Source organism: Pleurodeles waltl, chromosome 3_1 (genome assembly GCF_031143425.1).
Source record: "Pleurodeles waltl isolate 20211129_DDA chromosome 3_1, aPleWal1.hap1.20221129, whole genome shotgun sequence".
In the NCBI taxonomy this organism is placed as follows: Eukaryota; Metazoa; Chordata; class Amphibia; order Caudata; family Salamandridae; genus Pleurodeles; species Pleurodeles waltl.
The window spans coordinates 974,642,076-974,786,254 of record NC_090440.1 but is presented as its reverse complement, the minus strand read 5'-3'; the positions used below and the strand labels follow the sequence as shown (position 1 = coordinate 974,786,254).

Sequence of the window (144,179 nt, the reverse complement as noted above, 5' to 3'; positions counted from 1 at the left end):
CCTCCTGACAAAGGGTCCACGGCCCCACCCCATTCTGCTTGTTGCAGTCCCACATGGCGGTGGTATTATCTGTGAACACCTGCACTACTTTCCCTTTGAGAGAGGGAAGAAATGCTTTCAATGCCACTCTGATCGCCCGGAGCTCCAAAAGGTTGTGGAGTCCGGACTCTGCTGCATACCAGATGCCTCTGCTCTCCGCCTCTCCTGGGTGGCCGCCCCATCCCAGGGGTGACACATCTGTCACTACTGTCAGATCTGGTTGGAAAAGGGAGGGATCTGCCTCTGACCCAATCGCAGTTCGTTAGCCACCACTGCAGATCTTGTGCAGTTCCCTCTAAGTCAGAGAGATTTCCCCTGATGCTGTGCCCACTGGAACTTCAGGTCCCATTGCAAAGCCATCTGGCATGATTCACCAACAGGATGCAGGAAGCCATGAGGACCAGCAGCCTCAGTCATTCTCACCAAAATCCAGGATAGAGACTGAAAAATCAGTATCATAGCCTGAATATACTGGACTCGCCGCTCTGGAGGGTAAGTTTAAAACTGCACTGTGTCCACAACATTTCTGATGAAAAGGTGCATCTAAGAGGGAGTCCAGTGTGACTTCTGCATGTTTATAGTGAACCCCAAAGAATTCAGGAGTGCGCAGTAGTCTGAAGGTGGGAGACGACAGCCCAGGGCGAGCTTGTCTTCAACAGCCAGTGGTCGAGATAGGGGAAGACTGAAACCCCTAACCTGCGCAGATGAGCTGCGACCACCGCCATTACCTTAGTGAACGCCCGAGGGGCACTGGTTAGAACGAAGGGGAGCACGGTGAATTGAAAGTGCTCATGGCCCACCATGAACCGCAAATAATGTCTGCGGGCAGGCAGGATGGGGATGTGAAAATAAGCGTCCTGCAAGTCCAACGCTACCATCCAGTCTCCTGGGTCCACAGCTGTTAAGGCCTGAGCCAGAGTGAGCATTTTGTACTTCTCCTTTCTGAGGAAGAGCTTCAGGGACCAAAGGTCAAGGGTAGGGCACAGACCCTTGTCCTTTTTGGGAACCAGAAAGTAGCGAAAGTAACAACCATGACCTACTTCTGGCACAGGGACCCTCTCTATGGTTCCCTTGGCCAGGAGAGCCGTAACCTCCTCTCAGAGAAGTGCCAAGTGATCCTCTGTCATCCGATCATAGTATGGTGGCTTGGATAGAGGGTAGTATCGCAGGGGAGGTGGTAGTCCCCTTTAGACTATTAGCAAAACCCACCTGTCTGACGTGATGGACTGCCAGTAGAGTGGTGGACTGGCCTAATCCCAGAGGACAGTTTATCTCACACCCCAGGCACGCAGAGGCTGGGCAGCATGCATGGCATGGTGGCTGGAGGGGGAAGGTCATGATTGGACGCCCCTTCCGCAGCCAGGAAAGGGTAAAAAAGCAGACTAAAGGGGGAGAAGGGCAGCTGCGAGGCCCAAGGACCTGGCATACCAGGAGAGTCCATGAAGCGCACAAACGCTGAGTCTGCTTTGTCTCATGAGAGATGACTGTCACCAAAGGGCATGTTCAAAAACGTAGACTGGACATCCCCTGAAAAGCCATATGTCCTCAACCAGGTGTGGCTCCTCAAGGCCACTGTAGATGCAACTGCTCTGCCCAGTGAGTCAGCTGTGTCCAGCACACATTTGACTGTGAATTTTGCTGCATCTCTCCCATCAGCAACAGCTTGGGAGAGAATGGCCTTGACCTCCTCCAGAATCTGGGGCATCACTTGCCCAACTATGTCCCATCGAGTATGAGTATAACAGGCCAAAAGGCATGCAGAGTTCATGTACCACAATGCCAGGCTGAAGGAAGAGTACATTTTCTTCCCAAGTTAGTCCAGCCTTTTGGATTCCCTATCTCAGGGTGTGGAAGGGAATGTGCACTTGGACACAGAGGCTTGGATAACCAAGCTCTCAGGGATGGGGTGTTGCGTCAGAAACGCAAAGCTATTTGGAGAAGGTGTAGGGTAGGGGATGATTATCCTGTTCGCAGGAGCCCCTGTGCTGGGTTTGGACCAGGTACCCGGCAGGACATCTGTGAGGGCTTCATTGAAGGGCAAAAGGGGTTTGGAGGATGAAGCCCCTATTCTGAAGCACCTCTGTCAAGAGGTTAGTCCTGACTGCCACAGAAGGAAGCTCAAGGTCGAGGACCATTGTCGCTCTTCGCACCACCATTAAATAGGACGCTACCTCCCCAGTAGCCACGGTAGGAAGAGAAAGCATGCCAATGTCAGGGGAAGCATCTAAACCACTGGCCTTACCCAGGTCCATCTGCCAGTCCAGAGGGTCTTAAAGCTGGGATTCTAAAGGGTCCAGCGGCCACTCCCCTGCCTCACTTTACCCCAACCCATAAGAATAAAGATCCGACATAGGGGGCAAGGCCCCTGCCGAAGTCAGCATCGCGCGACGCCGATCTGGCTCCATGTTGGAAATAAGGATGGGGTCAATGACACCAGGGGGCGTGGGTGGCATCAGGAGCGTCAATGTCAGAACCGGCATGGGGGAAGGTTGAGGTGGCACGACCAATGCTTGTTCTGATCTGGGAACCGATCCGTGGGTGCCACCTGGAGCAGAGGCCGAGGCCATCGGCACGGAACTCAAGGGGCCCCTGCCAGTACCCCCAGGGTCAAAAGGCGCTCTAGAGGAGTTGGGACTGCCCAAAGATGAGGCACATAGGCCTCATAAAATTCCCTCAGCAGGGCTGGGGTCACTCTGGCTCCCAAAAACTCAGGGAGATGCAGAGACGACCCAGACGCAGGCTCCAAGGACAGAGGCCTTGAGCAAGTGACACCCTGTTTCCCTCTTCTCGTTGGCCAACGGGCGGGGTGAAGTCAAAGAACACTTGTTCTTCTTCAACTACTTCTTGTGTCTCTTACCCGACTGTCCCGAGGACTTGGAGTGAGACAATTTAGAATGGGGGCTCCGCGACCGTTCTTGGGACCTTCCTCTTGACCAAGATCGGGAGCAACATGAAGCCGAGCGCTGGGTCGCAAGGAGCTTTAGGGTCCCCTCCATTAAAGCTTTCGGATTCATGGCCCAACACTCGGAGCACAACTTCGGGTCAAAGTCGCACTCCGAACACCACAAGCACACGAGGTGCGGATGTGTCATGGACATTGCCCGATGGCAGTATTTGCAGGGCTTCAACCCAGTCTAAGTGACGACATCCTCGACGTACCAGGAGTGTAGACGCTCAAATATCTTCCACAAAAAGTAAAAAAAAGACCAGTCAAAAAGTGACAGAGTAGTAGGTCTTCTTCGAAATAGTGCTGGCTGGAGCAGAAAGAAAAGAACAGACGTCAGTGGGCCAGGATGGCGCCTATATAGGACCCCCGACATCATGTCTGGTACGCACGACGCAGATGATCGACCAGGAGCCGACTGCTGCCACCTAACAGTGTGCAGGGGTACTACGCAAGAACAATATCTGGATCCAGACTGACGCCTGGGGAAAATTCTAGGGTAAGGAATCTGCAACTAGAAGTATCTATCGGATATTTATTGTAAGGATGGAGTTTGCTGAATACATTTTAAAGCTTAAAGATCCAGCTATAGCAGCTAAAAAGCTAAGTCACTGGAAGTGTGTCTCAAGATAAAGTGATAGTTGCCTTGCTGCAAGATCACATGTACTGGGTGGACTTAGGATATCATATTTTAGGACAACAGCAAAGACTGATCACGAACACCTTTCGACCTAAATACAGATGACATCTAACCTTCAGGTCCCCTTCACAAGTGAGTAGGCTAGCTACACAGTGAAAACCCTACTTGCAGATCTATATTCATATGCGTCCATGTATGATGCAGAGGACCCAAGTATAATATGGATCATCATCTTGCAGTGGACAACTAATTTGCTCACTGGTACTTGCATTTATCACATGCTAAATAGACAGTATTCTGCTTCTCTAAACTGTACATCACTCTCAAAGCCCACCAATTTGACCTTTTCTCTATGCCAGTGCTCTATTCTGGGCCCTCTAACAGCCTTCCAGTTAGATTTGTGTTGATACACTGAATAATAACACCATGAGGAAATAAGGCCTGAAGCCCTGAGTACCTGCTTAAAGGGAGTGAGCGTCTTCTTTGCTCATGAAGCCTTTCCATTACATTATGTTACATAAACATACATATGAGTTTAATGCAGAAATGACTTGCACTTGTTCCATTGTATACAAGATAGGGGCAAATGATTGTCAGTCTAATGATAGTCGCACAAGAAGGAGGTGTTTTGTTTGGCAGGGATTTCCTGGTAACATATATGTTAAATACAAGCCAGGCGTGATTGTATGTTTGCATGAATACACGAATTCCTTAGAGTTTGAATGTGCCAGATTTAGGGCCAAGAAAGAGAACTAACTGTTTGAATGTTAAGCGTAATGGTATGCTTGATCGACGTATGTTATTCAGAATTGCATTTTTACATTAGTTTCATTAACAAAACTGAAACTTTCTGCTCTCTGAAAGCTGCAGAGCTACGTGTAGTGATTACTGCCGAAGCCATCCTGCCTTGTATGGATCTGACTTGGAGAAGCAGAAATATATTTAGATTTGCTTGCCTTACATGCACCCTTTGTAGAGGGACACTGCCAGTGTTCCGAGGCAGCGTCGCCAATCCACTCAAATTGAGGGGTACACCCACAGATTTCCTCAGCCTCAAGGGGATCTTGATTATCACAACCCTCTTTAGAGAACGAGAAAACTGACAGGTGTCTCTCTCTTCTCTATGACGAGTTAGGCTCATCTGGATTCAGAGTGCTATATGTTAGACAACCTTGCTACAGACCCTCTTATCTGCGAGGGTTATTTATCGAAGCACGGACCCTTAACTGGACCTCTGAAAGCGGCAGACACGCACTGCAGTTGGTGTTTTATAATGATACATTATTAATTATGTAAAATTTGCATGCAAACCTCACATATCAGAAGGACAAAATTATGGTAATCTCAGCAGCCATAATATAAAATAAGATGGACATAAACACCTAGATAATTTATAGCACACATGCCTTCTATCTGTAATACTTGCTCTAACCTCGATCTAAAGCAAATAATTATATGATAATTTATCTACATAGTTATGGTTTTGGCTGAGTGTTTAGTATTTTTCCTCCTGTCTTATGCGAAGCCATGTACTATCTCCCATACCTAGAGAAAGCTTCCGGCCTGCAGTCGGTAACGTCTCTGTACTAAGAACCAGTCTTTGTGTCTGCCCTTCCCAACTTTTTAGGTCTCTTTATACATTTCTCCCTGGTGATTCTCTAGGGCAGGGGTCTTCAAACTGGGGGGCGGGCCCCCCTAGGGGGGCCTCAAGTGATCCCAGGGGGGGCGCCAGGCTCTGGCTAAAATAAGCATTGCACAGATAACAGTGATTTATTTTAATCAGAAACATGTTATTGCTTTTTTTAAAAGGCAACAGCACTTAACTGCAATGTTTAAATATATCTAGACATATTTAAACATTGCCATTTTTATAAAATAATTGTGAAAATTTCTGAGGGGGGGGCCAATGATTTTTATTTTTCAACTGGGGGGGGCGCGGCATTAAAAAGTTTGGAGACCACTGCTCTAGGGAGAGACGAGACAAATGGTACAAGGGATAGCTTGGCTTTTGCTACATAGGAACCAGGAGTGAAAGCATTTTGAAATAGGGACCTGTTTTAGCGAACTGGAAACAGTTGATGGAAACTATGACGACCTGCACGGAAAAATCACTAGAACATTAACGTAATATTTTTTTTTTTTTAAAGGTGTCACATTTCTGCAAACCGTCAGCACCATGGTACACGGAAACGCTAAGAGAAATCAAAATAATATTCAAACAGCTAGATAGACAATGGTGGAGGTTTTAGTAAGACAGTGATAAGCAACGGCTAAAGGAGGCACTAAATAAATATAAAATAGAGATAAGGAAAGCGAAACGGCTGTATTATACCAATACAACAGTGGATACGACAATAGGTCAAAAAAGGTATTTGATATTGTAAGAGAAGTAACAAACCCTGATTGTACTAAACAAGCAATAACGCATTCAGAAGAACTTTGTGATGACTTATCTAAAAAAAAATTTATAAGAAGACTGAGTTGATTATATCTGATATAAATGTGACTAATCCAGGAAAGCTCAAACTCCATTAGAAACACATATAAGAGATGAGAGAGCAAACCAAGTTGCCATCAGACTGGAAAGGTTGGAACCAATGACAGAAGAGGTTTTTAGAAACTTAGCAATGTCTATCTACTCGGGGTCATCCCTGGACCCAGTGCCTCGGAGAATTTAGAATAAATGGGCAGATGACCTTTATCCAGGTCTGCTAAAAATATGTAACCAGTCCTTAACTACAGGGAAAGTCCTAAATATTTGGAAGAATGTGCTCATAACACCTCTGCTAAAAACAACTTTCACAGCAGATTCATCAGTGCTTTGTAATTATCACCCTTTATCGCAACTTCCCTACCCAGTAAAAAGTGTCGAAAAATATGTCCGCAAAGAACTCTCAAACTATTTGGAAGATTATAATCTTGTAGAAAAGGAAAAGAAAGGGTTTCGACCTACTCATGGCACGGAGACAGCATTGATCATGGCCATGGATGAGCTTCAGATGATGGCTGACACAGGTCACACAGCAGGTCTGATATTGCTTGACTTATTAGACGCGTTTGACACTGTCAACCATAAAATAATGTTATTCCGATTAGAAGAGAGAGGTGTGGTCGGGATACTATTACAATGAATACAATCATATCTTTTTAATAGAACTCAAGAAATTTCGCTCCCCCAATTCCTTTGAGAATTTAAAGAAATCGAACATGGGGTACCTCGGGGCTCTGCCATTTGCCCTATCCTCTTTAATGGTTACTTACGCACACTGCTGAAAATCATTCTAGTCTACGGCATCAGTTTTGTGAGCTATGCAGACGATACACAACTGATTTTATTGCTAGATAGTGATAGGCACCCGATAGGCACTCGTCACTTGAAACATCCCATAACTGTCTAAAAGAAGTTGCAGAGTGGCTGAATAGCAACTTACTAAAATCTAACTGTGAGAAAACGGAACTTTTATGCTGTGCGCCTTAAAAAAAAAACTGGGATCCTTCCAAATAACTTCTGGCCTTGGACATGCACATGTTAGCTAGAGACATCAAAGTCAGTACGTAATTTAGGAGCATTTATTGATGACAAGCTCTCGATGGAGACACATTAACAAAACAGCAGCCACCTGTTTTAGACTACTGTGAAACCTATGGAAAATTGCACCACTATTGCCACAACCAGCAGTAAAGTTAGTGGTGCAAAGTACAGTGCTAAGTAGAATTGATTATTGCACTACACTGCTGCTGAGAGCCCCAGATTATTTAATAAAAAAGGGTCTATAGAGTTCAGGCAGCAGCGGCGAAACTAGCTTTAGATAAACCTCCCCACGTCTCTTCCTCTGGCACTCTTCGAGAACCACACTGGCTCCCAGGAAAAGAGGGGATCATATTTAAATCAATGTGTGTTGTGAACAAGGCAAAAAAGGAAACAGGACCTAAATTACTGCAAAGAAAATTTTAGTCTTACACTTCAGTAAGGGTGCTATGTGCCTCCTCAGTCAATCTGATATGTATTTCGAAATTTCGGAAAAAGAGATATGGATGCTGGTCTTTCTCGGTAAGAGCAGTCCAGTTGTGGAACAAGTTTCCAGCCCCGCTACGAGCCAATGAGAGCCTCTTGCAATTTAGGAAGGATTTGAAAACCTGGCTTTTCCCTAAATAGTCCGTGGTGTATTAGGATGACAGAATTACGGGAAGTGCTTAAAATATGCCTCCTTTGGCAGTGATTTGGGTTTTTTCTGAGAAGGTTTTTTTTAGCACCAGGATACCCCTAAGGTGAAAGTAGCGCTTTACAAGTGTCATTAATAATAATAATAATAAAGAGGGTTGATGTGCAGTTGCGCATATCGGCATCAATGTATGAACAATGGCTTGATTAGAGTTATATTCTAAAGGCAAGCAATTGTATCAAAACACAGTTCCTTCCACATTAGCTCTGTGCCAGGCCAGATAACCTTGTAATGTTTCTTACTTCACATAGCTCTCCAGGCAGGAGAATTGAGGTTTCCTCTTCACTGCATGTCTGTTATTTGTGGTACTGTGACTACCAAAAATAAAAGAATATGGCAATCTTGTGTACTGTGAGCTATTATCGCCATTCAAACCATTAGTTTTCTAGGCCCTAAGCATTTAACATGCACACTCAAAAGGGTCAGTACACACATGTTCAAACATTTTTGCCTGATTTGGATGTAACATGCTCGTGTCACCAAAAAACCCTGCCTAATACTTTAGCAGCAATATAAAGGCTGCAAAGGAGTGTCTTTCTCCACTACATAATCAGTGGAGACAAACATTTAGTGGAATGCTAAAATAGAGGATGGGTGGGACACAAGGACCGATTAATGAGGGGTAGATGCAGGGAGAATGATTTCAGACTACAGGCCCAGTGGCAGCATATAAGAGGATAAGGACATGATGTGGCATAAGAAAACTTGATTAGATAACTATTTAATATAGAGAATGCTTATGCAATTTAGGTAGATTTTCAATTTATAGGGTAGGGATGTTTAGAGTATGCTCTATTTGCCCCAACTTTAGTAACGACTGCTGCCATTTTTGGAATAATGATCATTATTCTAATACATCCGATTTGCAAACAATCTATGCACAATAAATAACTAATCATTGTAAAATACCAACTATTGTGTATGCTGTCTATTTCTGGGAACCACTGTGAGGTTTCAACCACAATACTCCATGCAGAAGACAACATCTCTACAGGTTTTGTCTGACTCCTAATATTCCTTATCCAATAAAGCCTAACTCAGAGAGAGGAGTGAGAGACACCTACATATTTTCCTTTTCATAAAAAAGGATATGAAACACACTATTTCCTTTTGGGGATACTTAAATCTACCAGGTGTGGCCACCCAAATTATGTGGAAGGTGACATCCCAGCCAGCGTAAACGGTAGTCGTTATCTCTTCCTTTCTGGAAATCCCTCCTTTTTGTTCTTTCCTGTTCAATGATCACGGGCGGCTCCTACATTTGGGCGGAGGAGCGTTGCCTCCCCCCGCCAGCAGCAGCAGTTGCAAACCTTTTCCCCAAAAATTATAATAAACTGTTTATTATCGCTTTTTGGGAAAAGCGGTGGGGCCTCGGGGGTAACGAGCCTCAAAGTGCATGTGTGTTTGGCTGGCCGTCTCAGGCCAGCCAAACACACAGGCGCAGTGGGCTCTCTCCAGCCCGGCAACTGAGAGAGCCTGCTCAGGCTCCCAGTCCCAGCCAATCCTGACGCTGCTCTAAGGAGCGTCAGAATTGGCGCAGGGCTGGCTGGGAGCCTGTGCCTGGATGGAGCAGGAGGAGTGGTAGTGGCAGATGTCAGTGGTTTTGTTTTTTATTATTTTTAATTTAATCCCCCTGTGTTGCCCTGCTTTTTTTTCATGCCGCGACTGTCAATGTTCGTTTATACTGTACAAGACAGACCACTTAAAAAAAAGACAGTAGGCGCTACTGCATCTATTTTCACAGTCTCTGCAACACCTCATGATTACGTAAAGCTACTAGTTCACCGCACCATGTTTGAAGCACTACATCAAACCTCACTCACTGCCTCCATATAGGAGAAACTAGAAACAATACCCTGTCAACAATGGTCTCTGAAAGAGACCCTAAGAAAGTAATGCAAATTGGACTACTTCACAACCTTATTCTACAAAACAATACCACACACAAAAAACATGAGTGCACACACCTACAAAAATCCTCCTCGTTTTGCTGGAATATTCATAGGATCCAGGGAATGAGACCCAGAGTTTTTTAATTTGAAGGCACATGAGTAACCTTGAGATCAGCACATGAGAAAGCACGAGTGGTGAGTACAGTGTAACGGTAACACCTACAACGTTGATCATTCAAGTTATACTCCAAGTGCACTCCACATTGTTTGCCTCCGTTTGTGCCATTTAGTTCTGAACAGGATTCAAAGTGAGGTGTCTTGTTTACTGAATGGAGATATATTTACCCAGGATTGTTATCATCTATCTGTACAACATGGCTATGTGTGAGGTCTTTCTTGTAGAACAAAGCTAAAGCATTCTGCGATATCAAAATTGGAATGGTCGACCTGCTACTGAAGCAAAGGAGACTGTGAGTCCATTGAAGAAGGGGGAGAGTTATGTAAGCAACTGAAAAGAAAAGGTGTGGCGGCTAGTAGCTGCAGGCCTGATGACAGTGAACCTCAAGATGACTTCGTACCGATAGCCCCCTCTATGGGGCCTCTCTAGCATAACAAGAACAAGCATTTACAATGCAACGGGTCTCGCGTTTGCTCATGTTAGAGCTGATCGCGTTGTAAACTCCTAGCCCGACTTTTCACCTATCGGGCAAAAGTGCATTTATGTACTTAATCCGAAAAAGTGAAATTAACTATGTAAAGCGCTCGACTTCTGCCAAGCGAGAGATCGAGCTCGTAAATTAGAGAAAAAGAAGTCCACGAGCCCGATGGAAAACAGCGACCCTCGCATGTTTTCTGTACTCGGTCGCTGTGCTCGAGGAAGGCTAGCCACCGGAAAAGGCATGACCTATGCATGCCTCCGACTAATGAAAGCAAGCAGATTTAATTAGGCAAGCCCACTAACCAATAAAAAACACTGACGTGAATTTGACAGGGCTCCGAGCCCTCTTCTAAATACAATAGCGTCTCGCTGCGATACGCATGCGCGAGCGCATGCAGCACAGGCTCGACCCTAAAAAGGGCAGTAGTTTTCTGAAAGCATAAACAAATGCTCAAATAGACTGGTGTATGACAAGAAATTTAACCCTAAGGTAATTAGCAAACAAGTAAACCATAAGGATTTCATATTATGCAGCAGTGAGGTAGCAAAGCAATTTCATTTTTGTACTTGCAACAGAATGGGTGTTATGTGTAAATAGTGGTTGTGGGAAGCTACAGGAATGGGTAATCCAGTGCTCAATTTGTAAATAACAACGTGCCGGTGCCCAAAACTCTGCCCTGAAATTTGCGGCTGCTGCAATTAAATGTGCTGAGGCAGCGTAATCCTGAAGCTACTCCCTGCCCCTTCAACTCACTCCTACACATTTTTATTTTAATCTTCCTCCGTCTCTCCCGCATGTGTCTTTTGCTGGCAGTAAATGCTTGAGGAAGAAAAATAAGTGCCGGCCCTCAAAAATAAGTGCTGGTGCCCTGCACCGGAAACCACGGGCTCTAATAAAGCACTGGTGTAATTCCCATCACAGAAAGCAAATAGGCAAAGTGCAATATCTTAAAAGTTAATCTGGTTCCTATAAATAAAGAGTACAATAACAACAATGTACTCACTTTCAGTTTTTAGCGTACACGCTGTTTGGGAGTGATCAAATCAAATCAAAATCAAATCAAATCAAATCAAATCAAATCAAATCAAATCAAATCAAATCAAATCAAATCATTAACATTTATAAAGCGCGCTACTCACCCGTGCGGGTCTCAAGGCGCTAGGGGGAAGGGGGGGTGATAGGAGAACTCTTGTTTTTCCATTTCTGATCTGTTTTACTTCACGACGATTGAATTGGAATCTCGTGCCTAGTTTGGATTTTTAACATCATGACATACTTTGACTATTATAATAACGCCCTGAGAAAGTAATTGCGAACAAATTCTCGCACGACGAAATATGTGTTAGCTTTAGACTGTTGGAACAATCCTGAATTAAAAGGAAGACTGGATATACTATAAGGACATGGACACTATTTCTTTATTTACACGTGCGCCTTGGATTTTTTGTTTGTTGTCTTTCTTCTCTCCCTGAGAAGTGTGGAGGAATTAGGAGGATCCTCCTTCCGAGAGCACCATGGTTACTAATTTTCACTTAAGAGTAACGTATGGTGGTATTCCTGTGAGCGCCAGCCCTATAAATAATCCCCCCAGTTTTATTGATTTATACTCACTGAGTAGGACAGCAAAGCAATAGAATAATATTGACTGAGAGATTTCGCAACTCTATTCAGCAAACATAGCCAGTCACTGGCAGTGCATTTTTAAAGCATGCACTACAACTCAAACACAGGTGGTCTCGTGAACTGCCAAACTGTAGTAGAATAAGACATAATTCTACACGTACAAAAGGCTTACAGTAAACCTACACAGGAAAGGATGGAATAAACAATCAGATAAAGAAGAAATGTTGACCTTTTTATTATAAAAATACACAGATACCTGTTTACAAAAGAACAGGTAACTAGCATTCTTTACACCCCTTCAGAGTGAACAGCATTTATTAATAACGGCCACTGCAAGGAATACCACTAAGCAAGAATATCTTTTCCCATCTTGCAGTATTTAGGGATGTTTAAAAACAGTCAAAATGGAGGCATGATAAGTAAGTTAGACGCCCCCAAACCCTTTTCACCAAATAATTAGCATGAACAAGAATTCCAGTTCTAGATTTTGTCTGGAGTCAAAGGGTTTAGGTCAACTTAGCTTACGGTATCATAGGTGAGACACCATTTCCAGTTTTAACCTTACAGCACCAATAGGTAAAATGGGAAACATTTTTCAGGTCACTAGCTGATAGTATGTCTGACTGGTAGTGATGTTCCCTACCACCAAGACCACCTTTAGCACTGGGGGCACCAGATGCAACAATCTTTTTTGGCACCCCCTCAATGATCTCCTCCTTCACAGATTCGCTTACTATCACCCTCCAGCAGTGCCTCATCGCTCCACAGCCCCTCTCTCACATTCATTTAGTTTCTTTTATAGCACTACTCATACCAGTGTAGGGTTTTGGAGCACTTTACATCCCACACACATTATGCAGAGACAATGAATCATACATGTGTAAATCAGTCTACAGGAAATGTTACAAAAAACAATGAGGATTACAAGGTGTAGGAATCACATGTCATCCATATTAGAAGGTAGTGTATTTTAAAAGTGTTTGGTCTAGAGCAGTACAAACCCAGGACTTAAAACGTACCACAGTGGTTGGGGTTGGCTCTACTAATAAGAAAACAAGTTACTTACCTGTAACTACAGTTATCCAGTATTGGATCTATCATAAATTCACATGCTTGAATCATCCTCGTCGTTGAAGTGGGAGTCCCCACAGTACATAAAATAGCAATAACTAACAAATACATTTTTTTCCCTATAGGCTATAATGGAAATACCAGCCACTCATATAGCCTATCCAAGTTCTTTTGTGAAAAGGACCTAAACCTGCCTGCTGGCCAATCAGGCACCAGCACCCTCTAGTGTTCCCCAAACCCCGGGCCGCCCGAGGAACTTCAAATCATTTCACTGTGGTGGGCGGCCGAGGCGCAGAGCATTGCGCCCTCCCAAGCCCGCCCATTGTGTGACAATAGCGAATGAAAATTCGCTATTGTTACACTGATGCTCCTCCTGGCCAATCAGGGAGCCGGTCCTCCCACTTCCTGATTGGCTGAAAGGCAGACCTCACGCCATTGGCCGAGGAGGAGGCGCCACGGGAGGACTGAGGAGGAGCGCTGGCATCTCTGTATTGAAAGGGGCACGCTGGCATCTCTGTATTGAAAGGGAAACGCTGGCATCTCTGTATTGAAAGGGGGCACAGTCATCTTTTGTGATTTATATATATATTTCACAGTTATTTTGATACACTGGTCATATATTTAAAACACTGATCACATTTTTGCGTTGATAGTTTTTTGATTTACATTCGGATTTAGGTGACATCTGGAGCTGAGCGGTTGCAAGCAGCAGTGGAGTGAAGAGAAAGAGAAGGTATCACTCTTCTAGCTCTTCTATCTGTTCACTGGTACTCGTGTGTACTGACGTGTTATTGTGTCTGCTTTAACCCACAAATTAGCAAAAATGAGTATGAAATAGACATCGTTAGAAAGTTTCCTTGGGAAGAAAAAAAGGCCCAGTGAACAGACAGAAGAAGAGCCTTCAACATCAAAGAAACATGCAACTTTTAACAGACAATACCATGAATCCTATTTGAAATATGGATTTATCGGGACAGGTGATTCCCACGCACCAAAACCGCTCTGCATAGTTTGCGGCGAGAAGCTCTCTAATGAGGCAATGAAACCTTCAAAACTGCTTCGCCACTTGACCGCCAAGCACCCTGGCATAAAAGACAAGCCCCTGGAGTATTTTGAAAGAAAAAAACGGGCGCACGAAGCACAGAAGATATTTATGAGGGCCACCACATCAATAAAGGAGAATGCACTGAGAGCATCATATTTGGTGGCTAACCGCATTGCTAAGGCTAAAAAGCCATTTACTATTGGTGAAGAATTGATCTTGCCCTCCACTAAAGACATTTGCCGTGAACTTCTAGGAGAGGCTGCTGTGGAAAAGATAGCACATGTGCCTTTGTCAGCTAGCACTGTGACTAGGCGCATTGAGGAAATAGCTGAAGACATTGAGGCACAATTGTTGGAGAGGATTAATACATCACCGTGGTATGCACTCCAGGTTGACGAATCTACAGATATCGACAACAAGGCACTACTACTTGTTTATGTGCGATATCTATATCAGGAGGATGTGCATGAGGATTTGTTATGTGCACTATCTTTGCCAACCAACACCACAGGAGCAGAACTGTTCAAGTCACTGGATGGTTATATATCAGAAAAACTGAAATGGTCCTTTTGTGTCAGCATATGCACAGACGGAGCTGCTGCCATGACCGGACGACTGTCTGGTTTAACTGCTCGGATTAAGGAGGTTGCACCTGAGAGTGAATCTACGCATTGTCTCATTCACAGGGAAATGCTGGCAAGCCGAAAAATGTCACCGGAATTTAACAGCGTATTGATGGATGTCGTTAAAGTTATTAACCACATCAAAGCACACGCACTTAACTCACGCCTGTTTGAGCAGCTTTGTGAGGAGATGGACGCAGAGTACAGATGCCTTCTCTTATACACAGAAATAAGATGGTTATCCTGTAGTGTGGTCAGTTTTACGTATATTTTGCGCATTAGCTTCAGGCCTTAGGCCTCTGTGCACTTTGCCCTAAATATATTTTATTCATTTGCTAACAGCTTAGAGCCTCTGTGCACTTTGCTCTAAATGCTTTCTATTAGGCTTCGTACTGTTATTTTACAGAATAGCCAGTTCTACGGTGTTGTTTTTTATTCATATCACACTGTTTTGCCTACTTCAGCACTGGAGTTCTTCATAACATATTCACTCTGTGCTTTAGTCAAGGATACAGTCTGGTACATTGCCGATAGACGTGGTAGGAGTCTAGACTTGCCATTCCTGCGTAGGAACATTTTGTGATCACGATGACATGTTAGTTATAAAATCACTTCCTTGTCCCAATACATGGAAGAGGGAGATTCCGACCAGGGAACCACAACTAGACGCTGACTGCCTCGTTGCAGATGCTGAACCAGATCACAGGCCTTTGCTCAGGTATGAGTGTGTCCATCTCCCTAGTGATACAGAAAGGCAAGCTGAAAGCTTAACATGCTGTGCTCTAAATAGAACAAGCAGAGGGAGAGTAGAAACGGTTAGGAATTATGATAGCTTTATTTCTATGTTTTACTCTCCTGGTTACTATATCAATCCTACTATGTTGTATTGTTCTGGTTATTGCGGCTCACGCCTTAATATCTAAAATACAGTCGTTTTATTAAAACATTATATAAAACTTATACTGTCTTTGTCATTTGTATATGAGACCATATAGTGAATGAGAGAGTTGGTTTGGATCTGAGTGACCACGACTTCCCTGAGAAGTTCCAAAGATGTCATGTGCTCGGCTGCCCAATCATTTCTTCCCCGTGGGAGAAATGAGGCACTGCTAGTTAGCCGGAGCAACAACCGGATTTAGGGTGACAGAGTTCCTTACACGTGGGTCAGACTCAGTCCCCCACACCGTTATCGATCCTGCTGCCTAGAAATCCAGTAGTCTCATTTAGGATAATGAGAGCCCACGCGACGGCGCCGCCAACGTTTGGTCTGGCTCTAATGTTTGGGTCCGACTGACTCTCTCGGTCTCGTATATATTTTGACTCCTCGGTTCCGTATGCGGAGACGTCCGTGGGGCTGAGGGTTTCCGCCACCACAGGTTGGGTACATCCTATTACTTAGTGGTTGGTTGTTCAAGCTTGAACTTTGAAAGGAAATACCCCGATATTGGTGTGCCTTCTCTGTCCTAGAGCTATTATTGTTATACTAATGGCGAATCCAGTTGTAGTAAATATACCGCTTAATATGCGATTTCCGCTCACGGGTCATCTGATAGCACATGGACTGACGGTCCAGGGGGGTCCGGTCACTTTTGTGGTGGACGCCCATGCAGCCTATAGAACATAACTTTTTTATTCTTGGGTCGTATTTCCAGCAGCTGATGGGGGTACAAATACTTTTCACGATTATACTGTTGCGAATGTCCCTGGACAATACAGGGCTTATGCATACTTAGAAATACCTTTATCTTATCAAGAACACCATAATTGGCTTGATGGTGCCCTCCCACATTCAGTAACACCAGTACGGTTAGGTCCGTTGAGTAATGATGGTCCGACCTGGCCTTTATTGGCTACATATACACCATATCCTGGAGTGGCAAATGTGGCAGTGGCTGAAGTGCGTCGTTTATATGTGGAATTAACTGCAACGTACAGACGATTAGTTCAGTTTGTGATGCAGACATTAAATACTAATGCAGCGCGTGCTGCTCCAGCTCATCCACATGCGGTGGTGCCGGGAATAAATCCGGCCACTGTACACTCTGTAATGGGCAAGGTACCGGCTAAACGTGAGGAGACTCCATTTTGGCTGGCGCAAAAAATTAATACGCTGGAAGCAGTATTTCCCCATACGGGACCTCAGGATAAGCATAGAATTTTGACGATGTGTTTGCCGTATGGGATGGTTCCTACGGTGGATCTTTGTAATACTTGGGGCACGGTGTTTGCCGCTCTCTATACTACAGCACACGGTACACCGACTTTGGCTAATTTGCCGGAGGTGCTTAAACAAATTCAGGATGAATATGGGGCTGCCCCTGCCTTGGATTTAGGCATGCAATTGATGGGTAATTTTGACGCGGTTTCTTCTATTATTTTGAGTAATCTCAAGGGGGAGGCTGTAGCACTAGCAGTGCGAATGCGTCTTCGGGACGTTCCGCATATTAATCAGGAGCGGGAACTTCCGAGAATAATAGCTGAAACATATTCTAGTATTGGTCGTGATAGCCTAGGGGCTCGACCGCAGAAACCACAATTGCAGGGTAAAAATAATAAGGATAATTCTAAGCAACAGCAACCTGAGGGTGCGAAAAAGCGCTGGGATAAGAAACAGCAAGCACCTAAGAAAGATGGTGGGCAGTCTCCGCAACCGGAGACCCCACAAAATAAGTATAATCTCAGGAATAGGGATACTTTGAAGACGCCTGATAGATATCAATATACTGATACGCGCCAATCTCGTTCCTTTCAGGACTCCTCGGAGAAAAGAAGTGAGAGAGGTGGGCGGTCAGAGCGGAGGACGGAGTACGTGAAACCGAGACAGGATTCACAACGCTCAGCGGAGGTTTCTATTAAACAAGAAGAGAAACCGCTGCAACAAAAACAGCAGTTTAAAAAGAAGAAAGTGGCAGCAGTCTCAGTTAGACATGCCGCTCAAGAAGAGAGTTCTCTTGACGAACAAGACATGGGCGTTAGCGCTGTTAGACAGCGCGGCAGAGGTCACAATAGTTCGCCGGAGTCTTCTAGAGCATCTGGAGGCGAAAGCAACTGATGACTTCATACAAGTCGAGACGGCGGATATGCGAGTCTCTGACCCTGATCAAGTATATCTTGTGACTCTACGATTAGAAGGGGACATTGACCGCGTTGTACACGCCATCTTTTGGGACCATATGGTGAAATCATATGATGTCCTGTTGGCCGAACAAGATTGGCCACCTGACTTTGTTCGCGACTGTCCAGTTGGGGAGGAGGTTATTGCGCCTTCCTTTTCACCACTTGTTCCGAGAGAACTAGCGGAGTCATATGGTAAATCATGGGCTCTAGCACAAGCCCCCGCCCTATATAGAAATAATGTGGGGTGGGATAAACAATCACCTTATCATGTCATTCCCATTAAAGGAGAACCTCAGCCACAGCCGCAATATCCTATTAAATTTGAAGCAAGGGCATCGGTTCGGAAAATTCTTACACAATTGGAGTACCAAGGTGTGATTGAGCCTTGTGTCTCGCCGATGAATAATCCCTTATTTCCGGTTGCTAAACCGGACCATTCCTATAGGATAGTGGTGGATTACAGACATTTGAATAGTCATACACGCACATATGCTATACAGAATTCACATAGCGCTGCGCTTATGAATAATATAGTGCGTAAAAAATACAAAACAACCTTGGATATCTCGAATGGATTTTTCTGCCAGAATATAGCACCCGAAAGTCGGGACTATACCGGTTTCAGTGCGTTTGGCTCTCAGAAAAAGTTTTGTCGTTTACCTCAGGGGTATAAGAATAGCCCAGGACTGTTCTCGGCTCGTGTGACTGAACTTCTGCACGAGTTGGACCCTGAGGCGTTATCATATGTTGATGACATTTATTTGACGGACAATGAGATTCTACAACATCTCAGTCGCGTATCGCGCATTGTTGTGGGTTTTGCTGATATTGGTTATAAGTTTAATTTTAAGAAATCGAAGATTGCCTTCCTCAGTGTTATTTTCCTGGGATATGAGTTATCGAGTGAGGGCAAGAGCCTGGCGCCACATTTTTTGGAGAAATGTGCTTTACTGCAGCCTCCTAATACGGTTCGGAAGCTCCAGTCTTTGTTGGGGTTTCTGAATGTTGGCAGAACTTACATTCCTGATTATGCTACACGTATAAAACCCTTATATGAACTGATTCGCCCGAATTTTTCAAGTAGATTTTGGACGATTGAGCATACACACATACTGCGAGAGCTGCAGAATGATCTCTTAGCGGTTAAACATTTACACACGCGGGACAATAAAACTCATTTGGTCATCAGGGTGATTCCTGGGGCTGTTGGATTTACGTATGTCACCTTTAATGAAGGGGAGACAGTCCCGATAGCATACAAGTCCCACTTGTATTCTGCTGCAGAACAACGTTTTGCACAGACTGAGAAAATTCTCACTGCAGTACAGATGGCTGTGATCAAAGAAAGACCGCTAGCCCAGGGCCAACGCATTATTGTCGTTTCCCCAATTCCGGCCTTGGAGGCTGTTACAAAAGCGAGTGTTCCTAATTCGAAAGCTTTACACCCGCGGTGGATACAATGGGCTACGTCTTTGACGGCCACTGATGTGGATTACATATTTGACCCTAAGCTGCAGACTCAAGAATTTCTTCAATATGAAATAGAGTACCCGGTTCCTGCTGGCACATTACCTATTGACCAATATGAAGTGGTCATGTATACCGATGGCTCTGCGCAACCGGCGGTTGGGACTAAACAACAGTATTCTGCTGCTTGTGCGGTGGTGAGCGGGACTATGGAGGGGTGAGTTTTCTGCCCCCGACATACTTATACTAAAACCTTGGGAGATTGCACGGCGCAGCTGGCTGAGCTCAAAGCTCTTTTGTTAGCGTTGGAGCATGCAGAGCCGGCGATATTGACCTTGCTAGTCTGTGACTCCTACTACTGTGTGCAATCCTTCAATGAATATCTGCATTATTGGAAAATGAATGGGTTCAGAGATTCTAAAGGCAACACCATTAAACATAAATTGTTGTGGGGTAAGGTTGCGGGTCTGAAAGAGACGCTTCCTAAAGTCCATGTTGTACATACACTTGGACATCAGCGCGTTGGAATACACGTTGCTGGGAATACTTTGGCTGATGAGGCTGCAAAGTCGGCAGTGGCTATCGCTACTGTAGCCGCGGTAACTCGTTCGAGTTCAAAACCAGACATAGAGATTTCGGCTGCCATAAAAGCTACGGCTGATGGCAGGCCATTTCCTAAAGGATTCCCTTCTAAATATAGTTACTGCTTGAGTAGTGCACTAAATGCTGTTGTTAATATTCCAGGCGGTGGTGTACGTGAGTTACCGAATAAGATTGAGAGACCTCGATTAATTTCTGCAGCGCATGAAGGGATGGCATCTGCGCATGCTGGTGTGGCTGCCACGATTTCGCTTTTACAGGCCCGTTATTGGTGGCCTGGTCTCTATAAGGAGACAAAGCAGTATGTCCTTTGTTGTGACGTCTGTCAACAAATTAAAGTATAGTCGGCTAGACGTCCGCAGCAGACTCCTCTTCTGATATCAAATAGACCATTACAGTGTGTGTACTTGGACCATTGTGGTCCACTGACACCAGATAGTGCATACAAATACATATTGGTTGCAGTAGATTCGTGCTCCAGATTTGTGTGGGTCTGGCCACAGCGCTCGGCTGACGCTCGGACTGTTATTAAAGATTTGCGTATCTTTGTCGATACATTTGCAGTTGCGGCTTTTCATTCGGACCAGGGCCCTGCTTTTGCCTCTAAGGCATTCAGGGACACCATGGCTTCGTTGGGGGTCCAACTCCAATTCTCGTCTCCATTTCATCCCGAGGGAAATTCTGTCGTGGAGCGTTTAAATCGTGATTTAAAGCAATCCTTAACAGCCAGGGTTATAGGTACGGGTCGTAGTTGGCTAGCCCACCTGTATGGAGTACAGAGAGCACTTAATAACTTGCCTAGAAGGTCACTGGGGGGTCGTACTTCATATGAGTGCCTGTTCGGAACACGAATGTATGTTCCTGATCTAGATGGTCCTGGTGTGGAGGCGGCAGAAACGCCCTTTGACATAAATGATCGTGTCACTGTTTTGCAGGATTTACAACGATTCCGTGAAGATAACTCTTCTGCGAGTGCTGCCTCCTCTGGAATTAAGGATGAGCCAGTAACACCTACTGGTTGGATACCCAGGATTGGGGATCTAGTGCGTGAAAAGGTCGCAGTAAAGAAAGAATTTGGTCCTTCTTATCGAGCACCTGTCCCGGTGTTGGGGGTGAGCGGCACGAGAACTGTGATTTTGCCGCCGCTGCAAGGGGCCAAAGGAAATCGTTTTGTTTCCATTGATAATGTCAAGTTACAACATGTGGCCGATTCTGCACAGCAGACCAAGAGGGACACCCAGTAGTTCCGGCATCCCTCTCACTACTGGGGAAGAAGTCCCGCTGCAGGTGATTAGCACCGACCATGTTTCCTCTCCGAGCTTGGGGAGGGTGGAAGATGATCTTGCGATTGTTCCACAGTCGACGATTGATATTGATTCTTTTTCTCAAGTTGCTGTACGTTCTACTGATGTTTCTGAACATGTGATTTATAGCGTACCTAGGAGAGAACCTCCATCAGCTTCCTTGTTCACTGTTGCACCTTTTGCGAGAACTGCCTCTGGCTGCTTCAACGACGCGGATGCGGCTGTATCCAGCTCTTCGTCTTCGCTGTCTTCAATCCGAGGTCCACGTAAGCTACTAAGTTGGCTTAAACGTACATATTTTGTTGTTCCTTGGAACTATTTGTGGCTTTTTATGGCTGTACTGACTATTTTTTTATGGTTGGGATTTGTGGTTACCTTTTTTCTGGTAATACATGGTCATTTTCTTCCTGATCGATCAGACATTGAGCACGTGGAGACTGTGTTGAGACCACATTTTTCGTCTCATATGGTTCGAAGAGACATATCCAATGTGAACATTTCTGCGATACCAATTCCGGATGGAATTGTGTGGGATAAAGTAATGTTTGAAATATATGGTCCCACTGAATTGATTCAAATACCGTATGTTCTTAAGTTATCAATGAATGATATTGTTATTCCAGGCATTGTTTCTGATGATTGGGATGTGAAGACAGTAGATGCAATATTATACTGTCTATGACGATGAAGATGCTTACCAATTTAAAGATAATCATGGTGATATGTTTTGCTACACCTATTATGGACACCACTTGGGTCCAGAATGGTACGCTTAACGCTTCATCGTTACATCCGGGCGGGTGGTTATTGTGGCCTGTAGACACTAATCAGTGTCATCAACGTTTTGTTACCTCTTCTGGGGGGTTCAGGACTAGTAGGGCAGACCCTTGTTACATTTCACCAGAACATGCAGATATAATAACTACATACAGTGTGGGGAAACTTTGTCAACAATGGATGAAGTACTCCACGCTGGGTGCAGTTAAGTCACACCTCAAGTTACTGTCTAATGGTACTGATTTACAAGATTTCTTGTCAGGTCCCAAGGTGCCCCGGAGAAAAAGGTTCTTATACGAAGTGTATAATGAGTTTTGGAAACTTTCCCAGCAGGAGGCTGCAGCCAGGTTAAGACAGATTGATCGAGAAAATCTGCTGCAGACTTTGTCTGTTGTTGATAATGGCATGCATACCCTTTCTGACCGTGTTTACACGATTGACAGCATTGTCTCTTCTGCTATTGACATTATAAAATCAGACATGTCTTCTTTATATCATGGGCAGAGTCAGACACGATCTATCATGCAGCTGGGTTGGACTCTTCAGACCTTGAAGGCGGGTCGCGTTCCATGGCAGCACATTCGTGCCAGAGAGATCTTTATCTCCTTTAATTTAACTCGTCAACAACAATTGATGGCTAAGAAGGAAGCGACGTATGTTATGTTAAATATTGAAAAGTTGGAGAAACTGCCTTTTACGGTGGCTGAGATTCCGTCAGCTGAGTGGTTGATTCATGGGGTTATTAATTTGCCTATCTCCACTCTGCAATTTACTTCTTGTTTGAAGCACATTCCGGTGGGTAGATATGAACTATTGGGTGACAGTTACATACACGAGGTGTGGGAGCTTCCTTTTCAGTACAGATATGTTAATGGTTTGCGGGAAGTTTTTCTTAGCGGTAGTGACTGCGAAACTTCTGTTAGCCATTCCATGGTTTGTAAACAGCTGTCCTTGCACGGAGCGTGTAATGCTTCGATTGCTAACTTAGCTTGTTATCTGAAGGGAGTTCCGGTAATTAAAAACACTTTCCAGGTGCTTTCTAACGGCAGTTACATTGTTCTTAACAGCGAACGCTGCTGTGGCATGCGTGCCGGAATAGTTTACATCGTCGTTGTCAACAAGGCCGTTACGTGCTGCGGGAATGTGTTGTTTCCCCCTACTGAATTTAGGGAGGTAGCGGACATCTGGCCTCATATTGCTACTTCCAAGGTTGATTTCGACAAGTTGAGTCGGCTGAAAGCTTTATTGTTTCAAAAGCATGTGGCCCTTACATCTGCTAGCAAGACCTACGCACTTCAAGTGGCAAGGTCATCGGCGGAGATACAGTCCCTTTTGAATACTAACTTTCCGAGTCACTTCGGTGAACTTGTGGGACGTATATTTAATGCATCTAGCACTGCTGGTATTGCTCATTTTTTCAAAGCCGTTGGTGTTGGTTTCGTTCACACCTTCTCTTCCGTATTCGGTTTGATACCTTCGGCTATACACTCTATTTTCGGAAGCATTTTTGGGGGTTTCCCAATTACTTTGGCTTTATTTGCTGGAGTTTTGCTATTGTTGCTATTTTTTCGCAATGGCTGTCCCGCCGCAACGAGATCCTGTATTGCTGCTCCCGTCAGCGCAGCTGTGTCGTGAACGCATGATGCAGCGTTTTGGAGCAACACTCCTGGCTCATTTGGAGTGTGACTGGTCTTTGTCGTTCCGACCGGTTTTGGATTGTGTGCAACCCGTGTTTCGGTGCCTTTGGTGCTCGTTTGAACATGCACTGGCTTTCTGTCTCTCACTGCAGCGCTCTCCAGTGGTTGATCTTGATCTGTTGATGTTCCCGATTAGGGCTCATTCCCAGACTTGTGCACTGCGGTTGCGTTTGCTTCGTGAAGCGGATTATGAGATTCCCTTCCTGGAGGAAGATGGTTTTGTCTCTTTCCGTGGCACTACACGGGGTGCCGCCCTGAATGGTTTTGGGGCTTTGGAACACACCTGCTCCATGGTACTTTGTGGCGTGGATCTTCCGATATTGACATATCTCGAAGTGGAGGAGCTTCTACGTTCTGTTGCTTCTGTTTGACAATTGGATTTTTTTTTTTCCTCTCTCTCCCGACTAAATTGACACTATATTGCAATTCGCTCTATTGTCACATGTTTCCTAAATTTATGACTTTGTTGTCTTCTCATCTTGTCGAAATGTTGGGTTTAAATTTAGGTCATGTTTTTTTTTAATGTTGTTGGAACCACTTGCTACCGACAAGGGGAGGGTGTAGTGTGGTCAGTTTTACGTATATTTTGCGCATTAGCTTCAGGCCTTAGGCCTCTGTGCAATTTGCCCTAAATATATTTTATTCATTTGCTAACAGCTTAGAGCCTCTGTGCACTTTGCTCTAAATGCTTTCTATTAGGCTTCGTACTGTTATTTTACAGAATAGCCAGTTCTACGGTGTTGTTTTTTATTCATATCACACTGTTTTGCCTACTTCAGCACTGGAGTTCTTCATAACATATTCACTCTGTGCTTTAGTCAAGGATACAGTCTGGTACATTGCCGATAGACGTGGTAGGATTCTAGACTTGCCATTCCTGCGTAGGAACATTTTGTGATCACGATGACATGTTAGTTATAAAATCACTTCCTTGTCCCAATACATGGAAGAGGGAGATTCCGACCAGGGAACCACAACTAGACGCTGACTGCCTCGTTGCAGATGCTGAACCAGATCACAGGCCTTTGCTCAGGTATGAGTGTGTCCGTCTCCCTAGTGATACAGAAAGGCAAGCTGAAAGCTTAACATGCTGTGCTCTAAATAGAACAAGCAGAGGGAGAGTAGAAACGGTTAGGAATTATGATAGCTTTATTTCTATGTTTTACTCTCCTGGTTACTATATCAATCCTACTATGTTGTATTGTTCTGGTTATTGCGGCTCACGCCTTAATATCTAAAATACAGTCGTTTTATTAAAACATTATATAAAACTTATACTGTCTTTGTCATTTGTATATGAGACCATATAGTGAATGAGAGAGTTGGTTTGGATCTGAGTGACCACGACTTCCCTGAGAAGTTCCAAAGATGTCATGCGCTCGGCTGCCCAATCATTTCTTCCCCGTGGGAGAAATGAGGCACTGCTAGTTAGCCGGAGCAACAACCGGATTTAGGGTGACAGAGTTCCTTACACGTGGGTCAGACTCAGTCCCCCACACCGTTATCGATCCTGCTGCCTAGAAATCCAGTAGTCTCATTTAGGATAATGAGAGCCCACGCGACAATCCAGAGGAAAATCGCTAACCAGAGTATTTGAATTACGAGAGCCATTGCAAAGATTTCTCTCAGAAAAGAAGTCACCGCTGGCAGCACATTTCAGTGACAATTTATGGGTCGCAAAACTGGCTTACCTGTGTGACATATTCAGCCTGCTCAATGAACTCAATCTGGGCCTTCAGGGGAAAATGACAACTGTTTTCAAGTTGTCAGACAAAGTAGCTGCATTTAAAGCCAAACTGGAGTTGTATGGACGGCGCGTGAACAGAGGCATTTTGGACATGTTTCAGACATTAGCAGGGATTGTAGGCGAGACTGAGCTTGAACATTCATTCTGCCAGTTGGTGCACGATCACCTGTCTTTGCTTTTAAAAGAGTTTGAGCGCTACTTCCCAACCACAAAAGACCCACGAACTGGTAAGGAATGGATCCGCGACCCATTTGCCAACAAATCAGGCGAATCTAGCATGTCTATGCAAGAAGAAGAACAACTGCTGGAGATTGCAAATGACGGTGGCCTTAAAACTACGTTCGAGACAACAACTCTGCCGGTGTTCTGGATTAAAGTCATGGCGGAATACCCTGAGATTGCCACCACAGCACTTAAATCCCTATTGCCATTTCCGACAACCTATCTGTGTGAAGCGGGGTTTTCTGCAGTGACAGCAACCAAAACAAAACAACGGAATAAACTGGACATAAGCAACACACTTCGGGTGTCATTGTCTCCTATTACCCCCAGATGGAACTGTGTCGTTGCAAAGAAACAAGCTCAGGGTTCTCATTGATTTGGCATTCTAGTGAGTTAAATAAAATAAATCACTTTATATTCATTTTTTGGTGTAGTTGTATTTTATTTTGAAGGCATGTTTAAATACAATTAAATTAAAATTATTAAATCAAAACAAGTGGGCCACGGAAAAATTATCAAACATTTACCGGTCCGCGGCGATAAAAAGGTTGGGGAGCACTGCTCTAGAACACTCTCCAGAGAAGCTCCTTCCCTCAGATTTTCTAGCACGAGAGTGAAAAGATTATAACCTGAGAGGAAATGCGAGCGTCTAAGGGGAGGAGGGTGGGTCGCATGTGAATTTATGAAAGATACCAATACTGGATAACTGTAGTTACAGGTAAGTAACTTGTTTTCTTATCCAGTATTGGATCTTTCATAAATTCACATGCTTGAATCTGAATAGCCAGCAGTACTGTTGATAAACATTATACTCGCAATGGATGGAGGGTGCGAGCATAGAAATCCTCTAAAACCGGTTATCAAATAGCTAGCTCATAAATCTTTATGTATTATGAACTTCAAACAAATATACATAAATATATATATACATATACATAAATCCTGAACATATATATATATATATATATATATATATATATATATATATATATATATATATATTTATATATACATGTCAAAAGTATACTGCATAGCAATTATGGACTATTTGCATATAAAACAGTTTCTACGCAACCAAGGAAAGGTCTCACCTTAATGAAAGAGCTGATGTAGAACAGCTTGTCCAACTAGAGAGTCAGTTCTCTGCGAGGCCTCCAAACAATAGTGCTGCGTAAAGGAGTGCGTAGTCTTCCATGTCGCAGCTTGGCATATTTTATACAGGGCAATCCCCTGAAACAAAGCAGCCGATGTGGAGACTGCTCTCGTGGAGTGGGCTCTCGGGCGCCTAGTCAACGGTTTTCCTGCTTTGGTGTGACAGAACTGAATTGTAGAAGAGATCCAGCGGGCTATAGTGGCCTTGGTGACCCCTGTTCCCTGTCGTCCGAGAGAATAAGATACCAAGAGCTGATCTGATTTCCTGATTTGTTTGGTACTTTGAAGGTAAAATTTTAGGCATCCTTTGATGTCCAAAGAATGCAGAGTTTTTTCTGGAATTGTAGTTGGATTTGGGAAAAAGGTTTGTAGTATCACGGGCTCATTGAGATAAAATGAAGATGGCACTTTGGGAATGTATCTGGGGTTGGTCCTGAGCATAACAAAGTCATCCGAAAAAACAGAAAAGGTTCTTTAGTAGTACAAGCCTGTATATCACTGACTCTCCTGGTGGAAGTGAGAGAAAGCAGGGTTGCCACCTTCCATGTGATGTACTTGAGTTCCGCCCTGTGAATAGGTTTGAAGGGAGCTTTCATGAGCTGGGACAGGACTATATTCAGATGCCACTCTGGCGGAGGTGGACGCACCGGAGGGAAAGTGTGGAAGAGGCCTTTTATGAACTGATTAATGATTCTGGATGAGCCGATTGAAGGCATATCAGCGGACAGCCTATAAGAGGCTATAGCTGCCAGGTGAATCTTGACGGATGCATGGCAAAGACCAGCCTTTGAGAGTGTGAGAAGGTACGAGAGAATTTGTTCAGGCTTAATTTATAAAGGGTGAAATTTGTTCAGAGAACACCAAACAAAAAATCTCTTCCACTTGAGCTTGTACGTCTTATTTGTACTGTCCGCTCGTGCCCTAGATAAAATCTGTCTGCATTCCTGATCAATGTTCATACCCTGAAACTCTCGGAACTCAGGAGCCAAGCATGCAATTGAAGAGATGACCCTGATTCTTCGTGAGAAGGTCGTGGTTGCAGGGAAGACACATCGGATTGGACACGGACCGGAGTAGAAGCTCCGTGTACCAGTACTGTCTGGGCCATCTGGGCGCTATGAGAATGATCCTGTAGCATTCGGACTTCATCTTCCTGAGGAGTCTGGGGATCAAGGGGATGGGGGAAAAGCGTAGGCAAAGATCCTGGACCATCTTATCAAAAGAGCATTTCCCCACGACCCTGGGAGTGGGTATCGACTGGCGTAGAACTGGCATTTGGCGTTCAGATTGGTGGCAAACAAGTCTAGGATCGATTGACCCCAGCGTTGGAAGATACCGTCAAGTATCTTCTGGTTGAGTTCCCACTCATGGCCGTTGTCGTCCGTCCTGCTGAGAGAATCCGCTAGGGCGTTGTTGACCCCTGGCAGGTGCTCCACCCAGAGGCGAATATTGTGCACTGTGAGCCAGTCCCAAAGAGATTGAGCTTCCCTTGAGAGGGAGAGGGATCTTGTTCCTCCCTGCTTGTTGATATAAAACATATTTGTTGTGTTGTCCGTCCTGACCAACACTGAGGAGCCTGCGATGCGTGGAAGAAAAGCCTTGAGCGTAAGGTGGATCGCCTTCAATTCCAACAGATTTATGTGCATTCCTTTCTGAAGATCCGACCATCTTCCCTGAATGCGCATGTCGTCTTGTAAATGGCCTCCCCAGCCTTTTAAGGAAGAGTCTGTGGTGGTGATAAAATCTGTTATTGGCGTTAGATAGTAAGACCTTGGGAGAGATGCTTGGTCTGAGACCACCACTTCAACGACTGGCGAATTTTTGGCGTAACAGTTATTAAGTCGTCAAAGGACCCTTGCGAATGGGTCCATTGGAGCTGTAATTCTTCTTGTAACGGTCTCATTCTCAATCTTGCCAGTCAAACTAGGACAATGGCTGAAGAAATCATGTCCAGAAGCGACTTAAACAGTCGCGCTGAAACAAACTTGTTTGTGGAAATACTGACAGCTAAGTTGGTTATTTTCTGCTGCCGTGCCGGAGTGAGGTATGCTTTGTTTTTTATGGTGTCTAATTCTGCACCCAGGAAGACTCTCCTGCATGAGGGAAGGATGACCGACTTCTGTAGATTTACTGTTAGCCCCAAACTGCAGAATAACTTCAGGCAAGTGTTTGTAGCCCTGGAGGCTAGTGATGGAGAAGGAGCTTTTATGAGCCAGTCGTCCAGGTATGGAGACACACCTGTAAACCCCTGTTGCGGAGAAAACCTGCGACTGGGGCAAGGCATTTTGTGAAGATTCGTGGAGCTGACTTCAAACCGAATGGGAGAACTTTGAACTGATAATGGGCACCGGCTATAGTAAAGCGGAGGTATTTGCGATGTTTCTGATGTATTGGTATGTGGAAATAAGCATCCTGGAGATCCATTGTTGTCATAAAATCTCCAGGTTTGAGAAGGTGCAGGATATCCGACAGCGTGATCATCCGAAAAGATTGTTTCCGAAGGAACTTGTTGAGTTTCCTGAGATCTAGTATCGGTCTCCATTCCCCTGACTTCTTCTTTATCAGGAAGAAACGGGAATAGAACCCAAGACCTCTTTGCTGAACTGGAACTTTTTCTGTAGCTCCCTTGGCAAGCATAAGGAATACTTCCTGCTGAAGCAGACGAAGATGGAACGGTCTGGATGTTCTTGGTGGATGATGCAGTGGTTTTTGTATGAATTCCAGGGCATGACCTCTTGTCACTATATCCAGCACCCATTTGTCTGATGTTATGTTCTTCCACTCCTGGATGTAATTGGAGATGTTTGTTCCTATTTGTTGATTGTGTGAACATTGGGGAAGCATAGCCGGTGCCTGGTGAAGATCATTGCTTTCTGGGTTGATCTCTGTTTTGTGAACCCTGTCTTCTCTTTCCTCCCTGTCTGGCATATGAGGATGTGGATGGTTGCCTATACTGCTGCTGATAGGACGGCCTATATTGGGGTTGCTGGTACTGCCTGTGAAAGGAACCTCGAAATGAGGTAAATCCTCTTCCTGTTGCACCCCGAAAGGGCTGTTTCCGGTACTGCAGGGTACTTAGGGACTTGGCAGTGTCTGTGTCGGTCTTGATGGCCTCCAGCACGTCATCTACATGCTTGCCAAAGAGAGATTCTCCATCGTAAGGCATGTCGAGAATTCTGGACGGCACTTCCGGTCTGAAAGAAGTGGCCTTGAGCCAACCTTGGCGGCGTAACACCGCAGCACCAGCCAGCTGACAAAAGCCGGTGGAGGCTATATCCAGAGCGCAGTCAATTATCTCCTCCGACGTACGCTCACCTAATTGGAGGATCTTCCATGCCTCTGCTTGCTTGCTTTCAGGGATGAGATCAATGAAAGGTTGCATATCCGACCACATTTGTCGGTCATAACGACCCAGGATTGCCAAGGAATTTGCTTCTCTAACAGTAATTGATGACATGGAGGAGAATCTTTTGCCCACATTATCTAATCTCCTTCCTTCTCTATCTGGAGGAGTAGAGATAGGCGTCGACGGGTTCTTAGAACGCCTTTGAGCCGCTTGCGAAATAACACAGTCCAGCTTTGGGTGACCAGTGAGACATGCCGGTGAGTCCTGAGTTGCCTTGTATTTTTTGTCCAACTTTTGTGGCACTGGTGGGACTGTTGCCGGGTTGCGCACGATCTTGGTACCCTCGCTCCATATGAAGTCAATAATGGGAATTGACCTTACAGACTTCCTTGACTGTTCCTTAAAATCATGGAGGAAGCATTCCGACTGTGAAACAGATGTTGGAAGGTGGAAGTGTGCGGCAGCCCTGTCCATTAGATTGTGGAAACCACCTATATCCTCGGGTGGAGAATCTGAAGGGCGAGGAGGTGGTGGAGAAGGAGTGGGGGCTAAGTAGTCATCCCATTCCTCAGTGGGATGCTGCGGCGTAGATATCTCTCCTTCTTCCTTTTCTTCCCCTGAAGTGGAACCTTCATCTCCAGGGGGGCAGCTAAAACGGAATGAGGTGTCATCCTGGGAGTAGCTGGAGGTGGAGGGACATTTCTTGGTGTAACAGAAGAAGCTGGCGGTGGTGGTTGATCTTCTGCTGTAACTGGGAACCTCCTCCTATAATCCTGCAACATTGATTGTAAATCCTGGATTAAGGAAGCAGGCATCTGTACAGAGTCTCTTGGCTGAGGCGGTTGGTAATAGCGTTCTTGATGTGAGTAATATGGTTGGTATTGATCATACTCATCATCGTTGTCCTCTTCCTGGTATTTAACATGTAGCTGGGATGGGCTGTGCGCATCTCCAAATGGACCCTCATCCGATTCCTCCCAATCCAGTAAATGACTGGGTAATAAAGTTGACACCTTGCTTGGTGACGTGTCTGTAGGATAAATCTCTGATCTGGGCAGAGATGTGATCTTGACTATGGCCCGAAGATCAGGCGACCTGGAAGAGGTAGGAATAGCATCTATCTGTCTCACAGGCACCAATGGCATCGTAGATGGTGTCAATGATAATGGTGCTGTCGACGGTATTGTTATCAGGGATGATCTTTCCATCAACGACGGCCGTCGTTGGTGGTGTTGTAGTCGACGGGGCTTTCGTTGACGATGCTATCAACGACGATGTTTCAGCGATGCACTCCTTTCTGGAATCCTCGTCGACGGAGGTTTGATAGAGGAAATAGGAGCCCTTACCCTTGACGTCAAGGTAGTCGTCGCCGAGGTGGTGGAGACGGTAGATGTAAACACCGTCGTCGTCATCACGGTCGTCGACGGTGGTGTCGTCGTCGACTTAATTTTAATGGTTACCTTTCTAGAGGTAGAAGGCTCAGAGGAAGGAGAAAGACGGGACGACTCCTTCTTTTGAGGAGGAGAGGATGGCTCAGAAGATATTGAAGCCTGTAAGTCTTTTCCATGATGTAATTTCTGCCTCTTTCTAGATCTTTCTGCCTCGCCCAGGTCCTCAGATTTGGACCTTTTGTGTGGCCTTTCTGACCCACTCTCCTCACCTGAAGTACATGATTTTTGCCTGTAACCATGTCAGAAGTCTACCCTCACGGTCTCTCAGGGTTTTTGTGGAGAAAGTATGGCATATCTTGCAGTCCTTCACCTGGTGTTGTGGGTAGAGGCAATACAAGCAGTCTTTATGTGGATCATCCACATGGAGCCTTTTCTTTCCACAGGTCTTGCAAGGGCGGAAAAGGCCTTTTCTAGAAGAATCCGACATTTTAGAGTTCTCTTGAGAGAAAATGCTTTTGAAGAAGTAGAAAAACTGGGCAGAGCTCAGGGAGACTCCCTTCACACGACGTGCAGCAGAAAATCTGAGGGAAGGAGCTTCTCTGGAGAGTGTTCTAGAGGGTGCTGGTGCCTGATTGGCCAGCAGGCACGTTTAGGTCCTTTTCACAAAAGAACTTGGATAGGCTATATGGGTGGCTGGTATTTCCATTATAGCCTATAGGAAAAAAAATGTATTTGTTAATTATTGCTATTTTATGTACCGTGGGACTCCCACTTCGATGATGGGGATGATTAAAGCATGTGAATTTATGAAAGATGCAATATTGGATAAGAATATATTTCTACCCAAATAATTTTTTTTATTTTAGCAAAACTAGGTTAATGAAAGAAATGGGGAAAAACAAAACATTCTAACCTATACCATGCAGTTTGCATGCAGCTTAGATGACCGTTCATAGGTTACTGTGGTATATCAGGAATGTAACTTATGAACTGCAAGTAAGAAAAGAATCCCAGTGACATAAGCAGGAACGCAGAGCTGTTCACATAAAATACTGTTCTTTAATCTGTATGGTACACGTTCTTTGCAGCAGGCATATTAACCATCTGCACTACTTTATGGTGAGTCAAAACAGCCACTAGATAAAACTACGATCTCTCTCCACAGCAGGAATATTAATCACCAGATTTATCTTGACATTTTTACGGTTGCCTGAAAACTGTTGAACAAAGAAGGAACTCTGCAGCAGGTGCTTTTAGAACCATAAGTTAGTTTGAAATACAGTGCCCCCAAACTAACACCATGTGCGGCTGTAGCGGTCACACCGCCCTAAAGCCGCCGTGCCTGGTATTGCAGTAATAACATATTTAAGAGAGGAGTGCTCCATGGAGTCGAATTCTATGAGAGTTAAATTGGTCCCAACACTTACTAGCAATTTATTTACATCTCGTCTTGTAAGGCACTTTATACAAGTTAACCAATGATTTCATGCCTAGCCATAATCCCCCGATTAGGAGCTGTTCTACTAAGGGAACATTGCAAAATATGCATTTAGCTATTATGCCCAGAGCGCGTGGAACCATGCAGCAACAAAGGAACAAATTATGTGGTACGGATGAATACATATTGTAGCAAGAAAAGGCAAATTATGAGGTACATTCTGTGGCAGTACTATGCTGTCATTTTTACAACGCAAACACCAACTGAAAGCTCTGCAAAACGTCCGCCACTGTGTAGTGCTATTTGTGAAGCTTATTGTTTAAGTAACTTTTGATTTGATCCAGGAATACTTTTTCTGAAATCTGCAAGTAATGCTGCACACTGTAGATTATGCAGCAAATGTGGGGAATCCATAATCTTGCTGAACACACAGTGGATGTACAATCACAAACACCAGCGGCCCTGATTATGCCAAACTAGGGTTGCATTTCTATATTGCGATGGTTTGTTCATTGCCCCACTTGTGGTGTGTTCAGGACATCTAATCCAACAATTACTAGCCAAGAGATGCGCGGAGGACCCAGCACATATTTTGTTTCATAGAGCTATAATTCTACATTAATGTGTTTCCTTCCTAAAACAAGAGCCAGCCTCTTATGAGATGCAAACCTGCATTGCAGTACAATATGGGAAATGGCAGCCACAGTTCATGGCGCCGGAACTGTACTCCAGGCATGAGGCATCTCTCACTGAGCCGGCCAGCCAGCTGATATTATTTTAGTTAATCTACTTCTTCGGCATCAAGGTGTTTCCAGCAAGCTAAGTGCAGAAAAAGGGGTCATATACTAGTTACATCTCACAACATTGGATTTTCTTCCTTGCAGATCCAAATTTGATAAAAGGGTCTAGGTGGGACACAAAGGGGAACTGTGCCCTGGTTGCTCTCATCACCAAAATGCATCCTCAGAGGAAGATACAGTATTCCAAGGGCTCTGTGAAGAGAGAGCAGCCATCCCCTGGCAGTAGAGGCACAGGGACACATGGACAGTTTGTACACCAGGTGAAAGCAGAGGAGACATGTCCATCCTCTCTCCAGCTGCTTCTACCTTCTTGAACACTTTGGTGGGATTTTCCATTAAGTCCATGGCAAGAAGTTACAGAAGAGGACAAGTCCCATGAGCCAGTAGCACAGGAAGTAGCTCATTACTGCCTTGGTCACAGCGTTCCAACGCCTCCATCCAAGCAGCAAGTTCACAACAGGGTTCTTCACCACCACAGCCCTGGGTGGAGTAGACAGCAGGTGAAGAGCAGGCTTCCTAGACATCTCTTCACCAGGCAAGTCATTCTGAATGGTACCAGGTGAAGGGCCCCACAACACCGGCTCGGCCTCCAGGAGGTGAGCAGCAAACCAATAGAGGACCGGGGAAGACGAGCCAAGGAACCGCGTCAGCACCTGGAAGATCAGCAGAGAAGTTAAGAGTAAACAAAAGTTGTCTTCTCAGAGACTTAGCCGTTGCTTAAGCTGACTGACTACTGTTACTAAAAGGCCTTTCAGTGACAGTTTGCTTGAAGAGTAAACAATGTAAATATCAGCAGAAAAAAATCTGCCCATTTTGTTTTGCAAATTACACGAAATACACCATGGGAACTGAGGCATCCCTTAAAGGAAATCCAAGCCACAGACTGTTGTTCCCACCTATGCTAACAAACAGATACAGGAAATCCATTGCATCATTAGGCTGGGCTGATACGTCCAAGCATGCTTCTCTCAGAAAAACATAAATGTTATCTACAAATGCAGTACATCTGGGGACCGACAAGCCAGTCCTCCCCACACGTTGTTGTACACATAGAGAACGCAGGGCCCAACCAGACTGCTGCTCCCATACAAGCTGTCATAAAGATTCCTCTCTACTGGCTGATTTTCAATTAGGGTCTAATCTAAATATACAAGCATACGTTATCACCTCTCTTGATGTGATAACATTTTTCTCACCGCATCTGCATTCAGGACTGTACAATACCTAATGATGTCTCATATTGACAAAAGGATTTCCCCAGAGGAACAAATATTAATTGTACATAATTGTGAATTAGTCGCACACCCTGAATACTTTTATTATACTTTTCCTTTACTTGCATACTTATCTGCATAAGGACAAGACGTATCAAACAGTAAATTCACGATTATTTTCACATCTATTAATATACCTATATTTATCTATCTACATATAAGTATGTATAGATAGATAGATATAGATACATTTATTGGTAAGGCTCATTCACATACGTGCAAATGTGTGCTCTTGAGATTAACGTGACAATAAAAGGTTTGTACCAAGAGGTCAGTTTCATTAGATCACTCGACTCACTCGTATTATTGTACCATCTGTACCTGTATCTGCAAATACGTGAACAGACTTTATAGCCCCTTTCGGTCTACTGCTGTTCTTGCTAATAGCATCAATATTATGTGAAACGGGCATAAATTAACATTAATAATGTCGCATTTCTCTTTGACAAAACTGTCTTTTTATAGATGACAGTAGGTATCTGTTAAAAATCATATGGCAAATTATGTGCACCCACCAACGAAATACCACACACACCGGGAGCATGAGTGCTGTATTTGGTATGTGAAATAATACTATTGTATGTATGTTTTAGTAAAACATATCAGTGATTCATACATTTAATAATGACCATAAGACTGTTTTGAAGAAAGAATATGGCAAATTATAGTCAACCGACATAATATATATTAATGATTTTTCATAGAATGTACAGATGGGATTTTAGCATATGATTTTAACAGATGCTTACTGTCACCTGTTAAAAGATGCTTTTGTCATAGAAAAATGGAAATAACATTTGCACTGAGACCCTTGTTTAGAATCTCACTAGTTTGAAGGAGGTTTTAACAAGGTCAGAGAAGTTTGTAGTTATGGAGGTGAGGTGATATGGTAGCAGGTTACTTCTTTAAGTATTGCTAATAGATTAATGAATTTTGTATTTGTCAAGATAGGCTTTTTTGGGGTCCTCGTATAGGTTTCGATTACTTTTAGTGTCTCTCTTGCAACAGCTTTGGTCCACGTCAGTCTGTGGCTTATGGCACTGTCACTCCAGGTTTCATTTGCAAGATTCAGCTGAGCTAGCTGAGCTAGTTCACCAGTGACTGATTTGTTGGTGGATTTGAGGCCCACCTTGAGTTTTCAGGAATTTGTCAGAAGCTAACATGTCTAAAGTGGATTATACACTGAGGTGGAGATTTTCGGGTATTGTATTGGGGCTCATTATTGTGGGTTGTTAGCTTTGGTAGCACAATAGGTTGACGCTAGTACATCAAATGTTTGATATGAATAGAGGGGAGTTGTTCCTGATATGAGTGGTCGATAAGGAGATGAAGGAGTGGTCTAACATGGCAGTGCACCCACCTATGAATATATAGGTGGGTGCACTGCCGTGTTAGAGGCTTCAACATTGTATTTGAATATGAGTTATATAGTGTGCCCAGCTGTGGGCTTTGGACCTTGGACCACGCACTACATATATGAAGCTGAGTGCATGCTTGTTGTCGAGGAGATGTGAAGCATGTTTGGTTTCTGGCCTCTCAGTCCACAAGTTCAAGTTTCTCATGCTCACAGTTTTATTAGCTTTGATCTGCAGGTGGAGTATGGTTGCGAGCAATTAATCATTGAAGGTGGGTTTTTGTCTTGAGGTGATTAGGAGGTTGTTTGACCACTACTGATAGATACAACAATGGATACAAAGGGGGTCATTCTGACCCCGGCCGGCGGCAGTAGCCGCCGGCCTGGCTGGGCCCGCCAGAATACCGCTGCGTGGTCAAAAGACCGCCGCAGGTATTCTGGGTTTCCCGCTGGGCTGGCGGGCGACCGCCAGAAGGCCGCCCGCCAGCCCAGCGGGAAACACCCTTCCATGAGGATGCCGGCTCCGAATGGAGCCGGCGGAGTGGAAGGGGTGCGACGGGTGCAGTTGCACCCGTCGCGATTTTCAGTGTCTGCATGGCAGACACTGAAAATCTTTGTGGGGCCCTGTTACGGGGGCCCCTGCAGTGCCCATGTGGGCATGGTCACTGCAGGGGCCCCCAGGGGCCCCACGACACCCCATACCGCCATTCTCTTCCTGGCGGCCAAAACCGCCAGGAACAGGATGGCGGTATGGGGCTCGGAATCCCCATGGCGGCGCAGCTGGATTCCCCAGGGCAGCGGGAAACCGGCGGTACACCGCCGGTTTTCCGTTTCTGACCGCGGCTGTACCGCCGCGGTCAGAATGCCCATGGGAGCACCGCCAGCCTGTTGGCGGTGCTCCCGCGGTCGTTCGCCCTGGCGGATTTTACCGCCAGGGTCAGAATGACCCCCAAAGTCTCTGTTTCCATCAGGACCTCTCCAACACAAATCCAGTCTATGAAAGAGATGAGGCTGCACCTCTTTAAAGAATACTATATCACAATGCATTTACCATCCACAAACCAGCTACCTCTCCTATCACTCTTTGACTTTATGCTCGTCTTATAACTTGTACAACACTCTGCTTTTTGCTAGGTTCAAACTGTAGAAACACCACATACATACAACCTGAAATGTAGGGTTTATTGGGGTGGATGAGGCTGTATGACAATGTGCATTCAAAAGATGGGAATATGCTGTCTGGAATTACACCACATGCTTACCCTTTCTATTTTTCATTTTGAGATCCCAAGGAAAAAGTGGTTGAGGGTGCCAATTGAATGGTCTCTGAATCATAACTCTGAGTAAGTGACAATGAGATTCAGACTGATGGTTGTGGATGTTATATAAATGTCTCAAGGCTCAGTGGTTGTTCATTTGAACAAATTTCTCTTTGGGGCTCCAATCGTGAACGAGTTGTGACCAAGTGTAGAGTTGTGACTAGGTGGGGTAAATACCTTTTTGGGGGGAGTTTCAGGGCATGGCGGGAAGAAGTGGAGTTGACTGCTGCTGCGGGAGATTTTTCTATGTGAAGAGGCAAGACACGGAGTAACTGAGTAGCTGAGATCTGGTTATGCAGGAGGAGAGATGTCTAAATGCAGTAGCATTGGATGGGGCAATTAGATGTGTTTGGGTGTATGGTAGATGGCAGATGAGAAGGTGTGGTATTTGATGGACGTTTGGAGGAGGAAGATTTAGTGTATTCAGAGTTCTAAGTTATCCTGACTATTCAGATTTCATTTTGTAAATAGTTTTGGTTATTGTGAATGTTAATGGTTTTCTGGGGCCACCACTATGGATGGTGACATAGAGATTATGGTCACCTTTACTTTCAAACAGTATATTTGTAGAGAGTTTAGACTGGGAGGTGCCTAACTACGATTTCAGGTTGCTTGTGAAGATAAGGAGGTTGCTCTTGGTGATTTTAGTCTTCAGGATTGTACAAACATCAGCTGCAACATAGGCTTCTGAAATTGATCTACTAGAAGTGTTTTAAATCTTTTTATTGCAGTTTTGGAAACTGGAGTAGTTAGATAAGGGGTCGAGAAATTGTCAGGACCTCTGCACTGTAGTTGGGGTCTGTGGTCTTCCCTAGTGTTGTTTGATATTTCCCTGACCATAAAGGATGAGTAAGCTTTCTGGGCCCAAAGGCCACCAAAAGGAGGATGGGTGGACGAAGGGATCTAGTGAAGGTTAGGAGCACATAGCTTTCAGCTGGAGCTATAGACTAGTGCACAAGGTGTTGCCTCCAATAAGGGGTAATGGTGATCGCCTGTAGAAAGCACACTGGTCTTAAGGAGGAATGGAGGGTGATATGAGAGGGCAAACGTCATGAATGAGGAGAAGTTGGAAAGAATGGGGGATCAAGTTGTCTTATCTTGCTGCTGACACAAAAGACATGCTTTCAGGAACCATGATACTGACATAAGTTGCAAAGTAAAGGCACAGAGAAGCTTACAGAAGTTAGAACATACAGCTTCAACAAACCATGCTGTTGGAAATGGCAGGGATACAATTGTACTTGGTCAAGAAAATTCAATGGAGCATCTGGTGAAGTAAGTTCAGTGCCAGTTGAATGGTGCAGGACCTGACGTCAGCCTACTGCTAATATGATTGAATGCAGGTCTCATGATATCTGGAGCATCAACTGAAGCAGTTGAAGTAGTTGCATGATCTTGTAGATTTCATGATTTACAGAAAGTAGACAACATATAGCAGCCTTTTTTGAGATGCCTGGATTCCTTTAATTATGAGAGGGTGGGATCTCTCCAAAGAATGCAGGCCTCCATTTGCCCCAGCAGGCCTCAATGGGACACTGCCAAGTCTCAGAATCTCAAAATCTTGGACATGATCCTGTACACTGGATTAAAAAGGCACACAAGGCAGTGATGTGGAGGGGCTACTGCACGTAGGCATAACATCCCAACAGCCTGTGGTGAGCAGGAACGCACAGGAAAGGCCAGCCTTCCTGTCTACTGCAAGAAAGCAGAGGTGGAAGGCAATTATGCAGCACCATTGAGCTATAGCACAATCACAAGGCCGTTTCATAAGGGTTTTGGGGTCAGAAGGGCAGCAAGGAGGCAATCCTATCTTTGCAGCAATGCAAGTCCAATGTGGAGTGGATGGCAGACATTGCACTCCCTGCAACAGTCCCAGCCTCTGGGTACACTGTGGACCTGTACTAGTTCATCAGCACGTCAGCAAGCTGAAGTTAGCTGTCATAGGGCCATGGGGCTCGGGTGGTATATACCAAGATTTGAGATCCATGCTCACCTCTATATACTGGGTGGGCACGGAGATGCACTTCTCCGAACTTCATAGGTACTGAAGTCTTCCACTGCAGAGTGTGGGTGTTGCACTGTTTGAAACTTCATGGCTGCAATACTTGTACTACATGAAACTTACAAGTAGGGTCAAGACAAACTACATGTCCAAGTACAGCAAGGGTCTATTAAGAGATTTGCAATGGTGGTGACCATCTTAGCTATATATAATGCAAGTTCCTAGAGTTTCAGAACGTTCCTTGCTAGGCAATTGAGATACTCAATTGCTGCAGTCAGAATCTTGTTGCTAGGAGCTTTCAGCTAGAGTTATCAAATACATACTCAATACAGGGAAGTATTCCGCGTTACACCTCAGTATCAATGACTTGGTATCTTTCTAAGGATTACAAACTCCACTGCTATTGTTATTTCACAAGAGGTAACTTGAGCGGAGTTTGTTTCTATTACTGTTGAGTCATGTATGGTATTAGGATACTGTCTGTGGTGGAAAGGTGAATGTACACTTCCAGGAGTGAAAGCACAACATTAATATGTGTATTCATTTTGCTACCACTGATTAACTTGTTAGATTGATAATCATGGTGATTAAATAATTAATTTACAATTTACTGAAGGTAGCTATCTATAGAAACACATTATTGTTCAAGTTATTTCATACATCCACTGTACAGGTTTCATTTATTTTTCAGCGCTAGGAAATCAAAGAGTTTTTCACCAACCATACAAAGCTTGCCACAAGCTGTATCATATGTCAAATTAGAACAGGAGAGTTAGAATGCAAATACCAAAATAATAAAGAGTTATCTTTGTTGTAGATATCAATACTTCTGCAGTGTAGTTTGAACCTAGTAGTAAAGTAAAGATGTCCATTGTCTCCATTTCTCCCTAGTGGTCAGTGGCATCGGCCAGTATCTTTTTGTCAGGTTAAAGTAGATCATTAATGCAGCAGGACAAAGCTTAACCATAAACTTAAAGTCCTCATATAATAGGGGGCATTCGTCCTTTTAAACTCATTCAGACCCCTATAATTCACATAAAATCTAAAGTCCATTGCACCCTGCTTGGGACTTAACATAATAAGACTTGCACATGAACTCTGTTCTCTGTCACTTTCAGGGTCACCATCTTAGTCACCTCTGTTTTGGTGCAGCCCTGGACCCTGTCTGACATCCTGTAGATTCTATGTTTTCCGGGATGGTTGTGCGGCACATAGGCACCAGCCCCAGAGCCAGCAAGAACAGGTCTGAGAAATGTTTCAGCACTGCCCTATAGTCGTAACACTGCACAGGAAACCAGATCTTGAAAGATAAACTCCCTCAAATGAACCACTAAAAAGTCCATGGTGTTGCCTCATTTTTGTCTCATGATAAGCATTTCCACCTTGTGGTGGTAAGGAGTCAGCCAGTACACATAAAACACCTAATGAGGTTCACAACCAGAGCTGAAACTAACATATAGAATTATAGATGGGTAACAGTGAATTACAGGAATGTTTTTCACCAAGGGGTTATGAGTGACATCAAATAATCAATGAGAGCGAACCCCGAGGTGAAAAACTTCCCTGTAATTCACTTATTATCCATCTATAATTTTATGTTATGTATTGCCCCTAAAATCATCAGTCCCTATTTTGATCTGCTATGCAGTGGCAGAGAAGTAATGGGGAGGCCATACATAATATGGCCTGTTAGGTACCCCGTCCAAAAGTTTAAAAGAAAACACTTATCTGCTATCCTTGACCATCCCCACCACGTTCCCTGCCTTCCTTCCTCCTCCTGCTGTTGTGCTTTCTGCTTTCAGTCAAAGCAGACATGCAGAGCTGTGCTTGAAGGCTCTCAGGGAGGGACGTCAGCCTAGCCTGGACATCACAACAGTGGGTAACCAGTTTTGTTATCAACAGTTGCTAAGTCACAGCAGTGGATTATGAGATTTAGAACCTGAAGTAAACTTTAGAGGCTCTTTACCAGAGCCATACATAACAAAATAATTGATTACAGTGATCGTTTTCTAAAACTGGGAGGAGTATGGTCCATTTCTCCTCCTGAGCTTAAAACCCCAAACACTTCAGGAACAGGAGTTCCTGATCTTCCTGGACACCAGTCCGTGTTGCATACCATTCCTTAATTAGCACCTGACTCGCCTAAAGGCTGCTTTTCGCCTTTTGTATTACAAGTAATATACATACTGCCTCGTGTTAGCCTCCCAACTCTCCTTCACGAAAAAGACGGGAAGTGAATGGGCGAAAAGTTGCCTTGTACACTAACAGGGAAGTCATGCTCCTCAAAAAGATAGCTTCTGGGTAACTTGTTGTTTCATCCAAGACTACTCAGATATATTTATTCTGGCAGTCTAGAAAAACAACAATATTGATCCCTTCTCATTCACAAGGTACTCTAACTGCTGGTAGAGGAAAAGCATGCCTGTCTACCATTCATGCCACCCATCTTAGAAGTTGGAGATGTATGGCTAAATGGGTTGATTTCCAGATGCATGATGCTCCAATAGAAATGTGAGTCTCTCTTGGTCTATGTAATACCATAGTGTCTTGACAAAGAAGCCTCACTGACAGGCCGAATTATGAATTTCCAAAGGGCCTGATAAGACTATCAACCTCATCCTGGGCATTCCATGGGATCCAAGGGCCTGGTTCTGGCCCCAAATACAAAAACAACAAGGTGATGGATGTAATGTTTGGATTAATCTCAACCACTGACAATCACTCAGGGCAGCATCCCAATCCATCATTTTTCACCTGCTATGCCACATCAGTTTAGACCCAGCCATATGCAAATCAGTCTTGCTACTGCTCCTCATCGAACAGTTCAGTCCAAACTGCCATGCTAGCTCCTCCATGAACCAGAACACAAACAGCCCAGGACTGGTTTCGCCCTTATAGGTGCTCTTCAGCCAAGTATAACTTGGTTCCAGTGGCACAGTGAGCCCTGGACCTACATCTGTGCATACCTGGTGAACCAGGGGCATCAAGTGCAAGAAACAGCAAGGTGCTGGATGAAGTGCTTGAATAAATAACCGCTGGCAATAGCTCAGGGCTGCCTCCCCATCAGTTTTTCACTCACTATGCCAACTCATTTTGGACCCAGCCAGATGCAAATCAGTCTTGACTCTACTTTTCATGGGAATAGTTCACCCTGAACAGCCAGGTCAGGTTTTCCAAGAACGAGAACACAAGCAACCCAGACCCCTTCAACACACAAAAGGTCCAGCACAGGCCAATGAAGCTTGCTGTGAGTTTGCGGTCCATAGCCATGAAGCTTGCAGTGAGTTTACGGACCCGGGCCCGAGTTTGCTGACCTCAGCCACTGTGCTGCCAGTCCCAAACCTAGCTCCAAGGTTTGAGAATACCACTGCAAAGTCAGAGCTTTTTACATTTTAATTGGGCAAGAGGGTTAATTTAGACCTCCCCTTCCCACACCAGAGACAAAGCACCAAGAGACATGTCCTCTTCCTTCTTATGGCTCTTGTCATTTTTTTCCTTTTTAAGAAAAAGGGACAGCATCTCATAATGTTAGCCACAACATTTTTCCTGAACATGTGCCCAGTGAAAGGACTTTGGGTCTGAAGACTTCTTTGGGTTCAGAGAAATGAAACTGATCATGCCCATGGAAGAGAAAGCTCCTTCATCCAATCAGATTTTATTTATTTGTTTAATTTGGGGACCTAGGAGCTTTGCAAACCCAGGAACATGGACCTACACAGACTAACCAACCAGATATCTCTATAAAGTAGACCTTTCAGGGCCACAATTTATGAAACGCTAAATGCTGGAATTTTGGGAAGGTAGAAAATGAGTGTATCCACCAAAGATGGCTGTGGAATGTTTACTGTGTTCCTCCTAAAACCACTGCTTTTGCTGCTGGCAAAACTGGCAATGTCCGGCTCCACTGCAACATCTCTGCTGGCCATCTACTGACAACTATTGCAGCTGTGATAAGAGAGCAACGCCAGGAGTCAGTGTCTATTTCCAAGCCCATACCTAGAACAGAGGTGTGAAAAAAGCCCCTTCCATCTGAACTAGCAGGTTCCTAAAGTGTGAATAGTTCTAAAGAGAAAAGCAAAATAATGTATCCCTTCTCTTTTTCCAGTGAATCAATAATGTCCAACAATTGACTGGAGAAACATTTCAGCTCTAAAAGCTGTAAAGAAGTGGGTGAAGTAAGAAAACTGGAGGCTGCTGGTGTCATCCCAGATTTTTTTTTGTGCCCAACTGTCTTCATCGCCCAGAGGCTGATGGTGCTCAAAAGATTTTCAAGATGCCAGTTATTTCACATTCTCTTAGAGAAGAACCATAGGAAGTAGCTATGGCATGTGAGCAACAAACCACGTTATTGTTATAGGGTGACCTCAGATGGGTTGATGGAGATATACTCAGCCACTTATTAATGGGTAAGGAGGAATGGTGGTGGCTTCTTCCTTAAGTGCCACGGGAAAAAACAAGATGATGGGACAGAGAGCAAACCACTGTCACATCAAAGCACATAGGCAATATTCAAGAAAAAGAAAGTGCAAAAGAACAGCAAAGAATAATTTTCCAGCAGGCAAGCAGGGCAGGTAGTGTGCCACCGTTCCTTTTTTCCCCTCAGGCCCAGCCTTAATAAGTCTGTTGGATGTGGAATGTGTGTTGGCTGGGACGCTGCATATGGTAATTCCAAAACCCCTTGACTAGTAAGCGATACTGGAAGAGAAATGTGTTCTTAACTCTGAGTCTTCACTAAAAGGTGTCCTGTTAATGGAGGACAAGGTCTCCTCGGTAGTCTGCAAAAGGCTAAGCTGGTAAAGGAATGCTGTTTATATCACCTGTACAAAATCCGCAGAGTGAGATTTGAGGGGAATTCAAACAAATTCTTGCTTGTGTTGTGAGATCCAATGGGGGGATGTCCATATTAAAAAACAGATATTCTAGAAAGAAAACTGAAATTTCATGCAAAGGAAATCCTTAATTTTCCAGAGTCAACAGTGAGACTTGAGAAGAAGCAAAATACTTTAATAAAAACCTTGCAAGTCCCCAAACGAGACGCATGAAGGGGGAGATCAGTATTAGAATACATTAAAGCAAAGAGTAATGCTAGGCACTGGAGATTTGACAGAAGATCTTTTATTTTTACGTAACTTGGCCAAATGCCCATCCACAAGGTCCTTTTCTTCAAAAATTAAGATATTATGGTATTTATCAAAAATTTGATCCCTGGACATGCAAAAATGAGTCAGTACTTTTCTGTATAGTCTAATATATCCAATTGTGTCTGCATTTCAATTTGATGATGAAAAAATAAAATAAACTTCTTCTTTGCTGTACATCCCGGCAAGATGATTTTTCAGGGACCTCATCCAAATATAACTGCGTAGAGCATAGTTGTGGACCACATAATTTTACTCCTAAGAAAGACATCAAGAAAGTGTGCAGGTCAGGTGCCGCAAATGTCTGTGGTACTGCGAACATGGCTTGTACCCAGAATATCGAGGTATGTGTTGCCAAAGTCACAGAAGGCGGAAGAAAAAGGTCAGAAAAAGCAACAAATTCACGGTTTATGTGTGGCAAAAACCGGTACAGAAGCTAATCAAGAGAAGCTCAGAGTCTTATTTGGGAAAGAATGGGCTATCTCGGATAGGGTAAGGTGTATGGCCCTCCACATGCTTTGAAACCTAACTACACCCAGCCACACATAAAAGTCATTAGGAAAAGTATGAGGCAATTGAAAATACTGTCAACACTTACTCGGCTGTTAAATATATTATTGATATTGCACTGTTGATGTTTTTAATTAAGGATCTCTGACGCAGCTTTCCGCACTTAAGGTGATGTAGAATTCTTTTATTTTTTACTGAAAACAAATTGTGCCCCAGTACTAGGCACATCAAAGAAGAGCCAAAACATAGGGCCTCATTACGTGGCAGTTGGCCCGACAGCCGCGTGGGGAGGATACCACCGTGGAGCTGGTGGTCTCCCCCCCCCCCAGGCCTATTACGATGTTTCCACTGGGCTAACCGGAGGAAGCCTCCATATTTCCACATGGAGCCACGGCCAATGCAGTCACATAGAGGGGGCCTCAAGTACCATGGGAATGTGCACTGTCTGACGTGGCAGACAGTGCACATTCCGAGGATGCTGGGCAGGTGGTCCCTGCACTGCCCATAACATGGTTGTGGGCAGGGGCCCCCCTCTGGCCCCCAGCACTGCCTTTCCACTGGCCTTTTCCTCGCAGGTACCCTGTCAGGAAAAGGCTGGCGGAAATAGGACTCGTGACCAGCACAGTGGCGCTGAACTCAGCGCCGCCGTGGCTGACCATGACTCCGACCGCCGCCACCCCACTAGGAACCATGCTCCTGGCGATGGCGACGGTCCCCTGGTGGTCCGACTGCCAGGGTCATAATCTGGCAGTCTGACCACCATTGCAAATATGGTGGTCTTAAGACCACCAGACTTATAATGAGGCCCATAGTCATGTTGCTTTCTTAAGCTGGAGTCAGGCTAGTTGAAAGCGTTTGGGTTCAGGGAGGCATAATTATGCTCCTCTTTTCTAGAAAGATATCATTTCTTAATTACAAAAGTGGTCGGGTATTGTGCACATGGGTGGGATGGTCAACTGTTTATGAATAGAACGAAGATGCCAGTGACAGAAAACAAATAGGTGGACTTTTCTTCCTACACCCCAATGGAATTCTTTCTTCAGGCATTTCAGTGGAATTCCAGATCAAACAGATTCATGAACTTCCTGGATGAAAATTACCACTAACAATGGCGTAAGCTCATGGGGACTCGCCCGTTAAAACATCTTATCCCTAAAAAATGCAGTATTTTAATTCCTTTGGAAACTGCACGTTGCAGAAAATATCAGTGTTTTAAAAAAAAGCAAATTAAAGGAGAATTAGTAAACCTGCCATTCAGGGAGAATTTAGTAAGCAAGAAAAAAGCCAAAAACATGGTGCAGTTTATCCCTGCAAATGTGCTGTAAAAGCGGGGAGTGCAAGGGATTGGCTGTGACCAATGCACAGGATAGAGAAATGCTTGTGCGGGGGTCCCACTAAAGTTCTTTACAATGACCACATTATTTGGCATGTTTCATCAAATCCTTGGCTAACCAAAATGCTGCTTACACGGTAACAGTTTATAGCTTGTTGTTTTTACAGTACAACGTGTTCTGCACAATCCTGCCACCTAGTGCTGGGTGTAGGCGTTTGTAAGTTGTTTTTCTTCGAAATATACATTTTAGTTTCGAGATAACTTATGATCCCTTCCCAAAACCCACAATGCACCAGGACAAAAAACCACCGCAGATTGTGCGTTTCGACTCGGCGAGTGTGAGAGATAACTGGGCTAACGTGAAGCAGGACAGCAAACGTTGTACATGTGCACTGTGACTGAAACTATATTGTATACAATGTAAAAACATCTGAAACATCTAAAGCATAAACCTCATCCGAGGAGGTGGGACGTTGCATGTGAATATACAGCACCACAAGTTACACACAGATAGTTACAGGGTAAGTAAACATTTATGATTTGCTGCTGTAAATCACATGCCCTGCATACACTTTAAAGAAAGGCACCCTCCCTAAAGTAGTTACCAGAGAGAAAATGAAAAAGATTTTTGGAATGAAGTTCTAAGTACCAATTGCCCAACTTATGCTGTGTGCCGGGCTTGACTGTCTGTACAGTAACGCCTGGGGATGTGTTGACCATGTAAAAATCATACCTGTATCTGCCAGCAGTATAATGCTGAAGAACGAAATTGTAGCTCCCTTCCTTTATAGCAGAATGTGCTCCGAGCATAGAATGCAGAGTTTGGTTTGCTTTGGTATAACAGACTTGGCTGCACTTACCTAAACATATTGCAAGACCAAATTATGAAATTAGATTTCTCCAGTGGGGTTTTGCTAACTTAACACAATTGCTTTATTTTACGAATGGAAGTCATGGTAAAACTTTAGAGCCCTCAAAATCTAATGTGTCTTATGGTCTTTTGCCCATTGTCTGAGGGTGTGAAAGAAATCGGTAACTTAATAAAGAGTTTAAGTGACCCGAAATGGGGAGAGCCCCTTTTGCAGGAAGTGAGGATTTGTCCCCTGGACAACTCATCCTTGTGAAGCTGGATGGAAGGAAATAATTGCCACTAAGAATGCTACCTTCCAAAAAATATACTGCATTTCAGAAGTATGTAAAGTTTCAGAAGGGTGTCCCATGAGTAGTGAGGAGTACACTGGGGTCCCATTAGTTTAGTGAGGTCTACCTTAAGGACCCACTTTGGAACCAGTGGTATCCTTTGAGCAATGCCTCTCTTAAGGCCTTCCATAAAGAATTTAATGACTGGAATTTTGAGTAAGGACGTAGGTTGCTTGTTCTACATGTAAGCAGTTAATGCTGCCAAATGAAACCTAATGGATGTGCGTCGCTTTTTCAAGGTGTAACAAACAGTATATTATATCCTGAAATGACGTTTTCAGGGTTTATGTATGCAGTAGTGGACAAAATGCTTTCATTTTGCTGCATAACATGCTTGCGTGGTTCGTTTGTGAACCTCACACAGAATATGCATACTCTCCTCCAAGTAAGTGTAAGGAGCCACACTCAAATACATCAGATGCCAAATCACATGATTCATCACCATGAGATTTGGATGCCATAGCTGACCCTGATGGGTGATTGTAGGAAGTTGGCTCTGTGTGCACTATTTCAAAGTAAGGAATAGTATGCACAGAGTCCAAGGGCTCCCCTTAGAGGTAAGATAGTGGCAAAAAGAGATAATACTAATGCTCTAATTTGTGGTAGTGTGGTCGAGCAGTAGGCTTATCAAAGGAGTAGTGTTAAGCATTTGTTGTACACACACAGGCAATAAATGAGGAACACACACTCAGATACAATTCCAGGCCAATAGGTTTTTGTATAGAAAAATATATTTTCGTAGTTTATTTTAAGAACCACAGGTTCAAGATTTACATGTAATACTTCAAATGAAAGGTATTGCAGGTAGGTACTTTAGGAACTTTGAATTAGCAAAATAGCATATACAGTTTTCACATAAATCACATATAGCTATTTTAAAACTAGACAGTGCAATTTTCAACAGTTCCTGGGGGGAGTAAGAGTTTGTTAGTTTTTGCAGGTAAGTAAACCACCTACGGGGTTCGAGTTTGGGTCCAAGGTAGCCCACCGTTGGGGGTTCAGAGCAACCCCAAAGTTACCACACCAGCAGCTCAGGGCCGGTCAGGTGCAGAGGTCAAAGTGGTGCCCAAAACGCAAAGGCTTCAATGGAGAAGGGGGTGCCCCGGTTCCAGTCTGACAGCAGGTAAGTACCCGCGTCTTCGGAGGGCAGACCAGGGGGGTTTTGTAGGGCACCGGGGGGGACACAAGTCCACACAGAAAGTACACCCTCAGCGGCACGGGGGCGGCCGGGTGCAGTGTGCAAACAAGCGTCAGGTTTTCAATAGATTTCAATGGGAGACCAAGGGGTCTCTTCAGCGATGCAGGCAGGCAAGGGGGGGGGGGGGGGGCTCCTCGGGGTAGCCACCACCTGGGCAAGGGAGAGGGCCACCTGGGGGTCGCTCCTGCACTGGAGGTCGGATCCTTCAGGCCCTGGGGGCTGCGGGTGCAGAGTCTTTACCAGGCGTCGGATCTTAGAAGCACGCAGTCGCGGTCAGGGGGAGCCTTTGGGATTCCCTCTGCAGGCGTCGCTGTGGGGGCTCAGGGGGGTCAACTCTGGCTACTCACGGTCTCGCAGTCGCCGGGGAGCCCTCCCTGAAGTGATTGTTCTCCACAAGCCAGCCGGGGGCGTCGGGTGCAGAGTGTCAAGTCTCACGCTTCCGGCGGGAAACGCAAGTTGTTGCAAAGTTGCTTCTTTGTTTCAAAGTTGCAGTCTTTGGTGAACAGAGCCGCTGTCCTCGGGAGTTCGTGGTCCTTCTAGATGCAGGGCAGTCCTCTGAGGATTCAGAGGTCGCTGGTCCCTGTGGAAAACGTCACTGGAGCAGTGTCTTTAGAAGTGGGGAGACAGGCCGGTAGAGCTGGGGCCAAAGCAGTTGGTGTCTCCGTCTTCTCTGCAGGGTTTTTCAGCTTAGCAGTCCTTTTCTTCTTAGGTTGCAGGAATCTATCTTGCTGGGTTCTGGGAACCCCTAAATACTCGATTTAGGGGTGTGTTTAGGTCTGGGGGGTTAGTAGCCAATGCCTTCTAGCCCTGAGGGTGGCTACACCCTCTTTGTGCCTCCTCCCTGAGGGGAGGGGGGCACATCCCTAATCCTATTGGGGGAATCCTCCATCTGCAAGATGGAGGATTTCTAAAAGTTAGAGTCACCTCAGCTCAGGACACCTTAGGGGCTGTCCTGACTGGCCAGTGACTCCTCCTTGTTTTTCTCATTATCTCTCCTGGACTTGCCGCCAAAAGTGGGGGCTGGGTCCAGGGGGCGGGCATCTCCACTAGCTGGAGTGCCCTGGGGCATTGTAACACGAAGCCTGAGCCTTTGAGGCTCACTGCTAGGTGCTACAGTTCCTGCAGAGGGGAGGTGTGAAGCACCTCCACCCAGAGCAGGCTTTTGTTTCTGTCCTCAGAGAGCACAAAGGCCCTCACCACATGGGGTCAGAAACTCGTCTCTCAGCAGCAGGCTGGCACAGACCAGTCAGTCCTGCACTGAAGGATTGGGTAAAATACAGGGGGCATCCCTCTGTGGGCATTTTTTAATAAATCCAACACTGGCATCAGTGTGGGTTTATTATTCTGAGAAGTTTGATACCAAACTTCCCACTATTCAGTGTAGCCATTATGGAGCTGTGGAGTTCGTTTTTGACAGACTCCCAGACCATATACTCTTATGGCTACCCTGCACTTACAATGTCTAAGGTTTTGCTTAGACACTGTAGGGGCATAGGGCTCATGCACCTATGCCCTCACCTGTGGTATAGTGCACCCTGCCTTAGGGCTGTAAGGCCTGTTAGAGGGGTGACTTACCTATGCCATAGGCAGTGTGAGGTTGGCATGGCACCCTGAGGGGAGTGCCATGTCGACTTAGTCATTTTCTCCCCACCAGCACACACAAGCTGGCAAGCAGTGTGTCTGTGCTGAGTGAGGGGTCCCTAGGGTGGCATAAGACTTGCTGCAGCCCTTAGAGACCTTCCCTGGCATCAGGGTCCTTGGTACCAGGGGTACCAGTTACAAGGGACTTACCTGGGTGCCAGGGTTGTGGCAATTGTGGAAACAATGGTACATTTTAGGTGAAAGAACACTGGTGCTGGGGCCTGGTTAGCAGGGTCCCAGCACACTTCTCAGTCAAGTCAGCATCAGTATCAGGCAAAAAGTGGGGGGTAATTGCAACAGGGAGCCATTTCCTTACAGTGATGTCTTGTAGGGGAGGACAGATATTGCAGAACTAAGGTTACCTTGCCCATGCTGGACCAGCAAGAACAAATATCTCTGACTTGTTAATCCATAAGTGTATTGCCCCTAGTCTGTAGAAGTGTGTACCGGGAGGCCAAGCATGGACATTTTGAGTTTCCTGTCGTGACGAACAGATGTCCAGTGGGTGCCTTCCACTTTGAAAAGTACAGTTGAAATACCTGGGGATTCATTTTCCACCTGTGTACTGGTTGATGAATCCTGCTCAACAGGTCTGCAAAGTTGTCACCCACTCCACCACAGATGGTCAGCCAGGAGCTGGGTCTGTTGTTAGAGGCCCCAGTGACAAACTGATTGTGATCCCCAGTCTGTAAGTAAGGCAGCTGTGGTAATTGTCAGCTGTGGCAGACGGTCCAAAAATGCTCAGCCCAGTAATAAGTTCTTTTTGTTCCACTATTTGTGATTGTGCTGAACTCTGGCCTCCATCAACACCACGTGTGTGGAACTATGACAATGCAGTAGGCCATAATCCCAACAGTTCATGACTGTTCTTACTGGCAGAGGACATGATCACTGGGAAAACGGAAGCGAGGAAAAGATAAACACCCTCGCTTGGTTGGGATAAGCTATCCCTGTCACAAAACTCACGATTGCTCCAAAAAAGTACTATATCTGCTGAGGGCAGCGATGGGCCTTTTTGGCACCATCTGTAAATCCTAGCCTGTGCAGTAGCAACACAACTGTCTGAGACTGTGCTAGGCATTGCTCACAGCAACTGATTTTTATCAGCCAACTGTCCAAATATGTGGGTGGCGCTGTGGGGCAGACATACTGTGACCCTTGAGACACCCAAAGAATAGATCTTGGAACTGGTAGGGTCCACTTACCAAAACCTGAGTTAGCAATAGTTTGCCGGATCAACAGAAACGTGAAAGTAGATGTCTCCGCAATTGAGGATTGAAATACTCTGGCAGGATGTAAGGGTATTGTGACCGGAGGTCGAGGATAGGCTGCAAGGTGCCATCCTGCTTTGGGGTAGGAAAGTAGGAGGAAGTACACCTCTTGACCCCACTGATGTAGGGGCATCGGTTTGATGGCACCTTTGATGAGATGTGCTTGTACGACCTTGTGCAGCAGTCAATGCTTCTAACTAATGACCTATCAGAGAGGTAGGTGGGTTATTTGGTGACATGGCGTGAAACTCCATGCAGTATCCCTGCTGTACTACAGGCAGGACGCATTTGAGGTTATTTCCTCCCATTGAGGAAGGAACACACTTATTTACCCCCCTCCCCTCACCAACAGGTTCTGTGTGATTGGGGAGCTGGGGGTTAAGTCACAACTTGGAGGTGCTTTCTCTACCTCTTCCTCAACCATTGCCATTGAATCTTCATCAGTTATAAGGCTTATGGACTGGTCCTCCTAAAAGTGTTGAAGCTGCTGAAACACAGAATTCTACAGTGTTCATAATACCTCACTCTTATTGGCACCAAATCCCACACCTAGCAGGTTCCATTTGGAGTTCTCCTATGGCTTTTGCAGTGTCAGGATATTTATTGATGTTTTCCAACACTGTGTCTACTGGAGGTTCGAAAAGGTGCTCACCATCAAAGGAGATACTAATTAGGTGTTATTGGAACTTCGGACGAAATCTAGAGACCCTCATCCATGCCTATCTATGGAGGATGGTGCTAGTATCGCCGTAGCTGGAGGCAATGTCAGCTGCCTCTAGCACACAGTAAATATTGGCTTTTTTGATCTTCCCATCCTAAACTAGGTCCCTGACATATCTGGAGTATGCCTCAGGGAAATGTTTGACTAGCTGCTCCATCCCCTTCCAATGGCATCTGTCATATCTTGAGAGAAGTCCAACACATTTGGCTGTACACTACCGTGTACAGTCATAGACATGTGGGAATACTCTTGCGAGCTGTGAGGACAAACAATGAGTATGGAGTTACATGACCCCTGATGTTAACAGGATCATCCGAGGATGGCTTGTACTTCTGCTCACTTCTGGGTGTCATAACTCTGACTTTAACCAGCTATTTTAATTTCTCTGCCATGCACCCAATCATACTCCTAGGGATCAGCCGGAATTGCACAGACCTTTCTATTATAGATAAGGTCCCAATTAAAAAAGTCCTCCTCTTCCACCATATGAAGCTTCACCATCATCAGCTGCTCCTTGAATGACATCATATAAGATGTCTCTGTCATTGGGTGGTGAAGCCTTCAATGATCATGTCGTTCTCAGGGTCAACATTAGTCCTGCAAAGGCTCTGCCCCATCATTTGGAGGAATTCTTTCAAAGTCGGAATCCTGTGGATTAAAATGGCTTTCATGATCAGAGTCAGTGTGCATGTGGGCTGAATTCTTTGGCACAGACGACCTCTGTCGCGATTGTGGTGGTGGGAGAATAAGGTTCAGTGGAGGCGGTGGAGCTGGGTAATGTGTTGCTACCCGTGTTTTTACAAATTAGGGTAAATTTAGAGCACCTCTGAAATAGCCTCCTCAAAGTGGAGTTTCCTCTTCATGAGAAGTGTAGGGTCTGTCTTGTATTGTAGTGGTCGAGCCAGAATCCTTCCATAGTTTGGGTGGATGTGAAGTTTCCATTGCCTGAAAGGTACCTTTCAAGGCTCCTCTGGATGCTCAACAGCTGGGCTTATGTTGCTCAACATTGACCCTGGAGTTGAAAGTTGTCTCGGAACCAGTTCTGAAGTCAACGTTGGAAGCATCTGAGGAGCTTGTTTCATGAATTGGTTCGCTTGACCTGTTCCAGACCGGCTTTCCCCTCCACAGTAAGTCCTCTTTGAGGTTTTTGGGTCCAAAGACCAACGCCGACTCAGTAGGGTTGTGACGCTGCATTTCATAATGCGCCAACCAGCGCTCTCTCCTACAGCGGATTGTTTTTTCATTTTTAAAGGCCTGCAGGTCGGACAGGTTGAGTCCTATTCTGAGGCAAGCAAAGTTTGCCTCAGAATAGGTCTAACTAAAGAAATTTAGAACTGCCCTCAGGGCGAAACTGGATGTGTCTATTCTCTATAACCCACTCCCCCACAAGTCGTTCTCATACGATCTGGCAATTACAGAATCCCTCTTTTCCTGGTAGAATTTGAAGAGGCATTGCTGAAAAATGAGTATTTCGATACTGTAGCTGACGATTCTGATCACTGGAGTCGACCTTAAGTGGATTGAAGCTCAGCAGTCCCGTTGGTCGAAGAGTATGTCCGAAACCAAAAGTAGAAAAAAAATCAATCTGAGGTAGGGGTCTTTGTCCTGGTATATTGTGGGTTTCGGGGAAGGATCACAAGCTAACTTGAAACTGAAACTTATATTTTGAAGAAAAACAACTTGCAAATATCTGCACCGAACACTAGAAGGCATGACTTTGTAGCTCATCTGATATACAACAGCTCCTGTAACAGACATACAATTTGTTATGCACTCCACAAGTGTAAGACATTTGTAGTACATATGCCAGGTCAAGTACCACTGTGGTGGTGCCTGTCCAACAGATCTACCAGTTCCTTATTTCCACCCTGGTCCCCGACCCTCTTACCTGTACATGCATACACAGGAGTCCGAAGAGCAGCAGTGCAGAGCTGTGCACAATGTACACAAAGAGCCTGGGGCTGTGAAACCCCACAGAGGCAGTCTCAGAGTCCTTAGCATCCCGGTTCCTCAGGAGTCCGAGTCTTGCACAGTACCACGGAAGAGCAGCCACGTATCCCCAAGCCGCACACACACTCAGAAGGATGACCGGCATTGCAAGCAGGAAGTTGGGGAGCTGCCTGGCATCAAAGTAGCGTAGGAATCCCACATTCCAGTACACATCCTGAATGTACGAATAGACTAAAGGGTACTTGTAGGCGCACCACCCTGGCAGGGTCCCGTTCACCTCAGCCATGCGGTATCCCCTATCAAGAGCGAGCTGAATCAGAGGTCTTGGAACTGCCTGTTCAGGGCCGGGGTCAGGCTCGCAAAAGGTCATGTAGGCGTAGTACTGAAACAGGGTGAAGGGCAGTACGATGACAAGGCATGAGAGCGCCGTGGAGACGGCAGCCCTGCACAGCAGCCTCAGTACCGAAGGGAGCCTGCCCAGGGACGGAGGTCCCACGCGAAGCACGGACACGATTTGCTTGCATTGTGAATAAATAATGAAGCCGGCATTGATTACCCCATTAGAGCGCACCCCAGTGGCCAGGGAAAAAAGCAGGCAGCTAAGCCAGCTCTCCCTTTTTTCCAGTTTCCACATGGCACTGAAGGTGAGGAAGGCGAAGAAGCTTTCGGAGTATGCAGCAGCCATGAAGACATTGGCAGGAGTGAGGGCGAAGAGCATGGCGGAGAGGAAGGCGGTTCGACGGCACTGAAGCACCACACAGCCGAGGCGGTAGAGAACGGCCGCAGCCAGGGAGGCGAGGAAACAGTTCAAAGACACAGCCACGAGGATCAGGCGACTGCGGAGGCACAGGAGGTCCTGGAGAGGCCACAGGAGCAACTGGGCAACCGCCCGTACGCTCAGTGGGTAGAGGGGAAAGAAGGCAAAGTTGTGTTCGAACAGGTACCCGTGTTCTGCAATGAAAAGGAAATGCTCCGCATCCCAGCGCGTGAAGCCGCCCAGAAGCCACTCCACCAGGTGATCGCCGAGGCCCGGCTCGCAAAGGCGCGGGGGGGAGAAGGCGTCTGCGGCGTGATCTGGGATGATGGCATTAAACAGCACCTGTGGAAGAGAGAATACATTGCATCAAGCTCAAGAGAGGAAGCATCCGCCCCCAGGGCCACAGAACAGCAATATGTTCAATGCTTTATCAGTCAGCACAAAGGACCCCAACACAGTAATTTAGCATTAATCTCGTGAAGGGGCACCTCCTAGTCCAATGAAATGTCAAAAGTCTCATGACAACCCGTCCCAGGGATAGAAATTACCCACTGCCCATTATCTTACTTCTAGTGTTCCAGTACAGGTATGTTTACTGCCCATGACGAGTGATTTCCCAGTGCTGCTGCAAATAGACTTGTCCACTCTCAATAAATCTACAGGCCTGATACAAAAAAACATCTACTGCTCCATGATGTTAACTCCCAGGACCTGCTGTAGAGTGGAATAGCCACTGTTACTTAATGTGTCACCCTGCTAGGCAAAACGAACGAGTTACTTACCTTCGGTAACGACTTTTCTGGTGGATACATTAGCTACCTGTGGATTCCTCACCTGATGAATACTCCCATGGCGCCAGCATTTGACGGAAATCTTCTTACTAGTCTCTGCACGTCGACGAGGACGTCACTCTAGCCCACGCGACGCCGTCTGACGTCATACAGGCAATAAGAAGTCCTCGCCGACGTGCCGATGACAGTACCAACATTTTTTACGTGCATGAGAATAATAATAATAACCCAATGCAATGAAAGAGCAAATCAACATCTCTTAATATTGTAAATCACACAACATTGCAATAAAATAGCTGTAGATTTAATATAACTTTTTTTTTTTTTTTTTTTTTTTTTTAAACAAATAAATATATTTATACATACGAATCATGTATATACCCAATATACATATAGATTTATATATAAATATACACATATATACAAATATCATACATGCAAAATGTATTGCAACTTTGAAGACCAAAAGGAGCACACTCAAGGATTGCTTGGAGAGACCAAAAAGGCAACGGGGAGGCGGGTGGGACCGTGAGGAATCCACAGGTAGCTAATGTATCCACCAGAAAAGTCGTTACCGAAGGTAAGTAACTCGTTCTTCTGATGGATACAACTACCTGTGGATTCCTCACCTGATGAATAGAGTCCCAAAGCAGTACCACGCCCGGCGGTGGGTGCCTAAATGGTCAAACCAAGAAATCCTGCAGCACTGACCGTGCAAAATGACCGTCCCTTCTGACCTCAGAGTCCAAACAGTAATGTTTCACAAAAGTGTGAAGGGACGACCAAGTTGCGGCCTTGCAGATGTCAACCACAGGAACACCCCTGGCCAAGGCCGAAGAGGCCGACTTAGCTCTGGTGGAGTGAGCTCTAATGCCCTCAGGCGGATCCTTCTTTGCCAAAGAGTAACAGATTTTAATGCAAAGAACAACCCACCTGGAGAGTGTTCTCTTGTGGACTGCCTTTCCTCTCCTCTTGCCCACGTATCCGACAAACAGCTGATCCTCCAGCCTGATATCCTTCATTCTGTCGATATAGAAGCTCAACGCCCTTTTTGGGTCCAGGCGATGTAGTCTTTCTTCCTCCTTTGAAGGATGAGGCGGAGGATAAAACGTGGACAAAGTGATTGTCTGAGCCAAATGGAAGGGTGAAACAACCTTCGGAAGGAAAGCAGCCTTGGTCCTCAACACCACCTTATCCCCATAAAACGTTATATAAGGGGGTTTAACCGATAAGGCCTGCAACTCACTCACTCTCCTTGCAGATGTTATAGCTACCAGGAATACTGTTTTAATAACCAAATATCTTAAGGGGCAAGAATGCATAGGCTCAAAAGGGGACCCCATAAGGAAAGTCAGGACCAAGGACAAATCCCATTGAGGCATAACGAATGGTTTTGGAGGATATTGATTCAGAAGACCTTTCAAGAATCTGAGAACAATAGGGGATTTAAATAACGATGGTTGGTCTGGAAGACAAATGAAGGCTGACAAGGCCGACAAATAACCCTTAATGGTAGCTACTGCACAACCTTTCTGCGCTAGAGACAGTGCAAAAGACAAAACATGTGACAGATGAGCATGTAAGGGATCAATCTGTCTCTCTCCACACCACATAACAAATTTAGACCACCTATTAGCGTAGATAGATTTAGTGGAGTGTCGCCTGGCCGCTAAGATAACATCCACTACATCAGGCGGGAGAGAGAAGGAACTCAGGTTGCCCCGTTCAATCTCCAAGCATGTAGGTGCAGACTCTGGAGGTTGGGGTGTAAAACCTGCCCCTGCGACTGCGAGAGGAGGTCTGCCCTGAGAGGGAGACGGAGCGGAGGGCACAGTGAGAGTTGGAGAAGGTCGGAGTACCATACCCTCCTTGGCCAATCCGGAGCTATTAAGATGACTTGGGCCCGGTCTTGGCGAATTTTCCTCAACACTCGAGGAATCAAGGGTATGGGGGGAAACGCGTAAAGCAACTGGTCGCACCAGGTTATCTGAAACGCGTCCCCCAACGCTCCCTGCATCGGATACTGGAGGCTGCAGAATAACGGGCAATGCGCGTTCTCCCGAGTGGCAAACAGATCTATCCGAGGAAACCCCCACATCTGGAAGATTAAACAGACTTGATCTGGATGGAGACGCCACTCGTGGTCTGCCGAGAATTGGCGACTGAGACTGTCCGCATGTACATTCAAGACCCCGGCCAGATGATTTGCCACCAAGCAAATCTGATGGTCCTTTGCCCAGGACCATAGCCGAAGAGCTTCTCTGCAGAGAAGGTACGACCCTACTCCTCCCTGTTTGTTTATGTACCACATCGTGGTAGTATTGTCCGTCAGGACCTGTACCGACTGACCACAAAGGGATGGGAGGAAGGCCTTGAGAGCCAAACGTACAGCCCGTAACTCCAACAGATTGATATGAAACACCTGTTCCTCTGGAGACCAAAGCCCTTTGATCTCCAGATCCCCCAGATGAGCTCCCCATCCTAGGGTGGAGGCATCCGTTATTACCGTGGCCACTGGTGGCGACTGCGCGAACGGCTTCCCCTGTGAAAGATTGTTGCCCGCAATCCACCACTTCAATTCCACAGCAGCATCTCTGGAGATCTTGACAGTACCTTCTAAATCTCCCTTGTGTTGAGACCACTGCCTTCGGAGGCACCACTGAAGAGCCCTCATGTGCCAGCGAGCATGCGTGACCAACAGAATGCAGGAGGCGAACAGACCGAGCAGACGAAGGACCTTGAGGACTGGAACTACCGCTCCATTTCGAAACATTGGAACCAATTCCTGAATATCTTGAATCCGCTGAGGCGGAGGAAAGGCTCGACTCAATGTTGTATCCAGTACTGCCCCTATGAACAGGAGGCGCTGAGAGGGCTCCAGGTGAGATTTGGGCACGTTCACCGAAAAGCCCAGGTCGAACAACAACTGGGTTGTTGACTGCAGATGATGCGACACAAGCTCCGGGGACTTGGCTTTGATCAACCAGTCGTCCAAGTAAGGGAATACTGCTATCCCCTTCCTTCTGAGCTCCGCCGCAACCACTGACATCACCTTTGTGAAGACTCGAGGTGCTGAAGTAAGACCAAACGGGAGGACCGCAAACTGATAGTGCTGCGACCCTACCACAAACCGGAGATACTTCCTGTGCGACTTGAGTATCGGGACATGAAAGTAAGCATCCTGCAAGTCGACAGACACCATCCAATCTTCCTTGTTCAACGCCAAAAGCACCTGTGCTAGGGTCAGCATCTTGAACTTTTCCTGTTTGAGGAACCAATTCAAGATCCTCAGATCCAGGATTGGTCTCAACTGACCATCCTTTTTGGGAATCAGGAAGTATCTTGAGTAACAACCTCGACCCTTTTCCTGCTCTGGGACCAACTCTACCGCGCCCTTTGAAAGGAGGACTTGAACCTCCTGTTCTAGCAACAGGAGGTGTTCTTCTGAACAATAAGATGGGCGGGGCGGGATGAGGGGCGGGAACTCCCGAAAGGGAAGGGCGTAGCCTTTTCCCACAATGCCGAGAACCCAATTGTCCGTTGTGATAGACTTCCACTTGTGGAGAAAACGCTGTAATCTTCCCCCTACAGGAGAGGAGTGAGTGGGAAACGGTGGAAGCCTAAGGCTGCTTCCCCTGCTGCACCCCTCCAGAGGACGAGGAAGAGGCAGAGTGCTGTTGAGAGGCTCCTCTGGTACGGACCCCACCCCTCCCCCTCCCTCTAAATGACCTATAGGGGAGGGAAGAGGCGGGTTGCTGGAACCTCCCCCGAAAGGAAGAGGAATAAGAGCCACGCCCAAATCCCCGAAACCTCCTGAAAATTCTAGAAGAGGCAGAGGAAGAAGGAGCTTGCAGTCCTAACGATTTGGCTGTGGCTCTGCTCTCCTTAAATCGTTCCAAGGCTGAATCTGCCTTGGCTCCAAACAGTCTGTCCCCATCAAACGGGAGGTCCAGCAGGGTCGACTGCACATCCGCAGAGAACCCTGAGTTTCGGAGCCAGGCCTGTCTTCTTGCCACCACAGCCGTGCCCATCGCCCTGGCCACCGAGTCGGTCGTGTCCAGCCCAGACTGGATAATCTGGGTCGCGGCAGCCTGGGCGTCCGAGACCACATCCAAAAGACCCTGGGGAAGCTCCGTGAATGAAGACGAAATATCATCCATCAGCGCATGGATGTACCTCCCCAGAATGCACGTGGCGTTGGTGGCCTTCAACGCCAAACTGCATGACGAAAATATTTTCTTGGACTGCGCATCCAGTTTCTTGGAGTCTCTGTCTCCAGGCACCGTCGGGAAGGAACCAGGCGCTGACTTTGAGGAACAGGAGGCTTGCACCACCAAGCTCTCCGGCGTAGGGTGTCTAGAGAGAAAGCCAGGGTCAGATGGTGCAGCTCGATACCTCCTGGCCACAGCCCTATGAACGGCCGAGGAAGACACCGGCTTCTTCCACACCTCCAACACCGGATCCAGCAAAGCCTCATTAAATGGCAAGAGAGGCTCAGCTGCAGCAGAGGCCGGATGCAATACCTCTGTCAGCAAATTCTGCTTTGCCTCTGCCACCGGCAAAGGCAGGTCCAAAAAGCTCGCTGCCTTCCTCACCACAGCATGAAAGGAAGCCGCCTCCTCCGTATATTCCCCTGGAGATGAAAGGTCCCACTCAGGGGAAGTGTCCAGCCCACTGGCTGTATCCAGACCATGCAGTCCGTCTCCAGAGTCCTCAATCTCTCCCTCCTCTAGGACTCGCTGGTACTCTTGCTCTTCTAAAAGACGGAGAGCACGCCTCCTCGAATGAAGTCTCTCCTCGATACGCGGAGTCGACATGGCCTCCGCCGACGTCGAAGAACGGCGCCGATCTCCAGAAGCATCTGACGCCGCGTCCGGCGCCACAGGCAGCTTCGGCGCCGAGGCAGGAGCCGGAGGACGAGGTCTTGGAGCCGATGGACCAACCGGAGTCACAGGGCAAAATCCTGACTTCGACGGAGGGGCAACCTCCGGGGCCGAAACATCCGAAGCCACCGGAGCGGCCACCGACGCCGGCACCGGCGCCGAGCCCACATTCCCAAAAGGGAGAAAGGGCATAAAGGGTGCCGGCCGAAGAGGCGCAGGATCACCCAACGAAAAGGCCAAGGGCCCCGAAGGACCAGCCGGAGCAGCTCCTGGAGCCATCTGCTGAAAGATGGTATACATCGCATTAAGAAACGCGGTACTATCGGCTCCAGGAGTGGGAAAAGCCGGATACTGGGGTGCCTGGATCGAGGGCGACCCCGACGCCGGCCTCGACGTCTGCGACGCCGGAGAAAACACAAGAGGCTGCACCACCTCAATCACTGACGCCTGACCAGGTGAAGTCGGTGACGCCGGAGAGGGCAACGGCGTCGATGGATGCGGCGTGACCGTGGGGCTGACCTCCCAAGTCCTCCGACGCCGAGCCGAAGGTGACCTCGAACGAGACTCCTTGCTGGAGTGACGTCGTGAGTCTCTACGGCGCCGGGAGTCTCGATGACGCCGGTGAGACCTTGGCGAAGAAGACTTCTTATGATGTTTCTCCTTCTTCTTTGACTTTGCCATGAATAACTTGGCCTCGCGCTCTTTGAGGGCCTTCGGATTCATGTGTTGACATGAATCGCAAGTCGAGACGTCGTGGTCGGAGCTCAAACACCATAGACAGTCGGATTGAGGATCTGTAACTGACATCTTGCCCCCACACTCTCGACAGGGCTTGAAACCCGACTTCCTCTGAGACATTGTTACCGCAGAGAAGACTACGCAGCAGACAATACACTGTAACCACGAAGGTAACAGTAACTCCCTCGAAGATAACCGTTTCGAATGCACGGAAAAAAGGGAACTGTCATCGGCACGTCGGCGAGGACTTCTTATTGCCTGTATGACGTCAGACGGCGTCGCGTGGGCTAGAGTGACGTCCTCGTCGACGTGCAGAGACTAGTAAGAAGATTTCCGTCAAATGCTGGCGCCATGGGAGTATTCATCAGGTGAGGAATCCACAGGTAGTTGTATCCATCAGAAATGTCTAATATACACACAGTGCCATGGTACAGCAAACAATTAATGTTCTTGTGATTATCCATCAATTACCCACCAAGTAGATCCAGAACACTGAACAGTCCATTCCTCCATCACTAGTCCTCTCCCACAGTCTACTTAAAAAAAAGGGCTACTTCCGGAGGCAATATGGCAACTGGGAGCAACGCAGAGGAGCTGCTCTCTGACGCTGCGGAGAGCCTGTTTTGGTGCTGCTCACTCTTGTCAGAAATAATAATGAAATAAGTTTGACACCATCAGGCCCGACGTAACCGTGAGTATTGTCATATTCTCCAAAATCAAAGAGACACGCGGACAAATAACCCAGTCCCCAAAGGGGTACTATCACGATCAGGGGAAAGAGTTTCTACCTATTTGAGTGTCTTAATTAAAAAGGGCGCAAACCCTCAACCACCAACCTGGGTGTTATGATTCATTCTCAGGTTGCACCTGATCCGGACTCAGATGCTAATAGTATGGATGGAGTCCTTCATCCTGGAGCTTTGTGGAGATCTTTTTTCTTGCTGCACACAAATGATAGTGGGATCCACAAAAGACAGTTAAAATACCTGTAGGTGACTTGGGCTAGCTTAATTCCAGTTAGCCATGGAACAAAAAACAAAAATAGTGACTTGTAGAGGGATTGTAGATTCCCTCTGGTTAACATGTTTCAGTCGTATGTTATAAGCCTCATGGAAGGTCTGCTGCTTTTTTTAATGACCTGGATCTGTATCTTCTATAATTGTGTCCCACTTGCTCCTAATTTCATCCTGATGAGCTACTAAGTGTAAGGCACAGACACACGCGCACACACACACCCTCTCTACATACATACATTCTATATACTTGCTTTTTGTTGTGTGATCACTCATGGTTGATAACCTGCAACAAGATGCCAAATGGTATACAGAACACAACACAGTAAGTAGAATTGCCACTTATAAAGGTTCATATCATACACTGTGGTCAAAAGGGAGGATTAATGCTAGCATCACCCCACTGCAAACACATGCATATGCCATTTCCCCGATAAAAATGTCACATGTGTAACAAACTTACAAAAAGCGCACCCAGAAGTCTGTCACTTCCACCCGCCTGTTCTTATCCAACTGTGATTGGAAAGGTATCCCATAGAGTGAATGTCGCGGAAGCCCTCTGTAGTTAAACACTGTGAGATAAAGTATAGATTTTTATATTCACAGTTATCAGAGACATGGTGGTGACTAAGACTGCTTTATGTTAACTAAAGGTAAGCCCGCTCACTCATTTCATCAAGAGTGGTTGGTTACACATAGGCTGACCTATACGCTCATACCAGTCCGGAGACAAGACATTGTTGCATAGGCCTGTATTTATCATACACGCCTCTAAATGTGCACATAACACACGATATGACGCACACAAAGGTGTAAACACATGACATGGATCATGTGATTTGTAACTGAGCATCAAGTCGGGCGTGTATTTTGTAAGTTAATATGGGTGGGTTGTAGCCTGTTGTTGGATTTTAGACTTTACAAATAAGGCAGAAATAATCCTGATGCATGCATATAATGGACAGTCAGACAGATGCTGTGTCAGTCCAAGCGAGGTAAAGGATTGTGACAAAGTATTGTCACAAGAGCAGTGTGATAAATACCATATTTGGGGATGACAGGGTAGCTATTGAGATCAGAGAATAAATAAATGTGTATCTGAGTCTCAAAAATCTAATAGCTAGTTTGGAATCAAAATATATTTAAATACTAAAAAAGATCTCCACAAAAAGCTCTAGGAGGACGGAGGCCATCCTCACTACCTGCAGTTCAGTCTGGACTAAAAGCAACCCAATGAAGGGACATATCACCTAGTTAGGTGGGCGAGGATTAGCATCCAATTTAATTAACACACTCAGGTAGAAACTGTTTCCTCTAATCAGGGTAGCAGCCCTTTCGGTCTTCTTGATTTTGTAGTGTAGTATGGGAGGTCACACTTAGGACAGCGCTTTCCTTTGCTTTAGCATTTCTTGACCACGGAACTCAGTCAGTGATTTTGTGAAGCCTTTCTTCTGCATGGGACTACTTCGGTGTCTGGGATGCCTGGGAATTGATGCGATGAAACTCCTTTCGTGAGGTCTGAAAAGGAGGCAAGCGGCTACCTTCAGAACAATTAGTGGAAGGGCAGCATTGACACGTTGACTTTCATGCATTCACCAACTGCTCACACCATAGAAATCACATTGACTTTGGCTCCCTCCTTCCAATCTCTACACCTGGTACAATGTGCTTGTGCCTGGCCTTACCTCATCTGCACTTTTTCCAACTCAACACCTGGGTACCTGGGAGCAGTGTATGTGGGCATGGCAGAAAACTTGGTGGCTAGGCAAAAGGACTTAAACTCTAGGGTTCCAGGCTGGTAAAGAGGCATGTCTCGCTCAAGCGGAAGGCAGCACTGAGACTTTATTTCATAAGACTAGAAGCTCAGAAGACATGAGACATATTTAACCATATCTTTCAACATTTAACCAGATATTGATTTGAATTAAGTACCTTTAGTAGCTGGCTGAGTCTATTCTTTTTTTTCTGAAAAACCTTTTTTGTTTTTTTGAGGGTTTATCAAAAACACCAACCAAACCCAGCACATAGACACTAATTACAGTACATCGAAACCGTGGCGGTCACAGTACAATTTCGCACAATGTGTCATACAAATAAACTTTACAACAAGGATTAAGCACTCCCCCCTGGGTCTCAGCATGGTATAGTCTCAAAGGAGCATATCTCACCGTCCACAGACCACAGCCTGGACTTGTTCAATATGTATCCGGCCCAGTCCATCTAAATTTTATAGTGCTTTTGTGGGCATCCCCAGGCCTGGTACACTAGGCCCTCCAAGCCCATACAGTAGTCTATGCCTTTTGACCACTCGTCCAGGGAGGGGGGTCTCTGCGGTCTTCCATGCTTCTGAAATACCCCACTTTGCTATTAGCAGCCGTAGCCAGTACAGCGTTCTCATATATATGCTACCCCCACTTCATCCACAATGTGCAGGAAAATCATGACCAGGCAACTCCAGAAAACATGTAGTAAATCCCATGTGGCATCGATGCAGCTGAGCCTATTCTTAATCCCCTCTTTTTGCTTCTGGGTCAAGTTGAGAGGAGAAAGGAGGAGAAAAGTTTAGAACAGAATATCATGATGGGTGCCAAATCTACTCACAAATCTGCAGGGTTCAGGTGCCTTCTCCCTACTAAATTGAGTGGTACCTATGCAAACAACACAGGTCTGTTAAGGGGTTGGTAATTCATAAAAACTGTAAACCACTTCAGGAGGAATTTCAAAGGTATGATGTAAATCAATGAAGGTGACCTAGAACAACCCTCACTTCAACCAGATATCACCTATCACAAAGAATTATTCTCCTTTCCTGATCTCACTTCCCCCTGAAGTTTCAAGGTTGCAGAAATCGTTGTTGACAGTATTAAGCCACCAGACATAAATTAATCAAATGAAAGGGAAGTTCAATTTCAAGAATCTAAGGAAGTAGGAGAGAACAAGGTTCCGGAAGTATTTGGGAAAAGTGGCTGACAACACATGGAGTTGGATGATCCAGGCAAATGAACCCAGCTGCCTGACCAATCCCTTGTAATTATGAGCACACAGATGCCCATAAATCAGAACTTGAACTCACTGGGAGCCCAGAGTGGAAGCACTGGTTTTGAAAGACTGACAACTTAGCACAAAATAGAGATATTCCGTGGCAGTCAAAATCCAGACTGGTTGTGTGGTGACAAAAAGATGATGGCCAGGGTGAGTGACTAGGGAAGTTTCAGATCAGCACTCCGCCAGAAGAACAGGACTAGCGCGCACCAGAGGTGGGCTGACCCTTACTTCTGCGCCCCTCAGCTTCCCAAAGAGTGTGTTAAAAGGTCCAAGAACAGAGGAGGTAATAGTGGAGGACCCCGAGATGGGCAAGAATGGGATGGGATCTGCTCATGCACTGGGCTGAGACATGAGTAGAATGGGCCTGACGTGTCCCTGGAGAACGGTGAAGAGAAACAGTGGAGACTTTGGAGACTTCCCATCCAGCTCCTTAACGAACCTGCTGCGAGAGTGTGAGAGTCAGGAGCGGTGAAGGGAATGGAGGAGGAGCCTGGGTCAGGTGGAGATGGGATGCCCCAGCATCGTGCCGAGACCCAGACTGTGTGGCACTAGTGCAGCCGAAGGTCTGGGGGTCCCCTTCTGCCTATGAACGAAACCTGCTTGTATAGATGAGGAAGGCAGAAGCATTTGTGGAGGAACCTGGGCTGTGCAGGACATAAGAGGGCATCCACTCTTCCTTCACCGCCCTGAAACTCAGACCAAGTGGAACTAGCATGGCCGGGGGGACCATGGAGAGGGTTACTGGAAGTCTGTGGAAATCCCTCCCGCCATGAGGATGCTTCAATTCCTGCACCACAAAGAAACACCCTGCTGCGGGGAAGACCCCTGAAAAGATGGAGCAGGTAGATGAAACCCTTTGCAGCTACAGGAAAACCACAGAGGAGGACTGGCACTGAAGTAAACGCAGGGCCCAGAGGAGATTCTGGTGAGATATTGTGGGACAGTGTCAGAGGACCCATGTTTAGTATACTGAATGAAAACTGTAGGCAATAAGAGCTAAAGCACGCCCATGACTTGAAAACAATACCCAGGACTGTTGCAGAAAACGGAGTGCAGGAGGTTCCTGAAAGTGCAGGTGAGACAACCAATGGAAAAAGAGAGACAGGCCTCAATAAAAGCATGTTTATAATTGTTTAAAGTACTACGTAAGTGGGGGCCAACTGCACTCTTATGCATGCAGACATGAGCAGAACGAAGACACATAATGAGCACAATCCCAAAAGGGGCCATAGATCACACAAACCAGACACACAATGCTAATAAAGGGAACATACGAAGGCACCACAGATGAGCTGAATGTGGAACCACAAGACAAGCTGGAAAAAATCCTAGAGCCCATATCTGCCTCTAGGAAAGGTCATAGGAGCTAAAACGGTGCCCTAATGATTGATGTGACAATTCTTTGTGACAGCACAGTTAAACGAACAGTCGAAACCATAAGTGAGATTCATCACCCCACCTCCATGGACAGCCACTGGAAACTAAGTAACATAACTAACAGAAAGGGTAAGAGATTCACAACTAATCCGAGGGCCTGACACAAAATATTCATGTGGTAAGCTTGCCATGGGGACGGATATGCTGGCCTTTGTGGAAAACTGGCTGAGTTCAGAGTGGCCTCTCAAGGGTTCTCCAAACTCATTACATTAGAGAAAGCCCTCATGGTCCCAGCACAACACCCGTCTCCAGATCAGCCACTCAGGTGGTGGTGGGCCACCTGCCTCATCATCAAGATGAAGACTAGTAAGGCCTGGACTGCAGGACAGTGGAGAATAATATATCACTCTTCCCCGACTATACAGCAGCAGTTCAAAACAAAAAGGTGTCAGTTATTGAAGTTAAGGAAAGCCCGAGAGAGACCGGGGAGGTACATAAGGTACAAGTTGTTCCTTGCCATTTTGAAGGTAATGGTTGACTGCAAGACTTTCTTTAATGATCCACCGGAAACATGAGGTTTGCTGGAGAAGCACGTGGCAGCAAAATACATTGGCACCTGGTCTCAGTAGCAACCTCTCTAGAAACAGACAGAGGAAACAATCAAACCAAACAGCAGGTAGAAAAGCAAAAAGTGGCATCAGTGGAAGAAGCCAATGCATTCAAGAATGTGTGGGGCTCTAATCAAGCATGAGATGGGACCTCCAATACAGCAGACTCGGGCCCCGAATTATCCTTAGAAGAAAACTCTGAACTAACCATGTGAACATCTAGAATGGCAGATGATTTGCAAGTTACTTAAAGAGCATGGTGCAGTGGGCAACAAAGTCCCCTATCAGCACATTTAGTGGATGTTGTTCAATGGCCTTGATATTTCTCAGCACAAACATTATTTGCCATCAAAACAGGAAGATGAGGGTGGGCTGGCCTGGGAACATGGCATATAGAGAAGACACACCCCTATTAGACTCTTCCCAATCATTGGTCTAAGGTAGTGGTCTAAGGAAGCATAGTTTAATGTTAATTGGGTGGAGGGTCATTGGATATCTATCCTGGGAAGTGGGTGTTAAACATTCAAGGTGGGATAATCACAGCTGCTCGCCAGCAAGCATGATTATTAAAAGAAAAAACTAGATACTATGAGCAGGAGGATACGTTGTGAGATGAGCCACCTGGAACCAATCTGTACGGAAGACAGCTCATCTGGCATAACATTTACTGATATAATGAGGTAATGAACCCTCTAAACTGATATAGATTCCACAGCTGGAATATTAGAGGAATGGCGATGGTAAGCAAGTGATTCAAACAAATGGAGAAGGTGAGCAAAAGATTAAAAATTCATACTTACTTGAAACATGGAGGAGTCCACGATGCATTCTTACAGGAGATGCATCTTACAACCCAAGGGGTTGTGCAACTGCAGCAGAGGTGGATGGGGGAGATATATACCACTGGCTTTTCCAAATGCAAGAGGGACCTCAATATGGATTGGACCTAGAATACCTTTTGTTGCTACAAAGATACAAATAGACAGGGAGGGATGTTATGCCCTAGTACAAGGTAAATTAGAAGGGACTGAAATCCTCTTGAGAAATATATTTGTTCCCAATGTGGATCAATTGGTTTTTGTGCTGAGCTGTCCTCAAAACTGCTCACCAATCATATTACTGAAAGATACTGGTCGGGTGGGGCTGGGATGGGGGGATTACAACTGTGCCCTTGACTTTCAATGAGACCACTGCATTGTGCCACTAGCTAATGCAACAGTTGTCAAAACAGCTCAAGCATTCTTGAGATGGACTTCTATCTGAGATCTTGTGGATGTGTGGAGAGTGGGGCACTGGCTGAAAAGGGAATATTTCAATTTTTCTCCTGACAAGCATGTAAGATTAAACAGTGTCACATTTGGGATGCTTCTGTGAGACTGCGACCTGCACAGAGTATCTTAGGAAAACACTGTTTTACCACAACTACCTGATGGTGGGAATGTATTAGAGGCACCTGGCCCGACCTATTCCCACTTGGAAACTGCAGGGATCTATGTTGGAAGACAAGCGATTAGGGAATCCCCGAAATAAACAATTAGAGATTATTACAGGATAAATCAAGTTACTGCAACCAATATATTGGTTGAGTTGAAGCCTCCAAGTTTGTATTTCGGGGTCACTGTATTAATCAATCAGTGTCGGTTAGACGAACACTTGAACAGGAACTGAATAAACTAGAAAGGGAGGCTATAGCTGATCCTTCAAGGAAAACACGACTGAAGAAAGAGAGAGATAAATATGTCACTATAATTAAAAGGCTGAGGTATCATTTGACACAACAAACTGCAGATACTCGGCAGCTGAGTTGGACTGGATGGGAATCAGAGCCAACTGGATTAAACGCATTAAAAGTTGTACTTGAAACAGACAGTGAAGGCCTGTAATGGCAAAAATATATCCAATTCATATAAAATATTTAGAGACTAGACAGGGGTGCCCTTTCTCCCCCCATACTATTCGCACTAGCCTTTGAGCCATATGTCCGGACTATGACAGCGGAGTGAAACACTATGGGCATACCGCTGGATGATAAAGTGCACATAATCTCACTATATGCAGACACCATGCTCTTGTTTCTCAGAACTGGTAATACAGACTTGAATCAGTCAATCCAGCATCTCAAAGAATTTAAGAATATATACGACCTAAAAATAAACTGATTAAAGACTTTGTATCCCCAATTGCCTTCAACACAGTGGAAAGACCCATTCATAAAGGGCAGTGGAAGATCACATAGGAACAACATACATTCAGATATTTAAGACAAAAGGTCTATCACCGGTAGCTAAAATCAAGGAATGGAACCTGGGGGGGCGCAATGAGGTCAATAAGGGGAAACACTGAGTTCTAGAGGACACTCAAAACACTGATTATGGGCCAAACAGCCCTGTATAAGATGGTTAAGCTACCTACGCCTTTCGACATCTGCCAGTCTGGGTTTCATTGGGCTGGTTTAGAGTTCGAATCTATGCTCAAGGAAGTGACAAGGGACGACAGTAGACGCAGAGTAACATAAAATGTATTAAAAATCTCAGTCACACAGGGAGGTTGTGGGGCTTCAGCTTATGGGCTGTATTATATGGAAACCCGGATACAGAGGGTGGTCAGGTGGCTGGACGCAGGGCAGCTTGAAGAATTTGGGCCAATCAGAAAAAAACAGGGCAACTCCCTTGAAAGGCACTTGTGGACTAGGATGTTTAAAACAGCACTGAAATGCTGGAAAAGAAGTGTATAAAAAAACTTGCAGATCTGTTATATGCTCCAACAATGCTAGTGGTTGGGCTCCTGGATAAGCAAGGCTTTTTCTCAGTTCTCTGCCGGCAAGATGATGGACTGGACCTAAGGAGTGTTTATTAAATTAGGAGATTTTTGAGGTAGGGTAAATTAAAACTTTTTCAATCCTGATTGAAAAACATGGTTTACACAAGAATCGATTTCTGACATGTGAAGCAGCATATGTACACAAAACCTTTAAAAATTGAAGATTTCGATATATACAACTTAATTAATGACACAATACATGAACCCCACAAATAAAAGCAGGATAGAAGGGATTGATATAATGAAACGTCCAAGGTGCAGCCACAAAGTTGAAGACCTTTATCACATGGTATGAGCCTCTCCTCACAATTTTGTGAGGCCTTCACGGTACAGCTAGTGAAAATATTAGACAGGTTTGGCCTTAACACCCCATGCCCTAAATAGAAAAAAAATAGCTGGCCAACAGTTTCCTAGATCTCGCCCTTGTGTTGGTCAGTGCAATAGAGGGAGGTGGTGAATGTCCCTACCTAAAATAGGTGGAAGGAGGAGGTCAAGAGATGGCCAGATCCAAGAGCATAGTATTGCATGGGGAAGAAAAATGAGAATTTGTAGATGCTCAATAGCAGGTCTCTGGGACAAAAGTTTGAGTACCCGGAAGAACCCCCGGAAAAAGGAAGATCAAACCATGACAACAATTTGATCCTGAAATGACCTAGCACAAAGGAGAAATGAGGAGGGTAATCATGCAGGGAAGGGGCAAGTACAGACAGATTCGACAATTTTGAAGAAAACTCTGAAGGCAGAAAAGCTAGAAAAGATGAAGGGTTGATGCTATCAAATGCCACACCATACCTATTCTTTCTACAGAGCCACAGAACTGAGAATCCACTCTAAGCAGTTTGTTCAAGTTTAATTAAGTAAAGTCATGGTTATAAGTCTGGACACTACAATGCACCAGCTCCAAGCTAATGATGCATGTAACATAGAGATGGTGTACAATTCTTATTGATGTACGCATGTTATGACAGTTATAAATATTAAAGTAATAACAAGATTTTTTTTTTAAAGTGGACATGAAGTATTTGCACTACCAGATAATATTTCGATAATACTGACACCATCTACAGGTGGTCAGGTGGGTGTAGTACCCATCAACCTGAAAGAGATAAAGTCCTTATATGGCAGTCCGCTTAACCCTCATCAGAACAGTTCATTCTTCCACAAAGCCTAGACATCTTTTGACAGCAGCAATTGATGTTTGGATCAGCAGCAACATAACTATTAGTCTACATATAGTTGATGGCCTTGTAGCTCAGAAATTTACTCATGATATAGCAAAAGTCACTACTACTTCAGGGAGAGTTCTAGGGACAGCAAACTATAAAAGGTTACCAATAATGGGAATTAACTCTAAGCTTAAAATCTCATTGCAAACACAGTTGGCCCCACCATCCTCACCTCCTCGAGTTGCCCCTCATTTACCTCCCTATAAAGAATCTAATCCTCTGGAGTCTTTTGTTACATGTACCTCACTGCAGAAATCTAAACAATACTTTAAATGAGCATTGATCATCAAGAAGTAGAATCTGACCCAATGATCCTCTTCCCAAGATGCATTTATATCATCTGGGAGAACATGCAAAACTCCTCATTCCCACAAGCTCCAAAATGAGGAAGAACCTACCAAGAGATTTAGCTATTTTATCTAAAGTTAAACAACCAAAAACCTTTTATGGCACCTAAATGGTTGTTAACTCTGATCTGCAAACTCAATTTGCTTGAGGTAATTGATGCTCAAACCAGCATGATGTAGAAGTTGTATTTACTAAGGCAGAGATCGCATCTGAGGAGCTTCTTGTTCAAGCAGCCGCCATCCAGTAACTGCCGTTGCCTCAACAAATCTCCTCTTACATTCCAATCTGGAACATTATGACATCACAGATATACAAGCAATGCATGCAAAGGTCACGGCATAGAACACTACATTATGCTTTCCTTCTCATAAAAATGAAAATACTATTTCAAAACATAAATAAATTCTTAAATTGACAAATATCAAAACTGTAATACAATATATAGTAAAATATATACATCAACCAAATGGTAGCATACCTGCACATTCACTTTTACAATGACATTTTGCATTAATACATTTTTGAATTGAACACATTAGTTGCCCAAACTTGACACATTTAACCATACTGACTAGGCAACATTCATTGTAAACTGCTTCTGCGAACATGAACATCAAACATGAACATCATTGTCGGTCAAACCACTAGGGTTGTTCAAGGAATTATTGTCATCCGTTTTACTTTGATCTATCATAACATTACTATTAGAACTTAAGTTGGTATTGTTTATTTTTACCACTTTCCCAACATTCCACCAATTACGCTTGTTGACTCTAACAGCATTGCCACACGCCTTATTGATAACCAATTGTTCCGTACATTTAATTTCACCCCTTCTTTTTATGAACAGGAATTGAGATGCATATCTTATCGCCTATCTTTTTTTTTTTTAAATACGTTTATTTAAAGTTTTTTGCAAGAACAGAGATCAAAAGAAAAATAGCAAGGTACAGAAGCTGTACGTTGAGCAAAACAACATGAATGTTCACCATTTCCAGAATATAAAACATGACTGTAAATCAAGGAGCCAGAGAAGGAGAAGAAAAGAGTTTCAAAAGTAGAGTACAGGAGAAGATGAACTGCCATGCTACAGGAACCATACACGTGTGAAAGAAAGGGGCAAGGGAGAACAAGAGGCCCCAGCGGCACAACATACAAGGAAGGTGTGGGCAGAAAAAACAAAACTGCTTTAGGTCGAAGCATCACAGGGCAGAAGTAGCAGCCTCTTGACTGTCTGCTGTTTGGGGGGTTCAGTTTCAAAAAATAATTACTGAGTGGCTGCCATATGTCTTTGTGCCTCGAAGATAATGGCTGCAGAGAGGCGTAGATTTTGCTGGTGGTGTCGCACTAAGACATGTCTTGTAGCCAGACAGTTTCAGTTTGGAGGGTGCCACTGACCCAAAGAAGGGCAACCTGGTGCTTAGCTAAGAGCAGTGCAAATGCAGTAAGGCGCCTGGTGCTTAAAGGTAGGGGTTTCATATAACCAAGCAGGGACAATAATGGATCTGGATTGAGCATGTGCTCCGTCATATGTGACAGGGTGGTATGGATAGTGGTCCAAAATGCGCAAATTGGTGCGCATGTCCAGGATATGTGAGCAAAGTCGGCATGTTCAGCCGAGCTTTTAGGGCAGCAGTGTGACCAGGAGGGATCTCGTTTAGCTAATGCATGTGGAGTTGTGTAAATGAGGTGTAAGTATTTATACTGTAACAGTTTATAGCGATGATTATTCAGAGATAAGTTTAGGTTTGCGCGCAGCAGTAACACCATATTTTATCAGAAATGGGGCATCCCAATTCTCACTGCCATGCGACCTTAGATTTCTCCATACCAATAGGCCTTAACTGTAGAGAGGTGTAATACGGGAAATTTAGCGAGTATTATCTTGGGCCGAAATAATCAGTGAAAGGGGAGGGAATTCTTTGGTTCCTCTGGGTATGCTAGTAAGACAGTACGCAGCGTGCTATATAACTGATGTAGGGTACGATCTATCCATGTGTGTTACGTTGTGTCCCACTAATAGCGTGGTGACAGATTTTAAATTGGTGTCTATGAAAAAACTAACAGTGTGTATGCGATGAGCAGTTAGTGAGCATTGAGTTAACAGTTCCCAGGTAACTGGGAGCCATGGGTTCCCTAGTAAGGGAATGTGAGGAGAATACAGGGTATTATGCCCCAAATAGCAAAGTAGTTTGGTCCATTCCCAGCATGTAGTGGGGAGTGTTTAAATGTCAGCAGTCCCTGCGGCAGAAAAGTGGAGGGAAAATGGAAGGGCCAGCATGTGTTCAGGTTTAAAAGTTCTGGAGTCTAGCATAAGTGGTGGTACCAAAAAAATGCGAAGTGTGCCTGAGCTACTACATAATAAAGATGTAGGTCAGTAACTGCAAATAAACCCCAGTCATAGGGGAATGTCATTGTGTCCCAATGTAGAGGAGGGCAGCGTCCAGCCCATATAAGTTTAGTGAGTAGGCTTTGGAGAGTGTCAAAGAAGCCATTGGCCAGGGCAATAGGGATACTGAGGAACATATATGAAAACGTGGGAGAACTATCATTTCAATAATGGCAATCTGCCCGGTCATTGAGAGCGGCAGCTTAACCCAACGGTCTACCTTTGTAGTGAGTTTAACAATTGCTGGGCCATAAGTTAGATGGACTACTTCAGCGCTAACTCTGTGGAGACAAATGGCGAGATATTGAAGTGGGTTTTTGCACCATGGTAAGGGGTAGTCAAGAGAGCAAGGGGTTGTTGCATCAGTCAAGGAAAGAGCTCTGATTTACTCCAATTCATGGACAGTCCTGAGAAGGTGCCAAAGCGTACCACCTCTCTTTTCGGGGGGTAACAAGAGGGAGGGTAATGGCAGGGTCCTGCGCGAATAAGAGGATATCGTTGGCGTAGAGGGAGGCTAACAATAGAATCGTAGACTGCAATCTAAATGACGTTCTTGTAGACAGCGCACAAGAGGATCCATAGAAATTATAAATGGAAGAGGGGAAAGCGGGCAATCCTCACAGGTACCCCGTGTTAGGGGTAAAACTGACAGTGTGCCATTTATCCGAAGGCGTGCAAGTGGAGCTGTAAAGAGCAGTGTAATCAGGTCCCTGAATCCTCCACGGATTCTGAGTTGTGTTAGGGTAGCATGCACAAAGGAACATTCGAGAGAGTCCTGCTGCAGGAAGATCCGGGGACATTTGATTAACAACTGCAAATACAGTGCATAGGTTGATTGCTGTTGAACAACAGGGAACAAACCCCGACTGCACAGGGGAAATAATTTTGACCATAAGGAGAGCAAGGCATGTAATGATAACCTTAGCAAGTATTTTGTTATCGTAATTTAGCAAAGACAGTGGTCTATACGATGTGCAAAGATGTGGGGGTTTGCCAGGTTTCAGTAATAAAGTCATAACAGCTTCTCTAGGGGTGAGAGGGAGGATATCCAGTTGTAGGATTCAGCATATACCTCTAGTAGGTGGGGGGACAATGATATCTTTGTAAACCTTATAATAGTCGCCTGTGAAGCCATCCAATCCAGGGGCTTTCGATCCGCTTAGGGCGTCAATGGCCTGAGAGATCTCCTCGCATGTTATAGGGAAAGCAAGAAACTGTTGCTGGCCTCTTTCTAACCATACCATAACGATTTCAGACAGATAATCTGCCAGTGCAGCGGAAGGCGTGTTGACACAGGAAGTATACAGGCAGCGATAATAAGCAGTAAACTCAGACACAGATATAATTGTGCCATTTTCCTGGAGCAAACTAGTGTTATACGAGGTCTGGTATTGTGGGCGCAAGATATGGGCGAGCTTTCGTCCAGGCCTTTCTCCCTCCCCATACCGGTGGGCCCTAGCATATTTACTTAGATAGGCTACCTCACAGGTTGTCAAATCATGAAATTCCTGCAGCAGAGCGAGCATGTAGGGACACTCGATCTGTGCGAGCGGGCTGACAGTCTAGGTCTTTAAGTTGTCCCTCAAGCTTGGCTAGATCACTCCTGATGCTACGAAGGACTCCTGCATGCTTGGCTCTATAGACCCCGATGTATGCTTTAAATGGTACTCATAGCGTTGTATGGTGTTGAACAAAGCCAGTATTCAATGCAAAATATTCAACAATGGTGTCACAGATTTCAGTGCAAAATACCTCATCTAATAAAGCATTTACCGGAAAACACCAAGTCCTGGTGCGTGGACTGGAGCAGGGTACACAGAGTTTAGCTATCACAGGGGATTGGTCGGAAAAAGTTCGTGGGTGGGGAGCCACAGAAGCAATGATGGAGAGAGATAACTGTGGTTTATAAGGGTCCAGACTTTGTGTGGAGCTGAAGAGAAGGTATAGTCTGACATGAGTGAGTGGCCATTACGCCACGCATCAGAAAGATGAAGGGTATCTAGAAGATCTGTGAAGATTTGCAAAGAGCGCAGCCGGAGGAGTCCAGAGTTGGATCGCAAGTGATATTAAAATACCTGCCAAGGAGAATATGATCTGCACAAAAACAGTCTAAATGAGTCTGGAAATTGGAAAAGAATTCCAGGGTGTCAACATTAGGAGCATAAACACTGGTGAGTAGGATAGGCACACAAGCCAGGTCCCCGTATACCAACAAATATCTCCCCTTGGGATCCGAGTCAACGTTGCCGCATATAAAGGGGATACTTTTGTGAATTAGTATCCATACCCCCGTGAATATGAGCTGTAACATGCAAAGTAATGGTTGGCGCCCCGCTGTGTAGCGTAAGAGCAGTCAGTACAGGGTGGTAAGTGAGTCTCTTGGAGGAACTCCAGCTTTAAGTCATGTCTGTTTAGATAGGATAGAACCTGCTTTCCCTTCCTAGGGTTGTTGAGGCCTCTAATGTTCCAGGTCGCACATGTTGAAAGAAAGGAGTGGGCCCTATTACCTCATGACATCATAGTGATGGTAATGAGTGTATATGAGATAGGTAATGTGAAAAGCCTGAAATGTCATATAGTAAAGTGAATGACAGCTTCTTACATTATATATAACACAACACATCCGAACTCCACCACCCACACGGGTAAATGTGACATCTGGCAGATCACAAAAACCAAGTAAAAAAACAAACAAGTAAACCTGATGGTATACACCTCGGGGGCGGCAGTGCTCCATGAGGAGGAGGAAATGCCAAATTGTACAGCAGTTCTGTAACAGCGTGAATACTGCAGACAAATGTAGGTAGTATATTCTCAGTATTTACAAAGTTCGGGCTGTGATCCGTTAGCAAAATATACTGGTCACCCCATATGTATGGGTGAAATTTCCTAATGGCTCACCAAAAGGCAAATAATTATTTTTCAATAACTGAAAAATGTATCTCAGACCCTCTTAACAATCTAGAAGCATATCCAAACGTGTTCTTTACCCCATCCTTTACTTGTGTGAGAACAACTACTCCAAAACTGCTTGCATCTACTGCAATGACGTCTCCATGTTGGGTCTGAGGCCCTCCCTCTGGGGAAACCCGTCCATGTGCTGATTTAGAATACAATTAAAATACCCCACCCAAGTAACCTGCATTCCCAAGTATGGGGCGATAAGCCTCACCATATCAGTGAAGAAGAGCCCATGGTTCACATTCGGCTCATAAGTGTTGACCACACAGGTGTTGAACTCATCCAGCACTCCAACCACAATTAAGTATCTATTTACCGTGTGTACCAGTCTCTCAACAAAGGGGACCCCAGTAGCTATCCAGGACCCAACCCCTCTTACATAGTTACCACATACATGAGGCTCCTCAACCTTGCACCCAATTTCACCACTTCAGCTTTCAGCAGCTGGGGTTCCTGCAACACTGCAATGTGTGTCTTATATCTATGGAGATAGGAATAAACTCAATTTAGTTTTGGGCAGTCACTGAGGCCTCTGACATACCAGTTTATCAACACTCTAGCCACAATCACAGTGAGTAGGCACAGACAATCCCCATTGGGGACAGACCCATGTAACAGCCCTCACCTCTGCGTTCCAGCCAAATCACATTCCTCACCCTTCGTCACAGCGATCCTTGATGAACAATGCAGTTGATCAAAAACAGACCACTTTGAAACATATCACTCCCCTCTGGCGAGAAGATGCAGACACCCCCCTCAACTATTGGTCTGCCCAGATGTGCTACTAATTTGCCCTGAATATAGAACACGTGTACAATATCACCTCCCTTTCAAAACTAGGCTATCAAAGCCTTTTAACTAACAAACCTTCTTCAATAGGAAGGGCAGGATATAATAGCAAGTAAGAAATGTACTTGCGGACGTTGTGCAACCCACTAATGGACTCCCTTGCCAGGGTACCCTCAGCCGATGGAAACCTGCAAACTGTAATCCACAGATGGCGGCTGGGCTCCTCCACAATGGGAGGCATCAGACAATTACCCCCTTTTCAGGGAGTAGGGGTGCAATGAACTTCCCAATTCACTTCCCACCCTTTAATTTGCAATGAGCAAGAACACTGTTTTTCCTTGTAAACATGCAGCCAGGAGATTTCCCCTTATCAAACATTTGCAATTCGTCAACGCAGGCTCCCAGCAGGCAGCACCCCAGTCAATGCTTCAGGAGCCCCACCCCTAAAGGCCAGGGATGCACACTACAGAGTACTGTGTAAGTCTCAGGGATTGGTATTGTGCCTCTCCACTGACTCAAGGCTGTCCCTGGGAGCCTCTAAATTGTCTGAAGAAAACCCCCCTTCTCTGTCCATCGTGCCATCCTCACGAATCGTGATCCTTGGTGTAGGTCAGGAACCATACGCTCAAGCACCCAGTCTCCATCAGCTTCTGTGTCTTTTTTCCCTCCAGAGCCGGTCACTGCTCGTGCATGCTCTCTGCCGGTCAGACCTCTGTCTTGTACCACACCATGAGCCAGGCCCACAACTCCTCAGGTTTGTCAAAGAAGTGACTCCTACCCAGAGCAATAGGGTTTTCTCTTTGCCTGGACATATCTGGCGTAGTCAGGGTGGATGTTCGTTGAGTGATTTTCAAAGGTGCTCTGTGCTGCCAACCTACAGGCTCTCAGGAGGCAGTCATACCACGCAATCAGGGCCCTAGGGACCGACCCCAGCTCGGGAGACGAGCTGTCAGAGCCTTCTGAGCCCTCTCAGCAGCAAACATGTGTGACACCTCAAGTCGGAGCTCTAGTCTCACTCTGTCTTCCAAAAAGAATTCCATGTTGTCCCCCTCTGCCTGCTCCAGGAATCCCAAGAAGCAAAGGTTGTTGCTGCGTGAGCGCTTATATGCATCTTCTGGTCTAGCCTCTAGAATCATGGTTGTGGCAGTTAGCTTGGCCATTTAGTCTATCGGCTTTTTGACCTTCAGTTGTAGCTTCGTCACTGTGCCCTCAACCGTGTGGATCCTCTCCCCCACATTGCGCAGATCTGAGAACAGAAGGTTAACATCAATAAAAACCGTATCTAGTTTCCCCTGAGGCGTCATGTATGACATCATGGTATTACCCTGCTGTGGGTAAGCCGCCATCTCCTTGCTGTGGCCATGCCAGCAGATGCTGTGCTATCATAGAATAATAGTTGACGCTTCCAAGGTCTCCCCAACTCAGTTGGGCACTCCTCTCCCACTGCAATATCCAAGAAGGAGGTTAGGCAGCAACCACAAGGCAAGGCTTAGCAGACTGCCACTCCTCAACCTGGATGCCACTACGCAACAGGCAATGTCAGGGAGGTTTGTTAGTGCTAAGGCTCCAGGGGCCGACTCAACATCTTCTAATCAGCTGGGTGAGAAAAGACTGACAGCTTTCCTCAGTCCCCAGCACCCTGGGAGTTGGTGGCCCAGCTGCAAAGAGCTTGTGGCCTCTCAGGAGGTCGCAGGTCGGCGGGGGCCCTGTGCAGCCAATGTGCTGTCGCAGCCTGCTCAGCTGGAGGCCCGCGGTTAACAACTGCGTTAGGCAGCCCCATGTCAGGCCTGCTGCAGCTCCACTCCCAGCCTACGCAGCAGGGCAGGGGTCGTTCTTGTGGGCTGTGGTGAGACAATTGTGATTCACAGAGCAGGTTATAAATTGAGTTAGAATACTTTATGCCTTTCCTGGGCAATAATAACAATTAATGAACATTCTACAGCCCCATTTGGCATTTCAAGGGGCACTTGCCAACACTTCCCCAGTTACCATTTCTATATGCTATATATATGGAAACCTTTCTAATGCGACTGCAAAAGATACAAATATGCTCTCAATAATACTTCCCCATGGGAGGTCAAAGGTCATGGAATACATACTGAAAACGTTCTGATGACTACCACTGATGTCACTCGAACAATCCTGCTATTTGATTTCAGATATCAACATTTGGCACATTATCAGGTTATAAATTTAATAAAGAAAGGACACAAATACTCCCAATCGGTCCAAGTGATACCACAATCAATCAATCAATCAATCATTGGATTTATAAAGCGCTCTACGTACCTGTGAGGGTTTCAAGGCGCTCGGGGAGGGGGTGCTGTTGTTACTGATCGAAGAGCCAGGCCTTGAGGAGTCTTCTGAAGGTGAGTAGGTCTTGGGTCTGTCGCAGGTTGGTGGGGAGGGTGTTCCAGGTTTTGGCGGCGAGGTATGAGAAGGATCTGCTGCCAGAGGTCTTTCTTCGGACTTGGGGAACGACGGCGAGGGCGAGGTTTGTGGAGCGGAGCTGACGGGTGGGGATGTAGAAGCTGAGTCTGTTGTTCAGGTAGGCTGGTCCGGTGTCGTGGAGCGCTTTGTGAGCGTGGGTAAGAAGCTTGAAAGTGATCCTCTTGTCCACGGGGAACCAGTGAAGGTTTCTCAGGTGGTGGGAGATGTGGCTGTGGCAGGGTACGTCGAGGATCAGCCGGGCTGAGGCGTTTTTGGATGCGCTGGAGGCGTAGTAGGTCTTTTGCTGGGATGCCTGTGTAGAGTGCGTTGCCGTAGTCCAGCCTGCTGCTGACGAGGGCCTGTGTCACCGTTCTTCTTGTTTCTATCGGGATCCACTTGGAGATTCTACGGAGCATGCGGAGTGTGTTGTAGCAGGAGGAGGAAACTGCGTTGACCTGTTTAGACAAGGTGAGGATGAAGCCCAGGTTGCGAGCGTGGTCGGTCGGTGTTGGTGGGTTTCCTGGTGCGGTAGGCCACCAGGAGTCGTCCCAGGCGGAGGGGGTGGCTCTAAGGATGAGGACCTCCGTCTTGTCCGAGTTCAGTTTCAGACGGCTGCTTCTCATCCATTCGGCGATGGATTTCATTCCCTCGTGGAGGTTGGTTTTGGCGGTGCGCGGGTCTTTGGTGAGTGAGAGGATGAGCTGGGTGTCATCGGGCCACTTGTGCGAGGGGGGCCATGTAGATGTTGAACAGTGTCGGGCTGAGGGATGAGCCTTGGGGGACGCCGCAGATGATGTCGGTGGCTTCGGAGCGGAAGGGGGGGAGGCGGACTCTCTGGGTTCTGCCGGAGAGGAATGAGATGATCCAGTCGAGGGCTTTTCCTTGAATTCCAGTTTTGTGGAGGCGTGATTTCAGGGTGCGGTGGCAGATTCTGTCGAAGGCGGCAGATAGGTCCAGGAGGATGAGGGCTGAAGTTTCGCTGTTGTCCATTTGGCGTCTGATGTCGTCTGTGGCGACGAGAAGGGCGGTCTCAGTGCTGTGGTTTCGTCTGAAGCCGGACTGGGAGGGGTCCAGGATGTTGTTGTATTTGAGGTGGCTGGTTAGTTGTGTGTTGACGATTTTTTCAATCACCTTTGCTGGGAAAGGGAGTATGGAGATGGGTCGGAAGTTCTTGAGGTCGTTGGGGTCTGCTTTGGGTTTCGTGAGGAGGGCGCGGATTTCGGCGTGTTTCCATCTTTCCGGGAATGTCGCTGTTTCGAAGGATATGTTGATGACCTTCCGTAGTTGGGGGCGATGGTGGAGTCGGCTGTGTTGTATACATGGTGGGGGCAGGGGTCTGACGGAGATCCTGAGTGGATGGAGTTCATGATCTTGCGTGTCTCTGTGTTGTTGACGTTGGTCCAGGAGGTCAGACGGTTTGCGCAGGTGGAGCATTCGGGGGTGGGGTCTGGCATGGGAGTGGCGTTCAAGGATGTCTGTGATCTTCTGGTGGAAAAAGGTGGACAGTGCGTTGCAGAGTTCTTGAGATGGAGGGATGTCGTTGACGTTGGCGCTGGGGTTGGAGAGTTCTTTCACAATGCTGAAGAGCTCTTTGCTGTCGTGTGCGTTGTTCTCCAGGCGGTCTTTGAAGTGGGATCGTTTGGCTTGTCTGATGAGTTGGTGGTGCTTGCGGGTGGCGTCCTTGTGGGCTGTGAGGCTGTCAGGTGTGCGTTTGAGGACTCATTCCTTTTTTAGCTTCCGGCAGTCGCGTTTGGAGTTTAGGAGCTCGTCAGTGAACCAGGTGGCTTTTCTTCTGGCTTGGTTGTTGGTGGATTTCTTGAGTGGCGCGAAGGTGTTGGCGCAATCATTGATCCCGGAGTGAGGTTGTGGGCGGCGGTGTCTGGGTCGGTGGGGTCGGAGGGTGGGTTCTGGGCGAGGGTGTTGGTAAGCTGGTCTTCCGTAACTTTGCTCCATTATCGGCGGGGTGGTTGCTCGGTATGTTTCTTGTAAGTGAAGTGGATGCAGTGGTGGTCGGTCCAGTGGAGTACGGTAGTATGGTTGAAGGTGACGTGGGCGCTTGTGGAGAAGATTGGATCAAGCGTGTGGCCGGCGATGTGGGTTGGTGTGTTGACGAGTTGTCTGAGGCCGTGGTTGGTGAGGTTGTCGATCAGAGTAGTGGAGTTGGTGTCGTTGTTGTTCTCCAGGTGGAAATTTAGGTCCCCGAGGAGGATGTAATCCGTTGAGGTGAGTGCGTGGGTGCTGGTGAGATCGGCGAGGGATTCGCTGAATGGTGCTCGTGGTCCGGGAGGACTGTAGATGAGAGTTCCTCTGAGAGTGGTGTTGGGGTCGGTGTGGATGCGGAAGTGTAGGTGTTTGGCGGTCTTGAGGGAGTCGTCAGTGTGGGTGTCGACCTTGAGGGTGGATTTGTGGGCGATGGCTAATCCTCCTCCGATTCCGTTGGTGCGGTCCCTTTGAATGATCTTGTAGCCTTCCGGGATGGCTATTGCGATGTCGGGCGCCGAGGAGTCATTCGACCAGGTTTCGGTCAGGAAGGCTACATCTGGGGCGGTGGAGTCGAGCAGGTCCCAGAGCTCGATGGCGTGCTTGCGTGCGGAGCGGTGTTAAGGAGTATGCAGTGGAGGTGGTTAGTTTCGGTCTTTGTTGGTTTAGTTGTTCTATCGCAGGTGAATCTGCAGGTGCGGCATGAGAAGGGTCCGTTGGTGTTCCTTGGTGAGGACTGGAAGCATGCTGTGATGCGGCCGGGATTGAGGGCGTTGAGTTGGTCGGCCGTGTAGCGGCGTCTGGAGGTGCATGGGTCCCGCGGACCAGGGGGGGTGGCACTGGGCGCGGTCCAGGCGTGGACAGGCGCAGACGGGCTTGCCTCTGGCGCGCCAGCTGCACGGACGCGCAGTGACCGCCATTAAGAAGGGAGGGGGGAGGGAGGAGCAGCTGGGAGGCGGGAGGGAGCGGCGAATGGGGGCGTGAGGGGGGCGGGCCGCAGGGAGGCAGCGGTGGGGAAAACGGCTCAGAGAGAGCCGGCAAGGGGAGCGCACAAGGGGCAAAAAGCGGCAGAAAAAAACAGAAAAAAAGGCACAGAAGGAAAACTGAGGAATGAACGGCACACTAATTCAAGGCACAGAAAGTAAGTCACAATAACTTAAACGGCACAAAGCACAAGTCTAGTGACGCTTACCAAAGCCCACTAGACACCAGGGATGAGGCGCAGGCGGATGCCTGCGGGTGGAGGAGGGCCTCGAACACGCGAACGGCAGCGTATGCGGGGTCAAGGACAAGGGCACAGCTTGGTGGTGCTGCGGACGTTGGGGAGCGATCTCCTGACCAAAAGCAGGTCAGAGGTCGCCTATTCTATTGTACCTCAGCTCGGTCACCCATAAATATGGCTTTCATCTAATTACAAGAAATGTAAAGCCCTGAACAACAAACCAGCCATTAAAAAGACTGAATAATTACTTTTAAAAAATGGGAAAACTTTCCTTCGACATTGATCGGCCACATCAAGCTTATAAACATGATTTTACTCTCCAAGCAATTAGATTAGTAATTCCTTGCCTATTTATCTTCTTCCACTCTTCTTTAAGAGAATTGAGGCTACCATTTTTTAATTCATTTGGAGACACCAAAAAAGGAAGGCAAGCATTTATTTATTTACTGATAACAGTGATGAACGGAGGCTGGGCTCTAATCTAAACTTCAAACATACAACTGTGTATCATTTGCAAATATATAATCCTAGATTCTTTTTTAGGTTTACAGTATTTATGAATATTTATTTTAGTAACTCTCCCCAACCATGTTTTCATTTTAGATTTTCTGATCCTCAATACCACCCCAAATATGTGCAATTTGAGAGACTTGCAGACGTATGCCACACCTGGCATGATATGAATGCATTTCCAAAATTTCTGTCTTTTCATAGATATTCACCAACCTGGAAAACACAACTGTCTCATATTCTTACATAGTTGTATAACTCACCATGGTTAAAAAAAAGACTAAAACTTTTATTCCAGTTATATCATCAAGAGCTACTAAAAACTTTTAAAGAGTTTTTTACGGAATTTTAAATCTCAAGACATGGATTTTTGTTTAAATATTTACATATTTTCTACTATTGTGCCAAACAAATTAACCCAAATACTGTAGAGCCATCTATTTATTGGATAGCTTTGTATGAATCTTCACAGTCTATGATTTAGCTATTTAACCTGTCTTTTTGTAGAAAACTAAAGTATCAGCACACTCAGAAGGTTGAAAAATGATCAGAGAATAAAAATAAAAATACGCAAGACTTGTTTTCAGATCATCTTGGTAAGGCTACACAAATTTCTATTCTGTCAAAAATAAATAAAACTTCGCCAATATAAAGTATTATTTTACGTCACCCAGTGCAAGTGGCAAAATGGTTTCCAAACTTGGGCTCTGCTAGGTACATGATGCCAGCCCCCACCTCAAGCAGACGTAAGTCATAGGTTCACCACAAGTTCAGTCTTAAAACCATACTGGTATATGGTTTTGAGCAAAATTATAAATGAAAGGATTGTCTCAATAATTTTCGATCCAGCACCGATTCTGAATGTAATACCCAAAATAGTACAAACAAGCATTGGAACTGTGTGTTGGCACCCCGCCTTAGAACACCACTATACAAGAAAAAGACACGGTACATCCTTCTCTGTTCAAACAGCCAAACTGTGGAATTTATTACCCCCAAATATAAGATCTACGGATAACTATCTTGTCTTCAGAAAACTACTCAAGAGTTGGCTCTTTCCTTCATAACCATAATACTCAAACAGCAATGGACTGCGTATGCCTGTGCTGATATTTTTTATCTGAATATGTGTATATTCTAGATATGTATAGTTGTTTAGGAAATATGTAATTGCTACTATGTCATAACAAATTACACAAATACTCTTTAAACCTGCTTACCAAATGTATATTTACTCACGATTAAATATGTATATGTGTGTGAATATATATATATATATATATATATATATATATATATATATATATATATATATAGATATATATATATATCTATATATCTATATATATATATATATATATATAGACATAGATATATGTGTATATGTGTGTATAAATAAAAATAAATAATATAAAATCTATAAATAAAACTCAAATTATAAATAAGTAAATAAAAAAATTAAGAAAATAATGAATAAATTAAAGAAAAATAAAATGATTTAAAAATGTGTATGCGTATATATATATATATATACATATGTATATATAAAATTATAAATACACAAACATAATATAATTTGACTCTCTTGTAAGTTTCACTGTGTCTACCCATCACCATATGTCATTTCTCTATCAATCTATCCTCCATCCCCACTCAGACTCATCCCAAACCCATTCTACTACTTTCATCTCCAAAATAACCCTGCCTAAGCTCTTCCCTCCTCTTCAACATCTAGCTCACCCAAACCTCACTTTACTACCATGATCGCCCAAACAACCCTAATCAATTCACCCTCATTTATCTCACCTTGACTCATCCAAAACCCCTCCTGCTACTGTGATCTCCCTAACACTTTCCACAGACTCTTCCCTCCTCCATCTCTCCTTTACTCATCCCAAGCCTCATCCTATTACTATAAACTCCCAATTAACTCTTCTGGATTCTTCCCTCCTCTATCCCTCCATTACTCTAGTCATTCCAACTAATAAACTCTCATATCCTCTGCTCAAAATACTAAAACTGAACTCATATTTCCTTATACTAATCGACCACTAATTCCTCTTGGGTTCCGGAGTAGCGTGCTACTCGCCGAAAAGCGCTTTGACGCCTCGTCAGGGGTAGTAAGTGCTATATAAATACTATTACAATACAATACTATTACAATACAATACCAGGTGAAAGGAGAACCGCACACCTGATTAGCCACCATGATCAGTAACTTGATCATACTGATATACGCTAGGCCCCCATATTGTAGGGAATTAAATAAAATATTAGGCACCTACTGTTAGGAATTTGGGGAACAGGTTACAGTTTGTTATATAAATTAGATGGTGATGAGAAGGAAATATTTGTTGTGAAAGAAATAATTACGTACCATTGCAAATATATGTGATATTTGACAATTTATGGTAATATTTTTTTTTTTAAAGAATATGGTAAAAAAAAATGCAGAAAACCCAACCTTTACATACCAATAATTACCATTGGTTGGCTTCAATGTCACTCATTTCCTTGCTTCGTAATTGTCATGAATCCTCCTTCCTGCCGGCTGCTGACCTCCTCTTACATTCTGCCCCTGTTACACAGCAAAGCTAGCACAGCTTCCTGTTTGCGGCCATTGTCCTTCCACTGGCCGCATGCTATTCCAGGTACTTAATATTTTGTTTTTTTTTTCCACTTTTGGCAATACACTCTACAAGAGTGCATGGCACTGTATGGTATTTCACCCCCCCCACCAACTCCTCCTGCTTTTGTTGCGTTTTCCCCCAACCCTCGCCCTCCTCCTGCTCTCACTGAGTTTCTGTCCTCCCGCTCTTGTTGTATTTGCCCCACCCTCCCCACCCTCGTTGTCTTTTCCTCACTATCTGCGTTTATTTCTTATCTTCTTTGTGTTCCAAAAATAAGTAATGTGCGTCTGTGAGCGTGTCTGTGGTTGTGCAAGTGTAATAGCACACATGAGTGTATCCCTTGCTGGCAAGAGTTTAAGTCATGCTGCACAGCAGCTGTTACTGCTATGCAACGTGTAAAAAACATGCACAAAAAATTGACAAAGCCAATAGATCTTGCATAGAGGAAACAGTTTGGCTTTGCCAATGCTTGTCTTACTAGTAAAGGAGACAGTGGATCTCAAACAAGCACTTTTGGGAGGCTGCTCGGGTTGTGGTTCCTTTTCAAGCAAATGACTGAGGGAAGGAGTCAGCATCGGTATAAGTGTTTGATGTAAAGTAATTCATTCCAAGCACCATCAGGTTTAGGCATTAGGTAGCAGCTATCAGATGACAACCACCAGCAAATAGCAGAAGAGAGAGTGCGCAGGTAGAAGTTAGAGCACCAGAACGCTGTGGCCAAGATCCTCCTTCCCCAATTAACAAACTGTTTTAAAACCTCCTACAGCACTGAACCTATGCAGCATACACAACTGAAAGCAGTGGATGCATGCTAGTGGACACAACCACTTAGACACAGACAAGGACACACATGAAAACAAAGGAATGAAGGTGAGACGATGGCACTGTAGTACAGGACAGACATAAACAGAAAATACATGCACTACAATACATCCCCTTCTTTTACAGAGAATACAAAATCAACAGTATAAAGAAAAACTGAGCAAGTAATGAAACGAAACTAACTCCAGGTTACGCTTCTGCTACTTCTCAAGCCTTTGTCCAACTGATTTTCTAATTATTTTTTCACTTGACAAAGAGGTACTCCAGAGGAAGAAGAACGTGACTCTGAAAAGGAGTGAGGTGCCTGCTTGCCAATTCTAGAATCCCCCACACATCAGAGGCATCCTCCTGTGCAAGAATGTCTTCCCACAATGGGCATTCTGTTCAAGCTCTAACTTCGCAGAATGTTTCTATCTAGTTAACACTTTACGTGGACTCAAAAACGTGGAGGCACCCTTTACAATGAAACAATGATTCTGGATCTTAGCCCAGTCCCCAACCATAATCGTATACTGTTTGGTCCCAAGTGTATAACCATACCACTGTTTCTTTTTTCTTGTCCAGGCCTCATATTTTTGATAGTCAACTCAGGCATGTTGCTCAAAACGTTAGGTTTTGATTCTCAGAAAGCCACCTGGGGATTAAATCAGATCAAGGAATATGATTCCCAAGAAGTGCAAAAAGAGCGAACTTGGTGGGAGAATATGGGGTTACATAATAATTCCACATTTTTTCCTGCAACAAGGTTTTGACATCTTTTGCACATGCTACAGCAGACTGCAACAACCTCACTTAAAATTCTGTTAACCCTCTATACCAGAACGCTCAAACATGGGGAATAAAGTGGTGCACCGTTATGTACAGTATCATGTTTAGTGAAAACGATATTCATTTTGGTCGAGGTAAACTGCAGCCCATTGTCAAAGATTATGGAAAATGGGAATCATTTTCTATAAAAATACTCCTTAAAACTTCTAAGACTACTTACGCATTAAGCTCTTTCACAAACTTCCATTCGGAATAGTAGTCAACCAACCCAACGATATGCTTCAGCTCTCCTCACAAACCATGAATGGATAAAAAAAATTCCACAGTTTTTCAGAACATGGAACACGATTCAAGAGTGGGGGTCCCCAACTTCAGAGACCTATCTGAATACAAACAAACCACACAACCCTTTACAAAAAAGAATAGATTGCTTACAATCTATAATGTTTAACTTAATGCTGGGAAACATCTATACTTTCGACTACCCAAATAGTCTCTTTCAGTGACGGATTTCTGTGCCTTGAAAGTTATCCTTGTATTTCTTTGATAAAACAATTAACTATCTGGTCTCTTATGCTCAAACCAAAAGTGCCATCAAACTCACATTGAGCAGATAAAATATTTTGCTGCTACATGAGCATCTATGGGTTCCCTCTGTAACCTACGCAGAGCATAAAACGTGTGACACTCCATTACAATATGAAGTGTGGTTTCAACATGCCTACTGACTCAATATACTCACTATAATATCCAGCTGCTGTGCCCCTGGGTAGCAAGCGTATAGGTAAATAGTCAAATAATGTGTGCTTCGTTGCCCAATAAGTTTAGCAATTGAGTTTGTGTTTCCTTTCATTGTCAGGATGTCATCTATCTGTGGCAATCAGATAGCTATTAAAATGTCTGAACCAAGAGCTCTCTTTTGTAGAGATTACTTGTGAGCTCCAAGGGAACTAGCCAGGAGCAAGGTTCTCAGTATTTAAACAAATGTTGATTTCAGTGATGAAACTGTAAATGGCAGGAACATAAATAGGTACCAACGGGCATCGGAGATTAATTCAGCAACATGCCCCATACTGAGCCTTGTGTTGGGAGAGTAAGTAGGAAAGTCAAAGTGGGTGTACTTATAACCCCTGGGTTTCAGGTAAGCAGGAGCTTGCCCTGGTTGGAGACCGCATCAGAAGATAGCAGATGGAGCCAGTGAGCTAGCACTGATCATCTGCGCCAAGTTTGCCACAGGCAAAAGTTGGTAGATGATTTTGAAGCAGTAGACCTTTAGGGTTATAGGGACAAACAGTTGGTGAAATGACAGGGCTGCGCAGGATGCTTGGCTCACACAACTTGACCAACAAAGTATGACTTTCTGCAGCTGAAGCAGGGGAACAAGGATGGTCGCTGGGGGATCTGAAAGAGACTAGTCACCAGAATGTGGAAGAAAGAGAGACCATGCAAGTAAGAGTAAAAATACTTTATCAGAGCCCACATTGCAGCAGTGAAAAGTCTCTTTCCACAGTCAGCAAACAGGTTTAGGACCTCAGCCAGCACTGAAAGTAAACAGAAAATATGACAGAAAGCAGCATGCACTTGCCAGTGGACATGCAACCACCAAGATGCAGATAAGGATACAGAAGAAAACAGGGCATTTGACTATTATTATTGTAAGATTGTGATTCCACAAAGAAAAGCATACAAGTGGCCTTTGAGCTACATTTCAAACCAGTTTTAGTCTGAGTCTCACAAGCCCTCAAGGATCTTGGCCCAATTCAACCTTAGACCATGCCAACCAGAGAGGAAGGAGTGCAGTGCCTTGTGTGGCCACATGGCCTATATATGTGAGCTGGTGCCTGAAACAAAGGTGTCAGAGTGTGCTCTGTCCCACATGTGATCTCCACAGGTGATCACTGACCTGGCTCGACCCTAATCCAAAGACCAACACTATCTGGATCCTGTGGGAGATTTACCTGTGAAGCGGTCTGTACTTTACCACTACAAAGTAAAGTATTTAATATAATCTGCCTGTGTTGCTTCCTTGTGTGAACCTTCAACGTTATGACAGGTAGCCCCATGACTGAAGAAGGAATCTCACTGGTTCGTATTAGAAGGAAACACAAGTGGTTATCCAGCTAAATTAAATTTCTCTGTGGTTGGTTCAAGCTATAAAGTGTGGCATAGATACTTAATTCAGCAATTTTTAAAACTGATTATGAATGCAGGAAAGATCCACGTTCCTGCAGCCATTTTAATTGTTCTCCCTCCTCTTTGTTTTCCCCACTTATTTCCATTCTGGAAAGTTCAACAGCAGGACAAGCGGAATGATTGACACCTGAATGTCAGGATAACAAGGTACATGTGATTGAGAAAGCTGTAATGCACTTAAACCCCTAACTGTTCACTGTGCAGACGACCTTCTGATTCACTGTTGCATTTCTATCTGTCACTTTCATTTAATTGCTTAATCTTTTCTTATTTTATTGCCCCAAATTCACCACAATAATAGTTACTAAACAAAAGCAAAGGAGCACTAGCAGCCAGCCACAATTAACTACATTGCAATGAACGGCTCGAAAGACAACACCCAAGGCAGTGCTTAATTTGTGCTTGTTGTTTCCGGTGCTGAGCACCGGCACTTATTTGTGAGGGCCGGGGCTTATTCTTCAGCCTCAATCATTTGCTGTGAGCAAAAGACATATGTGAAAGACGGAAGAAGGAAAAAACTAAAAAGCGTCATAAAGGGAGAAAGTAGAACGTTGCAGGATGAGCTGAAGGGGCAGGGGTGGCCGTAAATGGATTGAAGAGGCCCGAGATGGCTTCAGGATTACGCTGCCTCAGTATTCAGTGCTGGCAGATTTAATTACAGCAGCCTCGTGTTTAAGAGAAGGGCTTTGAGCACCAGCACCTCTTAATTTACAAATTAAGCACTGACCCAAGGTCTATCTATCCTTACTTAGCACGGCTTTTCATCCTAAAATTAACAAGAGTGCAAATGGAAGAAATTAGAGTGCAATCCTATCTGAACAAACAACCGAACGAGCCCCCAAACCTTACACCTTTGTCTCACAAAACGCTGGTGTAGTCCTTGCCTGCTATAAAATATGTAAACACTTGCAGAAATATTTTTAGGCATCTGCAGAAAAAGGGAATATGCAGGGTAAACATGCAGAAAGAACGCGGAAAATAATATCTATATTTCTTAAACCAATGCCACATATAATGGGAGGACATCAGTTTACACTCGCTGTATTTATTTTCAACATTCCTTAATGTTTAGAAAGTAAGATGATTGAAATACTCAAGATCTATGTTTCCTTGGCACACATCCTTCTTCGGCTACACTTTGTGAGTCCTGATATCATGGTCCTGAACACTAATTACCAGATACTATGGTGGGTCGCCTCAGAATTTTGTAAGGAATTCTGTAATCATTGACACAAGTAGGGCTTGTTAATCCCTCATCAAAAGATTTACAGAAAGGGGAGACGAGGCAACAATAACAAAAGACGTGTAAACAATGTGTTCATGTATGCACTGCTGCTGCTCCTAAGATGTTTTCTTTACCAATGAAGTATCGCAGCTGTGCCTTACCTGCAACAGGAACGTCAGAGCACGGCAGCACCCTGAAAACCAAAGCACCTCACGCAAGAACGGATCCTTCATCAGCTCCATCCTACTTCGGAAGGGGAATCTTCAAACTTCTTCCGTGCATTCGTGCTATTGTGGCCAAAGCAATGCCCACTGCTTCAGAATCCTAAATTAAATACATAGAGGCAGGTCAGAGTCTGCTACTCTTTTCATCCTGTGAAGATTGTGGATGAATGCTGAACCTCAACACTGTTTTTAATTGGGAGAAGCCTTGAGGCAGAAAACCAGAAAAAAATAAATTCTATTTTTTCAGCCTTCTATCTCAGGATGAGATATTTTGCTCCCTACATATTCCACCAACAAAACAGACATCATCACACTACAGCAGCCTTTCAGCTGTTGAACGTGTACAAGAGATATTTCACAAACCTAGATCACCACCATAAGCAGCAACACTAACTACCTCACCACCCAAAACCAATAGTCTCACTAGATGGTAAATTCACCAAGGCTACTATTTTATCATAAGAAATGATCACCACATGCCAACCTATGCTGACAAAACACGCTATGCAAGACTATCAAAGCCAACAGGACAGTCAATTGTCCTAGATCTCATCATCCTGGTATGAAAGTAAAAGAGCACTGTACATGACGAGGGGTGTTAATACGTAACACAAATTATATACTTTAAATGGAGATTCACCGCAATTTGATTTGAATTACACAAAGAAAGTTCATATCTTGACATTTTAGATAAAGGGTGACAAAAAGATTTTCCCAGAAATACAGAATTTTCAGTGCAGATGCTGGGATTCATAGGCAGGTCCCCAGGTTCCGAAGTCATCACCTTAGCCACTAGCCCACAACTCCTCCGATCCTAATTTGACAATTTCACCACACCAACAGACCTAGGCAAGCTAAAGAACTGATTTAATCAGAAGAGGGGTTGCTGCCACCAAACATTACCATAGATTTCCACAAATTCTGCAGTACCAAGAATACACCTTTTGCAAGTTAAAGTGAAGAAAATAATAATTTTACATCCGGATCAATTGAGAGTGTAATGCTTTATCTCTTGCATTTCTTCGAATAGCTACACAATCCAGACAAACAAGTATCTGGCCTGTAGCCACAACTGTGAAATATAGTAAGAATGCACCAATGGAGTCCCTCGTCCAAGCTACATAACGTCCAGGTTAACATCTTTTTTTTTGTTTTTTTACCTAATCTTTATCTTCATTCCCCTTCATTCAAAATGAATATATTTATAGTACCAGAAGATCATATTCACCCGTCATTTTAAGAGAACAATGCACACCACCTTTGTATCCAAGCTTTCTTAATCTCAACCGCTGCAAAAACACAAAGCACTGATACCTGACAACTGACATATTGGTCATATAACAAAGGGTAGGATAATGCTTGTCCCACTGCCCTAAATAGATTCTCAGATCCCTGTTTCCTTATCTTCATTACTCTATATTCTGTTTTATTCAGAACTGGAGTTGAAGATTACACGCTTCCAAAGCTTACTCACCACTTAAGTTATTACGTAAATGAGTCTAAAATATACCTTCTCAAAGGCTATCGCTCCAGACAAATGTGCAATCTTAACAATGTCAATCAGTAGAGATGCCACCATGAATATTTATAATGTCAAAGATCCTAAATCCTTAATAGGTCCATGCCAGTACTGAACACTTCCATCTCACCAACACAGAGAAGACACTGTGGCAAACAGTTTTTTAAATTAAATGCTAACTACCCCAAGATATCTGCATACGTTCTCTTGCTGCTGGTTCGGAGAATTTCACCCTTTAACTGAAACAGTTCCCGCAACTCCTACACCCAATGTTATGCCTATTTTTCTATATAATTGCAGTTCAAACTTACGCCTTCACAACCTCTTTCCACAAACATATGAAGGCCATATATGTGTCCCCCTTTCCCCACATTTGGATATTGCAAAGATACCCAGGGTGTGTGGTTTGCCCAGAGGGAATCTAGAAAGCAGCCAAAATGTGGCATTTTTCCCAAACAATGGGGAAAAAAGTGATGTACAAGACCACTTCCACAAAAGATTTGCTGTGATAAGCTCAACCTATTCCCTGTTTTCAGAAATAGGGAGAGTCGTTAAAATATATTTTTTTCACCACAGTGGTTGCATTTCTACATAGGGGTCAATATTTCCAGGTTTCGACCTACTTGCAGTTTATGAGGCAAAGAGGTGTGAAACCCATGCTTGAACCAGAAAGTTACATTTCGGAAAGGAGACATATTTCTGAATTCAGCTGGGGTTATTTATGTAGATGACTCATTGTTCTCACAAAGTAACTAATTCAATTGATAGTGAAAGTATGTAGGAAAAAATAGAAATGGGGGACAATATTTTCATCTGTAACTTTTTGCAATAACTGCTGATCTACAAAATTAATAACCGGTTATTGTCCATCAGAAACATCTGGCTGCAGAGATATATAGGGGGTCATTCTGACCGCCGGGGCCGGGGATGCGGGAGCACCGCCAACAGGCTGGCGGTGCTCCTCAGGACATTCTGACCGCGGCGGTTCAGCCGCGGTCAGAACAGGAAAACCGGCGGTCTCCCGCCAGTTTTCCGCTGTCCTGCAGAATCCTCCATGGCGGCGCAGCTTGCTGCGCCGCCATGGGGATTCTGACACCCCATACCGCCATCCTGTTCCTGGCGGGTCGCCCGCCAGGAACAGGATGGCGGTATGGGGTGTTGTGGGGCCCCTGGGGGCCCCTGCAGTGCCCATGCCAATGGCATGGGCACTGCAGGGGCCCCCGTAAGAGGGCCCCACTTTGTATTTCAGTGTCTGCTTTGCAGACACTGAAATACGCGACGGGTGCCACTGCACCCGTCGCACATACCCACGGCTTCCTCGTGGGGAGGGGTTTCCCGCTGGGCTGGCGGGCGGCCTTCTGGCGGTCGCCCACCAGCCCAGCGGGAAAGCCAGAATGGCCTCCGCGGAGCGGCCATATGGCGGCTCCCTCCAGGCGGGTTGGCGACCGCCGCCCGCGGGGGTCAGAATGACCCCCATAGTGTTTGCCACTTGTCTACAAACGTGATACCCAAAGTCATCAAGGAGCTGTAGCTTATAATGATCTTTCATTGTGTTTGATTTTCAACAATGTATAAGATACAGTTAAATGAAATAAAAACGTTGAGTACAATGGAAAGCAGTGCCATTTTGAAATATGCGAAAGAATCTGAGTTTAGAAAAAGGGGCTCATTCATATCTGTCTGAATTTGGAATGCCCATAATTTCAAGAGATTCTGAAGCAGTTTCACAAGTTGTGTTCTTTTGTACACACTAGCTTACATTTAGAATCCAAAAAGATTAGAACAAATGACCTAGTATTCTGCACCCAATGTACGAGTGGGCCTATTGCACAGGAAAGGAAACACCCAAAAAGGCACCATGAAAATGTCCAAACTCTTTATTTTAATTACATTGATGAGGTTGGTGTCGAAAGAAACCCACCAACTCTAGACATTTTTGAAAACTAGACACCCTGGAAGGTCCAGCGTTTTGTGACAGGTGGATCCCACTACGTTTTCATACCCAGAATTTCCTGCAAATATTGCAATTATGCCTATAGGAAATCCAATTTCCACACACTTTCCATGGGGATGGCTGCTGTATTGAGCACTAGGTTGGAAGGCACATAGAGAAACCTACCAACCCCAGATTCTACAATCCGCCTTCTCCAAGGAGAGGAGGGGTAGAAAGCCCACCTGTGAAAAAGTGACAAAAAGAATGAGATCATCTGCTCCGGCATTGGGCTGTAATACACGCCACGGGCACCAGAAAGTCATTCTGACTCTTATTTTTAAAATCCTTTTCTGGTGTCCAGTGGCCTTTCTACCACTCTGGAGGCTGGTGGACTCATCCACCCATCGCTAACCAAAATAACATATATGGAAAATGTCACTTACACAGTGTACATCTGTTCGTGGCATGTAGTGCTGCAGATTCACATGCTATGCATATCCATTCCGACATCTAGTGTTGGGCTCGGAGTGTTACAAGTTTTTTTTGTTTGAAGAAGTCTTTTCGGAGTCACAGGATCGAGTGACTCCTCCCTTCGGTTCCACTGCGCATGGGCATCGACTCCATTGTTAGATTGTTTTCCCGCAGAGGGTGAAGAAAGGAGTGATATAGTGTATAAAAGAAAAGAGATGTCCATGCAAATGTAAATGTATAAACATATGTACAAATGTTAGTAACTTAAACGACTACAGGCTTCTGGGGAGGAGGGAGGGTGCATGTGAATCTGCAGCACTACATTCTACAAACAGATGTACACTGGGTAAGTGACATTTTCCGTTCGATGGCATGAGTAGCTGCAGATACATATGCTATACATAGACTACAAAGCAGTTATTTGTCCCCAAAAAGCGGAGGCTAGCCTGTAGGAGTTGAAGTTGTTTGAAATAATGTTCTTAAGACAGCTTGTCCTACAGTGGCTTGTTGTTGTGAGAAAACATCAACATAGTAGTGTTTAGTTAATGTATGAGGGGTTGACCATGTAGCTGCTTTACATATATCAACCATTGGTATGTTTCCTAAAAAGAAACATTGTTGCACCTTTCTTTCTTATAGAATTGTAGTGAAAATAAGTATGTTTGACCACTGACTTTGTGTTTCACCACGGTGCATATTAGTTGTTCAATGTTCACCAGTAGCACATTACATTCTGTTTTCGGTTTAGCTTCCTATTGGCTTTAACGTGGCATTAGACATTTTGTATTCAGTTTAGCTGCCTATTGGCTTTATAGTGGCGTTAGACATTGCAGTTGAGACATTGCAGATGAGCTGTGTTTTTCCACATGGTAAACCTAGCTGTGTTTTTCATAGATTCTGTCACCGAACATTAATCATGATAAGGAAGAGCATATTTTGTGTTTTTCTCTAGTCAGCCTTGGGAAGAACAGGCCTTGAACACTTGGCCAACCTTCAACGCTTGTTTCTTCCAACTCTGACCTACAGAAGCCAGCATGTTTTGACTATTCGGGGGAAGGGATAAAAGGTGTCCCTGGGCAGCAGCAAGGGGGATTTTCCAAGACTTCAGTCACAAGCGGACGTCAGCTGCCTACCCTGTCCCGTACGGGTGGAAAATCTCTTTCTCGCAGTTGAAAAGGAGTCATCAACTCGTAGGCATGAGAAAGATGAAGAGCAGTGATAGGCCCTAGGGTACTGAATTTTGACTTTTATTCTTTGCTTTGAAGTTATGCTATAATATAATCACAGATATTTGCTGTGTACATTGCAATTGAGAATCACTTTGATATATTTTCCTTTCATTGCTGTGACTATTTTTAATCGTGTGCCTCCAACCTACTAATCTCCTCTCTCAGGAACCTCGTGGTGAAGTAATAATAAATGTCTTCTTTAAATTAGGAAGTGCATTCCAGAGATTGTTTTCAGCTCGGTCATTAGTGGAAACAAAACAAGAATGTGCATTAGGAGTGATTAAAAGTTGTCTTTTTGCTTTGATATAACATGTTTGTATACATCTAATAATCCATCTTGCTAAACCTTGTTTTGATATAGGATTGCCTGCATGTGGTTGTTGGAAAGCAACAAAAAATTGCTTTGTTTTACTAAACTGTTTAGTTCTGTCTATATAATACATAAGAGCTCTTTTTAGATCTAGGGTATGAAGAGTTCTTTCTGCCACAGAATCTGGCTGTGGAACGAAGACTGGCAGTTCCACTGTTTGATTGATGTGGAAAGGAGATACTACTTTTGGTATAAATTTTGGATTTGTTCTTAGCACAACCTTATGTTTGTGTACTTGGAAAAAAGGTTCTTCAAGAGTGAATGCTTGTATTTCACTAACTCTTCTTAAAGAAGTAATAGCCAAAAGGAAGGCAACTTTCCATGTTAAAAATTGAATTTGGCAAGAGTGCATGGGTTCAAAAGTGGTCCCATGAGTCTTGTAAGTACAATATTTAAATTCCATGATGGAACGGGTGGTGTTCAGGGGGGGATGATGCGTTTTAATCCCTTCATGAAGGCTTTGATAATAGGAACTCTGAATAAAGAAGTATGTTTAATAGATTGTAGGTATGCAGATATTGCAGTAAGGTGTATTTTTAAGGATGAAAAAGCTAAATTTGTTTTTTGTAAGTGAAGTAAATAACATACAATATCTTGTATAGATGCTGTAAGTGGATCTATGGTATTAGATTGACAATAGTAGACAAATTTCTTCCACTTGTTTGCGTAGCACTGTCTAGTGGTGGGTTTTCGTGCTCGTTTAATGACTTCCATACATTCAGATGGAAGATTTAAGTATCCAAATTCTATGACTTCAGGAGCCAAATTGCTAGATTGAGAGCATTGGGGTCTGGATGCCTGATTTGACCTTTGTTTTGTGTTAACAAATCTGGTCCGTTTGGGAGTTTGGAGTGAGGTACTACAGATAGGTCTAGTAGTGTTGTGTAGCAAGGCTGACATGCCCATGTTGGTGCTATGAGTATCATGTTGAGTGACATTTGTCGCAACTTGTTGACCAGAAATGGAAGGAGTGGGAGAGGGGGAAAAGCATAAGCAAATATCCCTGACCAATTGAACCATAGAGCATTGCCCCTGGACAGGGGATGTGGGTGTCTGGGTGCAAAGTTTTGGCATTTTGTGTTTTCGCTTGTTGCGAATAGATCTATGTTTGGTGTTCCCCACCTTTGAAAGTACTTTTGAAGTACTTGGGGGTGAATCTCCCATTTGTGTATTTGTTGGTGATTTATGCTGAGGACATCTGTCAACTGATTGTCTATTCCTGGAATGTATTGTGCTATTAGGTGAATTTGATTGTGAATTGCCCATTTCCAAATTGTTTGGGCTAGAAGGGACAGTTGAGATGAATGTGCCCTCCCTGTTTGTTGAGATAATACTTGGTTGTCATGTTGTCTGTCTTTATGAGAACATTCTTCTGTTTGAGAAGAGGTTGAAATGATTTTAGGGCAAGGAATACAGCCAATAATTCTAAGTGGTTTATTTGTAGCTGTTTCTGTTTGGCATTCCATTGCCCTTGAATGGTGTGATTGTTTAGGCGAGCTCCCCCCAATCACTGATGCATCTGTTGTAATTATGGTCTGAGGCACAGGGACTTGAAACAACCGTCCCTTCATTAAACTGGTGCGATTCCACTATTGAAGGGACATATGTGTTTGGCGGTCCATCAACACTAGATCTTGAAGTTGATCGTGTGCTTGTGCCCATTGTTGGGCAAGGCACTGTTGTAAGGGCCTCATGTTTAATCTTGCACATGGGACTATTGCTATGCAAGATGCCATTATTCCTAAAATCTTCATGATAAATCTTACAGTGTATTGTTGATTTGGCTGTATGAGTGGGATTAGATTTTGGAAAGCTTGTATCCTTTGGGTATTTGGATACGCTAGAGCTAGTTGAGTATTTAGGATAGCACCTAGATACGGTTGTACTTGTGCTGGTTGAAGGTGTGACTTTTGGTAGTTTATAGAACACCCTAGGGTGTGTAGAGTTTCTATCACGTAACGTGTATGTCTTTGGCATTGTGTATGATTGTTTGATTTTATTAGCAAATCGTCTAGACATTGAAAGACATGGATGTGTTGTCTTCTTAAGTATGCTGCTACTACCGTTAGACACTTTGTGAACACCCTTGGAGCTGTTATGCCAAATGGTAACACTTTGAACTGGTAGCATTTTCCTGCTATGACAAACCTGAGATATTGTCTGTGAGCTGGGTGGATGGGTATGTGGAAATACTCATCTTTTAGGTCTAGAGCTGTCATAAAATCTTGTTTTTGTAGCAGTGGAATAACATCTCGCAGAGTTACCATGTGAAAATGTTCTGACAAGATGTAGAGATTGAGGGGCCTGAGGTCTAATATTGGTCTGAGGGTGCCATCTTTTGGGGGAATTAGGAAGTATACTGAGTATACCCCTGATCCTTGTTGGGACTGTGGGATTACTTCTATTGCTTGTTTGAGTAATAGAGATTGAACCTCTTGTTGTAACAGAACTATATGTTCTAGGGATAGTTTGTGATATCTTGGTGGAATATTTGGAGGGGTGTTTATCAATTCTAGGCAATAGCCATTGCGGATAATTGATAATACCCAATTGTCTGTGGTGATATTTTGCCAATGAGAGTGGAACTGCTGTAGTCTTCCACCCACAGGAGAGGTGTGGAGTGAAAGGGAGTGAAGGAAGTCACTGCTTTGGCTGTGTAGCTGGCTGTTTAGAGGTTTGGAATTTACCTCTATTTCTAGAGTATTGACTTCTGTATGTTCCTCTAAATCCACCTCGCTGGTACTGGGATTGATATGGTTGCTTTGTTTGTGAGGTAGAAGCCTCGGAGGATTGTGCTCTAAAACCTCCTCGAAACTGAGACTTATGAAATGACCCCCTATATGGCGTGGTGTACAGAGCACCCATTGCTTTTGCTGTATCAGAGTCTTTTCGTAATTTCTCTATTGTAGTGTCCACTTCTGGGCCAAAGAGGTGCTTTTTATCAAAAGGCATGTTTAACACAGCCTGTTGAATGTCTGGTTTAAAACCAGATGAGCGTAGTCATGCATGTCTTCTGATTGTAATGGCTGTGTTAACGCTCCTTGCAGCTGTATCAGCAGCATCAAGGGCAGATCTTATTTGATTGTTACTAATGGCTTGCCCTTCCTCTACCACTTGTTGTGCCCGCTTTTGGTGTTCTTTTGGGAGATGCTGTATAATATCCTGCATCTCATCCCAATGTGCTCTATCATAGCGGGCTAGCAGTCCTTTGAGAATTAGCTATTCTCCATTGATTTGCTGCTTGGGAGCAACTCTTTCCCCTGCAGTGTCTCATTTTCTGCTCTCTATCAGGAGGAGGTGCATCTCCTGAAGACTGGATATTTGCCCTCTTTCGTGCTGCACTAACCACCACTGAATCTGGAGGCACCTGATGAATAATATAATCTGGGTCAGAGGGTGCAGGCTTATATTTCTTTCCTATTCTAGGTGTGATAATTCTAGATTTCAGGGGCTCACTAAACATTTGGTCTGCATGTTTTACCATGCCCGGTAACATTCAGAGGAATTGGTACCTAGAATGTGTTGAAGATAATGTATTAAATAAAAAATCTTCTTCCAGTGGTTCATAGTGCATTGTTACCCCATGATAAGCTGCAGCCCTGGCTATGACCTGGTTGTATACTGTGGTATCTTCAGGTGGAGATGGTTTGGATGGGTAAGTATCTGGGTCATTATCTGGGATGGGATCAGGATCATAAAGGTCCCATGGATCTACTATGTCTTCTTGTGAATAAAAAGAGTGTGTTGGAGAAGGCATTGGTGGAGGGCTGGTTTTGGGAGAGACAGATAGCTGTGGAGAATGAGGAGGAGAAGAGTAAGGAGGTACTGGCTTCTTCTTTTGCTTTTGCACCTTTGCTGGTGGCTGTGCAGTGTCCAGTTCCTCTTGGAATGCCAGCTTTTTATTTGTTTTTAAAGGAGGTGCTGTAACAATCCTTCCACTCTCTTTATGGATGTGTATTCTAGATTGTCTCTCATCCATAATTTGTAGAATGGGCTCAATGTCCGACTCTTCCTCAGAAGTTTTATGATTTTCTCTTAATTTCTTGGAAAGTCCTTGATCCACTGTATATGATGTCTTTTTCGGTTCCGAAGTCTGTTGTTTTTTCAGTACTGAAAATGTTGTGGATGGTCTCGGCTCCGAAGCTGCCTTTCGAATTTTCGACTCCGAAACTTGGTGTTTCCTGCTGGAGTCCAAAATGGAGCCCTTTATAGTTTTACATGACTCCGAAGTGGACGGAGGAGAGGCCTTTTTCGGCGCCAATCCCAAAGGTAGGTCGCCGACAGTCTTTTTCCTAGCCGAACCATGGCCTTCCGGCAGTGGTGTACCCAAGGCCTTAGGATGTTCCTTGTATGGGGGTGCAGGGACAGACATACTCACATGCTGGCCAGCTGTGATGGGTCTGTCGTCTTCGGATTCCTGTTCGGAGTCTGTGTCTCGGATGGAGACTGCTGTCTGCGCCTGCTCTTCTTCGGTGACGTCGAGATGTTCACTGGTTTTCGACGCCATTTCAAGTCTTCATGCTCTTCGATCTCTGAGAGTCTTTTTTGATCGAAACAATCAATAGGCCTCACAGTTTTCCTGCTGATGGTCTAGAGAAAGGCACAAGTTGCAAACCAAATGCTGGTCTGTATAGGGATACTTCGCGTGGCACAGAGGGCAGAATCGGAATGGAGTCCGATCCATCAGGCTCTCCACGCGGTAGGCCCGAATAGGTCCGGGTTGGGCGCGCGCGCCCCGAAGGGCGAACAAAGTGATTTTCCGACGGTACTACGATGCTAGATGAAGAACGCAATCGAAACAATAACGACGAAAAGGAAGGTTTTCGAAAGTTTTCCGAATAAAAATCTTGGAGGGAGCGGAAACACGTCCAAACCCAACGCCGGAAAGAAAACAATCTAACAATGGAGTCGATGCCCATACGCAATGGAACCGAAGGGAGGAGTCACTCAATCCTGTGACTCCGAAAAGACTTCTTCAAACAAAAACAACTTGTAACACTCCAAGCCAAACACTAGATGTCGGAATGGATATGCATAGCATGTGTATCTGCAGCTACACATGCCATTGACTATATATACATATGATGTCTATGGCCTGAAACACTACGGGAAGCACAGCCATATGAAATTAACCTGGTGGAGTTATGATAACAACATCACAAATAACATAGCAATAGGTTTAATGGAGAGAAAGAGTGGACAAAGCAAACAGTAAAAAACATGAACATAGGGAAAGTAACAGACTACATCAGCAAGTCAGTGATTAAAAACAAGATGAGGGGCATGGTCTGCCTCGCAAAGAAGGTAGATGTGCTCGGCTGAGCTCTCAACAGCTGAATGGCCCTGGAGTAAAAAATACTGTGCCCACGCATCAGCCGCCTGTGACAAGAGGTGTGAGAACCCCTAGACTATGGCAGGAGCAGTTATTCAATAACCCCTAGAGAAGAAATCGCCCCAAAAAAGAGAAAACGCTGCTGAGTGCGTGGACGTTCGGCATGGCAAAGATGGCGGCTGGGGCACTGTTAAGCGACTGGGAGACCGGCAGACTGCGGGATTGGGTTTGAGCTCTGAGAAAGTGACCTTGTAGCGAGGTAGCTGGGGAGACCAAGCAACCCCCTCCCCGATGTGAGCTGAAAAGTCTAGTAGTGGTGGCGAGCACTGAACACGACACCGTGGTGTGCAACACATACAAGATAGCGGCCTACACTGGGTGATAGTGTAGGAGAATCAGCGGCTAAAGGAGATGTGTGGCAGTCATCTATGGGCCTCAGAGCTATCAAGGAGCATTCTGTGGGACCCTGAGCCGGCTCAGTAAACCTGCTGACCATGAAGAGCTCTGGGGTAGTGGAGCCAATTGCAAAAAGAATGTGACGGGCTGTGCATAGCAGAACCCAGGTACTGAGGTGACAAGAGAAGAGACTCCCCAGCGTGTCTCAAAGAAAGGGACTTAGCAAGAAGAAGCTTCGCCAAGATGTCAGCTGGGCTGAGTGTCTTGCTTGGACACACACCAGGGCTGGAGCCTATTTCTGATGAGTGATTGCTGGAGCTGGCCTGAGGTACTACACTGCCCACAAGAAGAGGAGAAATGAGACAATTTAATGAGACCTGGCTGGAAGAAAGTGAGGCACCAACATTCTTGCTCAATCTGGGAGACTCTGTGAAACAATCCAGCACCTGGGGGAAATTATGCACTAACCCTGTGGAACCGTGCAACTGCGGAAAGGGGTCAGGGGGGCGGCAGTGGCTGGAGTGTACCAAAGTCCTTTAGGCAGTTTGGAAAATACAGCGCAATAGTTTGCCTGCTTTAATGCAATCTGCCAACTGTGGGATCTATCTCCCTTCCCCCTCCCAATAACTTCCCCTACCACCCCATCTCCCTCTACCACCGAGTGCCACAAGATTTGGAATGGGGCTGAAAACAGGGAAACCCCAGACAGTAGAAAGAAAAGACAAACACTATGATGGGAGAGGAGGACACAGAGGGCCAGCACAAAAAGTCTCTAGGGGAAGACCCACTGGCCACACACATTGCAGTGATCCTAGTGGCCATTAAAGACTCTTGAGGCACAGACCGCCGCAGTTGTGAACTAAGAGGGAGTACTGTGGGAAGATCACAAGAAATTGGTGGAAGGACTCAGGGAGACTCAAATTAAGATGAATGTGACCCAAACAGAAATGCAAGATGTCACGAGGAAGTGCTCACACACATGGAGAAGGAACTGAGAATGATCTTGGGCCGCATGGAGGATGCAGAAGATAGAGCAAGGTGACACAATGTGAGCCTGGTAGGGGTTCCTGAGAGAATGAAAGTTGAGCTATTCATTGAGGACTAGTTTGAAAAAACAGTGCTACAAGGCCAACCAACCATTTCTTTTCAGTGGAAAGATCCCACAGAGGCCCAACGATGGCCCCAGCACAAGGTATGCCCGACCGATTACAGTGCAACTAATGAACTAAAGAGATTTGGATAATATTTTACAGCTATTGTGCAAGCACTTCCCGTGGCAAATAGAAGTACACAAAGTCAACATCTACCCGGATTATACTACACTTGTCCAGGAGCAAGGAGGGGCATCTGTTCCAGTTAAAAAGGTATTGCGTCAACTGGTCTTAAAGTACGCACTAATATTCCCCACAAAACCACAAAGAGAAGGCACACATTTAGCTTTCAGTGCAGAACACTTGGGACTGGCTTGAACGCCAAGGTGTATGGTCTGGCGCTGTGGCCCAATCAAAAAGGGAGACAGAATGGCAGAAACAAGCAGGAAAGAACTGGAGGTGAAATGGCCTAAGAAACTCACTGTCAAAGGCACAATTGTAGACGGAACAGGCAAAAATAGTAGTGGAAATCAAACAATGCAGTGACATCCTTGACTATAATAAATGGAGGGCACTGGCATTAGAGGTGGAGAGTGGGGAGGGAAGTGGAGCTGAATCCATGTGGTCTACATCGGAAACAGATGGGGACCACTTGCAAGATGTCACCCTGTTGACCTCAGCCCACTTAATTTAAGACTCCACGCCCCTCTCTGGGGCTGTTGAGTTATGACTGTTTGTGGGTGGCCGATTGAATGGGACACTTGAGGGCCTTCTAGGCGGACTTAATGGCCAAAGGGCATGTAGGATGTACTCTGGGGGCCACACGGGGATGGTTGGGGGCTGTGCGAGTATGAAGCTGATAATTGTAGAGACAAAGACAGAGTAAGGAAGCAGAGAAAAGACCAGCAACTCATACACATCCTACAGTCTACACTCCAGCCAAGGGTGTTAAAAAGTTACAATGTTTGTGTTTTGGGTTTATACACATCGTGAATTGAGGAGATAGTCAGTTTCAGGGTCGTAGCAAGGTAAGGTAGGGAGGGGTAGTTAATGGGGAATTTCATATAGTATTGCAGTATCTAGCATTGGAGTATCATCACAGCAAGGCAGAAAATGGGCAGCTACACCAAGGTGTGGGGACGAAGTGAGAGGCTAAGGACCTAAAACTACCATGATGCAGTCACAGTACCTGACATTATTCATGTGGAATGTTAACAGGCTCAGCAATGGGATGTAAAGAGGCCTGGTTACCAAGGTACTCAACAGCTATAAAGCTGACATTGTACTTCAGCAGGAAACACATCTTCTAGATGGCCAACACCACAACTTGAAGGTGAGGTATAAGATGGCCTGCTACGTGCACTGGCGATTCTCTTCCAGAGATCATTGCAGCTCTATGTGTCTTGCACATGGACAGATACTAATGGCTGCTGTGCTGCTCTGATGGGTGAATAGAAGAGAAAAACCATACTGTTGCTAAATGTGTACGCCCCACCGGGACTGCAGCTGGCAAAACTGGAAAAGATTGGGAATATGCTAACAGATACATGACAGACATTTACAATCATCACAAAGGATTTTAATTTACTTACGGATACAATTTGGACAGGCTGAGCACTAAAAGTGAAGGAGAGGCAACACAGAGAAACTGGAGGAGTTTGCACAGGCGGTGGGACGGTGCAACATTGGGAGGGCCCCTAACGGGCAAGACAGGGACTACTTGTTTTACATGCACATGCTATGCAATCCAGATTTGACTACTTCACCCCAGGGGATGCACTACATAGCTTCACTAAGGCAAATTTTTTGGCGTGGGAGATTAATAACCGCTCCCCTCTACAGGTCACGTATTTGACTGATAGCTCAAGGGCACCTCAGGAGTGAAGGATGGAAACCCGGAGCCTCACTAACAAATAGGAGGTCCAGAGACTGGAAAAAGCCACTAAATTGTATTTTAAGGAGAACAAATGGACAGTGTAAAGCCAGATCACAATGTGGGAAGGGAATAATTATCTCGGGTGAGGTAAGAGTCAGAAGGGAACGGCTTAGTAGATAGACTTGCTTGGAGGAGGAGTTGATGCAACTAGAGAGAGACTATGCAGCAAGCCCCGCTCCCCTATTGAAGAGGGATATGGACTTGAGAAAAGAACACCAGCTAGTGGCCCGGAACGAGGTTACAACGGCATACATTGCCAGCCAGAGGCGCATTTACTAAGCCAGGGACAAGGCATGGATAGGGAGTAGGGAAAGAGAGGACTACATGTGCAAGAGGTTATTCTGGATACCTGGGTACATTTAGTGGGTAGTAAGCGAGTAGCAGAGGCATTTGCGAGTTACATGGAATCATTCAACAGAACCAAACTCTAACCATTGGATGAAGAGGTGCTGGATTTTGTTAATGGCTGCCCAGTGTGCACCTCCATATCACAGAGGTGAAATGGGGGTAGATTTATTGGTGGAGACAGTAGCATTTGGGTATATGCAGACGGGGAAGGCCCCAGGACCGAATGAGTTTCTAAAGAACTCTTCCATAGACTAACTAGACGAATAGCAACCCCCTTGCATGCAGCATATATAGCTGTGTTTGTGTTTGAAAGGGGGTAGCTGTCAGAGAATTAGAGAACAGCAACAATTGTTTTAATCCCCAAAGAAGGGAATCCCCACAATAGATGTGGGTCCTAGAGGCAGATATCACTGACAGACGCAGATACTAAAATTCTACCAAAAGTATTAGCTACAAGACTGAAAGCGGTAATAACTGATCTTGTACACCCAGACTAAAATGGGTTTATGCCAGGTCGTTCGACCAAACTAAAGCTAAAACAACTTCATAGCAATATTGCACTAGTCATTGGATGTCAACAAGGTATTTGATTCGGTGGAGTGGCCCTACCTGTGTGGGATCCTAGCAAAAAATGGGTTTGGCCCTAAATAAATCAGGTGGATCAGACTGCTATACAACAGACCCAGAGCTAGAGTGAAACTACACAGATGCGTTTCCCGAGGATTTCCGATGGGCAAGGGTGCCCACTGTCACCCACGATCTTCACGTTGGCGATAGAGGTACTGACAGCATGGGTGCACATAGACGCCCAGGTATGGGGATGGCCTGGAGGCACAAGATAGTAAGACTGTATTCCATTATGTGCAGATTATATATTGTTGTACCTAATGAACCCAGAGCATTCGTTCACTTGTCTACGTGATACCTTTTGGATATTTGGCTGGTGATCCGGCTTCGCAATCAACTGGGAAAAGTCCCTGCTGTACCCAGTGGGAGGTAGGGAACAGGCAGGGACTCTACCTCTTCCACTACGGGTGGTGCCCCAAAGATTCAAATACTTGGGGATTTGGATCACCAGGAATGCAGCCACACAAAACAATGCAAATTTGTTGCCAATGGCTCGGTGACTGGAACGGGATGTGAGGCACTGGCATATGTTGCCCCTGTCCTTTATGGGCAGGGCAGCTATGCTCAAGATGATTGCTCTGCCTTGGCTCCTCTACATCCTCCAAAATTGTCCACACATGATCCTAGATGCTCCCTTCTCTAAGGAAGATAGGATGGTCAGAACGCTGCTGTGAGCTGGGGGTGGGAGGTTAGCCTTAGATTGCAATAAAGGTCCTCCAACGTGGTAAATATAATGGAGGCATGGCTCTTCTGAATATCAGAAAATATTATGAGGCAGCGCAGGTTGGGGTGGTCAATGAATGGGCCTATTCAGACCAGGACGACCCAGCTTCCTGTTTTGACAGGAAGGGAATGGGGGACAGGAACTATCTCCATGCGCTGTATGTGGAACAGCTAGACTTGCAGGTGGGACCCGCAACTAAGATTGTGACAGACATCTGGTGCAGGCTGCACAGGGAAATTAAGTTTGACAAAAGACTGCCCTCCAAAACACCACCCCCCTACACTACCCTCCCTTGATATCGGGATCTGGAAATAGGTATGGAACAGTGCAGGCTGATGGAAAGAGATATATACAAGGGCATGGGATGCATGCAAACATTTGGGGCCAGCATGTAACACAAGGGTCAAATTCTAAAGTGAAGACACTACACAGCAGGGAGCTTATGCAACAGACATTATGGTCCTAATTAAGACATTGGCGGTAAAAGCCGCCTACCGCCGTGGCGACGGCCGCCAAAAGACTGTCGCCGCTGCTAACATCCGTCTGCCAAATTGTGACCACAGCCGGATTTCAGCCACAAGAAGGGTGGAAATCCAGCTGTGGCCATACTGGCGGATGGTGTTAAGGTGGCGGTGCTACCACCAGCAGCGCCACGCCAGTAGACCGCCGACAGACTTATTATGAAAAATAATATGGCCTCGTGGTGTTCTGCTGGCAACAGCAGCAGCGTCTCGTCCCTTTCCCTGCCAGAAGACCCCTGGATGCAGGTAAGTTGGGTTTCTGACAGGGGGAGGGGGGGGGGAGTGTGTGTGGGGTTGTGTGCATGAATGTGTGAGTATGTGTATGAATGCAAATGTGTGTGTAGTGTTGTTTGCGAGTGTGTATGCATGTGTGAGAATGCGTGTATGAATGGAAATATGAATGCGTGTCTGCGTGTCAGTGTGAATGTGTGTACGGATGTGTGCGAGAATGAATGGATGTATGCGTGAATGAATGGGTGTATGCCTGTGTGAGTGAGTGTGTGTATGCGTGGTGCGTGTCTGCGAATGTGCACCAATGGGGGGATGGGGAATCGGAAGGGGGCGTGGATGGAGGAGGGGGTCGGGGGTGTCTGGGGAGTGCTTGGGGGGGGGTAGGTGACCCTCCTACCAGTGACAGGGAAGGAATTCCCTGTTACTGGTAGGGCCTACCGCCATGGTTTTCGCGGCGTTGTGAACGCCACAAAAACCATGGCGGTAGGCCGGCTCATGATGCCACCGGCAGTACAATAGCATCCGCTGGGCTGGAGATTCTTTTCTCTGGCCCGACGGCTGCTACCGCCATGGCGGTCAGTATGGTAAATTGGCGGGTTGGCTGCAGCCAACCCGCCAATGTCATAATGTGGCGGTATGTACCACCAGCCTGTTGGCAGTACTACCGCAACATTATCACCGACCGCCAGGGTCATAACGACCCCCTATGTCTTGCAGAGGGACACACGTGTGACGATATATATATATATATATATTTAGAGAGGGAGGAAGGAGCGATATGACCGCCCATCATGAAGAAGTAGTATGGGTCCGTACACAACCAGGCTACAATAAAGGGCGAGGGGAAGTGGATGGAGATGGAGGGATTAGGCTTGATTGAAACCGCATTTGAGATTGTAGAATGGCATGAGTGTTGAAATGTTAATACTATACATGGATAATCTGTAAACAATGTACAGTTACAATAAAAATAAAAATTGTATTAAAAAAAAAAAAGACTTTGACTAAAAGAGTTTCCAGGTGTCCACGAAACATCTAGGGCAGGCAGACTGATTCAATTATGGCACAAATTAGGATCTTCAAACAACATATCTGTTTGACCTAATTGATGTAATTTATGTGTATTTGATCATTTAAATGTAATCTTTATGTATTATGTTTTTGTGTTTTAGAACATATCATGAATGTTTCAATGTACATGAATGATGCACACATTTTAATTAATAACTAAAAGTGGGTTCGCCTGTACTCGGACATAGATAAAAATAAAAATCCAAAAGTTATAAACTCAACATGATGAATAACGTCTGCATGTTGATTACTTAGACAGTTACAAATGAATCTGTGGTTAGTGGAGGGGCATATATATACTGACACTAAAATGCTAACATTCCAGTTAGTCGTACATCAGCTCTCCGTGGGTACATAAACAAGAAACCCTTGTGAATGTACTAAACAATTGTGGAGCTGTGTAATGGTATTTGCGTTTTGACAACTGACTCCATGTTGCACTTAGCCTAATAGCACCCCGTCAGATTAGTGACCACCAGCTTCATTTTGCCTACTGACTTTATTTTAGCATTAGCTACTGCCACGTTAAAAGCTGCAAGTAATTTTCCATGCTCATGTTATAAAATGTTTTTAATCTGTTTGTTTTCGTGTTCTTTCCCACCAAGGGCTTAGGCTGATAAGAATGTACTAGGACGGCAGGGAACGGTTTTGTTTTGAAGGGGCACCTTGGGATTTTGGCCAAGTCCCGACGTGTTCTTTTCAAAGCCGGCCTAAAGTAATCAGTATTTTTTTAATAATAAACTTCTGCAGTGAGAGGGAGTTTCTAAAATTTTCCTCTCTTGTTTGTTCAAAGTATAAGAGGCCGAGACCAGATGGACCGGGGTGTGAGTAATTCAGATCTCAGACATGCTCAGGACTTTGAGGTGTGTCATCCTTCCTGTGAGGATAATTGATCTCGCTTTCTCCACCATCGATTCTGGGATCTGGCGATCCGATGCAGATAGGAGGGAGATGAAGCAGATGTGCCCGTGCCACATGGTGATCCATATTTTTAATTTATGTTATCGGCTTTGCATTGTGATATATATATATATATATATATAATAAATATATATAGATACATATATTTGCTGTGTATATTGCAGTGGAGAATCATTTGTACGTGTTTTCATTTAATTGCTGTGACCATTTTTAAACGTGTGCTTTCAGCATGCTAATCTCCTTTACGTACCTTGTAAAGTGAATTAATACATGTCTTCTTTAGACTAAGAAGCGCATTCCAGAGTTTTGTCAGTGCATGAGTGTTTCAGCTCGTCATTAGTGAAGCAAAACATTTTGCCGTGGTCGGACAGTTTAAAGGGAGGTTGAAAATGAACAATTTAAAGGTGAAAATATGTTTTTATTCAGAAAGTTAAAGGAAGCACTGCAAACCATTTCTGAAAATGCATGCATTAAAATGCCTTATGATGTCTTCCCAAATGTGTTTTCTTGTTCATCAGGACTTTCTAAATTTTGGGATGGGAGCTTGGATAAAACAGAATTAATAACTGTACTCATATGTTTAAAAAATGTGCTTTTTGAGTGGAATGATGACCCTTTGTTTCTTAGCAGGAGGGCTTGGATACTTTTGTCTGCTTACAGAAAAATGCATGAGAGATGTAAGCAGTTAGAATATGAAAAAAAGAAATTAGAGAAACAATTTATTGACACAATAAATACTGCAACTATGCTGTCTTGTCAGAGTAAGTTTTTACAAGATAAGGCTGATATCTACCAAGCCGTCGCAAGGAAAGCTGATTTTTCACATCCCAGTAATGAGGAGGTTAAAAAAGGTGGGGGCCAGTGTGAGCTACATGAGCAGAACGTAGTTCGTGCTCAGCCAATATTTGGATGAAAAATACAGAGTAGCCCACAAAAATTGGCAGGAGTTTAAATGCATTCTGTAAAAAGATTACACCCAGCAAGAAGTTAAGGATGTTGAAGATATATTCACTGAGCTTTTGCAGAGTAAAATGTGGCCAGGACAAAGAGAGATGTTGCTACAGGTAAAACAAAAGATTTTGGAGTTTGCTACTCCTCGCACTAAGCAAGAGGCACAGCGATTCATGGGATTGTTTGATTTTTGGAGACAGCATAACCCTCGTGTGAGTAAAATCTTAACCCTTTGGTGGTACAAAGTGACAAGAAAAAAACATGAGTTTGAATGGGGTGAAGAGCAGCAGTGTGCTTTTGATTTGGCAAAAGAAGCAATTCAACAGGCTTTAGACTTGTGGACAGTGCAGGTAGGAGACATTGTGTTGCATGTAACTATCCAGGGACAATGTGCAGATTGGAGTAGGTGGGAAAAGCAGAGAAGAACAGGAGTGTCCCTAGGGTTCTGGACTAAAACATTATCTGATGGAACTTTGAACAACTGGAGAGACCACTTAACTGAAGCCCTCTAGATTCTGAATAACAGACCATTGACAAATGCTGAAACTGCCTTGATGAAAATGTTAACTCAGCTACAACCACATTTGGCCACCAACACAATTGTGTTCTGAGAAATAAAACCTAGAGAGCCTTACAGAGCCACGCCAGAATCTGCAGGTCTTGACCTACATGCTTACAAAATTGCCACTAAGGTGTGAGGTGACGTGCTTGAAGTCCCATACATGCTTATGGCCGCAGTGGTAACAGGTGCATTTCTGGCAACAGTTATTCCGGTCTACTACAAAAGGGACAATAAATGCCCACATAGTGAAAAAATAAAGGGAGACGGGTACTTGAGTGGCTTCGTAGTCTCATACCAACTTCCTGTACGTTTGCAGAAAGCTGCTCACTTCCAAGGTGCAGTAACAGTCTCATACTCCCTCGCGTCAGGAGTGCAGTAGCAGTCTCATAGTAGCACACAATCAGTACAGTATACTGCCTGCAGACAGATGTGCAAGAACGTGGAGATGAAGCATGTGCCAAGCTCAGGAACAAAGGGTGGGCACAAAGAAAAGGAAGCAGCTGCATCTATAATTACCATGAATGGTAACCCGAATGAGTCACAGGACCTGAAGCAGAATGGGCACGGAACCAGCAAAACCTCATTATAAATTACAAGCTTGGGAAAAACAGTCTTTTTTTTTTTTGTCCTCTTAGTATTCCACATCGGCAGGAGAGGGTCGTAAACGTGTGTCTTTTGGAGAAAGGCACTTCAATAACAGCCAATCTGCACCTCACGACACACGTAACTCCCCTCTCTCTGCACTAGACCAATAGCAGCTAGTGTACACACAGGAGATGCGTGCATCTTTGCCAGCTAGCCTCACCGAAAGTAACCTCATGGAAGAGGGAGAATTTTAATCATCTGACTATTTCGAAAGGAGGTTACTGGTTTGCTGGGCATTTTCCCAAATAAACCAACATTGGTCTCTTTTATTGAGAGAGCCCGTACGCTCCAAACTACAAAAACTATTTATGGACGCCACCCACTCAATCACAGTAGGGGGTGACGACAAGGTCCACCTCAAAGAAATTTCTCGCCTGGAAAGGAGAATCAACACAAACATAAATTTCGTATAATGCATAGGGAAGCTTCAATCCCCGGGTTGTCCCCTAACACATCCCGAAGATTATCAGCGGAAGGCCTACCTCCACCCCTGGACTTATAACATCCTTAAGTTCTCTTTCAACGTCTACCCAAAAATCACCAAGACTTGGGCAATACCAGAACATATGCAAATCGTTTGCCTTTTCCTCACCACAATGCACAAAACTTTTTTTCGTCTTCCCTAGAACTGACAGTTTCTCTGGGGACCAGTATACTCTATATATTGTAAACACATGTTTTTTCTTCAGATAAACAGTTTTAGTAGCAGACCAAAGTGTAGAGCATGAAGTTTTCCATGTGTTACCAACCTCAAGGACTGGGAAGACCTCCCCCTGTTTCTTTTTCCGGGAGAGACAACCCATCATCCGTTACCTCTAGTAGTGCCTGATACAACAATGCAATTTCTTTATGAACAGACACCTGAACTAGTTTCTCCTCCCAAATGTTCTTCCCAACTCCTTCTACCAAACAATAGCTGTTTTGTTGATTTTCCTAATGATACCTCACCAGATTGGAGCTGGCAGGCGAAAACCTTAGCTAGGTCCCTCTTACCATATGGTTCAACCAATAAATAAATCGAGAATCCAAAATAAGTATTAATTCCAGGAACAGTAACCGTATATTGAAACTGGATGAAGATTCAGAAATATCAAAGTTTTTGGAAACTAGCGATATTAGTTGCCTACGCACGACATGATCTCAAACAGAGTTTCCAATAAATGTCTACCAATAATTTTTCACCTTTGCACTAAAAATTCAAACTAAGCGTCATGCATGTAAGATGTTTCTATCTGCACCTCAATTAAGCACAAGATAGCAACCATAGTCATTGACTAAATTCAACTGATACCTTAGCAGTCAGGCGTGAGCTCCCCCCCTGTGGTTGCGCAACTTAGTCATCATGAATTTTTGTGTGATATTTATATTAACCCACCTAGGGATAAGCAAAAACACAAACCTCATTACCAGGACTATGCTGAACTAGAAGGGACACACATAATATTAATTGGTAATTATTTCTGCATTGTTCCCTTAATTTGACTGAGGTTTATTGTTTTCACCACATTGCTTGTTTTGTTTGTTTTAACTTACCTAACAGCACCTGCTTGTCTCAGTCACTTGCTTGATATTTTCGGCCCATTCTTAGGCAGGGGTTTTCCTTGTGCTTTTGATCATCCTCTCCTCTGCCCCACCCCCTACCTTCTGGTGGATAGGTGAAGAGGACACAACAAGCGTACATTAAGAGTTTTGATTCTAGTCCCTCTACGTGCCTCTCACCATGTGCAGGTACCCAGAACACTATTGAATTAGTGATAATGCGCAATCATGCAGGAGCGCCAGTAGCACGCCAAAAGCACACCCGTCTACGACTGTTCGCACAATGTCCACACAAGATTTTAATCCATATAAGCAAGATCGTCACCTTCTCGCCAAGGACAGGATTCATTAAGTGCAGGTTAAACTCTTTTTCTCTCCTGCCAGATACCGTACAAGATATTACGGTGGCAGATATCAGACGAGCCAAGACATCAAAACCCAACATACTGTTGTTATTAACATGTTCACTTTCACAGTCATAACTCTGCCCCTTTTTGTGGGGCGAGGGTGTCACTTTACTTCTCTTTTTTCTCTTTCTTGCCTCAATCATGACAGACAGAATGCAATCACAGATTTAGCTAGTCCTGAAAACGCCAGAGATTTTATATTGAATATTGGTTTGGATAGCAAAATAAGGGCCATATGTACGAACACTTTTTCCCATAGACACAGAATGGGTAAAAACCTTTGCTACATCTGGCCCTAAATACCTCATACTTGGATCACTTTACACATCCATCTCTGAGGACTAGTCTTGACAATAAGTTGCCCTCACACAGCACGGACTGTGCAAGGAAGAAGGATGATGCGCCCTCTTGAAGCTATATAATACAATCTGAAAGTTGCCAATCTATTAGGAATCCCCATAAGTATTTATTAAAAACATTCTGGGGCAGATGTACTAAAATGCTATTTTGCATTTCCTAAATAGCAACTTCATATAAATCACTATTTAGGAAATGCAAAAAATGCTATGTACAGAGATGTTAATTTCCTAATAGCGATTCCTACAAAGTAAGAGTCACTATTAGGAAATCGCAAATGAGAAATCCAATTGCATTTGTGTCAATGGCCAATGTTGCGATTTCCTAAAGGCCTTTGTACATCAGAAAAGGTCTTTTTACTTTTCTTAACTGCCCGAAACACAGATTCTGACAGTTAAGAAATGCAAAAGAGCTTTGCACATCTCGCCCTACATCTTTAAACCACAAGAGAAGTGTTATTAAATGTGCACTCTTTCTCAGCCCACGAGGTGCATGTTTACGATCTTTTGCAGGAACAAACTTTGGATGAATTAATTTTCAACTCCTTACTTAGCATTGGGAATTACAGAAGGCTACACATTATTTCATGTTAACAGAGACTCCATAAGAGGTGATGGAGAGGCTTTGATCTATAGAGACCATCTAACCTGCCACTTCATTGATTTGCAAGTGGGAGATAGTCTGGAATATCTAATTTGTAGATGTTTTATTTTTCATATAAATTGCTATGTCTCTTTTTTTTTTTTTTTACTAATCCACCACCCCAAACCAATTTTTATGTCTTTGTCAGAAATGTATGACTTAATTGGACATAGAGCTCTGCACTTTCAAAGACTGATAGTTTGGGGTGATTTCAATATCCACATCAATGAGTCAAAAGATCCAGCTACTTTATCCTTTAAGGGCAAGATGAACGCATTTGAACTATATTAATTTATTTAGATGCCTACACATATCAAGCGCCATACTCATGAGTAAGGGCCAGATTACGACTGTAGTTTAGGGGATGATTCCGTCCCAAATGTGACTGATATCCCATCCGCTGTGTTACAAGTTCCATAGGATATGATGGAACTTGTAATACAGCAGGCGGGATATCCGTCACATTTGGGACAGAGTAATCCCCTCCGCCAAGGTCGTAATCCAGCCCCAAATCTGGACAATTGGGCCCATATTTACACTTTTTGACGCAAAACTGCGCCAACGCAGTTTTGCGTCAAAAAAATTAGCGCCGGCTAACACCATTCTGAAGCGCCATGCGGGCGCCGTATTTATTGAATAACGTTAGCCGGTGTTAGCCGCCGGCGCCGTCTGGTGTGCGTTAAAAAAAACGACGTACACCAGGCAGCGCCGGCGTAGGGGGATATGGAGCTTGGGCGTCAAGAAATGGGGCAAGTCAGGTTGAGGCAATTTTTTCGCCTCAACCCGATTTGCGCCATTTTTTTTCACTCCCAACCCCCATAGAAATGACTCCTGTCTTAGCAAAGACAGGAGTCATGCCCCCTTGCCCAATGGCCATGCCCAGGGGACTTCTGTCCCCTGGGCATGGTCATTGGGCATAGTGGCATGTAGGGGGGCACAAATCAGGCCCCCCTATGCCACAAACAAATTTAAAAAAAACCACTTACCTGAACTTACCTTAATGTCCCTGGGATGGGTCCCTCCAGCCTTGGGTGTCCTCCTGGGGTGGGCATGGGTGACAGGGGGTGTCCCTGGGGGTATGGGGGGGCACCTGTGGGCTCCTTCAGAGCCCACAGGTCCCTTGATGCCTGCCTTTTACAGGCGCTAAAATACGGCGCAAAAGCGGCCGTAAGTCATTTTTTTTGACCCGGCCACTCCCGGGCGTGATTTTTGCCCGGGAGTATAAATCCCACGCACATGCCTCGGAGTCGATTTTTTAGACGGGAACGCCTACCTTGCATATAATTAACGCAAAGTAGGTGTCCACGCTAAAAAATGACGCTAACTCCATGGACTTTGGCGCTAGACGCGTCTAACGCCAAAGTATAAATATGGAGTTAGTTTTGCGTCGAAATTGCGTCAAAAAAAAGACGCAATTTCGGCGCAAACGGAGTATAAATATGCCCCTTGATGTTCCTATTGACTCCACAGAATCCTGTGATGTGGCATTGTCAGATCACAAATTAATAAAACTGGGGTCCATTTAGGAAATAAAAAATCTTTCCCACAAAAAACGAGTGTAAGGATGGTTTTGTGATGCTATTAAATCTGTCCATCAAGAATCCCCTCATTTTAGCATTATAGGTGAAACATCAAATTTCAAGGATACATTAGGCAATGTGCTTGATGAAACGTTACCTATAAAACAACCAACCAGAGTTATTCCGAGGCACTAAAGAGTACTGGAAATGAAATGGTAAACATTAAATGATTTCTCAGATTTAGCTGCATATGCGAAACATTTATAATTTATAAAAAGAAGATTTCACAAGCTAAAGCATCATTTCTGCAGGGTATTATCCTGAAAGTTACTTCACTTGCTACAAAACTTTTCGCTTCCCTTAGGGATCTCACAGGTTTGCCTTTTCCTGCGTTCTTGCCCCCCTCATCTCAAGAGTTTTGTGATAAACTAGCACTATTTTTTTCCATTAGGGAGATTTATGAAGGCATTAAATCCCCTGGCAGTTCAACAGAAAGGGCAGTTTGGGTGAAATTGTTTTCTTGCTACAATTGGGCAGTGTTTGCGCCAACCATTCAAAGTGAGATGGAAGTCTCCCCTGTTGTCCATGTCTTATCTCTAGCCTAACGTCATCTTCTTCACTGGTCAACCCTGTCCTGACAAACGTGAATGTATTTATTTTCACAGGTCTTATACCTAGGTTTCGGGAAAAAATGGGTGGTAGACTCTATTAACAACTATTTGCAATGCAATAGGTCTCACATTTGCGAGAGATAGAGCTATTGGCGCTGTAAATGCATACGTCGACTTTTATTGCCACATAAACTGATCAACCTTCCTCTTAATTTGGTCCTTTCCTGCCACATACGTCTACTGAGCAAGCAGCTCTGCAAGACCATGCGTGACAAAGAGAAACTTTTAGTGACAAACCGTGAAACAAGAATTGTGAAGCCTAAGGTATATCAGCTCTATACAATGATGAAGAAAACTAGTGTTTAACTATAGTAAAGAAGCTTTGCGCTGCTATTTTGTAAGCTGTATCTATGTATATTTTTAATAGCTGTATGGTTTCGCGGGGGAGGGGGAGGGGCATGGTGCCCCCAGGGAAACCATACAGCTATTTAATAAATTGTCCCCAAAGGGAGCCAGCCCTGCTCACGGGTGACCCCCTGTCAATTTCATTTTTTTAAAAAATGATTATTCTTTTTTTTTTAACCCCTTAGGAGTAAACAAATATTTTGTTTAAAAAAATATTACCCCAGGGAGTTGGGGGGCCTGTTTTCAGAGGGGGATGACCCCCTCCACCCCGAAGTGAAATCCCTGGTGGTTTCCTCGCCCTGGATCGCAGCACAACTGCGATCCAGGGCCAGGGAACCGTTTCAGTAAGGCCTCATTTGAAAGTCTCCCCTTTCAAACAATGCCTTCCCGAGTGGTGGGGAGGCCCATTTAGGCCCGTTTTCCCCACCAGAGTAGGAAAACGCCCTTATCTGCTGCTTCCTGCTCCGGTGGGGAAAACAAGTGTGACATCAGTCAGAAAGGGGTGGGTGGGGGGAGACACGGAAGGGTGTTTTAAATTTCTTAAAAAATCCTCCAGGGTGAAGCACCTGAGGATGTTTCAAACCCTTCCCTGATGTCGGCCACTGGTCATGGCTCCACACCAGAGAGGGTGTGTTGCGTCGGCCAGTGGCAGAAGCCCACACTTATGAGGTTAAGTATTGTGTATAGACAAATATTATTCCTGATAGATTCACATCAGCTATCTTATTCCCAATACATAAACAAGAATGGGCAAAGCCAACAGACATTGCCTAAGTAAGAGGTAATGACTTTGCCCATGTGTTTTGGCCATGTTGTTTACCAGCGTGGCTGCTGTTTACTGTGGCTAAAGGATAGTGGCATACAGGAGAGTGGCGTGGAGTGTCGTAGAGTGGAATGGCGAATAGTGAAGTAGAGTGTTGTACAGCTGAGTGTCAGGGAGGGTCACGTACTGCGGTGGCTTAGCGTGGATTCACGTAGAGTGGCATACATTGGAGTGGCATAGAGTACAGTGAATTGGTGTGGAGTGAATTGGCCTAGAGTGTTGAGAGAATATTGGCATAGAGTGCAGTAGCAGTGAGTGAAGTGGTATTGAATTCAGAGGCATATAATGCAGTGTTGTACACTGCAATACTGTAGATTAGAATGGTGCATAGTAGAGTGGAGTGACACAGAGTAGAGTGGTACAGAATAGAGTGCCGTAGAGTGGCACACAGTGCAGTGGCCTGCAGTGGCATAGGGTAGAGTGGCGTAGGGTGATGAAGAGTTTAGTGGTGTAGCGCTGAGGGATGCAGAGGGCAGTGGCGTAGAGTAGAGTCAAGTGGCATAGAGTGCAGTGGCGTAGAGTACAGAGTAGAGTGCAGTGGGATAGAGTGGAGTAGTGCAAAGTAGAGTGGCGTAGAGTTCAGTGGCAGAGAGTGCAGTGTCGTAGAATAGAGTGTCAAAGTGTAGTGGTATGGAGTAGAGAGCAGTACGTAAAGTACAGTGATGCAAAGTTGGTTGCATGGCGTAGAGTGTAGTGGCATAGAATGCAGCAGTGCAGAGTAGATTTGAGTGGCATACAGTGGATTGGTGTAGAGTGCAGGGGCATAGAGTTGATTGTTACAGAGTACAGTGTGGTGGAATACAGTGTATTGTCATAGTGCAGCGGCTTAGAGTGCAGTGTAGTCGAGTGCAGTGCTGCAGAATGGCATACAGTACAGTGGCATAGGGTGGAGTTGTGCAGAGTAGATTGGTGTGGCCTACACTGGAGTGGTGTAGAGTGCAGTGGCAAACAGTGCAGTGGTGTAGATCAGAGTGGCAAAGAGTGCATTGGCATAGAGTAGTGTGGTATAGGGTAGAAAAGAAAAGTGTGGCATGAAATGCGGTAGAGTGCAGTGGCATAGAGTGGAGTGGCACAGAGTGCAGTGGTGTGGATTTGTGTAAAGTGGGGTGGTGCAGAATAGAGTGCAGTGGTATGGTGTGGAGTGGTGCAGAGTAGAGTGCAGTGGCGAAGAGTGGAGTATTTGTGGTTTAGGCAGTTAAGCTCTGAGGTAAAGTGCTGTCTCAACTCTGAACTGTGTCCTAAGGATGTTCTATCCGCTTTCTCAGTAATCTATGCTGGGGTGAGACTTGCCCTTACTGCCCCCCGTCGAGGTTCTTCTGTTTCTATTAGACCTTGTTGGTTTAATTATGCATGTTCTAAAGCCCATCGTGCCTTAAAAACAGCTCTTAAACGATGTCAAGAAACAGACAGGAGATCCAGAGCCTATGAATCCATTATACATTTTAAGAAGGTTCCGAGGGCGAAAAAAGAATCCCTTAAGGATGACATAGGAGATCAGCTAGTTCATGCTAGTGAATCTAATGATTGTAAAGCATTGTGGAGAGTATTTAATCACCCTTTCTTGTCTGAGGATACCATGTCCAATATGACCACTGTTAAACCGGAAGATAAATGGTGTAAACATTTCTCCCAAATGGATTCCTTCGAAGATAGGATGGAGTTAGCGACCTCGAACACTGGTATGAAGGCCATTAGCTCTTCCTGCCTTTCCTTTTCTATCTTGGAAGTTACTTGTGCTATCAGACGCCTGACCTGTAATTAGGCCCCCAGGCCAGATGGTCTGACATCATGTAGTCATGTGGGAGCCCTTGCTGACAAATATTTTAAACCCTCCTGTGTCAACTGGCACCTTACATTCCTGATCTCAATCCATCATAGTGCCAGTATTTAAAAAGGGTGACTGGGCGGATCCAAAATGCTATCGGCCAATTTTGCACATTGGCACTATTTTTTTTTTTTTTTTAGACAGATTTTATTTAAGTTTTAGTACAGATACATTTCTCTTAACTGTATCATTTCTTTACCTTTATACATTTGTCTCCACAGCATTTATTATTTTCTATCAATCATTATTAACTGTGGCAACTTTATTGATTACAAACATTGTCCCATAGTAATTAGCTGTATTCCGTCTACCCCATCATACATGGCTAGGTAATGTAGATGATGCTTCTGTCAGTTAGTGTTTCGATTTCCCTGCCCTCAGTGTGGCCTTAATCCTAATGATTGCTCACCTGTTGCCAGAACTACGTTATAGCTTCAGGTTCTTATTCACTAATCATATTGTGTAGAGAATCAATGTTCTGATGCCCCCTCTCCCATCCCATGCCCCTTCCCCTTCCCGACCCACGCTATGCGTGAAAGTTCATGCATTGTTCTGCTGTGCTGCTTAGGGTTCCAGTGGCAATAAGCTTGTGGGCAATCTGCCCTATGGGCTAATTCTCTCCCTGTTGTAGGAGCTGTGTCTCCTTAGGTGGCAGATAGTGGGGCAGGTTCATTAGATTCAATAAGGGATATCCTAGCGTCATCTTTCAGGGCTGCAACCAACTGTTCCCAAGCGCGAGTTAGTTCTGGGGAGACCCTGCCCTGCCTGAGTTCTCGTTGCAGTACTAAGCTTTTGTATTCTGTCCAGCGCTCTAATTCCTTCTTCCAGCAAAGGGGGCTGGGGCCCAACGGTCTTTTCCAGTTCTTTGTTCTCTCTCTTTTGGCCAAGGTGTATGCAAGGTCTTGCATCTTACTTTTTCTTGGGCCTATGGGGGAACCAATGGAAGAAAGAGTGGCCCGGCGTGCAAGATATTTCACGGTCTATAATCCCCGCTACATATGTCGTCACTTCTTTCCAGTACTCGGTTAGGTTCGCACACAAGCCTACATCATGTGTATAACGTCTACTGCTTCTTCCCCACAGCATGGACATCGTGCGTCTGCCACTCAGTGGTGGTTACGAAGCCGTTTCAGAGTAAGATATGCTCTGTGTATAACATAGAAGTGTATGAGTTGAAACCTAGCATTTTGAGACACCTTTGGTGCCCTCTCTAGGATCTGCTCCCAGGATTTCTCTGGTACCTAGATCCTCAGGTCTGCCTCCCACTTCCCTTGTAGGCCTTCTAGGGGGCCCATTGCTCCCCTACGGATTGCCCCATCTAAGCCGGTTATGGCCTTGTATGTGCCTTCCAAGGTTACTTTATAAATGCTGGCCTCGTGAGGCCTGGGTTCTACGCCTCCCATTAGCCAATGTGTGTGGATAGCGTGGGTGACTGCTCGGTGTAGCAGGAAGTGACCTTGTGAAAGATCAAGGCCCATATTTATACTTTTTGACGCAAAACTGCGCCAACGCAGTTTTGCGTAAAAAAATTTAGCGCCGGCTAACGCCATTCTGAAGCGCCATGCGGGCGCCGTATTTATTGAATGACGTTAGCCGGTGTTAGCCACCGGCGCCGTCTGGTGTGCGTTAAAAAAAACGACGTACACCAGGCAGCGCCGGCGTAGGGGGATATGGAGCTTGGGCGTCAAGAAATGGGGCAAGTCAGGTTGAGGCAATTTTTTCGCCTCAACCCGATTTGCGCCATTTTTTTTCACTCCCAACCCCCATAGAAATGACTCCTGTCTTAGCAAAGACAGGAGTCATACCCCCTTGCCCAATGGCCATGCCCAGGGGACTTCTGTCCCCTGGGCATGGTCATTGGGCATAGTGGCATGTAGGGGGGCACAAATCAGGCCCCCCTATGCCACAAAAAAAAAAAAAAAAAAAACACTTACCTGAACTTACCTTAATGTCCCTGGGATGGGTCCCTCCAGCCTTGGGTGTCCTCCTGGGGTGGGCATGGGTGACAGGGGGTGTCCCTGGGGGCATACCTCTGGGCTCCTTCAGAGCCCACAGGTCCCTTAACGCCTGCCTTTTGCAGGCGCTAAAAAACGGCGCAAAAGCGGCCGTACGTCATTTTTTTTGACCCGCCCACTCCCGGGCGTGATTTTTACCCAGGAGTATAAATCCCACGCACATGCCTCGGAGTCGATTTTTTAGACGGGAACGCCTACCTTGCATATAATTAACGCAAAGTAGGTGTCCACGCTAAAAAATGACGCTAACTCCATGGACTTTGGCGCTAGACGCGTCTAACGCCAAAGTATAAATATGGAGTTAGTTTTGCGTCGAAATTGCGTCAAAAAAACGCCGCAATTTCGGCGCAAACGGAGTATAAATATGCCCCCATATTTCTGCCAGACGATCCTCAAAGGGCATCAGACTCCCATCCCTGTATAAATCTCCAATTCGTGTGGCCCCAGCCTCCTCCCAAGTTGGGAATCCTCCCCAGTCGCCTTCATGGAACATCCATTTTAGCCATATCATCACGTGTGTAAGGCGTGCTCGTGTCAGTCTTCTGGAGGCATTGTTTCCAACATTTACGAAGGACTCGGACCTCCGGGGTATGAACCGAAAAAAGAGGGGGGGAAATCGCTGAGGCCTCCCCATCCGTTTTAAGTCGGAGCGTTGCCATCTACTGGGTCCGCCATTGCAATTGGGCCGCCAGATAGTATGATACGAAGTCCGGGATCGCCAGGTCCCCCTCCGCTCGCCGTCTTTTCATCATGGTGAGAACCACCCGGCATCTCCCGTTCCCCCATATGAACGCAGTTATCAAGGAGTCCAGCTCCCTGAAAAGCACATCTGGGACCAGAGTTGCAAGACCGCAAGCTAGTATAAGAGTCTTGGGAGCGCCACCATCTTGATAAGTGCTATCCTCCCAGCTAATGACAACGGACGTGTCTTCCAGAATCCCAGATTAAACTTCAGTGCCCTTATGGCGCTACATAAAGTGCCCTCTATAATATCAACCCTGACGTGGAAAACCTTGACTCCCAGGTAGGTCATGCACAGAGGCACCCAAAAGACATGTCCCGGCTCCTCGGGTGGGCCACTATTCATCGAGAGTGGGTATATATGGGATTTCTGTGAGTTCACCCGAAGCCCTGTAAGTCTGACGAATTGTGCCAAGAGTGCCTGGGCTCCATCTAGATCCGGTCCCATGTCCTGTAAAAACATAAGTAGATAATCTGCATAGAGCGCTATTCTGTGGTGATAGTCCTTGTACCATAGCCCTTGGTACCAAGTAGCAGTTCGCGCCTGGGTGGCCAATGGCTCCATTGTCAACGCAAATAGCAAAGGTGAGAGGGGGCACCCCTGCCTTGTGCCCCTCTCTACCCTATATTGCTCGGATATGGTAGTCCCAGTTCTGACTCGGGCTTTAGGTTCTGTGTGTAGCAACTGCGTCCATCTAATGAATCCCTGGTACCAAGTAGCAGTTCGCGCTTGGGTGGCCAATGGCTCCATTGTCAACACATATAGCAAAGGTGAGAGGGGGCACCCCTGCCTTGTGCCCCTCTCTACCCCATATTGCTCGGATTTGGTAGTCCCGGTTCTGACTCTGGCTTTAGGGTCTGTGTGTAGCAACTGCATCCATCTAATGAATCGCTCTCCCAGCCCCATGTGCTCTATGACTGCATACAAGTATTTCCATTCCAGGCTATAGAATGCCTATGTCCACTACAAGTATTGTCGTAGTTCTTTTATTTGGTATGTGAGGTTCTAGTATGCGGATAACCCGGTAAATATTTGGAGCTGTGTTCCGGGTGGGGATGAACCTGGTCTGGTCTGTGTGGACCAAGCAGGTCATAAATGATAGTAACCTTGTTGCTAGTACTGCGACTCAGAATCTTGTAGTCAGAGTTAAGCAGGGATGGGGTTCTGTAGGCTCTGCTGTCATTAGCCGGTTTGCCAGGTTTCAGCAATGGAATTATCAGTGCCTCTCTTGTTGAATCTGGAAGGCAGTTCTACTCTCTTACCGCGCCATATAACTGCGCTAGTTTAGGGCCCAGTTTATTAATGTACATGGCGTGAAATTCTATGGGGAGTCCGTCTGTGTCTGGGGTTTTCCCTCGTGCTAGGCCCCTAATAGCTTTTCTGATTTCTGTCTCCTCTCTATTGACTCCTAGAACTTCTTTCTCTTCCTCAGTGAGGCATTGGCGTGGGAGAGGGTCGAGGAATACTCGCATGTCTTCCTCTTCCCCCTGTGTGACGCTTGTGTAAAGGGTGGTGTAGTACTCTAGGAAATGGTGGTTGATCTCTTCCTGACCGTATAATCTGTGTCCTGTGGGGGTAATGATCTCTACGATGGGAGTCCTTCTCTTTGAAGGGTTGGCCAGCCACGCTAGCAGCGTGCCCGTTTTGTCCCTCTCAGTGTGGGCTCTTACCATATAATTTTTGTAGTCAAAGCAACGGAGCCTCCCAGTATACTCCGCTACCTTCTTTCTGGCCTCACCCACCTCCCTTTGCAGTTCGGGGTGCTCTGGTCTTTGTTTTTCTAGTGTGCGTAGCTCCGCTTCTGTTGTCTTGATATCCCCTAGGAGGGCCTTCCGAATTCCCATCGATGCGGCTATGCATCTCCTTCTGACTACTACTTTAAATGCGTCCCACATTATCTGGGGAGATGGGGCAGTAGCTGCATTCTCCTCAAAATAGCTTCTGATGTGTCCCCCCAGTTGTTCTCGGAAAGCAGGGTCCTCTAAGGATTCCGGTTTGAGGCACCAGATTGGTATGCGTGGTTTGGTCCTCTCCCAGGCCAATTGGAGAAGGACAGGATTGTGGTCAGATATTGTCCTCCCCAGGTAGTCCACTTCCTGGATTTGAGAATGTACCGCAGGCGTGCAGAGAAAGGTATCTAAGCGTACATGTAAGTCATGCATAATTAAAAAGAAGGAGTAATCTCTGGTGCTTGGTTAGAGGTGTCTCCAGGAACCCATCAACCACCATTCAGATTGCCATTCTTTGAATTTGTTTTAGCTATTGTACCCACCGGTGAGTTCTTTAGCGAGGGGTGTGATCTGTCTAACTCCGGGTTGGCCACACAGTTAAAAAAAATAAAACGATCAGCACTGCGTTTAGTAGGTGAGGGGCCAATGTGCCCCAGAAGTGCTCTAGGAATGTACTATGGTCTCTCTTTGGTGCTAATATACTAATGAGTGCGATGTCCTGCCCCCCCCAGCTGGCTAGTGACCACTACATAGCGCCCATTGAGGTCAATGAATGTTCCTGTTTTCTGAAAAGAGACTCCCGCCCTGATCCAGGACTCCCACCCTGATCCATATTAGAGTACCCCGTGCGTACACAGAGTAGGTTGTATAATACACATGCCCTTCCATCTTCTCTGCAGCGCCACCCCCTCTGCTGCCGTCAGGTGTGTTTCCTGCAGCATCGCTATATGGGCCCCCTCCTCTGCAGATAGGAGAATACCTTGTATTATTTACTCATATTGTGCATACCCCAGATATTCCAGGATACCAGTTGCGAGTCCCCCATTAGTTTCCATTATTATGTGACTGTCATTTTGCGCCCACTTGCCATGGTTGGGACATATAAATACAGCATTTTTCTTCAGGACTATTCGTCGGGTGGTGTAACGGACAGGTTCCCTTAAAACAGCAAACAACAAACTTCTCAACTCCCCTACCCCAGGACAGGTGACAAAACAACCCCCATCCAAACTAGTTGTGAGCAAGTAACGCTTCTTGTGAGGTGTGTGTGGTCAGACCCTTGGCTGCGCAGGGCCCTCAGCTCCAGGTCACGCCCCGTCCGGATTCTTCAGAATCCGAAGTCGCATAACCCGTTGTTTCTCCACGTGATGGGCTTCTCTACGTGTTTCCCAGTCACCTGCTAGGGCATCAAAAGATGTCTTCAGAGGTCCCTGGTGTCACCACTGGCAGTTCCGTGCTCGGTGCTGTCGAGCCCTCGGATTCCCCCCTCCGAGTCCGACTGTCACACTTCTCTTGCTTTCTGCTCCGACCGGGGGCTGGACTCCCCTCCACTCAGCGATGCCATAGTGGCAGTAGCGCGTAGTCTCTCTATATGTGCCTCCTCCAAGGAAGGGGCTGTTTTGCAGCACCGGGGTCCCCCCGGACCACCGTCGTCGGGTCCGGAGTCAGTTTTTCCAGTGTGTGCTAGTATCTGCAGTTCCTGCTCAGCTATCCAGCCAGTCTCGTGCCTCTTGCGGAGTTCGGAAGAATCTCGCTCCCCGCCCCTCTGCCACCCTCAGCGTGGCAGGAAAGAGCATAGCATACAGAATATTTAATGTCCGCAACTGTTTTTTGACCTCTAGGAGTGTGGCAGGTTGTTTCTGCACTTCGTAGGAGAAATCCGGAAAAATGCGGACTACGTTATTCTCTACTCTAAACTCTTCCCTTTTCCGGGCTTGTCCAAGGATGTGGTTGCGGTCTTTATAAACACAGTGGCCGGGCTACTACCAGGCGAGGCCCGAAGGGGGCGGCCTGGTTGGCACCCTGTGTTGGGTTTAATATTTTCAGGCAATCCCACTAGTCAGATATTGTTTCGCAGTGATCTGATTTCGGTGTCCTCGGTGTGGACCGCCAGGGTCTTCACCTGTTGTTCCAGGGCTGTCATCCGGTCCCCTGCCACTGATAGTGCTGGTTTGAGGTCCACCATTTCTTGTTCCGTCATGATTCTCTATGCCAGTGGTCGTTGGTCCTCTTGCAGCAAGCCTAAGTCAGCTGCCAGTGTCACTATTTTGGACTCCAAAATCTCCCTCGAGGCTGTGATGGCCTGTAGTATGTCCCCCAGTGAGGGTTCTGCTGTCAGTCCGCTCACAGGTGCTGGTTGTTCATTCCTAGTGTTCACTGTAACAGGGCAGTCCCCTGCCAACTCTCTTTTCTTATTGTGTTTGCCAATATCTAGCGATATCGCCGCCCAATGTTTCTGTGGAGAGTTGTGCCAGGAGCTCCAGCCGAGGATGGCCTAGGCGCGAGCTTATCTCCTTTGCGCTCCACCACTCCTGCTCTCCACTGTGCTAGGTTGCACTCTGCACTTCAGCGAAGCTCGCTCATATTCAAATATTGCAGGGTGGTCCAGCGCCTCCTTTGTGAGCTTAAGGTCTCCAGGCCTGCGCCATACTAATTGTAAGGAGGGGAGGGGACCACCACCTGGCTCCTGGTCCTCTGCCCTCCCGCCAGCCGGTTTGTTGCTGACTTTGGAAGTCAGAGGGGGCACGGGGCCGCGTACCCCACCCCAGTCCACTCCCAGTGTCCACTAATGTCAGGTTTGTTCCACTTTCAGGGCCAGTCATCATTAGTTGCCAAGGTTGTAGGTTCCTACCTACACCACCCTACTTCAGGCCCGGGTGGCTCCCGTCCCCAGGTGCACCGCTCTCTCTCTCTCCTCCTCTAGTGGGCCGCCTCCTCTTGCTCCTCCCGGCCCATCAGGAACTCTGTTGGGTGAGGACGGGGGGAGCAAAAGCCCCCCTCTGTCAGTGATCTCCCTCTCTCGCTCCCCAGTTCCCTCCACTCTTCGCCTCTGTCCGCGCAGACAGGAGGGGTGGGGCCACCAGTCGTTCTTTACACCGGTCACGGCTGGGCTCTTCCTGTCCTGTCACACTCCGGGCTCCCGGTCTTAGGGAGCACGAAGTTTCGGGCCGCTGCTGCTGCTCTTCAGGCCCAGGCTGGCTGCTTTCTCACTTCTTCTAAAAGGAGGTGCCGCTACCACCCACACTCCTCAGCTCGCCATCTGCTCTGGGGCTGGGGGGGGGGGGGGCCAGGGCGTCCACCATCAGCGCTCACCCCCTCCTCTCTTCTGGGCCCACCGGCAACACTCGCACAAGCCGAAGGAGCGGGGTCACCAGCCGCTTTCTGCACCAGCCTCAAGTGGGCCCGTTCTCCACCTCCAGGGCCAGCGTTCTGAGTCCCCGCTCACCTGGGTCGTATGCAGCACCCCCCGGCTCTCTCCGCTCCTCTTCCGCCTACTTCGGTGTGCGGGCGGGGTCCGCACCCAGTCCCCACCTCTCGACTCAGGTCGCACCCGCCATTGTAAGCGTGGTCGTATTCAGGCCTATTTTCACCATCAGGTCTGGTTCTTCGACCCGCTGCGGTGCCTCACTGCACTATTTCGGGCACAGTCTCCCTTCTTGGCTAGGGGGTCAAGGCTGCTGCGGTTCTGGTGCCGTCGGTACAGGATGGGCTCGGACGGGGGTTCCCGGGCCAGAGCCCCGCGCTTTCGCTCCTCACGCCATGGGCTCCAAGCCACGCCCCTTTGCACATTGGCACTATGATCTTGGTTCTGGGTCAGGTGGTCCTAAAAAGGCTGTCTAGCTGGGCTGAAGAGAAGAACATCAGTGTTGACTCTTAGTATGGGTTTAGGTCTGGTTTGGGTAGCTTCGATCAATGTTTGAACCTATACCTACTGATTCAGAAAGACACATTGGCTTTTGAGGATTCATGGATCTCTCTTCATCCTGGAATCGGGTGAATCGCTCTAAGTTGTGGTCACTGTTGCTGTCTTTAGGTGTTGAGCAAGCCCTCATCTCTCTCCTGGAAGACATCCATATGAATATGTGTGCCTCTGTTAGATTCAGGGAGGACGGTACCTGCACCAAGAGATTCCCCATCAATAGAGGAGTTAGACGGGGTGCATTTTGGCCCCCTCCCAATTCATCAACTATATCAATGGCCTAGAGGAAGCATTGTTGGATGCACAAGGTGCCCCCCCCCCCCTCAAGTGGGTTCTCAGGCATTACCAGGCCTCCTATATGCAGACAAGGCCATCATGATTTCAAGGACGGCACTAGGCTTCTAACTGCTTCTTGATTCTTATGTTGAGTTTATGAAGGGCCTGGCCCTCTCCATGAACACTTCGAAATCCTTTGTGATGGCTGCTCAGGTTACGCCTGCCACAACTAAAACCCATTTCTGCCTCAATGCTAAGATCACGTAAGTCCGTTCTTTCACCTATCTGGGTATTCTATTTCTTGACAAGACCTCTTGAGGCCCCTCTTTTCTATTGAAAAAGCGCACTCTAGCCAGATTATGTGGCGCGGTTTTGGACTTTAGTTTAAAGGTGGGGAGGAAACCTATAAAAGCACCAATTCAGATTTATAAAGCCAAGTGGGTCTCTGCAACCAGTTACGGTAGTGGCATTTGGGGGTACCGTGATTGTGGCCTCCTTCAGTTAGGGGAATATGTTTATTAGGCAGTTGTTGGAGGACCCGCAAAGTTCACCAACATTTGCTGTGCACAAGGAACGTGGTCTTAGATACATTTCAAAAATTGTAACTTAAGCCCCTGCTATGCCGGCTTTCGATTTGGTAAAAGAGCAAGCCAATGCTTAATAGGCTGATTATTAGGGACTGTCTTTCCTGGACAATTCTAAACCAATTCCCTGTTTGAGCTATATCAAGTCTGAATTGACAGCTCTGGGCCTCCCCAGCCTTTTTACGCAGCCTGAGGAAATGAAGGTTGAATATTTGTGGGTCAGACAGAGGTTTTTATTACACCTCTCTGTTCTCATGAGTACGAAATGCGGAAAACAGTTGTTCAGGCTTATTGTCCGACAAGAACAGTTTGTTCCATCTAACCGCACCTGAGCTAGGTTAATAATGTTTACCATTGTCAGCTTTTATCCAGATTGAGGCTGAATTATTTTCTCCAACAAATCGTTTTTTGTAAATGTTGGGCTGCTGACAACACTTTAGGCCCATGCAAGTGTGACAAAACCTCAGCTCAGTCTATTACACATGTTCTGTAGTTTATGTACTTTCTCTAGGAAAATATTTTTGGTTCCTATTTTAAGAGCGGCTCAATTTTAGCAAGTAAGGCCAGCAATGTTGTTCTTCCTTTTGGTAGGGGAGATTCGTACTTATGTAAACATGGACCATTTTTTAAGTAGTATTGTTAAGATCCGAGGGGTCCGGCCTTAACCTCTGGAATTTTGTGTGTGCCTTGACATTTTCTGCCCATTGGATCCATTTTATAATTGTATGTGTGGCGATTGATCATGCTTCACTGTTTATCACTCATGTAATGGGTATCATGTATTTAAATTGTAATGTGAATGAATTTGCATGTTTTATGTGCTTTTATTTGTTTTATGCATCTTTTATGGTTATTTATTTTAACTAAATAAAGAGATTATCTATCTATCTATCCATCATGTTGTGGAAGCACACTGCCATTACAGACTACACATTTTCAATTGAAATGACAATTACATTTGCACAAACATACAGTTTTACTAATACAACTATACAGTGCACAGACGAAAATGTGTGGAAATTGTATCACCTAGATAAATGATTTGCTTTGATCATATTAAAGTACTCGTTTCCAGAACACTTCAGAAATAACAAAAACTGTGTTTCATTTGGGCATTCATAATTCTGGTACATTCAGAAATACACAATTCATTTAATCACTGTGTCTGCTAGAAAAAAACTCTTTGTTACGCCCAGTATCCAGCAAGATTGTCACATACCGCCTCTCATTTTGAAGTCAGAGAAAGAAAAGTAAAAAAGCACCGTTGGAGGACAGCGCCTGACATTTGGGGGCATATTTATACTCCGTTTGCGCCGGAATTGCGTCGTTTTTTTTGACGCAATTTCGACGCAAAACTAACTCCATATTTATACGTTGGCGTTAGACGCGTCTAGCGCCAAAGTCCATGGAGTTTGCGTAATTTTGTAGCGTGGACACCTACTTTGCGTTAATGAGATGCAAGATAGGCGTTCACGTCTAAAAAATCGACTCCGAGGCATGTGCGTCGGATTTATACTCCCGGGCAAAATTCACGCCCGGGAGTGGGCGGGTCAAAAAAAATGACGTACGGCCGCTTTTGCGAAGTTTTTTAGCGCCTGCAAAAGGCAGGCGTTAAGGGACCTGTGGGCTCTGAAGGAGCCCAGAGGTGCCCTCCCATGCCCCCAGGGACACCCCCTGTCACCCTTGCCCACCCCAGGAGGACACCCAAGGCTGGAGGGACCCATCCCAGGGACATTAAGGTAAGTTCAGGTAAGTGTTTTTTTTTTTTTTTTGTGGCATGGGGGGCCTGATTTGTGCCCCCCCTACATGCCACTATGCCCAATGACCATGCCCAGGGGACAGAAGTCCCCTGGGCATGGCCATTGGGCAAGGGGGCATGACTCCTGTCTTTGCTAAGACAGGAGTCATTTCTATGGGGGTTGGGAGTGAAAAAAAATGGCGCAAATCGGGTTGAGGCGAAAAAATTGCCTCAACCTGACTTGCCCCATTTCTTGACGCCCAAGCCCCATATCCCCCTACGCCGGCGCTGCCTGGTGTACGTTGTTTTTTTCCACGCACACCAGGCAGCGCCGGCATCTAACGCTGGCTAACGTCATTGATTAAATACGGCGCCCGCATGGCGCTTCAGAATGGCGTTAGCCGGCGCTAATTTTTTTGACGGAAAACTGCGTTAGCGCAGTTTTGCGTCAAAAAGTATAAATATGGCCCTTCATCTCAGCCTTTGAATGCACAGCAAATTTGTTGAGATTAGAACAAAATTTAAAGGCCTGTTAACAGAAAGTGAGTTCCTGGAAGGATTTAGAAAACACAATTGAGGCAACAGGAGGTACGAACTGAACATGGAGAGCATAAAGCTAATTAAGCCAGCAAATGGAAATCCAGAAAGTGTGAGTTACAGACCAAAAAGCAAATAGTAATCAACAAGCAGAATGCACTCCTAGGTCAACTTTCTGAAAGCCCCCCAAGATATCTTTAGCAAACCAGACAGCTGCACTGTCTGGTAGGCTGCGACCTAAAAAGGCTGATACACTAGTCCAGACAATTGCTGTCTTATTGCTCTACTTGACAGTGAGGGCAATTGCTATGCTAAACTGTTGTTACAAGAATTAGAATCACGTGCCATTAACTAGGACCTTATTCCCATTATCAGACGGCAACATGACTAAAGACAGAGTTCTAACACTATCAGTCTCATACCACTGCACTATACACACTAGGGGTTCCATGCCATATGCCATATTTACAGTTTTCATAACAACATTTGATAGCATGGATGTAGTTTGTGGCTTAAACTCGTCAATATGGGGGTCCGTCATCAGTAACTGAAGGCAAATATTTTCTTTTGTTGCAAGACCTGGGTAAAAGTCAAGATGGTCCCTACTTTTGTAACCTCAAATAAGGTGTTTATTAACAGAGGGCTGAAACAATGATGCGTATTGGCGCTCTTGAAGGAATACATACCCAACATTGGCACTGCTCTACAGATTATTCATACAGTCCTCATGAAATCTGCCAACAACTCACTCCCCATATTCCAATAATCCAATCATATGGTTATCTTTGATCAAACAGTAGTTGGCCTGCAAAGATGATTCCTAAGTCTGGAAATCTAGTGTATAGCAAAACTAACCATCAACAGGGAAAAAAACAAAACTGTAGTGTTTGGAAGGGAAACAACAATAGACGGTTTATGGTTTTTAGAGGACACCAGATTAGAAAGTGTACCAGCTAATAAATACTTTGGCATTTGGTTTGGGGGTTGGTGGTGGTGGTGGGGGGGGGGGTCGTCAAGGACACCAGGTTAGAATGTGTACCAGCTAATAAGTACTTTGGCATTTGGTTTGGGGGTTGGTGGTGGTAGGGGGGGGGGGTCGTCAAGGACACCAGGTTAGAATGTGTACCAGCTAATAAGTACTTTGGCATTTGGTTTGGGGGTTGGTGGTGGGGTTGAGGTAAAAACTTAATTCAGCTGCATTAAAATCTAAATCCTTAATACTAAACGTATCCTTCCTGCCTCTCTGCAGGACACTGAAAGTCCCTTCACTAGTCCCCATACTGCAGGGTATGTATTTTAAACTGATGCTAACATTACATTTTGGTTTTGTAGTCTTTTAAGATAAACTACTTAATTGTGCTGTTATCACGCTGTGCTGGTCTTCTACGTTTTTTCTGACTTACAGCAACAGCAAAGGTCCGACTGGAATTTAAACTGTATTAACACACCAGAATCCATGAGGCTAGTTTTGTAACATGCCGTCTCATTCTAAAAACAGCTCGGAAAGTACAAGAAAATGCTCAATGTAGCCAAAAAAACAATAAAGTTAGCCAGTCTCGTGATAAATCTAGACAGAGCTTTCCCAGGGTTATCAATTAGAAAGATACAGTGTTCAGACCTCTAGCGGGTAAAGCTTCCACACTCGCAAATAGTCACTAATGAGGAAACGGGCAAAATTAATTTCCTTTGAAAAAGATTACATAACAAAGGAGAAGAAAAACACGCATGGCAAACAATTTCCTCATACGTATATAACATACATGCCAACATTTTGGAAGAGCACAGTGGAAGATTTTGTAAACAAAATCGGGGCAATGTATTTCCCCATTGATTCATATTGAAGCAGAGCCAATTCTCTGAAGGGAGGAAGTTAAAAACTGCAATTTTTGGCTTCAAAATCGGGAGCCTGCAGTCTGAATCGGATCTACTGGCATGGATGTTATAACTAAGGACAGCCATATTTAAACCTTACAAAGACCACATACCAAAAATGCGACTTGGCCAGACTTCGCCTCTCTGTAAGCAAAGAGTCAATTTCAAGTCTAAATTATACAAGGGGTGAATGAGGAAGTAGATGACAGTTTCTGAAAGCCCATGGTGATATTTAATTAGTAAAATAGAAAAACAGAGATGACATTTTATAAAACAATCAATGGTAGATCTCAAGATTAGTTACGTTAATTCTCAGTAAGGACAAGTTGGGGGGTCGCAGTGGCACTAGAGGTACTATGAATGCAACAGGAAGTGTTATGACAACAGGATTTTCACCTCGAGCTCTGTCCCACACCCTTTGATGGAGACACAGAGCCAGTAAGACCAACAAACCTCCAATGTCGGTCCCTGAAGTCCTAGCTGTATGAAGTGGCATCGTGTCAACATTATGTGCACATTGGATGGGGATGCATACCTGCATTATGTGCATTCAAGAAGTGGCTGCACGTCTGCTCTGTACATATTCCAATATTTCTGTGTACATGCACTGTTCACATCTCAGAAAAGGGCAAATTCGATACACCTACGATATGGTTGCATATTTGTCTGCCGTACACCCAAGAAGTGGCAAAGTACATGAATTACACACAATGCAGTGGTAAATAGATAACTGCTTTAAGTATATACAGGAAGTGAGTACATATGTGCCCTATTTTTGCCCCAAAAAGATTGCACGTCTGCATTTTAAACACCCAAGAAGTAGCTGCAAGTATAAATTATACACACACCGCACATGTTGTCCACGTCTCCCTTATGTGCATGCAAGAGGGTACTGCATATCTGCGACACATCCTAGCACCAAGAAACTAATGATGGTAAGAATACTTTGGAAATAATTTAGAGAACATTACGCCTGAGACATAGTGGTACGTGTGCAACATGCACATCTGAGTAGTGGCTGCTTGCCTGAAATATCTGGAACAGAGAACAAAATTAGCCTCTAGAAGTGACTGCATGTCTACATTAAAAACATGCTACATGTGCAAAGGTTGTCGGACGTAGGTTTCATTGCCTCTTCCCTCATCCATCATTTGCCCTCTTTCTCTTTTCCGGTCTTTATTTTTTTATTTTTTGCACAAGACTTTTAATTTGAAACATTTGGTTCTTACTCTTTTGTGAATTCACATCAGTTTCTTGATGGGTGTTTTTATTTTTCAGATTTTACAGAGTTAAAATTAATTGATGTTCAGAAAATAGGATTGGTTACTTAAATATGCATGCAATACTTGCCGAGAGAGGTAGACACAGCGGAAAACGTTTTAAAACATAAGAAGTGATCTTGGCCCACTTCTAGGTTGGACTACATGGTTTTGTGCTTGGTGGGATTTACTCTTAGTATTTAGAACACCAAAAATAGCAACAACTGATTTGCTGAATTTATTGTGAGAGCTGAGATTGTCATTGCTATAAATCAATAATGGAAGACGGAGATTTTTGCTGGGCTTGTTGTTTCTTTGGCTAGATATGGCTTTCTACCGGGCCAATTATAATTAAAGGGGGGTAAGCTGTGATTTATTTTTATTTCTAGACTTTTATCATGCAAATGAAGATTAAACAGAATCAAATTCAAGAAATGATTTAGTTTGGGTGAGTATTTGATAGCACAGTTATAAACTGTAAAGTGTTAATTTTTATTATAGTAAGCAAATTAGGTACTAAGACATAATTATGTGTTTCAATGCAACAGATACTCTTATCTTGTGATGAATATTCTCGAGACGATATCTAGTCATTCCTACTAACAACATATTGTACTTCTTTAGGTGAGTGTTGAGAATAAAGATATTTATAGCGCTGTTAACTACAGTCAGACCCAACCCAGAGAAGAGGTGGGGGGGGGGGGGTGTTAGGATCCCTTTGTAATCAGGGAAGGGAAATACAACAATGATACTTAGTGGATGAGAACAGTGGGGGATCTAGTACTTACAGATCCATTATCTGATCATAAGATAGGCCTTATGTAAGAGTTCCTATATGGAGGTATGCATCAATGTTTATCTGGTGGCTCAATAATTGATCCTTTAGGATGGGTACTGGGGTTTTATAATAAAGACTGCATGGTTATGATCAAACATAGATCAACTGCAGGGCAATTGGGAACCCTTATATTGTCTAGTTGAAACATCAAACTGAATAATATTACCTAGGAAATGTGATGGAACCAACAACATCATCTTTTATAGCCAAATGTAGACATTCTACTACTGTGAACAAGATCAATGAAAGTAGCCATTGTGCTTTGCAAATCTGGATACCTTTATCCAAGGGGCATGAGCAACTATTTTTTCTCATAACAATAATAAGATGTGAGTTGGGAATATGGGCAGAAATTGTGCCAACAGATTCTCATTATTAGAACGGTGTTCTAAAATATGATTTATTAACTTTAGATGTATGTGACGTTGAAAAATATTTTCTTAGTAACATTTGTTGCATGAAGAGGATGATTGATTCATTAGGTGAGTGTAAAATAAACAAGCATTGCAATGTCGCCATCAGCGTGAGAGTTATTGGCTCCCTGAGTGAATGTCTAGAAAGGATCGTGGCTGGGATGAAAGGCAAACCGAAACCGGAGGAGGGGCCATCACATGGTGCAACAGGAGGAAGCGTCACGTACTGTAATGGCCAGCAAAAAAGTTCACTTAGTAAAATTGCCTGGGACGGAACTCGGCACACAAAGGAGGGACACTTCACAAAAAGCACCAATAAAAAATGAAGCATTTAAAACAAGTACAACAAAGAATGAATAGCAAGAGTGGGTGTGGTTAAAATACCACAGAGCGATTACAACAGACAGCTTGCGTGCCTGACTCTGAAAAGACAGGTAAAGTCATACAAATATTAGAAAGCACAATCATTTTCATCTCAATGTTATATTTAAACTAGGGCTGGCAATGTGGGAATTGAAGATAACTTGATAACTTGTGGATTCTGAATCAATAAATATAGAATTGATACATAAATAAGTAGTAAGACTTCAAATAAGTAGTAGTCTGTTTGAGGGTAGAACTTGGAACTTAGGAGAAAATGGCCAAACTCGTGGGAAGACAGAACCCACGGATAATTGAATAGTAATCAAATAAATATAGCTTATTTAAAAGAAACACTCCTGACTAATACAGAACTGCAAAAGGTAGCTAAAAGATGGAGAGGGCAGCTGATGGCATGACCTATTCAGCCTCTATGACATGAGAGCACTAATATGGATTGCCCCATGGATACCATTTATACTACATTATAAACTTATTAATCCAGAAGGAAATGTGTTTTGGTAGAAAGAACATTTCATGGGAAATCACTGGCTTGGGTGGCCATCTATTCCTCTAACAATAATCATACTCCATTAATGGACACAGTCACCCAACCCTAATATGCAACCAACAAGCATCATGCATCTTGTGTGGGGACTTTACCTGTGTACACAGAACTTGTTTAGACAGGTCAACGCCTACCCACAGCTCCCTCCCACCTCCCACAACTACTGGGAACACAGGGTATTAAGGTATGACAATACTTTCAAAATTGGTTAGAAACCAGACAGGGCCAGACTTTGACATATAATGTGCTTGTGAGAACAGTACAACAAATATGTGGAAAGGATCAAGAAGAACCACTTGAATAACATTTTCTGCAGCTTCTACTAAATCAGGACGGTGGCAGAAAAACAGTCACACTGTTACAACAACATGCAAGTGATTCTTCGGACCTAAAGGCTTACTGGGAAGAAGATGATTCACAGGTCTTGACAGACAAAAATGGGCAACTTTATTAGAATATGTTAAAATGGTGTCTTGGAATCCCAGATTGAAATACATGCAGTTTTATTATCTTCATGAAACCTATCTCACCTCAAAACGTATAGGTCAAATATTTGAGCATGAATCGATGGACTGTACCAGATGTAACTACACAGAAGCAGACATTTACCATATGGTATGTTCATGCCCAATACTATTACAACTCTGAACAAATATTGTGAGTGAAGTAACTTAACTGACTGGAAAACAGTGGTTTTTGAACCTTTGACATGCTTATACGACTTAATGCCTGGAACTAAGAAAACAAATCCATATCTAAATGTATTGATTTAGTGTTTATTATGGTGAAAAGACACATTGCCATGTTGTAGAAGTTGGCTGCAGTCCTAAATATACATATTTGGTTTGGAGATTTGAGAAAAGGCGTCTATGTTGAAGCGGACATGCGTACAAAGGGTCAAAAACTGAGATGAAAGATTCAGCACAGACGGCACTAAACACATCTTATACCATTAGACAAAAAGTTTGATGAAAGACAGACATTTATGCAACTTGTTAAGGATGTACATAATTCTTGAGATGGATCTTCACTATTTTTAGAAATTGGTTCTCTAGTTGGCAAAGATATGCACACTTGTCCAAGTAGGGATCACAATCCTAGTCAGGGTAACTCACAAAACAATCCAGATTATCCTGTGCTCGCCCTTTGGTAGCTTGGCACAGAGCAGGCAGACTTAACTTACAAGGCAATGTGTAAAGTATTTATGCAATAACTCATACAGTAACACAGTGAAAACACCACAAAAAGTACTCTACGCCAGTTTAGGAAAATAGATACTATTTATCTGAATAAAATAAGATCAAAACAACAAAAATCCAATATGCACAAGTAGAGATATCACTTTTTAAAGGTTTAAAGGAGTCTCAATCCTTAAGAATCAGTGGTTGTATCCTTGTAACACACAGTACCTGGGATGCGTCAAAAATAACAACGCTTCAAAGAGTTGTTTTGAAGCACACAGGTTCCCCTTTCAACCCAGACCTGTCTTCCAGGATCCCTGTGAAGAGGTTACCAGTCCTTTGTGTGAGGGCAGGCCACTGACCTTTGAAGTGTAAGAGAGAGCCCCTCCACCCTTCCAGCCCAGGGAGACCCATTCAATATGCAGATGTGACTGAGTGTCCTGTGTTTATGGCTGGGTGGAACACACAAGGGGAGCTGTCAACCAGCCCAGACCAGACGTGGATTGGAGTCAGGCTGTAAGGCACAGATGGCAGTAAGTGCAGAGAAATGCCCACTTTCTTAAAGTGTCATTTCTAAATTAGTAATATTAAATCCAACTTCACCAGTAAGCAGGATTTTCTATTACCATTCTGGCCATATTAAACATAACCGGACTACTCCTTTAAGATCAGCACCTACCACTTAAAAGTATATAAGGGCAGTTCTAATGCTGGCCTATGAGAGGAGCAGGCCTCACAGTAGTGAGAAACTAATTTGTGAGTTTGTTACTACCAGGACATGTAAAACACATAAGTACATGTCTTGCCTTTTACTTACACAACACCCTGCCCTATGGGTTACCTAGGGCCTACCTTAGAGGCGACCTCTATGTAGAAAAAAGGGGAGTTTAATGCTTGGCAAATAGTTTTAAATGCCCAGTCCAAGTGGCAGTGGAACTGCACACACAGGCCTTGCAAAGGCAGGCCTGAGACATGGTTAAAGGGCTACTTATGTGAGTGGCACAATCAGTGCTGCAGGCCCACTGGTAGCATTTAATTTACAGGCCCCGGGCACCTCTAGTGAACTTTACTAGGAACGTATAGGGTAAATTAAATATGCCAATTGGTTATGAGACAATATTACCATGTTTTTGGGAGAGAGCACATGCACTTTAGCACTGGTTAAGTGTCCAGAGTCCTAAAGCCAACAAAAACGAGGTCAGAAAACGAAGAGGAGGAAGGCAAAAAGTTTGGGGAGGTCCTTTAGAGAGGGCCATTTTCTAACAACTATACATTAGAGTGACCAGGCTCAAGATTAGTACAACAAATTAAATGCTGTGCCGAAACAAGACCTCCTGGAGGCCAGCCGCACAATATAACATAATGCACAGTCCCAAAACCACTGGATTTACTCTGTGACATATGCACGAGTTTATCAATTAATATATAATGCTCCCAATAATTGCCTGCATTATGGAAGAAACTACATAAGCTGTCCTGACATGGCCTATATATTAAATTGTTCAATTATTGTACTTTTTGATTGCATCGACTTACCAGTAACCCACTGTGAAAAACTAATACTGGGCTATTTTAGAATACTGTAATATGTGTAACAGGCTGTTGCATTTATACCAAACGCAAATACAGAGCTATTGCTTGAAAAAAGTGTGGTGGTCTGCCTTTTTTAAGCTGATATGTTTCGAACCCTGGGAATGGGTTTGAGTGTCATTATCAGGACAGGGGTTCTACAGTATCTGCGGTATGTGATTTATGGGGAAGTACCTAGGGGACAGCGAGTTGAATCTGGACGGGAAACCTGTGGAGTATTCAGAGGTGCGAAGGAAGGATCCCATAAGCCTAGGAGTGCATAAACCGTGCACAAGGTTAGTCCGGAAAAGGGAGGCTGAAATCCACAGACACCTGCCATGTCCGGTTCGACATGGTGGATGCAGCAAGAGGAACGCAGGCAGCAAATCCTCCAGGCCTGACTTTCAGGCAAAAGCAGACCACTGGTGCAAGTCTTGTGGCCTTGGAAACGGAGATGCAGGAGTCAAAGCACATATCTATGGTCAGCAGGGTGCATAACTATTTTTCTGTGTGTATACAAGGGTCGGAGTACCCATCATTCCTCAATAAGGTCCCGGACCCTACATATATAAGTTACATGAAATTATAACTGTGCTGAGTAAACCCTTATCTACTGCATTTAATGAGCGAAAGAAACCCTATACGACCATAGCCACCAAATAGAACAACAAGTCTATGTAGCACACAATCTCATTTGTACAATGAGCATAGTCAGAATAGTTAACTATTGGACTCCAACGAAAATGGCAGAGCTGCATGGCGGCCATCTTAAATGAATTCAGACACTGGAGTAGTTACGTACAGTTAAACAGCTTAATGTGCCAGAAGCAGAAATTGTGTGGTAATATTAAATGAATGTACATGAGATTTGGCCAGGTGGAACCATGAATGAATGAATAAGTATTTATTGATAGTTAACTAAAACCAAATTCATGGACAAAGTTAGTTAATAGTACAATTTAACATTCATTTTCAAACTCGCCTTTAAGGTTACATGTTATCCACTGTATATTACAAATTAGACCATTTAATATGGCTGCTATGAAGGCTGGGAGAAAACAGGCTGCAGGGATGACAAAAAGTTTTCTACATATTTGCATAAAGAACAGATTGTATATCTCCTTGTTCAGAAACCATGATGAAGAATCTGGACGCCTCACCAATAATTGGCACATCTTATCACACTGTGAGGCATGCCACTTGCATTTTCAAACAGCTGACTTACACATCAATAGTCTGTTTCAAGTTATTTAAAGGAACTGCGAAAAATACATAGCTGGGGCAGTTTTCTGTCCCTGTCTGGTGCTTTTAATTACAATCCAAGTCCATCTAGGCTTCAAAAACTGTCAAATACATCCAGGTTTCATCTGAGACAGGTAACTAGTACCACGACTCTCCTTATGGTGCGACATCATACCCATAGTGGAAGCGAGATAATTTTAACATTATACAAAATAATAGCAAATATGTGAAATATGTTAAACTAAGAAGTCAGTCTGCAGTTATCACTTCATATTATCCCACGTTTAGAGGCTTGCCGAAAGGAATACCCCTTTATTTCCCAACCAGTTTATCTGGAGCCTCTGAAACGCTAAGCAGGCTGATTTCCATCCCCTCCCACCTCCCTCCTGCCTGGACAGCACTGCTAATGTTTCGAGACGAAAGAGAGGCTAGATATTAAGTGACAATCAGTTTCTTGGGGGCATTTTTCCCATATGTAGTAAGCTCACCAGGTGTCCCGGATTTGCTGAGAGAGACCTTTTTTTTTTTTTAAACCATATGCCCTAGCAAATGTCAATGAATTGATCACATGTCCGGATTTGAGAGAGAGCAAAGTTTCAGGTGCCCCAGCACAAGATGAGTTAGCAGTCAGAAAGCAAATGAGTTTATATATACATTGTGTGGAAAAACTGCATGTATTTACCCTTGGTACCTACAGTGACCACCTGTCCGTTACTTATACGGAACATCTGTCAAATCACCACCATGTCCGCATTCAGTGGATAATCCTTTGATTTGGCATTTGTCCGCTCTGAAGTTTTCGCACTTCCGGGTCGCGTTACAACTAAACCCATATCCTGGGAGCGAATATGTAAGGTGAGCTAGGATTGGAGCATTGGTGGTATTTAGCCAATCACAGCACCTATACACAATGCTGATGTGCTGACTGGCTGTGGGATGCGCATGTGCCTTCGTGCGATCCGTCCTTAGAGCAGATGGCTGTCGCATAGTTTGTAAAAGAGCGTGGTGTCTTGACTGAAGTATGTTTTTTGGCCAGTGGCGAGTGAGTTATTAACTGAGTGGTGATCGTCTGTCTCCACTCAGGCAGGCCAGAATAGGGTACTGTTGCCTGGCGTCGTTCATAGGATGGGGGTGAGTAAAAAGGGAAGGTGAGCATACCCATAGGTGGTGAGAGGGATTGATGTTGGGGACTACCATGGACTGTGCACTAATGACAGCAGGGCAGGCCCACTGGACACCAGGATCCGTTAAGATAACGAGATATTGTTGTGCAAGGGACATGAAGCGTTTTAGAATTTACTGACACTGGCCCTCAAGGGCCAGAACCTGCAGCACGCGCAGCACCATTTTGATGACAGGCGCTAGGAAAAGGGGAGCACGGTTTCTCCTTTTCATAGTATCTCTGTGTTGAGGGTGACACCTCACGGTTACCGTTGGTAAAACAGTTTAATGTCAGACACCAGAACAAGCGTGATTCTGCCTTTACCAGTCACTGGTAAACTGACTCGAGTCGAACCAGCGCTAAGCCTGGATTCGAAGGAGCTTTCCTGGCGTGTACGTTCCAAAGATAAACAATAATCCTCCAAATTTCGAGGAGGTCTGCAGATTCTAGTGCAGCGACTTTCTCTTATCTCCAAGGGAAGAAGAGAACAATTAAGACCAGACTCGACAGCATCTCCTCTCACACTCAACGTGGTCTCTGGCTGTCCGATCTCTATTGTTCACAAACGCTTCATCACTTGTCAACATAAAGCCATTAAGACTTCTTCGAGACTCCACTTTTCCTTTCTTGGCTACATATTTGTCAACATCTCCTCCCATCAGGTAGGGTGCTACTTTACGCTTGTTCCAC

At 45.1% G+C, this 144,179-nt stretch overlaps 1 protein-coding gene across 3 annotated transcripts; it reads right to left on the bottom strand.

Annotated features, from left to right (window-relative positions):
• Positions 1–32,618: 32,618 nt before the first annotated feature.
• On the bottom strand, positions 32,619–143,152 carry PIGV (phosphatidylinositol glycan anchor biosynthesis class V). Of its 3 annotated transcripts, none has more exons than XM_069224052.1 (4): positions 143,023–143,152; positions 92,415–92,577; positions 54,667–55,827; positions 32,619–34,470 (listed from the first exon to the last, which is right to left on the bottom strand). In XM_069224052.1, the coding sequence occupies exons 2-4, from the start codon at positions 92,493–92,495 to the stop codon at positions 34,153–34,155; spliced, it is 1,560 nt and encodes a 519-aa protein (XP_069080153.1). In that variant the 5' UTR covers positions 92,496–92,577; positions 143,023–143,152; the 3' UTR covers positions 32,619–34,152. The 3 variants fall into 3 exon arrangements, with proteins under 3 accessions (XP_069080153.1, XP_069080152.1, XP_069080154.1); XM_069224051.1 differs by having other exon boundaries at positions 143,010–143,148; XM_069224053.1 differs by lacking the exon at positions 92,415–92,577 and having other exon boundaries at positions 143,023–143,135.
• Between the last annotated feature and the right edge of the window lie 1,027 nt (positions 143,153–144,179).

Coding starts and splice junctions, on each gene's coding strand:
- PIGV (XM_069224052.1), bottom strand. CDS start 92,495: ATGGAGCTGATGAAGGATCCGTTCTTGCGTGAGGTGCTTTGGTTTTCA. Junction 55,828..92,414: donor CTCTGACGTTCCTGTTGCAG/GTAAGGCACAGC, acceptor TCTCTTCCACAG/GTGCTGTTTAATGCCATCAT. Junction 34,471..54,666: donor TCCTGTGTATGCATGTACAG/GTAAGAGGGTCG, acceptor CTGATCTTCCAG/GTGCTGACGCGGTTCCTTGG.